A 139,598-nucleotide genomic window follows, 5' to 3' on the forward strand; every position below is an offset into this window, starting at 1 on the left:
GTTTTGTTTGAGGAAAAGAGAAATGATCTGTTGCCCTGTTTTCAGATCTAATAAAAGCAAGACTGTGAGGATTCACATAAATGTAAATTTTTTTTGCAAAAAGTATCCAAAATCTGTTGAGCCAAATGGGTCTAAACTAAGCTAGCTTTGTATTCACGGCACAATGTGCTAGAAAGTTTTGACTAGATACTGTAGGTTAGAGCAAACTAATCAGCTCTTTTGTATTCCAGTATCACTTGTATGCAATCTATCAACCCCAGAGTTGTCACCAGTGTTCTTGGACCGAGTCTCTGAATGTCTCTCTGCCACCTCATCCTGGATGTCTTTTCGCCACCTCAAACTCAATATTTCCAACATGGAATTACTTATATTCCCACCAGCCAAGAACAGTTACCATCCTGATATCTCCCTAACTGTTGACAACTCGACAATCTACCCTACCCCACAAGCTCATTGCCTAGGTGTCATCCTTGACATCCGTGAACTGTCCTTCATTCCCTACATTCAATCCCACTACCCTATCTTACACAAGACACTACTAAATCTCTATTTTTGGATTCTGGGAGGAAATTAGAGTACCCGGTGGAATAAACACACACGGGTAGAATATACAAATTCCGTATAGTTAGGACCAAGGTGGGAACCGAACCCATGAACTCAGTACTGAGAGGCAGTAATGCTAACCATTACTAAGCATTACACCATCCGTGCTGTGGTATATATATACCATAGTATACCTATTCCATGTAATTCTGAACAACCCTGTACTCCCTATACAAGAGGTTCCCAAACACAATCCAGGTTTTAAATATAACCATTCTTTGCCACAATGACTTAATTAGTACTTCAGACGATCTGATTTCACCATATGTGCTGAGCCAATGATATACTTAAACCTGGACTGTTAGGGTGCCTTGAGGGGACCTCTGCCCTATAGTATACGTATATCATGATATCATACCCTCCAACACGACCCATTCCATTAGGTACAAAATGCTCTGTTCCTCTACTTCCATCTTAATGTATGATTGCTATGACCTGTGTTGAAATACCCTTCTTGTCAATTAACTAGTTTGATACAGATGATGGGAATCATACATTAAGAAGGAAGTCCAAGAACAGAGCATTTTGTACCTAAGGGAATGGGTCATCTTGGAGGGTATGTGATATTTACCAACACAGATCCTTAGGTGGTCTGGAAAACATGAACTGTTGGTAGATCTGAAGGACTGGTTTGGTTTCTCCTGCCCTATAGTATACCTATAACATCTTATTCTGTACAATTCTGCACTCCCTATAACAGAGATGGGGAACCATTGGCCCTCCAGCTGTTGTTGAACTACACATCCAAACGCGCCCTGCAACAGTTTTAGCATGGCTAAATACCAAATCTGTAGCAGGGTATGCTGGGATGTGTAGTTCAACAACAGCTACCCTATAGTATACCTGTTCTATACTATGTTTTATTTAAGTACACACCAATACCAAGTTATTTTGTACACACATTATACTGGGATACGGTCACTAGGTCTAAAAGCATTAGGTTGACACCACTAGGTCGACATGACTGAAGGTCAACATGGGGTTAGGTTATGGTTGCCTACCTGACCCTCTCCTTCAGGGAGACAATGCTCTGTTCCTGGACTTCCCTGGTAATGTAGGATTGCCATCACCTGTGGTGATACACTTTTCTTATCAATTACCTAGTTCCTGTTAAAGTCGAGTTGCACACACGCCATTTTAGGATAGTATGGCTGCCATTTTGGTTCGCAGAGTTGCGCAAATAAAGTATTACACCCAAGTCTGTGTAGCGAAGTGGACCATAAGCGCAGCCATACTAATACACATAAATTCATAATACCATACTTACACGAAATAAAATATAGTAAATTAAAGGTTTAGTGCACCACACATAGGTTAATCAGCAATACACAATTATGCCTGTATAATGTTTAGTATCGTTATGTTCCGTTTCTCATGCGCAGCACTTCGGTCGTAGCGAATACTTTGCAACTCATAAGGTCCGATAATTACGGACAAAATCCATATTCCATGTACTATTTCTGTTAGAACTGTGTGAGACAAAGGAATCAAGTTATAACCGGTTCTTGTTGCTTTTTACGACCCCGACAACGATGCCAACACACAAAGGACACCAAAGTACACTCCCCCTGCACCAATCCAAATCAAGTGTAATACTTTGCTCCAATCACTGAGGACTGGACATTTGAACCCTTGACCAATTGTAACGGCCTTTGACCCCCCTTCTTGGACCCTATAAATATAGCTATCCCTGAGCTGGCTCGGTCACTTCGGCACTGCATCTATCCCTTCACCATTGCTAAGGTTCTATTTGAAAATAGCGAGCTCCGACCAGACTGCGCTGCGCATATCTGATGAGACGGTAAACGGTTGCATTCCTTGTGCTTTCTTTCATTGTTTATTGGCTGATTGTATTCTGTACCTGTTTCTTTCCCCTAGTAGTGTTTGAATTGTATTTAGTATTGTTAAGGAATTGTATCACGTGTTAAACTGTATTTCTTCTTTCTGTAACCCCCTGTTGTCCGCTAGAGACTAATACATTATTAGGAGATTCAATCTCCTCACTTTGAGTTACATCTTTGTCTCGACTCTCATTCGCATCTGGCGAAAAAGGTTTATTACGGACATTGTCCTTAAAAGGTATTCGCAGTTTAGGTACTAAGTACTGCGAAGGGATACTCAATTACTGGTATTGATCCAGCGTGTACAATACATGTAAAAGGTCCGCTACGTTGCGCTACGCTTTGTTCGCACGTAGCTAGGTTAAAGGGTACGCAAGTTACAGAAAGATTACGTATACTGCGCATTTCACTTATTGTCCTTCTGGTTACATTTATGTCGATATTGATATTGCTCACAGGTGATGGCAACCACACATTACCAGGGAAGTCCAGGAACAGAGCATTTTCTCCCTGAAGGAGAGGGTCAGGTAGGCAACAATGGGTTAGGTCGACAGGATCATTAGGTAATTTTTTGAGCCAACATGTGCCGACAGGCAGTATTGCATGCCCTACCATCCACTAGGTCGCGGTGGGAGAATAAAATAGTGTGCAAGCATAGTGAGGCATCGTGGCCGAAGCATGGCGTGCGCAGCCAGCCATGCGAGGGGACAAGGCACACCGCCGGGTCCCTGTTGCCAATATCAGCGTTGATAATGTGTAGGGCTCAAGATCTTTTGCATATTCTCTGGAAAAACAATAAAAACATTTAGCAGACTGGGAACAGACGTATCAAGCTTCAAAAAGTGATAAAATGGAGCCAGCCAATCAGCTCCTAACTAATTTCACAGGCTGGGTTTGGGAGATGACAGATAGGAGCTGATTGGCTGGTTATTTATCACTCTCCACTGTATCACTTTTTGAAGTTGGATACATCTGGCCATTGGTAATTAAGACAAAGGGGGAAATTTATTAAGATGGGAATTCTACAGTATATCAGATGGGATGTTGCTACTCCCATCTCAGTAAATTTACCCCAAACAATCCTGGTGCAACAAGCTCTACAAACAATATAATCACTTACCATTGCTTTTGAGGTGTAAAATAGTCACTTACCAGTAATTGTACACCAATAATGTGTATGAAATTAATTAACCTTAGTAATAAGTATATGGTATCTGTGTGCTGTGCATATTAAATAAGCATGCACATAAAAATACATGTCTGAATATCTATCGCCATCATGTGGCTAGAATATGAATGAACTCTTTAATAAAAGGTATACAGTATAAAAAAATATTAGTATGCCCTCTCCTCTGAATCTTACATTTATGCTTATAGGTATTTTTTCCATATAGGTTTGATGAATATCGAGTACAATAAAACACTCTTCACAACAACACTTGTCAGGGGAGTTCATTGGATTCTAGGAGTGCTGTGTCCCTGCAACCCCTGGCCAAGAGTGTGTAACCCCTACTAGCAACGAGATAGTAAACCCCTGGTAACAAGCTCATAAACCCGAATGGTGTTATAGCCACCTCTGGCAGGTTAACTGCAGCCTTGCTACTGTACAGGTTTGTGTAACTGCAGCCTTGCTACTGTACAGGTTTGTGTAACTGCAGCCTTGCTACTGTACCCTTGCTCCGGACACCATGTTCCCTAGTGACTCCTCTGCATGGGGGACTGGTGCAGCTGCATGATTTGTTAAGTATAAGCATCTGTGGCCTGAGGAAGACCGGAGGTACTGGTGACCTCATACCTTATAGCTGGGGAAGGTATATAGCTGCAATAGACTAACACATATATTCATTATATTGATCATAGGCTTATATGAGAAACTTAGATACAGTAAGTTGCTCTTGCACATTAATAGGGACAAATTAATTTGGCAAACATGAAATGATTATCTGAGGCGTTAAGGACTGTTGGGAAACTAGTATTGCTCTGGTTCAGGAAAGACCACAGGTAACATTCCAGTATACACAAAGATTCTGTTCCACCCAGACAAGAGAGTACATACCTTGTAGGATAGTTTGGGGGACAATGTATGACTTTCATTGCAATAGGATTAAACATTAGCATAAGAAAATGTAATATTGCCCTGTGTGGGTTATATACCAGAAACCAATTTGGCAGAAAAAAACCTACTAATGCAAAATATTATAATGAAATACTGATACTTAAATATATATTTCAAAAATGCATTTAGGTCCTGCTTGGACTTAAGATGTCCATACACTTATGTATGGCAAATCGCATGTGTTTTAGATCTAATCAGATGCACAGTCCTGTGCGCTTCAGATTGGTCACTAGATCACAAGTGCTGCACTATAGATATATCGGAGCTGGCTGAGAAGTCACAGTAACGTATGGGCAGCTTTAGACTTTATATTAGAACCACATTTTCTTAACAAATTTAAGATGTGGTAAAAGAGACCATTATGACCCCATTATGTATATAGGAACCTCTACTAAATAACATTTTGTGTAATGTTCCAAACATTAGTACAGATGGAGCACCCCTGGTTCTTGCCCAGGGATCGCCAGCTTGCCTGCGCTGGTGATCGCCGGCGCAGAGGCACTCCATCTGACTGGGATGCACGTGCGTCTCACACGCACGTGCGTTCCAGTTTCTGGACGGTGCTGCTACGGGTCCCTGCCCGTCTTAACTTCAGGGAGATCGGCAGGGATAGGGGGGACGATGGGCACCAGGGTAGGTGGCGGGTTCCGGAGAAATCACCATAGCCATGGGGCGCGCGCGAGAGCCGGCCGCTGGTGGGGCTGGCGGTAGCCCCTGCAAGAACTAGGCCGGCTCCATTTGTACAAATCGTGAATCTATACACATCATAGCTAGTATCAAACTTTTTGTGACCTTGACCTTTTTGACCTTCTCAGCATGGGATTGCGACCCCATGTTGCTGACCATCAGGCTGATGAATAGTTTAAGGACCCCTACTCTAGATACATGACAAAATTCTACATGTTAAATATCCCCAACTTGCCACTCATGTTTTGGTCAGAATCGTCAAAACAATATTTCCAATGTATTTTGGCTTTTACAGATGAACTGACCCAATCTTTGGCAAAACAGAGATTTGCTCCAAAACTTGCCTGATGTATGGGCCCTTTACTTTACTCGTAATAATATTTACTTTATAGGGTACTAAGCTAGTTTTTCTGAGCACAGAGATATAAAATGTGCAGTTTATAGAAGGCATGATGACATCATTATAGCATTTATGGCAAATACTGTATATGCATTATTGTTTTCTCTTTTTTATCATTCTTTGCTGCTAGACTTTGGATATTGGTATAAGGCTAGGACAAGTATCAGGGGTCTGGCACAATTTGTGAATTTTTGGGGTTCATACTGTTCATGAGTAGAAGATATTAATATAAGTCCTAATTCAGACCTGGTTGCGCATATGCAGAATGCTGCAAACCCACCCAAGTAAATTACAAAAATATCACTATTTACTATATTGCTAAGCCATATGCATTTTACTCCCATCTAATGATTTTCCCAGTTTACAAATGTGAGTAAGTCTGACCCTTGCACAACTCTGCAACAGAGACAGGCTGATTGAGGCCAGCACTGACGTCACATACTCTCCCTTAAAACACCTGGGCATGCCTGCTTTTTTCTTGACACGTCCAGGAAAGGCCAGTTACCACCCCCATACGCCAACGTCCTGTCTATTTCTGTTACTACTTTGGCTTGTGCATACATGCTACAATCCATGCCCACGAATGCACAGTCATTCGATAATAGAAAGGTTTGCAAATTCGTACAATATATTGGTGATCAACTCTGAATCAGCCCCATAGTTCTCAAATTCGGTTCTTAGGACCCCACACAGTTCATGTTACCATGTCACCTGTGGATTTTTTAAATGTTGATTTACAAGGAGAAAAGAAGACTCTTTTTTGGGGCACTCAGAAAGAAAAAACCTAGGTGTGTTACTACTGTAAAGCCAAACCCTAAAAACTACTGAGAAAGGAGAACTATTGGGGTAGAAATCTTGTGCGGAACAAAAAAATTAGTTCTTTGACGATTTTCAAAATGTGACAGTTGGTAATACACTGTGCTCTTGCCTGGTGATCTGGAAAACATGAGCTGTATATATAGAGTAAAAGATTTATTTTGCGGGGATGAATGTAGCATGTGTTTCTAAGCAATTCAATTATTTTCTTGGCTACACAACTGTAAAGTTTTGCTGCTTTCCAGAAATTAAGATGCCCACAAAAGCCATCACAAACTGATTCACAACTGCGTATACTTTCGTAGCCATACGCAAAAATGAGGAACATCAGGTCTTAGGGTTGGTTTATGCCTATCGTGACAATAAATCACATAGACTGGATTGAAACGAAGTCTGAATCATGATGATATATAAAATACTAATAAGAAATTAGTAATTAGAAATGTCACTGGTGTCTGTTTCTTCAGGACAACTCATCCAATCATATCATGAGAACATGGAATAAAAACAGCGTAATATACTTTGTGTAGGACAGTCAAATCGAAGCGTAATGTTGTAAATAATCCAACAAGTATAAGTGGTGGTACAAAAAAAGGGTAATCACCACCACAGGTGAGTACTCCGGGCCCTGAAGAAGAAACATGCTATGTTTCGAAACATGTTGGCCCTGTAGAGATTCAGCAATATAACAGGAAGCTAGAGGTAAACACAAAGGGCCTTATTCTAGTTCACTCTTTCTGACCAAATCCTTCTTAGATGGACAAAACCATGTGCACTGCAGGGGTCAGATGTAACTTGTGCAGAGAGAATTAGATGAGGGTGGGGTTTTATTTCAGTGAGATCTATATTGCAGTGTAAAAATAAAGCAGTCAGTATTTACCCTGCACAGAAACAAAATAACTCTCACAAATCTAAATCTCTCTGCACATTTTACATCTGCCCCCCTGCAGTGCACATGGTTTTGTCCATCTAAGAAGAATTTTGGCAGAAAGAGTGAACTAGAATAAGGCCCTTAGTGCCCACTTCTGGGAGGAAGCTGGTTATCTGGATTTGCTGGCTTTTTTTTAACCATGAAGGTTACTGAGTTGTTTTAACCCCTTCCTTTTTAACTACATTTTACCTTGATATACTATGATATATTTATTGTACCCTAATAACCCCCCTGTTGTTGAGATGTTTTTTGGATCTATGGGAATGGGAGACAGAATCCATTACATGTGTTAAGAAACATCAGACTGTGGTATGACTCATTCGTATGAACGATACCTTAATGTAAATTATAATATCTGTTTTCTAAGTGAGTGAGGTACGGAATACCTTTTTGTGGTATTACCACCTGTGTCTTTAGTACCACCTTTTGGCTATATTGCACATATGGCAGTGGTTCCCAAACTGTGTGACTCAGGACACTTACAGGGGTGCCTTGGGTTGGTGGTCCAGGATTAATTCATATTGGTTATGTGCAATGTAACAGGCAAAAGCAGTGCTATTGGCTGCCAATTATAACATATGTGGACAAACAGGAGCAAATCCGGTCCCTCACCACATAACTGTGACATATAAACACAATGTACATAATTTTATATTATTTCTGAATTTCTCAATAAGAAGCATTTGGCCTAGGGGTGCCTTGAAAACATTTTGATGCTCTAGGGTGCCGCGATTCAAAAAAGTTTGGGAACCCCTGACATATGGGATTCCTCTCTTTTTGTTTTATGTGAGTGCTGGTATGATGAGGTTTCCTCCCGAAAGACACCTTGATATGATTCAATAACATTATGTTAAAGTGAGTGGGGTACGCCAATCCTTTAAGTACTCACCTGTGGTGGCGAATACCCTTTTTGGTCGCACCACTTATCCATTAACATTACACTTTCATTTACCTGTCCCACACAAAGTATATCCCTCTGGTTTTTATTCCATGTTCTCCTGACTGATGTGATTGGATGAGTTGTCCTGAAGACATAAGTAAAGGATAGTATATTTTCTTAATCTCATTTCTTCTTAGTATTTTATAAACCATCATGATTCCATAGAGTAGCGCCACAAGAAGAGCAGTTTTTTGTCTATATAACAGGAAGTAACAGAGGTTAACTAGACACCGTGTGAGTGCCATGGCAATTTGTCAAAATAGGTGAGAAAATTGCCAAGCAAACCTTTTTATTTACCCTTTGAGTGCAAATGTTGCTGTGAGAGATCCTCAAAATATCTGTTTAAAATGCCAGCGCCTCTCAAAGCGACTATTTTGGGTGCAATATGTATCTACACAGCAACGTTGACACTCAAAGGTTTAATAATCTGTTATGACTATACTTATACCATGCATCAGTGAAATTACTTTCTTTAAAGTTCTATGCTTCAGGATTAGTAAGAACATGCATAAATAATATCGTTGTATCCTTCAAACAAAGTTTGCCCATTAAACGTTTAATATAAGGAGTACAGTAGTGCCTACAGTAACTCCTAAATAATGGTGCAAAAGGAGATAATGGGAGTGAGTAAATACCCACATATATTTGAGGGGAAAATAGATTTTCTCATAACCATTAAATAAGTCCACATATATCACACAAATAAAAGACAACAGTGCAAAGTAATTGCGTTCACGTTTATTGCCATTGAACATACACCCATATGTCAGACTCAAACATATGAGCATACATACTCTGTGTAATGTCCCCTGAACTTAGCAGGCAGTGTTCTAGGTGTGGGTCTACTTGAGCAAGTACTGCTTTGTTCTGGGAGACTCCTTTCACCAAACAAGGCACAAGTATGGGACATTCATCGAAGAGGAACTGGGCAAACAATCCCTTTTTCTGCCAAGGCACTGCAGTAGCAAGGAGCGGTTCCATGTATTATAAAATTCTGCCCTATGGCTGCTCTGTTCCTTTTGTGGCTTGGAAATTAAAGAATTGCTAAGCCGTGTTTAGTCTTGGCATATACTGTATGTGCAATGTATTCAATTACAGACAAAGTTCAGTATATTCTACTATACCCAGCAGTGGCACTAAGGCACATCTTTGGTCCAAATGTTTAGAAGGCAGACACAAGAGAGGAGACGGCACAGAGGGGAAGTAGTACTACCGATATGTCAGGGGGGGGGGGGGGGGAGAGTGGACAGTTGAAAAAAAACCACACAGAACAAGGAAAATGGAATTATAGCTACAGACTTAAACAAGTACAGTATATCTGAATAGCCACTTAGGAGATATGAATATTAATTTTGGTCATATGTTAAAGTAGATGGGTACAAAACCCTGCCCCATCTTCATTACCCTGATATCCATCCAGGGCAGAGGGAGACAGTCTTCTTATAGACTTGTGTTCTGAGTGAACGCAGCTTGAGCCAGACTTCCTGTCTATTCTGAGGAAAAGATCTTATGTAGGGGTAAAGGGCTTACTTTCAGAGTAAGGGGTCTGTCCATATTTACAGTTATGTCTTCTTGATGTTGGAGCAACTTGGAACACATTGCACAGCAATGTACAACAGCCCCCAAATAACACTGATAGTACAAATTAATTTTCAGAAAGGGGCATCCTGCACCCTCTAATATGACGTTGATCAAAGTCTTGAATGATCCAACCCCCTTTTTTATTTAGCATAATATCACTCTGTAACTACTACTCATGTTGCTCATTCATTTCCATGTCTGATACAAGGATGTTCTTTTCAGCCGATTCCCCTGGGTCGGTACTGGTGCGACTGTATCTGGCACTCTCAAAGGCTCCTTGCTCAGCCGCAAGCTTCCTGCGTCGGTAAAGGTAGATGAGGACAACGACTAAGATGCAAAGGGCAAATGTGGACAATACTACAACTGCCACTGCTGTGCTGTGCGGTGGTAGAACTATGAAGATAAAAGGATAATACAATATTATAGAGTATATACTGTATTTGTCATTTACATCAAAAACTCACACTACAGCCTATTTTAGTCAGCAACCATTTAAACTACCAACATGTATTTGGAGTGGGGCAGGAAACTAGATTACCCAGAACAATGCAAGCAAACACTGGGTGAACATACAAACTACACACCAATGGTCTTGGTCAGTAATTGAACTAATGAGCTCTATGATGTGAGACCACAATGCGGACCACTGTGTCACTGCTTTGTCCAACATATTTAGATTTACCTAGAACAATTAAGATATTATTATAGTCTGAATATGCATTGTAAATAAATTAATAATTACTTATCTATACATGTTTGCTTGTTACTGGTGAGGATCATTACATTGTAGTAATTACATAATCTCATTTTCATGAGAGGCCAGGCATAATCATAGATCATAATTAGAAATCCTTGAATTTGTGGGCCATCTCTGTAGCCTTACTGAGAGATGGGGCTGTTTACTAGTCAACCATGCTGTTGAATGGCACCAAACACATGGCCTGATTCAAGTTTAAAAGTAAAGAAAAAAAAAAAGCAAGCTAGGAAAAACAATGCTGCACTAAAGGTGGGGCAGATGTAAGGTGTAGAGAAATTTAGATTTGGGTGGGGTATGTTCAAACTAAAATCTAAATTGCAATGATAAAATAAAGCTATGTTTTTGGGTTACATGAAAAGCAGGTAGTATTTACCCTGTACAAAGTTAGGTTTTTTTTTTTTGTTGCTTTATATACAAACATGTATCAGACCCACATTCACCAGCTCTATCAGGCTTTTTGGGCTGCAGCCAATGCAGTCCCTAGTTTTTTTTGCATATGTGTTAATCCTCCTCTGTTAAGTTTGGAGCCATAGTGGCTTTTAAATATAACTTTGTATATTTTCGGGATAGTGCTCCATATTAAACAAAATCATGACGTCACTATCATTTTAGAAAGCATCAGCTTTGGTTTAGTTTGTAAGATGGTCATTAATTAAATCTAATTGATACTTACCAGATCTGTCAAATTTGGCTTCTTCTACTACTTCAAGAAGAAAAAAGCAAAAAAAGGAGAAAAAAGCAAGAAAGAACATTATTCATCGCTACTAATAGGATCACGCACTGTGCATTTAATCTTCACTTATTTAGAACATAAAAGTCATATTAATGTCTAAAGACTGTCCAGTCTGATTGCCAAACATAATACAGATGCTGGGTACACATTAGACAATGTGTACCCAGAGCGATATTGGCAGCAATGGGACCCGACAGGGTAGCTGGCATCAGCAAGTGCATGCAAACTTGCTGATGCTGGGTGCAGTGCAACCATTCCGCAGTATGGCTCTTGCTAGGGATATCATTCTGTGGGTCTTCATGCACAGACGATGGAGGGCACACACCGTTAACGATGCATACACACTAGATATACACAATGTCATTATGATATGTCGATATTATGCGTATCACATAAAAAACGTCTAGTGTGTACAGACCTTTACCTGAGTCCTACTGTCAGATTTTCAGTGGAACCAATCATTAAACAAGTGGTTCCCAAACTGTGTGCCTAGGCACCCTGGGGTGCCTCAGGACACTTGCAGGGGTGCCTTGGGTTGGTGGACCAAGATCAATTCATATTATTTAAGGTCAATGTACCAGGCAAAACCAATGCATATGTGGACAAACAGAAGCAAATCCTGTGCCTCACCAGATAACTGTGACATAGAAACACAATGCACTTAATTTAATATATTTTTTCTGAATTTCTCGATAAGAAGCATTTGGCCTAGGGGTTCCTTCAAAATATTTTGATGCTCTAGGGTTCCATGATTCAAAAAAGTTTGGGAACCACTGCATTAACCATTGAACTCAGATCCTGCTCAAAGGGTTAAACCAGTGCAGGCTTGTCTATCCTATATGAGCTATATTACCAGCTACAAGACACAACCCCACACACAGCTCTCCGTTCTCCACATCTCTGGCTTGCTGATGTAAATAGCTTACCTCTTGATAATTTGCATATAACACCTTTGCTGATATTGGTGCAGGAGCCCAGACTCCAGACTCCATTGCTGCCTTCGATCCAATAACAGGAATTTGGGCTCAACAGGCTGGGTCCGGAGTCATGCTGTCCCCAGTTGGAGTAATTTACTGGTGTGTTATCGTTCCATAGAAGGGAACCTTCTGCAATACATGAGGACAACAGGACATGTTTTCAACTTATGCTGTTAAGTTTTACCTCCCGTTTAATTTCTACACTCCATTGGGCAAATAACTAACCACATAGATTTTGAAACATGCACAGCTTTCCTCTCCATTAATGACAGAAAAAGTTGGCAGAAGATAGCACTACAGTATACTGTCATTTGCATTGTTCTGTAAACCTAGGGCACAGATTTCCGGGTGTTGGCCGGTGGGTTGTGGTGGCCTTATTTACTTTTGCTGTCATGGCCACTGTATTTGGCCTGCACACACTGAGTCTGATTCAGAGTTAGATACAATGCACATGTCCTCTGCTGCCAGATTTAGGACCTTATTCTGATTGACTCCCAAGGCTGCAAATCTAGCAGCCTTGGGAGTCCATCAGACACCGCCCTCCCCCCACCTCGCTCGCACGACCCCCCGAACGGCTACGAATGGATGATTTACATAATCATCCATCGCAGACAGGGAGAAATCATTTGATGGTTGCCAACCATCAAATGATTTCTCCAGCACTCGCAGTTCAGAGACACCTATATAGTGACTTTAAACTGCAGGCGTCCTGTGCGAGGACAAGGCAGACAGCTGAGATCCGGTGATGTCAGCTGCCGGCCCCCGCATGTCCGCCACCGCTTCATTAGCCTGGGAACGCCAAGTGTTCTCATGCCATGAAACGCTGGGTGTTCCCATATGCTAATGGAGCTGCCCGGCTCACCCACCTTTCTCCGTGTAGGACTGAACGGATCTGAATAAGGTCCTTACTACCTAACACTGTAACTGTCATCATTAGTATCTACACTCATTCCGGGGGTGGGGGGGGGGGGGGGGGTGATGACACCCCTATGATCACAGAAGTCTGTATGCACATCTACTACATAGATCTTCTGTGTTGCTGTGCAGTAACCCCCTCCCCCCAAAATCTCCCATTTCGTGGTCAAAACGTCGTGGCCACACACAGAGCAAACCATGCGCACCCGTGCCCCACATGCGCAATCTGCTCTCTCCGTATTCGGCTTACTAGATGCACTAAGAAGCATAGTGTCCCAGTTTTACACATAGAGATTCAAACCTTTAATACTGAAAGACATGCCAAGCCAAGCTCCTCGGGATTGGCTCTCATACGTCTGCAGATGTTCCCAAACAAAAAGGTTTTCTGTCTCATCCACGATAGTCAGAACCTCTCCACCAACTGCAAGACAACAAACAGCAATTCAGCATTCACTTACTTTATTAAACAACTAGTTAAAAGCATGTGCAATGTACTTTCACTTTGAGCTGTGACCGTTTTTACTTTCACTTTTAGCGATGCCAGCTTTTAGCCCACAAACTATCCACCACACCCCCAGTCCCTATCTGCTCCCACCTCCAATCTTTCTTCACAGCTACCTCTCTCCATCCAGCAAGTTTAAAACAGATTAGTGTCCCTACTAATATTGCTTCAACTTTCTCTTATGATATCTTTTAACACACAAAGGAGTAATTTTGTCTATCGAGAGGCCTCTATTGGTCGATGGCGGTACTCCACCTCATAGAGGTGAGGATAGATAGAGATAGAGTAATATTTTACATCTAGTCTACGAAAATGTAACAACTGTATTTCATTCCTTTTCAAGCAAGCAAATGAGAATCTGGATGTTCTGAACACTATGGGGTAAATTTACTAAATATACTGTTTATTATTTTTTAGGATGCAACAGAGAAATGATAAACAAAATGTGATCTATTTTGATGGCCAATTTTACCCAAATAAGCTTATCATTGTCTCAGCACTCAGTATCTAATGTTTTTGAATAAAAAGTCCATACTCTTTTAAGAGGTTGGTCCCCGGAATGGTATCAGCTGGTTTATTTGTGAAGTTAGGTGTGCGAATAGTTAAGGTTCCACAGCCATAAGCCCTGTACACATGCATCAATATTTCCCGATTTTCTATTCGATTTTACTCATAGAAGCAAAATCGAATCCTAAACTAAATCGAATGGTTTTTGTGTCACTTTCGATCAACATTTGATTCGATGTGCGCTCCCGTTTTCACAAAATCGAACAGAAAAATCTACTGTGCAGCCGAGGAAATATCGAATTCGATCTAGTAAATCGAATGTGTACAATGTACCATGAATGTATATCGAATTCAATATCTAATGCAAAAGTACAAATCTAATGCGAAATCTAATGGAAAGATCTAATGCCAGATCTAATAGAAAATCAAATCTAACATCGAATCAAAAGCAAATCGATGTGTGTGTATGCAGGGCTATATTCACTGTGTTCTAGCATTGGGCTAGATTTAAAGATGTGTAAATCTCTGATGTATTGAATCTGCATATGAGGGGTCTGTACTGCACATGTGTAGACACCTGTCTGCGACAACAGGCACAATGCCTCACAAAACCACAGCTGCTGTGGGGCAGTGAAGGAGTGGGCATGGCAAGTGTACCAGAAAACAGATGAACAATGTTCATACATCCAATGCTATGCCTTCTGCCGCATCTGCTGATCACAGGAGCTGGAAGGAGTGGTTTATTTACACAAGATGACTACTGTGTCCATTTCTGAATCAGGCCCATTCTAAGGTGTGTTTTTATTTATTTGTTGTTCATGGACCTAACTGCATTTGTAATGAAAGACACCAGAAGCATGGCATGGCATACTCTATGAAGATATTAAAGCTGAGATGATTAGATTCCCTCATATAAAACAGAATCTTAAAGCAAGACTGTGGGGCAGATCTAACAACGAGTGATATTCTTGTTATCACTCCTGAATGCTAAACAGCGCTCCAGTCAATCAGCTCCTAACTGATGTGTTTAAAATATGACAGGAGGTGATTGGCTGGAGCACGGTTTAACATACATAACGAGTGATAACAAGAATATTGCTCATTGTTTAATATGCCTTATATATAGGACCATTCAGTGGTGTCACTTTGGAGTGTGTGATCTCCGAGGGCTGACACCAAAATGTCAATTCCTCCTCATTGGCAGGTGCTGTGTGTTGCACGGTGACATTATTGTGCAGCATTCAACTCCTGTCACAGTGCATGAGCTAGCAGTGCAGCCTGGCAACTCTCTGTGGGAAGCCCAGCATCTCCACGAATGTTAGCCATGTCCTGGGAGTAATGAAAACGGGATGTACCGCAAGACCACACCCCCTTCCCGAGAGGTCCTGCCCCATCTTGAGCACTTTTCAATGCACTGGGTGTCACTGAACCCAGTTACGCACCTGGATCTATTTACTGATATTGTCATCATGAACATTGTATAAACAGATATCTAACGTTTTATTGCAATAATAATACTACATCTTGCCAGCATTTGTAATCAACTGAGGACTGAATACCTTTCTGGCACCTCTTGGCGGCATCCTTTTGGCCCACGCTGACCTCCATGTGGAACGAGTAGCAATAGTCCCGGAATGGGATCCAAGCTGAGTCAGTTAGCGAGTTAGGGCAGCTGCTGTTCAGGCTCCATTTATGTGGTTTGGAAGGTTCTGCCCAAGTGAATGTAATTATAGGTCAGTAGAATGATGGAGACATTAAGAAATAATAAAAAGAAACAAAAGATAGAGATGCAAGACTGTAGACATGTGACCAGTGTTTCTAAAGCTCGGGTTACATCCGTTTCCACAACTTATAATCACAACTAGGACAGCATAGAACGTATATACTGTGCACAATGTATGGCATTGTTTGGATTTGTCTGTTGGGTTTAATCATATGCACATATTTATGAGTTTTGTGTCTCTACCCATTTCTTTATTATCATTTATTTATTCAGTTACATGTTATATTTTTCTTTTTTCTATATAGGTTTTGTACTAGATGCATATTTTTCATTATACTTCCAGTAGCAGTATTACTGGTCCCTCGGGACTGCCTTTGTCATCTTGTCTTGGATACACCTGTATACGTGCCATGCCGTAGAGCCAATGTATTGCTACATTTAGATTTAGCTATACCCGGTTTTCTTGTATTAGATGCATTGAGCATAGTAATCATCCTTTTTATAGTTGGATAGTGTCCAGTATCGCCAGCCAGCTTATTTTCATAATGTTGTAGCTACACACACACACGTACCTTTACTCTGATTGTTGACATTAATTCACCCTTCTTGCCTTTTTATATGTTTATACATGCTTTACTGACGTAACTATATTTATATTGATTAAACCATGCCCCAAGGTTGCTGGGCAGGGCCGGCGCCACCACTAGGCAAATCTAGGCATTTGCCTAGGGCGCCGGCCACTGGAGGGCGGTATTTCGCCCCCCTTGCCGCCCGGGTACCTGTCCTGCGGCGTATATGTACGTAAAAGCTGGCGGCGGGGGGTCCCTGCAGTCAATAAGAAATAACGAGCGCTGGTCCTGCCCTAAGATCCTCCAACTATGGAAAAACGTCTTCGCCTTAGCGGCGAAAGTTTTACACCACTCGATCCCACTATCCCCCGAACTAGCACTGCTCCATATCTACCCGAACAATCTACCCAACACTTGTCATTATGTACTGGGTCATATCCTAATAGCCACCAGAGCTGCAATAGCACAAAACTGGAAAACTCCCTCACCCCCATCTCTCACCAAAATCATTAGAAAGATCCATCACGCTTTCCAGATGGAAACTATAGGACTACCATACTCTCTTAGGGCCAATTCTCCCCTAACCAAATGGGCTAGCTGGCTCAACTACTCCACCTCAAGTGAGGGAGCTAACCTGCTACTGGAAACCGATTAATATTGTGCGATTGTAAGTTATTGCTGTAATCTCCTTGTAATTTAAGAATGTTATCTCGATGTATAATTATCACTATGACGCTATGTACCTGGACTTCCCCCCCCCCCTTGTTCTCCCCCCCCCTCCCCTTTTTCTATTTTTCTGTACCCCATCCCCTTCCGTGTTTATCGGAACAAAATTCTTAATAAAAACTATTGAAAGTAAAAGAAATAACGAGCGCTATCCGCCGGGCTATGCGGAACCGCTTCTGTTTTGGAAACACTGGCCGCAGTATCCTATGGGATCTCTTTTATTTCAACTTTACTGTGTAATATGGTATGCATTTTAAGCAGCAATGTGTTATTCTTTGTGTTAAAAGTCAAGTGCTCTTCAATGTTAAAAATTGTGGTCTAGTAGTGTGATATATAGCCACACCTGCACCTCAGATATTCATTTACATTGGCTGCTACTCTACTACTATACATATAAATAGGGAATTAGCAGCTTTCTTATTTATGGTGAGTACCTTTATATTTTTCAAACACATGAAAAGAAGACAGGAAAATGCCCTGTTTTTCCGAAATCTATATAATAAAACATTGAGACGAACATCAAACCATCGAGGAGAATGGATGCCAGAACTCCATAAACCACAACCCTTACAAAACAAGCCTATACATATTATGCAGTTACCCAGCTGAAGGCACAAAAGACTCACTAGTGTTGAAGTTACAGATAGCTCCAGGTAATTTGTGATCACAATTCACCGTGCTCCATGTGCCCTGAGCATCCATGTATACACAGCCACTCATGTATTGGGGCTCCCCATCCTTCCAGTTGGTGTATGACAATCCATCATCTGTTACCCAAGAGTAAGACCGGGCACCCTACAAGAGTCAAAGACAATAAGAAATTAATAACGTTTTAGTGTGGGTACACAATGGATGACATTTGTACCCAGCAACATCCTGCTAGGTGGCGGGGTGTCAGCATTAGCAAGTACATAAACACTTGCAGATGACAGACATGATGGGGGGGGGGGGGGGGGGGGGGGGGGGGCATTCCCCATAATGGTTCTTGCTTACTGTATTTCTTAGAATTATTTCTAGCACTTTTATATAAAGCCCCGTGAGTTTTACATTTAATAGACAATGCAGAATGCCCAACCTCCTCATTTGACAGCCCAATCCATAAAGGGTTTTTCTGTCCAGTGGCAGCCAAAGTCAGATATGCCTGTTGGAAGGGGTCAAGGATACTAGTCAAGGTTCCATTGCGAGTCTCGCACAGCAGGCGGGCATCTGACCAAGTCATTGGTTTCTGCAGAATCAGGAAGGAACTGTTCCTGTAATAGAGGGTGGTGCTGGGTGGAAATGGAAACGGCTCTGATGGTGGGGTTAGAGAAGGCACTGCAAAAAAGAATAACATATCTGGTTACATAATAAAGCCATACAATTTTAGAGGCTGGTGTAGAGTTGCACAACAGTCAGTTTTGTGGACAGCGCTTGTGTATTTTTACGGTACTTGTGTACTAGCACAGCGCCCCGATAATTAGTTGCCCGATTTTTTAATTGAATCGCATGTCATACACCCGATGGCATGCGATGCGACGCGATTTTAACTCATATTCGATATTTAATTGTATAAGCACCCTAATGGGTGCTTACAATGCTTAAATGCACCCCCACGCCACCCCCCAAGTATAAACCTGAACCCGAAGCGTGGCGAGCGCAGCGAGCCCACGAGGGGCGGCGGTACACATCCTATGACCTTTTCATACCCCCACTATCCACGTCGGCGTGGAGTTGAGAATAGAAAGTGTGGCAAGCGCAGCGTGGCGAGCCTCGCGAGGGGACGCGGATTCCTGTGAAGCCCGTGAGGGGACACGGATACCTGTGAAGGTATCCGCGTCCGCTCGCCACGCTTCGGGCTCGGTGGCTCGCTGCGCTCGCCACACTTTCTATTCTCAACTCCACGCCGACGTGGATAGTGGGGGTATGAAAAGGTCGTAGGACGCGTACCGCCGCCCCTCGCGGGCTCGCTGCGCTCGCCACACTTCAGGTTCACGTTTATACTTGGGGGTGGCGTGGGGGTGCATTTAACCATTGTAACCACCCATTAGGGTGCTTATACAATTTATAATCGCATCGCATTGTATGCCATATACAATGGCATACAATTTTAAAATTGTATGCCATTGTACAACATCGGCCGATATCGCGTCGCATCGCATACCATCGCATGCGATATGGTCTGCGATGCGATGGGCGCCGTGCTAGTACACAAGTACCGTTTTTACACTTTGCATGTTCCTGGGCTTGGCTTGTGCACCTACAGGCGTCAGAGTCATATAGGCAATTCAGTCGCATCTCCATTTGTGAATGAAGAGGCCGGTCTGCTTGTTAAGCTGTGTTCATGCATAATGATGATGTACAGATGTGTCCTCATACATTTTTGCTGAAGTTATGACAAACAGCACACCAGGTCCTGTGAGATTCCGCTTGCACCAAGCATCTTCTTAGCATCTTTTCTGCCCGAAAAGGCAATCTGGATATTGTGCTGATTCATTTGATATGTAATAGTGCCCATACACGGCTCGATGAACTCTGTACTTTTTATACTAAATTGCATTGTATCTACATATGATGTGATCTAGTACTAAAAGTATGGGCTGCACAGAGTTTCGATGTGATGTGCGATGTGATATGCGCAATCGCAACTTTTTATCCATGCCAAGATCCATTGTGCTTCGTATACAGACATAAGGGTCTATTCATGAAGCAGTTGAAAAGAGTGGAGAAGTGAGCCAGGGGAGAAGTTGCCAATGGCAATCAGCTTTGAGGTAACATTTATCAATTGCCTTCTAGAAAATTTTACAGTGCAGCTGATTGGTTGCCATGGACATCTTTTCAACTCTTTTCACTGCTTTTCACACACAGATATACAAGTGTTGTATATCAAATTAATCAACAGTTTCCCTTTTCTCCTTAGTTCCATCTCAGTTCGAACAAGATGCATTTTCAGGCAAAAAGATGCTCAGTGCCAGCAGAGTCGCATTAGACTTGTAGGCTCATTCCCCACAGCCATCTTGTTATGCATGGCATATTGAGGGTGGATGTATGAGGATACATCAGTATATGAAGCCAAGCCTAGGGATTGGGGTAGTCTAGTCACATGTGAGATGTGTGGAACTCTGCATGTGGAAAAATATCCACATTTTGTGCTGGGCATGCAATGCGGGTGCAATTACGGATGGATTTTCATTCGTCTCGGGGTCGTACCATTGCTCTATTGTATCGCACAACCAGCTCTCACCTTTGCTTATCTGGCAGATGTACCCGTATTTTTCCAGACACAATTTGTCATCCCATCGTCCGGTGAACTGAGGAGGAGGTCCATGCCAGATCGCAGCACAGCTAATCTGCAGATACACGCTATTAGATTTGCAGGTTATCTGGATAATATTCTGATGAGGTTGTATCATCATATATCCAAAATGTATCTCTTTGTCCCCTGTCAGTGTCTTAAGGTGCCCATACACGTACCAATTACCCGGTACTTTTTGTGCTAAAATAGCATAGTTGTGCATGTGTTGTGCATGGGATGCGATGCTATTTTAGCACAAAAAGTACTGGGTAATTGGTACGTGTATGGGCACCTTTAGATGTAGAATTTACATCAGTACTGCTCCACATTCATAGAGCTGAAGGTGTAACCCTGATCACCATGGAACCGGAATCATGACAGATTGACTCTAGGTTGACCGTCATTAGGTCAACCACTAATGGTTTACAGTGGGTAGGAAGACACCTTCAAACGGTTAACATACTCAAGAAGGTCAACACAAGCAAAAGGTCGACACGAGTTTCATGTTTTTCTGGTTTATATCGACTTTGTTCATTCGTTACTATCAACTTGGGCGTGGAGGAAGAATTGAATAGTGTGCCGAGTGCAGGGAGGCACCGTGCCCGAAGCGTGGTGAGCGCACGCGGTACACTTATAGGGTGCCCATATCGACACAGACACAAACCATGAAAACTTGTGTCCACCTTTTCAGTGTCAACCATGTCTATGTTGACCTTTTGCTTGTGTCAGTCTTCTGTCAATTTCGACCATGAGTATGTCAACCATTTAAAGGTGGCGACCTACCCACTGTCAACCATTACTGCTCGACCTAATGACTGTCGACCTAGAGTCAATCTATCATTTATACCATAACCAACTACAGGTGTCTGTCTGCACAACTGGTGGCTTGTTAATAGCCAGGCTAGAGAAATGTCATATTAAATTCTCTTCTGAAGAACCCACTTCCACATTAATCTGCTATGGAAGGGGGGTGCTATAAATATAACAACCCGTCTACCACAGTGCCACTAGTAACATTTTTGAACATAGGCTTTGTTACAACCTAGAAGCAATAAAGGAGGAGTGTAATCGTGGTGTTGTACATATATGGCTACGCGCAATTTGCTCACATGGGGCTAATTCAGATTCTGATGCAGTACAGCACCACACTGTCGGTGACTGACAATCTAATGCTGTTTGGGAGCAAGATGGGGGCGGCAAAGACCTCCATTTGTCAGTCCTTGGATGGAGATTTCCTGGCCTCTTATGAGGAATTGTGCTGCCTGATGGTGTCGCACAGTGATCTCATGCTGTGTCTGTCCTAGGATCACTGCTGCATTATGGGGTGTCTACCTGTGATAGGCACCTCCTGCTGCATACTCGGCAGGTATAGCTACTCCAATCACATCTGAATTAGCCCCACAATGAGTGATTTTATTAAAAACTGGGCACATGAAAATTTCTAAAACGTCCTTCAGCACATGTGTTACACAGATTATATGCACAAAGGTGATGATGTGATTGAAAACAGACAGTATCAGAAATGTTGTGGAAAAGTGATCATTCCTGGGCAGTAACTGGGAGTTGGCTAGAAATGCACACAAAAGAGATCTGTTCAGTGGCCATTACAGGAGTGTAACGGTGGCGTCAATGTTAGAGGCTGATTCACAGCTGTACAGCCGAACAAATGCTAAAAGTGGGCATCACAGTCCTTACACATTCAAATGAATGGATGCACACAAGGGAAGGAGGGCCTATGTGTAGCAGAGCATGTATAATACACAGTCACTTACCATCTTTCCATTAGATGCGCTCTCCCTGGATGGTGCCCCTGGAACCCAGTTCACATAGTTCAGAGGCTGACCTTCCTCCCACTGGAACCTTTGCCGTCCATTGTGGAGACCAATCCAGAGGTCAATGGTAACATTGGGGAGTATGGATGTAATAAATGCTGAAAACAGAAGCACAGGCACAAACATAACAATAGTAACTAATATGCGGACAAGTAGTAGCAGTTTTGCATAATTGCACTCTTGTATACACAGCTTCTCTTCTAAATTTGCCCATACAGAGGTCCGATTTGGCCTGTTTTCATACGATTCTGACAAATTAGCCCGATATATCGGGTGAAAACTGGCCAAATCGAAGGTGTTTGACATCAGGTCGGATCCGATGCACGTTCCCGTGCACATCAGATTTGAGTCTGGTGATCATATGTGCAGCACATATGATAAATCGGAATCGGATTCATCAGTGTACATCGCAGGTGCTTTTTTAGAACCTGCGATGTATCGCATGCAATTTATCGGATGCAAATTGCATGTAAAAATTAGCACACCAAGTGCCAAATTGTATGTTGCCCTCCTGGGAAGCTGTCGGGGAAGGTGAAAGGAAATCAGATCCGATTTGTCCCTCAGACAAGTTTGACCTGTGCATAAATGCGGCCAATACTGAAAATACTACTGCAAAGCTCTAACTCTAGTGACTTGTGAAGCAGCCCCTTAAATAAAGACAATACAATAAATATTAATATTTTTTATATTTTCTCCTATTTCCTAACTGCTAGTTTCTGCAGTATTTTTTTCCAAAATACGCTTGTATTCCGAATCCATCTCCTGGCGCACTTTTAGCTAAGAACTCCCTCATCCACACACCAGAAGGTGAAAACAGTTCTTTAGTATAAACAAGTACAACTGGGTATGACATCATAAATTGGCATTCTCTTTCTGAGCACTTAATAAAGGTCTCTCTCTAATTTACATGTCAGTCACAAAAGAGACATACAGTACATTTCCCTAGCAGCAGATTAAAACCTGACATCCACTTTCATAAATCAATATGAATATTGATTTATGAAAAATATTCCAAAAGCAGTAGTTCATGAGTGCATATACACTTATACCCCTTTCACATTGCAGCTGTAACACGGTATATTGCCGTTTTTTTAGTGCTTTAAAACGGTTCCAGCTGCAATGTGAAAGCTACATTGTCAATTTACCGGTTACAGAAAACCGGTATTTTGACACGTGTTAAAAGCAGGATCCTACACGTTTCAGAGCCTTTTTCCCTGCAGTCTGAACAGCTCAGGAACGGTATTTGCTACAAATGATAACCACACTTGATCCCCGCCCACAAGCAGGAAAAAAACATTTAAAATGACATTGTATGGCTTTCTATGGGTGAAACGGGTTGAATCTGAAAGGTACAAAACGGTATTTAAACTGCAATATACCTTTACATCATGCAATATGAAAGGGGTTTAACTGGCTTTTGACCAGTTTTAAGACACGTTTAGTAAATCGGGTTGAAAGCAGGTTTTTGCAATGTGAAAGCAGTATTACCTTGTTCCAGGTAGTTGTCAATTGTGGCAATTTCTCCTCCCAGGAGCTTGCAGGAATCTCGAGCCTGTTGCCATGTCTTAGCCTCAGCTTTGCTGTCTGCCTTCACCCCAAAACACTGCATGGTGATAAAAGTCAACATTGAGGTTTTGAAGTGAGGGGCATTAAACATCAACATGTACATTTTATTGTAACGCAAGATCTAAAATAACTTAAAAAGCAATGTCTCACAGTGCTCACACATAACACATAAATAGAACATTAGTGATTGAATGTGTTGTCCAAAAAGTGAAGTTCACACACCTGCTTCCATGATGCATGCAGTGGTGAGCAAGCTCAATGTGTGACTCTTGCATGGGAGGACTCAGGACCTTATTCTGGTCCGTTCGCAACGGCCTCTTCGTTCGCATGTGCAGACGCAGGGAGCGTGCAGCCACGGCCCACACCCAACATTGCGGGTGAGGGGTGGCGGGCCGGGCTATTCATATATGGGAACGCCCTCATGGAAATGCCCTGATGATGCAGGTGTGGCCACCGAATGTCAGCTACCCGCTCACTTCCCCCCAAACGTCCATGCATATGTAAGTGACTTGAGAGTCACTTTTATATGCATGCAACTTCGCCATCATTAAATGTCTATGTAACCGCATGTCAACACGGACACTAATATATTCCCGCTCTATGCCCACTTGGATTGTAAAGTTTGAAAAACCACCTTTTTTGGAATAAATCATGAAAAACTCATGTAGACCTTTTGACTGTTGACCTTGCATATGTTGACTATAAGTGTGTTTCGACCTTTTGGCAATGTCGACCTAAGGTATGATGACCCTTTTTGTTATCGACCTAGTCACTGTCGACCATTATTGGTCGAGCTAGTGACTGTCGACCTAGACATTGTCTATCCATTGACTGCATACCTCCAAAAACATCCTGTAGGCTAATATTACTGGGTGCCTGTGTTTGTATATAGCCTGTACACTACACTGAGCTATGGACTGATGTCATTGCTTATCATTTGAGAAGAGCTGTGTAATATGGTAGTCCAATATATATAGATGTTATTAATAAAAGAATAATTACTATTACCTCTATTGATGGTAATTTTGGTTTACCAATCCAGTATCTGCAGCTTTATCAGTCCTCTTTTATTACCAAAAATGACATTTTAAATTACGATTCCAATTCTCCTCCCACTTACCTTGTTCATGAAAGGCAGCCAGCCCTTGTGGCACCCACCCACACTGGTTGGTGGCAGAGGAGGCAGGGTGGGTGATGGCACAGAGATGTTGCTTCTTCTACAGATATACGGTAGGGCAGTGATACATTTCTGATCACCCCAGTCCCCTAGAGATAGAAATAAAACAGTGCAGTGTTCCAGTCATATACAGGACATGTTTTACTGTAAATTGCATCAATGGGTCCAGTCTTGTTTACATTATGGTGCCCTGGGTGGGAAACAGGCTACTGCTGAAACAATAAGCCAAACGTGTGCATTTGTGGACAATATATATTGCTACTAGACTGCTGCATTGATCGAAATTGAGCAAAAGAAAAAATTATATCTCAGCTTTCTACAGTGCATTCATCTAAAGGTTACTGTATCCTGAAATGTAATAAAAGTTAGAAGGAATTCATTATATCAACTGCATTTAGGGCAGAAATAATTTGGCAAGGGCTTATGCTGAATAAATACATAGATTAGTAAAGTTAGTGATGAATATGGGGTCTATCAACTAAGCATTAGATGAAGATAAAGTGGACAGAGATAAAGTACCAACCAATCAGCTCCTAACTGCAATGTTACAGGTTGTTTGAAAAATAACAGCTGATTGGCTGGTATTTTATCTTGATCAACTTTGTCTCCGTCCAAGGCTTAAGGCCCCCATACACTAGTGAGATTTGGTCCGATATGACCCACTTCCGAAGGATCGGGCCGCTAAATCGGACCAAATCCCATGTTTTGACATCCCCTCCGACCCAATGTGCGGTCCCGTGTGCGTCGGATCAGAGTCGGGAGGTCGGACGGGCTGCACCTAAGATAAATCTATGTATTGGGTGTTATAATGGGGGACAGGGGGAGCTGCCTGTGGTGTCCTGGTATAATTATACAGGGGGAGCAGCCTGTGGTGTCCTGCCACTAGCCATGCCCCCGCAGCTGTGAAAATGGGGTGTGACCTTGTTGAAATAGGCCACACCCCATATCACTAGGCCAACCCCCCCCCCCAAATTTGGGCGCGCCATCGGCGCGCAATAGGTTACCCTGCCCTGGGGCTGCTTCAACATATTTCCCCTGCTGCTTTTAATTCCCAATCCGCCCCTGGCCGCAGACATAGCAGGCCATAGCGATAGTACAATCAGCATGCATGGATAATAAAGTCCTTGCACACCCAGCCACACGGATGAACGCAAGGGATAGAGTTGCATAAACTGGCAGATGGGTGACCGCCAACTGATGCTGCTGTGTGTGACATAATTAGGCCTGTAGATCTGTATACAGTCGAGCAAGGCCTGATTACTGGCGGAAAAAGTAATAAGACACTTGATAAATGTTATAAAAAGAATATTTATCTAATAAGAAAATACCCTGTAGTAAGCCCGGCATATGTGCGGAATGTAAACCTTACTCACCTCGACTTGCCATTATGTAGACACATTTCTTCTCTCTGGTAATACGACCTGGCCGTCCAGGAGCCCAGTTCACAAAGTTCAGCACAGATTTGTCTGACCATCTATAAAAATACAATATACCATACAGTAGTGTCAAATCTAGGGCTACAACTTGAAAGTAAATATCTGTGTCTGACCCCCAACTACCCTGGTTGCTTCTTCCGGTATATGAGTACATACTGTGCACCACTAACTGCTTTGGACAGCATGTACGGGAACCGAAGCCACCATATGAAATGCCTCCCAGCTATTCCTCATGCTGGAAAACGTTCCAGGCAGATAGGCACTGCTGTATATTGTATGTATTGTAACAACCTGATGCTCGCCTCTACAACACTGTTCCCAGATTAGCAGCTCTATAGCCACCATATGCAATCAATCAGTTGATAACATTCCAATGCCCCATCTAATGCCAACCATGGCATCATAGCATCTATAACAGTCCTGCATTCAGCAGGAGTCCCTTATACCCACTGGGTCAGGTCTAGTGTCTCTAGGTCGACAGTCAATAGACCAACGCCAAAAGGTTCATATATAAAATGTCAACATTGACAAAACATTTTCGACACAAGCAAAAGGAAATTAGATTTTCACAATTACTTTTTTCATTGTTTGGACTTTTCATACTTTAACATCCACCTGGACTCTATGCAATGGTACGCAAGCAGTAATTGAGGGTCCATGTCGACCTGTGTCAACAGTGACACAAAAACCTTAACCTCATATCGACCAATTCACGCATCGACACTTTATCAATGACGGCCCTTTGCATGTCAACCTTTTGGTGTCAACATGTTGACAGTCAACCTAGACACTAAAGACCTTTCCAACCACACCCGATTAGTCAACTGATTTAATACAGGTTTTCGGCATTTTAGATGGACTTTGCTACAATTAATTATGACTGTATATAGAAACAAACACATTAAACCACATCAATTTTTGAAGGATTGAACAAAGATTAAAAAAAATAAACTGTTTATATATTGCACCTGTACATGTCTAGAAGTAATGCACCCGTACATGTCTAGAAGTAATGCACCCGTACATGTCTAGAAGTAATGCACCCGTACATGTCTAGAAGTAATGCACCCGTACATGTCTAGAAGTAATGCACGCGTACATGTCTAGAAGTAATGCACCCATACATGTTTAGTAGTGCACTCGTACATGTCTAGAAGTAATTCACCTGTACATGTCTAGAAGTAATGCACCCGTACATGTCTAGAAGTAATGCACCCGTACATGTCTAGAAGTAATGCACCCATACATGTTTAGTAGTGCACTCGTACATGTCTAGAAGTAATTCACCTGTACATGTCTAGAAGTAATGCACCCGTACATGTCTAGAAGTAATGCACCGGTACATGTCTAGAAGTAATGCACCGGTACATGTCTAGAAGTAATGCACCGGTACATGTCTAAAGAAAATGAAGAAAGAAGCTATAATTCAACTTTTGTGTTACTATTAAATCTCATGAGAAGGTTACACAAAAACACAATGTACAATCCTTGTAGTCATTAACTAGAACATGGGGAAGATAGAGAGACACTGAAATAAATTGATTGGAAAAGGTGCCTGTGACATTCCTAAAGCTGAAATATAAACTATTATTAGGAAACATCTAAATTGACTGTAAACTAAATTGGACCATATTTGTCTAGGCCTTTTGGATCTTACAAGAATAAGCGGGTCATATGTTGTCTGAAGTTGACCCAAATTCGATTCTCTCTGGAAAGACACAGACTACACCTTACTCCTGCCATAATGAGCTTATTTACATAATTTAACTACATATTATAATAAAAGGTACTGTATTCCCAGATGTTGATACTGTACCTCACACTAATACCCCATTCACACCAGCATAATTTCCCTGGTTGGGCCCGGGAACAACCCGCGACTAGCGCAGGTGTGAAAGGTTCCCAGGCCACAATCACAGCAAAAAATACCTGGATTTCAACCCTGCTATGGAGCAGGGTTGTACCTGGGTTTAACCCGGGGACCTGACCGGTGTGAATGGGGTAGGGGATACTTACCCAGGTTGCCGGTCCTCGGTGTGCTGTCCGGCCGGGGATCCACACAGGCGGCGGGCACAAATGACTGGACAGGTGGCGCATGAAGATGACGCAGCTCTCCAGCAGCAATGAGGGCACCAGAGAGGTGCGTCATCTTCATCCGACGGCTGTCCCGTCATTTGCGCCCACCGCCCATGTGGATCCCTGGCCTGCACGGAGGACCAGCAACTGGGGTGAGTATTCTACACACCTCCTGCCCACCTCCACCACCATCCCACCGACTGCCCGCCTCCTTCCCGCCCCCTTCACACACCAGAAAATGCAGGGACTTTTCTGGTGTGAAAGGGGCCAACCCGGGAATGGTCCAGCATGATTTCTGGGCCATATTCCCAGGTGGGTTCCTGCATTTTCTGGTGTGAAAGGGGTATAATATGCTGAACTAAGTCTTCTGTTTATTCACCGGGATGGCAAAACATATAGCATGCTTGTTCAGCCCCAAATAGCAAAACATTCAGGGGTAAATGTAAGAACATTTGGCATGGAGGAGAATATGTATCGTTTCTCCCCCATATATGACTGCAGTAAGTGCTGTGAAAATTAAAGGGGCTCCTGTCATTATCGGTACTGCTATCTTTAAGCTTTGAGACACTAGGCAGTGTATGAATGGTCGTTAGTACTGACCATCTGACACCTGCAATTATGAGTTTCTACAACTCTAGGTGATGTTGTCCACGGCTACAGTGGCTGCTGGCTCTACGGGAGAACTTGCAATGCTTGCGTATGCCCAGTAAAGCCGGCCAGGGGTGAGACACAGTGCATCAGCTGATGCACTTTGAGATTCTGGCATGGATCTCTGAAGGAGAGAGTTTTTACTCCCCAAGTCCAGCATCTTGCCGTTGCCTCTTCCAGCTCTGCCTTGGAAAAGAGTGAGTCTCTGCTTGTGGAGAGGCAGTTAAAAACAGAAGTTTTAGTATATATTGTACAAAAGAATAAATGTCAAATGAAATTCACCTTTATATTAGTGGCCATTTCATCCTATCAAACCAGCAATACGGTATAACTACTCTAAAGCGGAGGTGTGTGTCTCACTCAGGCTCCAAGAACTGCAGAAACTCCACGGAGGGAGCATTAGCTTAATCTTGGACACAGGTTCAACTATACTCTGTAAAGCGCTGCGGAATATGTATGCGCTATATAAGAAACTGTTAATAATCAATAATAACAGAAGACTAGGATGTAGGAGGAAAGCAACATTTAGACAAGCACACAAAATTTGACAGAAAAATAACTGCTCTAACAGCAGCTACCAAGAAAACTATCTGAAAAGGGTCGCCAAACCTCTTTAAATATTCAATAGCAAAAGACAATGGTAGATAGTTTCATAAGTTGCGCTCTTACCACCCGGACTGATTGGTGGTCAAAATTTTCTACACCTTGAGAAAGACATTATTCATGTCGAAACGCGTTGGTGCTTTGTGATTATCTTATACAGGTGCACACTGCAGGTTTGGTTTTTCTTTAAAGTTGGATGTGTCTGGATCCATATGTCAACCTTTTGTTTATCTGGTCCATGCATTACATCTAAGTGTGTTACCTGAGTTTTTTAGTCTGTTCATTTAAAAAAAATTAAGTTGAAAAATTGAAGTTTTTTTTCCAACCTGGATTCCATGTGAAAAGAAACCTTGATATGAGGATATACAGCGGGACTGTGTAAGCAATTGTGTGACCAAACATTCTGAATAGTTTGGGTGGTGTGTTTGTTTGGACTAAAGATACCTTTATATGTCTAGCACAGCACGTATGAATGTAAGCTTCATGTAAGAAGAGATTTTTCTCTCCATCACTGTGGTGTCCTTGATAAATTGAGAAAGAACTTTCCACGCCCCGTGGGGGAAGAAGGGTGGACATTTACCTCCATATATTTAATTTATAAAAGCTGGTTACACTATGAATTGTTTATTCTGTTCCTTTTACATGTTATAAACTTCAGGAAAAAGAACTTGATAAAGGAAATAAAGAAGGACAATATTTTGACCACCAACCAGTCCGAGTGGTAAGAGTGCAACTTATGAAACTATCTACCATTGTCTTTTGCTATGGAAAGCGACATTTGTTTGGTAGACCTGGACAGAAAAAGTTGAGGTCCTAAAACCTAGGGCCTGATTTTAGGTTTGATTCGATCAGGGACTCGCCATTAATACTGCCCATGTGCATGTAACAAACTTTTATACAACTGGCATGTAATTATTAATGCTTGTGGCATGTGAAGGAGAAATTAGGTAGCACAATGGGGGTAATTCAGACCTTATTGCATAGCCGCAAATTTGAGGCGGGCCAGCGTTCAGTTAAGCCGCCATCCCGCTCCAGTGAAATCCGGCCTTGCAAATTAGTTTTCTCATTGTGCTAATGGATGTGTACAGCTTCAAATCTATTCGCAGCCCAGCGAATGTATCCAAAACCCAACTGTAACAGGCTCAACATCGACTGATTTTTACAATGGGCACAAGTCATTGCAGGCTCAGAGTAGCCAGAGACTTACTTGGCGGTGCGATGGAAAAAGTAATATCCGGGCCAGGAGCGGACGTCATACACCTAAACCGCTCGAGATCCTGGGTCCGACCCGGCATTGCAATGTGAAAGGGGTACACGATTATCATTACTGATTGTGAGTGTTCACTCTCTGTTCAATCACTGGTGAAACATTTCCCTGGATTGAAAACAAGTTTCCTCATATGTCATGTGTTCTGGACATGCCCAGTACTCACCAAATACTGGTCAGATGTTTTTGATCTACTTAATGTTGTACTCGTTTTTCAGCTCTCCCCATCCCCCTCCCTGGCTCTACTGAATGTCATCCCCATTTCCATCCCTAACCACAAACGTTATGTTTTGGGCAATATATATTGCCCTAGCACAACTGTGGAAACAGGCAGGTCCCCCTCTGATCCTGAAAGTGATCCATAAAACTCCAATAGTCCAATGGGATTACTGGCACACATATGTCACGAGGGCTCTATGCACTGATGTCTGGGAATACAACTCTTGCTCAAGATGAGCAGCTTCAATGATATTCAATGAAAACAGAAAAAGTACATTATCTATTTAAAGCACTGAACTCTTTATTTAAATACTTATTTCTAAATAAATGACTTTAAATTAAATACTTATTTCGTTATTTCTAAATGTTGCTGCTTTAATATGTATAGTACTGTTTATACTGCAAATGCACCAAATGCAAACACCTTTTCTTTTCCTAAGCTGTATTTGACTATTACTATAAACAATATCCATGGCAACATCCCTCTGTTTATCTTTGTATAATGCTATTTATAAAGACAAACATTTTGTACTTTGTATTTCATAGCGTACATTAAAAAGGTAATATTGACTTCTTTCAGCAAAAATACTGTGTTGCAATAAATGAACAGCTTGAGAGAAAACTGGAATGAAAATAAAATTAAATGTGCTTCTGCTGAGGGAAGGCAGGATGGTGTAAAACGCTCCCCATAAAAAGTACAAAACACAAGATGTGTCAGTTCCAAATCGGTGCAGAATTAATATTGTATTTTCAAAATGGAAATGGAGCCCTTGACATAGGGAATGTCCATTAAAAAGTAAACTCTGCTCTTTAGGTCATTTTAAAATCTCTCTCAACAAAAACTCAGCAACACAGAGCATTTCCCTTCCAACTCACACATTAACTAGCAAAAACATTTGTGTCTCTGTAACTATTTATACATGATAGCAGGGCTCTTTGGTGAAAACTAGGCTCAGGAGCTCAAACTGTTGCATAAAGCATTTTGCACTGTGTCTTGCACCTGGCCATCCCAAAGAGACAGTGCAAAATGTGCTTTATGCCACAGTTTGAGCCGGTCCTGGTTGAAAATACAGGGAAATACAGGGAGAAAAATCGGTACTTGTGTATTATCACGATGCCCACCTTTTCCATCGTAGGGCATTTTACAACCAAAAAAATCGTGTTGCATCGCATTGGACACGATTTTTAATCGCACAGGCACCCAGATGCCTGATTCCTATGTTAAATGCCCCCCCCAGACCCGATTTTGAATTGTATACCCACCCTGATGGGTAATGACTATGTTAAATGCCCCCCCATTGTTAACGCCACCCCACTACCAACGCCAAACCGAAGCGTGGCAAGCGCAGCGAGCCCGCGAGGGGCGGCGGTACGCGAGGGGTGGTGGTACGCGTCCTCCGACCTTTTCATACCCCCACTGTCGGCATGGAGTTGATTCTATATAGTGTGGTGAGCACAGCGAGCCACCGAGCCCGAAGCATGGCGAGCGCAGCGTGGAGAGCGGACGCGGATGACTTCACATATATTCCGCGTCCCCTTGCGGGGCTTGCTGCGCTCGCCACGCTTCGGGCTCGCTGCGCTCGCCACACTATGTAGAATCAACTCCACGCCGACGTGGATAGTGAGGGTATGAAAAAGGTCGGAGGACGCGTACCGCCGCCCCTCACGGGCTCACTGCGCTCGCCACGCTTTGGGTTGATAGTGGGGTGGCGTATACAATTAAAATTCGGGTCTGGGGGGGGCATTTAACATGGGAATAAGCCCAAATTGGGCATGATCGCGTTGCATCGCATCGCATGCCATTATAATGGCATGCGATGCGACGCAATATTAAAATTGTATGCTCACACCCGGGGAAAGGCTCAAATCGGGTCCCATCGCATACCTTAATTAGTGGCATGCGATCCGATGGGTGCCGTGATAATCCACAGGTACCGAAAAATCGAATGGGGTCCCCCTGTAATTATATAACCAGCACGATGCTCTTGGCCCAGTCCCCAAAATATAGGGGGCAAAAGGAGTACGGGTCCCCCACATTTTGAAAACCAGCAATGGGCTCCAACAGAATGAGGGAATGGAAACCTGCAACTCAGGCTGACCGCAAGGTGACCCCATTGAGGAGCCCTCTCCTGATTGGAGGTTACATGGAACGAAGAGGAAGTGATGTACTCTGGAGTGATAGTGAGTATAATTTTTATTTCACAGGTACCCTATGGATTATCTACTGGAGAAGAGGACAAGCCTACGGTGAGTATAGATGTGGGGTGTAATATTAACCTGTGTGTGTAAATTCTTGGGGTATTGGTTCTATAGTAGGACAAGAGCCTGATTAAGGGAGGGGACTCAGGGGGTCAGTACCCCTGGCGGTTGGCATGTATTTAAAAATAAATAAATAAAAAATTATATATACATATATACAGGTCGAGTATCCCGTATCCGAGTATCCGTTATCCGAATTATTCCGAAATACGGACATTCCAGAAAGTGAAAAAAAAAAAATTTTTTTTGATAAAAACTCACTGGGGACATTTGTAACAGCATCACTGGGGACATGATATGTAACTGGCACTATATATGTGCAAGACAATGATTGCTTGGCATTCAAATTCAGTGCTGAGATGTGAAACAAAATGTGTGTACTGTTTTGAAACTTTGTTTTTTGAACAATTAAAATATATTTGTGTGTATTTTATGTGGTAATAAAATATATTTGTGTGTATATTATGTGTTTATACAGCATACATGCAAGATACTTCAAAATACATCATTGAAATATTAAAATATTCCGAAATACGGAATAATCCGTTATCCAAAATTCTCCTGGTCCCGAGCATTTTGGATACGGGATACTCAACCTGTATATATATATATATATATATATATATATATATATATATATATATATATATATATATATATATATATATATATATATATATATATATATATATATATTTATTTATTAGCTAACGGTATCCTGACTCATGGTAGGTTGACTTTAGGTTGACATTCATAAAATTGACCACTATTGGTCGACAATCAAAAGATCGACAGGGTCAAAATGTTGACAGGGTCAAAAGGTCAACATGGAAAAAGTTGACATGAAAAAAAGGTCGACATCAGCTTTTTCACAAAATTTGTCGCAGACAGCTGGTATTTCATACCCTACCATCCACTACGGCGTGGTGGGAAAATGTAATAGTCTTCAGAGTCCGAAGGCGACCGTAGCGAGCCATGCGAGGGATCTCGGTGCACTTAGACGGTGTCCAAGCCGACCTATGTCAACTTTTTCACCCTGTCGACCTTTTCACCCTGTCGACCAATAGTGGTCGACCATATGATTGTAGATCTAGATATTGTACATCTAATATACCATAACCCTGCACAAGTGTGTAAATCCCATTAGACTTTGCAACAGAGGTCAGATGCTGAGTGGCTTGTGCTGAGCTCTGATTGGTGGAGCTCATTACATGCTTCTCCGGCCGTGGATGACAGCAGCAGCCTTGTCATGGGAGGGATTTTATCAGAGGCAGTGCTGAGCCTGTGAGGTATCCTACAGAGCAAGGTACAGAGGGACAAACACAGGCTTTTCATGTGGTGTGTGTGTATATATTACCGCCCTCCCCTGCAGTTACCCTTTGACCATTGCTTCTTTAACCTGAGCCCTTATTTCTATAGCCCTTATGTGTGAACACCATTTAAAAAACAAACAGTCTCACGTTTGTTTTTTTTAAACGAGGGTGCCCCTTATCTTTCTGTTATATATATATTTTTTTAAAGCAGTACTTGTCAGTGTCAATTCCAGATTTACTGGTGATTGTTGTAGGAATTCCCCACTGGTCTGGGGTATATAGTCAAAATCGCATGCAGTTCGCATACAGATTTAACCATGCGATCCCTATGCACGCTCCCGGGACAGCACAAATTGAGTTCCAGATAGACAGGGCAGCAATGACTATATAGTGCAGATCTGCACTATATCGCCCAAATCGCATGCATGTTGGGTGGCTTGCCGTGCAATTCAATCCCGATGCAATCTAAACGCATTGGGATTGTATAGGAAGCCTAATCGACTGTGTGTACATACTATTACTCTGGAGGATACTGTTGCTGCCGCTACAGAAGATGATGAGGTTAAAGTAACATTTAAATAAAGAACGAGCATTGTACTATAAAGACATGTCCAGGTGGACAGCTAGCTTCATCCTATTATTTGAGAGCAAATGAAGACTGTTAGATGTTTGTATGCAGCACAGACACTATGCAAACACAGACTGGATTGTTCAGTATAAACAAGAGACCTTCATACACCATCCACCGATCATGTGCTCACTGCACCACGTGTCCTGTACTCCAGCATGGGAGGAATGTTTACTCTCCACTGGCAGGGTGAGCTATAATTACCAGTATCCACTTCCTCACAGCATGTTCTGTGTTATTATACCCAATGGGATAAATACTGAGGTTTACTTCTCCAGAATTAACACTGACTTCTCTACTACTTACAGTTAAAGGATAGATAGACAGAAAGAATGATTTTTCTGGGGAGGGGCTGTCTACCCTATTTTTGACTGTAACCTTAAATGTATACACATGTACAGGTATTACTTAATCAAATAACTATTTATTTAAAAATCAGTTATTTTGTGGTTCAATTGCATCAATAGTAACATTAAATTATATTAAAATTATATATACAGTACATTCCGTCGCAGAGGGATACCCTTATATGGGAAAAATAATTGTTTAGTCAGTGATCACCAATTACTGTAGGTGCTGGATTTGATTTAGCAACCACACGGTGCATCGCTGATGAAACAACTCCTATCATTGCACATTTTTTATAAATATTGTGACAAGGCATCACATACACTGGATATAGATGTCTGGGTCTTTATATTGTAGCAGGTAAACAGCATACCAGGTTAACAGCTCAGCAAGCAAGGTTACAGCATTGCAGGGGTTTCCACAGTCAGGGTACACTCCAGATCACCTAATGTAATATTACATTACCCGCCTATCACCCAGACGCTTTTCAGCACTAGGACAGTGCTTTGGACACACATATAACAGAAAGCCACAGGTGCTACTAATCAAACAATGATCACAATAGTTTAGGAAGCCTGGACTGGATCTAATTTTCCTGCTGCTGCTGCACTAAAACCTGGACTGGATTTTCCACATTACCCTCCTGTGGAAATATGTTGTCCCTGCCTCAATATATATGCCCAGCCCACAGTCACTGGATTAAGATGTATAAATAAACTGTTATTAGCAGTCAATCTTTACAAAACATTAACAAACATAATTATATTTATTTCATGTCTTTAGAAAAATGGTTGCCCGCCTCTTGATTTGTCTTCAGATTTACATGACTTGTAGGCTGACCATATTTGGTGAAATCCTTATATCCTTAATATACAGCCTGGAAGGATTACCACTCTTTCTAGAAATACTTATATGAGAATCTGTCACTGACTAGAGATGATACAGTAGTTAATTAAATCTCAAGCTATTATCCTCTCTGAGGGGAAGTTCCTAATCTTCTCATAACCTACCCATCCACATTTTTTAACAATCTAATACAAATGACCAACCATTTTTCTGCATGTTCTTTCAAATGATCATTGCACGCAACCAAAATCTAATACTGTACTTTTATTGAGAACAATGACCCACATCACCACACATGTGGGACCATCATTATTCACCATGAAGAGATGTTTCAGAAAAACTTAACCTGCTTGGCCCGTCACAACCTGAACAACCAATCAGTTACATTTGCTAAAAAAACTCAGTTTTTTTGTACATAGAACTGGATTTTAAATTAAGCTATTGCACTATTACATTACAACCAAAATAATTGACTATATTCTACTTTTAATTTGGCATAGTTGAACAGTATAATTAAAGGTAAGCATTCAGCATTTATATAAACATATGGGGAAAAGGAGAAACCTCTCTTAAAGGTGAAAAAGGGAAGGACTTGTGTGGTCTTTGAAGTGCTGCAGACTTCAATGTTTAAATATCAATGTACTCCCTGAAATAGCAGCAATCTCCCTCTCTCCCAAATTAGTCTAGCAATTTCCCTCATTTCACCTAGCCCACATTATACTGTTACATTTTTGGGGAAAAAGGAATGAGAAATAGATACATTTACATTGAATCATCAGCGCCATTTCCCAGCACTATACCAAGTATAGCAGCTCTAACTAACTGCTTTGGGGCTCATCTACATTTGTATTTAAGTCATTTTAAAAGATTCCTCTCAGGTGTAGCCATACACACCCACGCTTCTAGGTGCCACATTCACAATCTCTTTTCACAATCTCTCATATATGGAACTAGACACGCCCTTTAAGTGGAGCATGACACGCCCCCTCAATCGGGCGCTGTGGAAAATTCTGCTACCAACTATAATCTCCCTGAAACTAGTTTTCAAAAGTAGGCAAGTATGCCATTATGAACTGTATTAAAAGTTATGGCTAAAACATAAAAAAAGGCATCAAAATTAGTTACCTGAACCTCCCATCGTTTTCATAAGTGTGTAGCCCAATCCACCAGTGCTGCTCCTGTCCTCGGGAGAACTTAGGTGGGAAAAAAACAGAAGGGTGGGTCATCACACAATACAAATTACAGGGTAATAAAAGACAATGCATGCATAGGTAACAAGAGTTAAACCAAACAAGTCATGATGTTTCAATAACAGAAGGAAATAACATACTCTACTACCCCATAAGGCAAACTGTCACTGACTATAATATTGGGGCAGATGTATTAAGCCTGGCAAGGAGATAAACTAGAGATAAAATGGAAGGAGATAACACAGCAGTCAATCGCCTGTGTTTGAAATATAACAGTTGGGAGTTGATTGCTGGTGCGTTTCTCCACTTTATCTATTTGCCAATATATCACAGTCTGACAGAATACATAACAGTCACGATTGGTTTTGCTGGAAGGTATGGGTAATGCACACATGCCCAGATGAGGCTTGTGTTTCTGATAGTTACTTGTACACATATGCTGTATATGTTCTCCATAATCCCACCAGCAGGTCCCTCAGAGACTGATGCAGAGGTAAAGCATATTCCAATTTCTGCAATTTTAATGTCATCTTATTTCTGCCTGTGGTACTGACATCCTCGCCTGCTATGGCAGAGATCCACATCCATATTCTTACATGAGTCTCCATATATTGTTGCACAATGCCTGAAGCCTGATGCTTTGTATACCACTGTTAATGGAATATGGCCATCTCTCTATTTGCTGCTTGAGACATGGTAATTACTGAATCCCAAGGTGAGAGTGACATTGTCCTGGAAATTAGTATTATCACTATAAATGCTCAGACATACAAAAGTGAGAATCAAAGGAGATGCGAATATGGAATTGTTTTTTTAATGATAAGTATAAACCACTGCAGTGTAAAGTGATGACATTGCTGTGTCATTTTTTGTGATTTTGCATATCTGGGTGTGTTTCAACAAGTGTGACCAATCACATGCAGGCATCCTCATCATTTGTCGCAATTACAAATACAAATACACGCCCACCACTCGCTCTTACTGTATTTTGGCTGCATCTGCACCCCCCTCTCCATTGCAGACCTGGCAGTCATATCTCTGCCTTACAACTGAACAGATGCACAGACGCACTGAAGAGAAATGTAAAATCAGCTGCACATCGTGTTTACGTGCCTCTCTGAATAAGGCCCAGTATCTGGATCATTTGTTTTCATATATTTGTAAAACATAAGTTGTCTGGACAATGGATTTATTCAGTGAATATTACAGGAGAAGTGAGATACAACTGCAATCCACCAAACCAATGAGTATGGTTCATAGGGTCGACTCAGTGAATGTCGACATACATTAGGACAACCACTGAAGGTCGACAGGGCTTACTCGACAATGGGAAGGTAGATATTCAAAAGGTCGACATGAGTTTTCACTTTTTTGTCCCAAATGTCGACATAGTCGACTTGGACACCATCCAAGTGTACTGTTCGCCATGCTTGGGGCACGCTATTATATAATCCCACCATGCTGCAGTGGATGATAGGGTATTACATACCACACAAGTTGGCTAAAAAAAACTTTTTACTTTGACCATTGTCGACCTAATGCTTAGACCGTCTGACCCTGTCGACCCATGTTGACCAATTTCAGGTGTTGACCTAAGCCCTGTCGTCATTCAGTGGTCACTCTAATGTATGTCGACCTTCGTAGGGTGGACCTAGTGATCCTATCCCAAACCAACTCCCCAGCCATGTTGTATCTTGTACCTTTTGTAGGTTTTGTCCTAGGAAGTCTAGCTCTGCCTGGCTGTGGACAGACACCAGCTCAGCCATGAACCAGGTGCAGATCCGCTGAGCCTGTTGCCACGTGGAGCGATGCTCGAAAAACTTGTACTCTGCATTCTCAAATCTGACCCACTCCGTGTTTCCTAGGAGGACATATAATGATACAATGAAGTAACATGGTACCAGCACATCTGCTGCAATAGACACATTCATTTAGAAATCCATAATGTATTCATAATAATAATAGGCAAAAGAAAGCTGACCTTTTGGTACTTCTGGTTCTTTTATGTCTGTTCCTGAGGAGAAATGAGACATATAGAATAAAAAGGATTTAGCCAATAGTGAAATAATTTACATACAGAGAGATGCTCTACAAACAGCTTGTCAAGTTGTAGATAAGTAAAAGTGACCTTGCTGGTACAATGCAGAGAACTGGGTGCGGTAAGAAATGTTCACTACATTAAATTGTTTTGCATCATATTATTATTATTTTTACATTCATCACAATACTTAACAATATAAAGTAGTCAAGGGTCTCGCTGCTAGTATGTAGCTGGCAGCATAATCTATCAGTCTGGAGATTACCTCCCACTGTCTTTACCATATTTTCAAATCCTTATACACTCTACAACATCTTGTTAAGTGATCAAAACTATTTACTGGGATTTCTAAACTCGGAGTGGATCCTGGATTATAATGTGCTTCTCTGAGATCCACCTTTAGATTGTTGATCTATACATAGGGGTCAAAGGTGCAAGGTGCAGTTCTCTCTACATATTCGCATTGCAAATTAATTTTGAAATCCAATTAAAAACTTGCACTAAACCAGTCAGGCTACATTTGCATTTTTCCATTCGCACCTCACTAAGGGGCAAATGTATGATAGTGATAAAAGTGGAAGGTGCTTATTAACCAGTTTCTCGCTGTCATTTTTGAAACCCAGCCTGTAACTTGACAATTAGGAGCCGATTGTCTGGTACGTTATCACCTTCCACTTTATCAATTCACCAGGCTTAATACATCTATCCAAGAGAGTGAGAGATGTTTAGGAGAATCTTCATTTTATGGCAGAACCTCTTTATGGCAGAACCACCATACTGACTAGAAATTTTGGGGAGTTTAAAATATAAATGGCCTTAAATTACTCCAAAATCAACTTTTAAATGATGCACTCCAAATTTAGTGAACATTTAAGCCCGCCAAAATAGTTTTGGTTATTTTTTTTTTACTTTACAATGGGCAAAAAGTATCCCACAGGCCCTTTTGTTCTGTTCTTTTTTCTTTACGATTTTCAATTTTTTTTTAATATACAGTACACATACAGTATTAGCCATTTTCCTTTTTCCCTACTTAAATTCTTAGATATGTTGCTGCTAACAACATTGTCACTTTTCTGGGGTCCAGTAAGGGCACCGCAATTTTTCATGCACTTCTCTCACATTGTATATGGCTAACAATTTCCATCCCACTGCTGCGAGTACTGCAAATAAACATTTTTTTTAATTGGATTGGAGAATTCTCGGGAGCATGCATTCTTGCGAATGTGTGGAAATTACATGAAACCATTTTGCAACTCACTCCTAACTGGATTGACCGCATGTTTTGAATAATAAGTGACCCGTGTGCAAACCGGGTTCTTGTTTACTGAAGCTGTAGGATGCAGTAGGACAGACTAGAGGTTGTCACATGTATAGGCCTACTTTTGAAAACTAGTTTAAGGGAGATTATTGTTGGAAATAGAATTTTGCACAGCGCCTCATTGAAAGGGCATGTCATGCTCCACCCAAAGGGCGTGTCTAGTTCGATATATGGAGAGATTGTGAAAAGAGATTTTGAACGTGGCACCTAGAAGCGTGGGTGTGTACTGTTACATCTGAGAGGAATCTTTTAAAATAATTTCTATTCAAATGTAGATGAGCCCCAAAGCAGTTAGTAAGAGACTATACTTGGTAAAGTGCTGGGAAATTGTGCTGATGATTCAATGTAAATGTATCTATCTCTCATTCCTTTTTCCCCAAAAAATTTAATAGTGTAATGTGGGCTAGGTGAAATGAGGGAGATTGCTAGACTAATGAGGGAGAGAGGGAGATTGCTGCTATTTCAGGGAGTCTCCTGCAGAATGCAGGAGGGTAGGCAACTATGTGTATAGGGGAACACATCAAATAGGTGAGGTGGCTCCTTAATGCCGAGACAACCTCTAGATGGGTGTGGTATACTAACAGCATAATGTCCACATGATCTGAACATCTACATGTTCAGAATATTAACACTGACATAATGCTGACATATTAACACAGAGAATGGCATGTCCAAACTGGCTCTGAGTCTGTCTTATGTAGGGGCGTTTTTATTTTGAAATATTAAAGGTACATGAATGAGCTCTGAGGCTGGTGGCATATTAAGGTGTTTCTATGGCTGGCATATTTAGGGGATCTGAGGCTGGCTTATTAAGGTGGCATTAGGCTGGTATATGAAAGGTGAAGGATCGGGGGCATGACACAGGGCTCTGAGGCTGGAATATTAAGGATATGTTGTAAACAATAATAAAATAATATGAATTGAATAATAAGAGAAACAAACTTCTGTGTTAGAACATAGGTCACTAAATCTGTGCATCTATATACAATGAACATTAAGGGGGCTCTGAGGCTGGCTTTATAAGGGGGCTCTGAGGCTGGCTCTATAAGGAGGCTCCAAGGCTGGCTCTATAAGGAGGCTCTGAGGCTGTCTCTATAAAGAGGATCTGAGGCTGGCTTTATAAGGAGGCTTTGAGGCTGGCTCTATAAGGAGGCTGTGAGGCTGGCCCTATAAGGGGGCTCTGAGGCTGGCTCTATAAGGGGGCTCTGAGGCTGGCTCTATAAGGGGGCTCTGAGGCTGGCTCTATAAGGGGGCACTGAGGCTGGCTCTATAAGGAGGCTCTGAGGCTGACTCTATAAGGGGGCTCTGAGGCTGGCTCTATAAGGGGGCTCTGAGGCTGGCTCTATAAGAGGGCTCTGAGGCTGGCTCTATAAGGAGGCTCTGAGGCTGGCTCTATAAGGAGGCTCTGAGGCTGGCTATATTAGGAGGCTCTGAGGCTGGCTCGATAAGGAGGCTCTGAGGCTGGCTCGATAAGGAGGCTCTGAGGCTGGCTCGATAAGGGGGCTCTGAGGCTGGCTCGATAAGGAGGCGCTGAGGCTGGCTCTATAAGGGGGCTCTGAGGCTGGCTCTATAAGGAGGCTCTGAGGTTGGCTCTATAAGGAGGCTCTGAGGCTGTCTCTATAAGGGGGCTCTGAGGCTGGCTCTATAAGGGGGCTCTGAGGCTGGCTCTATAAGGGGGCTCTGAGGCTGGCTCTATAAGGAGGCTCTGAGGCTGGTTCTATAAGGGGGCTCTGAGGCTGGCTCTATAAGGGGTCTCTGAGGCTGGCTCTATAAGGAGGCTGTGAGGCTGTCTCTATAAGGGGGCTCTGACGCTGGCTCTATAAGGGGGCTCTGAGGCTGGCTCTATAAGGGGGCTCTGAGGCTGGCTCTATAAGGGGGCTCTGAGGCTGGCTCTATAAGGAGGCTCTGAGGCTGGTTCTATAAGGGGGCTCTGAGGCTGGCTCTATAAGGAGGCTGTGAGGCTGTCTTTATAAGGAGGCTCTGACGCTGGCTCTAAAAGGGGGCTCTGAGGCTGGCTCTATAAGGGGGCTCTGAGGCTGGCTCTATAAGGGGGCTCTGAGGCTGGCTCTATAAGCAGGCTCCGAGACACCCATGTTAGGGGAATCTGAGGCTGGCATGTTAAAAGGGCTCCTAGGCTGGCATATTAACAGACCCATTTTCTAGGTTAGTATGGCAATGTGTTCATTTTTTAGGTCTGCAGATTTGGGGTGTTTTTCAAGGGTTTGATGTGTTTGGAGGTCTTTCTATTATTGTGAAAAGTGTTGTGATTGGGTCTGTAAGCTTTTGTATGTTGAAGAAGTATGTTTCTGGATGAGAAGGAAGTTCGCTGCACTTTACTTGAGTACCTCAAACTGAAAAATGACAGGCAAAGTAAAATTCACAGAAGATTACCTTTTGGAAGTTTGCAAATCCAGTCCATCTGAGATTCACACTCAAGTGCCATCCACTGGAGAGATGATAGGTCCAGCACCACACATCTTCTTATATCATCATCATCCTGATTGCTTCTGTCAAAGTTGTGGTAGGAATACTGAATAGAGAAAAATAATTATCAGAAGAGAAGAAAACAGAGCTAGATGTCCAATACTGTCACCCAGTAATAATAAGTATGAATATTAAGGTTATACATTATTACATTTATGACTGTTTGAAGAGTATAGTCTAGTACCCAAATAGACTGATTATGTATCACGTAACGCTGCATCTTTATTGTCTGTAATGTGCAGAATCATTTACCCCTTGGCCATCACTCCAGACCCAGCTCTGGTCACCACTGGGATCTCTCCGATTAAGCCCAATCCAAAACCAGTGCTGCTCATGGATTTCAGGTTCTGATTCACTGAGAGAAACAATGAAAAGATCAGTCTGGTCCCATCACATAGACTCATAGAGAGTTACCGGTAGAGATGGAGGACAGGGAAAACCAACCCAAAAATTTTGTTAAGTAAATGGGCCACATAATGTTCCTCTTGAACACTGGAGATGCTAAGCAGCTGAGCTTGATTGTCTCGACAGGATTGTTGAGCTGAGATCCAAGTCTTTTTATCCTGTAGCTTCTCTGAATAGAAAACCTGGGCAAAGATAAATTAGTTGAAACATGCAGTAACAGAAAACTAAATATCAGTTTAAACTGTACTCCAAGTGTAATTGTTCTGTTAGCTATCAAATTTAAGTCACTTTGACAGTTTATCAGATACTGTATAGTATATTTCAAAAGCCAGTCTTTTACATTCTTGTTTCATTTTGATATATTCTTAATTATTCTTCCTCTTTAATTTACTGAAACCGTAGCATTGAGTAAAGTATTTCAAGCAACACTCCCCGCAATACCTCTGTCTCACCTTATAGCAATGCCTTAGATTAGATGCGGAACTCCAGCCATCTGGACAGCTACCATTAAGGCTGGGAGTTGGACGAGCTGCAGGTAACAGAGGGATCATCGGGGAAAGACTCTGCATACAGATGTACTTTGCTCTGAATGAAACACAGTCCTTCACCTCCCACAAACCGAGGGATCGCCCTGTAGCCAACACAACACATCCCCCTTTATCAAAACCTGTGGGGAACAGGAGATGAGTTAGTGAAGGCAAATTTAATAGGCAGCCAAAAATACTCATTCTGCCCTCCAAACACAAAGCCTGTTGTTCGTGAATAATCGATCATTATATCCAATGAGTATTAGAGCCAGATTTAACTGGTGGTTGGAAATGGGCTTAATTAAAAAGGAGTAAGATTCAAGAGAACATAACATGGTGGAGTTATGTCACTGTTTGTTCTGGAAGTTATAGATCAATGTAAATCTAGTTCTGCCCACTGCCTGAAATAAACAGCTGTGTGTTGCCAAATGACTCAACAATCATAACTGGAATCTAAAAAATATTATATTGCTCATGTGAATGAAGTGATCAGGAGTACTATAGACCACAATCATATGCAAATTCTTTCTTTCCAAATTTGTAGTATTTTTTTTTAATTTTCATAGTTGCTATTTAACCCAATTTTGTGCTTACCAGAATTTACTGGGTCAAAATAAAGTACTTAAAATGTAAATTCTAAAGAAGGAATTATTTATATTTTGGGTACTTATGTACTATCTGGGCGCCCGATTTAGAAATCGTGTCGGATCGGGCACATCACATCGCATCGCATGCGACAATCGGATGCGATGCGATGCCCCGATTTTTCCATAGGAATCAATGTTAAAATGGACTGAGTCCATTTTAACATGGAATTCAATGGGAAAAAGGGGTCCTTTTCATACCCCTACTATCCAAGTGGGCATGGAGTTGGATATAAACCTGTGGCGAGCGTAGCGAGCCACCGAGCCCGAAGCGTGGCGAGCGTAGCGAGCCCCGCGAGGGGACACAGAATACCGTCCCCTCGCGGGGCGCGCTTCTCTCGCCACGCTTCGGGCTTGGTGGCTCGCTACGCTCGCCACAGGTTTATATCAAACTCCATGCCCACTTGGATAGTAGGGGTATGAAAGGACCCCTTTTTCCCATTGAATTCCATGTTAAAATGGACTCAGTCCATTTTAACATTGATTCCTATGAAAAAAACGGGTCATCGCATCCGATGGTCGCATGCGATGCGATGCGATATCGCATCGCATCTGATTGTATGCCTTAACTTAAGGCATACAATCAAAAAATCGGGCGCCCAGATACTACATAAGTACCATATTTTGTGATATGAGACCAAACTGTTTGGAACACCGTATCTCATCTGCATCTATACTGTACATTACCGGGACTGTGTAAATTGGTTAAAATATGATTTCTCAATGTCTTGGTGTATACCAGGCTCATGTCTGTTCCAGTGTGTATAAGTCACTTCCTCCCCACTGTACCAGCGGAACATTCCAGTGCTATTCATATCCTGCAGTGCTGTCCAATAAGAGCTCCTGTCTGACCCATACAGAAGACTGTTGACAAAAGCTTGCTCAAACCTGCACGAGAAATAAAGACAGCTTAACAGCAATAGCAAAAGGACAGTTAATAAAAACTCCTAACGTAATATTAATTAGTGAACGTTATAGTGGCTGTATACCCTACCAACATACAGTGTAGTGCTAAAAAAAAAACTGCTTTATTTAAAAAGTGTATTAAATTCCCTACCATTCAATAGGGCCGACCCCATAGGATCCAACCATTTGCTTTCTTTAGCAAGGTTCCAACTACATGAAAGAATATGTTAGCTTTTACCATGTCTGTCTACATATCAGGAGAAGTCTGACTCAGTGACTCTCGTTGTAACTCATTTTACCTCATGGAATCTACTTTAACCCCTAGGAACAATAATAGTGTATTATGCAAACTAAGATCACACAAAATCAATGGACTCCTCTGACAAATCCTAAGTAGTTTCAGGCAAAAATCCAAACTGCATCTGGATCTGGTTCATTTCTAATAAACAGTGTAAATTACATATATAAACATACAGATAAACATACTAATGTACATGCAGATATACATTTAAACATAACTTGATGGGACCCAGCAGACAAATTATACTGAACCCAGTGTATAAATATTGTAAGGAATGTTTTATATTGATACCTCGGGTGAGATGCAATGCTTACCGCCAGCCTCCGCATGCATACTGGCGTTTACTAACGCCGTACGCATGAAGAATTTTGCAAAGGACGGCTCTTGCGTAAGAGTGCCGGGTGTCTTGCAGGGGATGCTGGGAGGGATCTGGTTAGATCCCTCACAGCGGAAAACTATGAAAAAAGCCCATAGGCTTCTATGGGCAGTGCTGATTTTAAAATCACGTTGCCCACCGCATCCAAGCCCCAGAATGTACCGCATTCCAGGCTTGGTGTATATGGAAGCTGCGGTCAAACCTCCGAAAACCTCATTTTCTGAGGTTTGGCCGCATATTTTCCTTTAATGCATCTCGCCCATTATCTATTGATATACATCCACTACTAAAAGTAATTCACACAGTTCAAGGAAAGCTATGCCTATACAAAGAGATCAGCTCCTCTACAAATGATACCAAATCTACATTATATATATATATATATATTTATTTATTCACAGATTTCTAAAGAATTCTCAAAAGAGATTCTAGCGTATCTGTATAAGCAAAAAAAAAATCACTGTGATGCTCTAATAAGATTGACTTGCTATGCTATGTCCTACTATTTCCAATGGTCAGTGGTTAGAGAATAGTAATGTGAAGCACTGACAAGACAATTCCAGTTATGGCTCTCACCCACCTGTTCAGGACAGTGACCAGTCTTGAGGATCGGGCAGAGCATGAAGCAATGGCCTCACTGTATGTTACCTGCTCATCTCCCAGCCAGTAACAAGATGGACTGTGCCAGCTCCAACCCTAAGGGAGGACAAAAATATTTTATTGAAACTACAAAAAGTCCAGTCCAAACATAATGAATTTACCTTTTTTATTTCTTTTTAGACCATTTTTTTGGTTGAACACATCTCCGAACGCAAACACATCCCCTCGCATGTGGGAGAAAAATAATTTGATGGTCACCTTTGGAAATAAAACTGACTTTTATTTCCTTTGATGTCCAACCGACAGGCATCGGCCTGCCTGCATTCCCAGAGGGATCGCTGGCCTTTTTCATGGGGACGCCAATAAAACGCTGGGTGTTCCCATCCAGTCACCCCCTGCCCGCCCCGTAAAAATGCCTTGGTGACTATGATAGTCGCCAAGGTGTTTGTATAGCAGCCCTGCACATGCGCAAATACGTGTTGAATCGGGCCCAAAGTGTGAATAAGATAAGGGCGTCCACCCATGTAGTAACAAAACAGAATACAAAAAAATTATATAAGACTAGTGTCCAAATTTCCATGCAAAAAAATGGTACCTTCATAAGCACTGGGTTAAACCCATGGGTAAAATAATGAAAAGGTGAGAGGAGGCAGAAAAGAGTGCAGAGCTAAGAGGGATTCATACAACAGTATGCTTAATAACATTCCCACTTCATAATTATCTCATTAAGAACCATTCAGTAGATTTAAAGATCATTATCTACTAGAAATTCCTAATATGGATCCCATTTCTGATAAACCTGAGAATTCATGTCCTTTACCCATATACTGGGAATCTAGAGCCTCTATTGTGAAGAGTAGCACATAACCAAACTACAGTAAGCATGATTGTTTTAAAGGTAACTATAATAATAAGTATGGGTTGTTCATATATAGGGCCAGATGTAGGGAGCTTCAAAAAGTGATAAAGTGCAGCGTGATTAACAATCAGCTCCTAACTGTCACATCACATGCTCCTTTAAGAAATGACAATTATGAGCTAATTGGCAGGTTGTTTATCAATCCACCTTATCACTGAAGCTTGATACATCTGGCCCATAGCCAGGATTCCCAAGGACCAATGATGAGAATTGGAAAATAAAAATGTTTTTTTTTGATTAGTTGCAATTTTACTTGGTAATTTTTCTACAACTCCATAGATTGTGTAATGAGTCTGCTTGGAGTGCTGGGCATTTTAGACAAATGCTAGTCTCCTCCTCAACCACATGCGTGTGCTGAATTTTGGCGATATACATCCTGTTCAGAACTTTAATTTCTATTTCTTGCAATGCATCACAATCTACTGATTTCATAACATGTACAATAAAAGATAATATACAATAATTGTACCCAGCAAGAAAAGGGATGCATTTTTTTTTTACCATGCTGTGTTTAATCTATCCCTGAGTGCATCAACACAACCAGAATCCAAACATCATGCCACCACACATATGATTTCCTTGGTGAATGGATGATGGTTGCCAGGCAACTATATAAGGAAGAGACTAAAATGAGTCCTAATGGCTCACACTTGCTGAAATGTTTGATTATAAGAGAAGGTGATAGAAAATGTTATGATAATTTTCTCATCAACAACACTCTCTCATTCATGAGGATACATTTTATTCAAGAATATCAACTCTTGATAGAATCTCCCTTCAATGCTTCCTAGTACAGTAATAACTATAATGTTAAAATGGCGCAAGAGCAACCTGTAGCTGCAGTGGATCTAACAGTATACTATGTGACTTGCCGGGGCCTATATGTCTTGTACCTTTTGGCATCCGTGATTGTCTTCAACACTTCCCTGGGTGACAAGTCCAGGCTTCTTGCAGATTGACGGCAGTGTCTGGTTACACGGACTGTCATTCCATTTCCCCTCCTACGAGAAATAGATTTCTAATTAACAGACCTAAACACTACAGATCTGTGTAATTAATGTCTCTTGAGAACACATTAGAAACTATATTGCACTTTGTCTTAGAATGTAAATGTCAGGGGATAGACATTTTGCTGAAGCCATCCTACTTATGTGGTCATGTGACATATTGGGAGAGGCAGGGAGTACAGAATACACATCTGGGGATAAGCTACTGTATACGTGCGTATTAGGTTAGGTAAACTGCATATTTGTGTTTTCAGTTCTGTAGCTGATAGGATCACAGATGCACTGGGTAACCACATTGTTCATTGGTTGCCCCACTAGCTACAAATGGTATGCGGTCCCTGGGTCGACAATGTCTAGGTCAACAAGTGCAGCGAGCCATGCAAGAGGACGCGGTACACTTATATGGCGTCCATGTCGACATAGACACACAAAAAGTGAAAAACGCATTTCGACCTTATTCATGTCAACCATGTCCATTTCGACCTAATGCTGGTGTCCACCTTATGTCAATGTCGACCTAGTGTATGTCCTGTCGAGGATATGTCGATCATTTATTGGCATCAACCTAGTCACTGTTGACCATTAGTGGTTGACCTAGTGGCTGTCGACCTAGACATTGTCTATCATCTATACCGTAACCCTACAAGTATAGGCAGGGTTTATGGCCCAGGACATTAAAGTGAATCAGACCGTCTGAATTCATATTCAATGGTATAATTATAACCTTTGGCAAAGGACACTTGGAAAGAGAGACATGCGGCAGATTCCAGTGTAGTTTGGGAAATCTTCTTGCTATTTTCTGCGGAGCACATGGAACATGCTATGTATTTTAACATACTTTATAGGGCTTACACGCAGAAGTTTCTCAATGTTGTGGTAAACTAAACATGAGAAACGTGGACTGGGAGCCCATAGCGTAAGCATTGCCTGGCATGTTTCTTCTGCCAGTAGCTAATGGTGTCTAATGTAAAGGGAACTGACCCTCATGGCCTCTCCTTACTGTAAATCACTTTCTCACCGGTCCCCAGATAGTCACACAGTCCTCCATGCTGTCCCGGAAGTTGTTGGGTTCAAAAGGGTGCCACAAAGTAAAGGTGACTGCACTCCCATCCGACCACTCAAAGTGCATCTGATGCTTAATGTCGTTAAGTCCAATCCAAAGCTCTTCCACATCTGCCGACACAAGAGTGATATTATTCTGTGGGAATTTAAATGATCTCCATATGCAAACATTAACTGCTAGGCAGACATAACAAGGGTTTCATGACCTTATGCTCCTCTAAAATGTTCTCTAATACAGCACATGACTCCATGCGGTAAGACTGAGGTGATATGGTTACATATGTCTTATAATCACTTTATATAAATTGATTAGGATTATTTACTTAAATAGTGCTGTATATTATTATTATTATTTTTGTTTATTTATATGGCACCTCAAGGGTTCCACAGTGCCTAACAATACATAACATAAATATGTAATTGTCCAATAACATGTTTGATCATTTATTTCTTATTTTCTCTGATTTTAATGGACACAACGTTGAGATAAAAAAGCATCAGAACCTACAATTCATTAAAGTCCTTGTCATATGTAAATTAGTACATTGGTCATGCATGAAACTTAATAACCTTGTTTAATCTGCTTGGTGACAAATTCCAGTTCCAATAGACTGTGAATGCTGGCAAGGTTCCCATCACTCCGCACACACATCTTTCTAGCATCTTGCCAGCTCCTGTTCTCATTGTTCAGGCGGTAGCAGTTAGTGCCATAACTTTGCCAGCCAGGATCGCACTTAACAACCACATCTGGCTCGATGGGTTCTGAGTTGAAAAGAAAGAGTGAGGTTCTAAGTTTATAACATGGATAGTTAATATCTGCTTGTCAATAACAGAGAGATGTACTAAGCCTTGGAGTGATAAAGTGGAGAGACGTAAAGTACCAGCCAACCGGCTCCTAATTGTCATGTTACAGACTGTGTTTGAAAAATGAAAGGTGGAAGCTGATTGGTTGGTACTTTATCTCTTTTCATTTTATAATTTTATTACTCACTGAGGCTTAGTACATCTGCCCCAAAGTTCTTACGTAGAGAACAAACCTTCAGAAGATGACAAGACATTGGTTGCCATTTACAGTGGTCCCACTATTATCTATTTAATGTGACACAGGAATGTGACACCTCCCACTGCATTCTAATAAATGTGGAAGAAACTGGAAAGCCGCATGTATGGAGCTCTGCAGTTCCGCCCATCTCTGAATCAGGCCCTATGTCATGACCAGTGACTGAAGAGCTGGAGTAGATTTTGTGTGGCAAGGTGGAGGTCAGGATGCAGTAGTAAGGACCTGTCTCTGCAAAATCGTGCAATGCTTCTTACAACTTTTAATGGTAACCAGTCCTGGAAATAATAAATATTGATATACCAAACAGGTATATTCTGGATCGTACTGTAATTCTGTTCTTGAGAATAATTTAGCAAACTTTTATTTCTTATGCAAGTAACCATTCTCTCTAAGAAAAGGTATGGTGGTTGTATATGTTTAGGTCGATGTCAGTGTTACTTGAATAGTAAATGAATCCACAAAACCTGGAAACTTGGGATCAAGCATAAATGATGTGGGGCATGTATGCTGCCATCCAGCTGGCACTGTTGAAAGATTTCAAATGAATGCTGGCTTATTTGGGTTTTGTCTTTTTTTAGCTGGCATGCATCCATCCTATTAGGTTAATTGGGTGACTTCAACATTTTGACATAGTTCAGCCTTATTACTTGAGAGATGTGAGTATACAGTATGTGCTGGCGCTGGATGAAATAGCATCCGATTTCATTGGCCATGTGGGTTGCAGGAGGATCCTGGACTTTTATTTAAAGAGGCATTCATTTACAAGGCATGGTTTTGCATGTAGGGTCAGAGCTGTACGCCCCTATCGCTCATGGCCCCTATAATTCACCACTGTTCAGTTCTGGTGCTATCTGCACACTAGCATTATTACATTGGCCCTTATTCTAATCGGAACGGTACGGCCCGCGTGCGGCCGTACCGCCGATGTTTTAACACTGCACATGCGCAGAGGTGAATCTGCGCATGTGCAGCCCCCTTCGCCGCAGACGGATTTCGTCCGCCGCAAAGGGGGCGGATAGGGGCGTGAGAGGCATCATGCCCTCATTTCCCTATGTGTACGCCCCGCGTTTCATGGGCGTTCCCATGCAAACGCGGGGCGTATGCATGGTAATGAGGGCATGACGCCCTCATTACCATGACATGGGGGCGGAAAGCTGACGTCGCCGGATGTCAGCTTTCAGCCCCCATACAAGCTACCACACGGACGATTGTCCGTGTGGTCTTAGCTTGCGGGAGCTGCCGCGGCGTGCGGGCCTGCCTTCGATGGTCGACGACCATCGAATGCAGGGGGCAGCTCCCACCATGGTGGAGGCGTAGCCTCCACCATTTTAATGCGGATCGCCAGCCGTCCGTGTACGGACGGCCGTGGCGATCCGTCTGGTGGGCGGCCCTTGGTTTGTGCGGTCGGAGCCCCGTGTGCGGCTCTGACCGCACCAACCAGAATAAGGGCCCCTATCCTAAACACGGAGATCCTGACTTACACCTGGGCCCAGGTAGGGAACGTTGCGGTAAGTGAAATAGCAGTCCATTAAGGTATCCTGAAGGAAATCCACGCCACCCTTTAAACAAAACTCAGTCACTCAAAAGAGTGTAAACATTTTAACTTAACCATTTCCCTTTTGGCAGGAAATAAAGTTTGGCTCATTACATATATCTTTAAGCGCTCCTAGATGAACTCATTATTACACTTGCTGGTTAGTGTGGCTGCAGAGTTATATGCTACTTTGCTGTTGTGCTTCCCACTCACCCACAGGTGGAAGACTCCTCTTAGAGCTTTTCTTACATACGTAAGGAAGTGCATTATAGCAGTTATGGTTCTGCCAGGCTCCAGAGGATTCAGTGCGAATTACTGCACAGTTTTCTTCTTCTGAATTGCTTGGCTGATCTAAAATGCAGCAGAGGTAAAAAACAGAGAGGTCAAAGGACAGGTCTGAACAAAATGTAATTGCCTGAAGTGATTAGAGAGAGGTAAATTCCATTCATTTAAAGTAAAGCAGGTTACAGCTGAGTACTTCTATACAGCAGGTGATGAAGTTGTGGAATTTTCCCAGATTTTGGACCTTATTCTGGACCACAATGCGCATACAATGGGCGTGAAGAAGCATGACCCGGGGAGGGAGCGGACCAGAATAAGGTTCAAATTCTGGGAAAATTCCACAACTTCAAATGTAACAGGCTCGCGGCACCCATTAACCGGCTAGTTATCAGGGTTTTGGTTTTGAGTCACTGAGGCTGGAGGAAAATGCTGGGGGTCCCCATGGATATCAGGCAGTGACGCGGCTGCAGGGGGTGGGCAGCTGACGTGGTACTTGTGTATTATCACGGCGCCCATCGCATCGCATACCATAAGGCATAAGATGGTATGCGATGCGATACAATGTTAGCAGATGTTATACAATTTCAAATTGTATACCATCGAATTGTATGCCATTGTATGGCATATACAATGGTATAAGATTTTAAATTGTATAAGCACCTTAATGGGTGTTTTCAATGTTAAATGTGCCCCCTATAAGATAAATAATTGTATAAGCACCGTAATAGGTGCTTGCAATGTTAAAAGCACCCCCACGCCACCCGTGCTATTAACGCCAACCCGAAGCGTGGCGAGCGCAGCGAGCCCGCGAGGGGCGGCGGTACGCGTCCTCCGACCTTTTCATACCCCCACTATCCACGTCGGCGTGGAGTTGACTTTATGTAGTGTGGCGAGCGCCCGAAGCGTGGCGAGCGGACGCGGAATACATGTGAATATTGGGGGTATGAAAAGGTTGGAGGACGCGTACCGCCGCCGCTCGCCACGCTTCGGGTTGGCGTTGATAGTGGCAGTGGCATGGGGGTGCATTTAACATTGTAAGCACCTATTAAGGTGCTTATACAATTAAAGATTGTATATACAATTTAAAATCGCATCTCATTGCATTGTATGCCATTGTATGCAATATACAATGGTATACAATTTTAAATGGAATACAATGCCATACGACTGAATATCGTGGGCGCCGTGATAATACACAAGTACCGCTGACGTCAGCGGATTTCAGCTGCCCGCCCTGTTCTCGTACAAGGAACATGCAAAACTAAGGCACCTGAGAGTGATTTGGTCCCCACACCCCAGGCTGCGAATGGATGTTTATGCAAAACATCCCTTTGCAGCCATGCGAGGAACACAGCAAGTGAGGAAGGGGGGGGGGGGGGGGGTCGGCTGGACGAGCAGCATTTAAATCACACACAGCGCTGGGAAATTAACATCGGTGTGTGTGAACCAGAATAAGGTCCTTTATGTGTTAACACCCATTAACCCGTGTTACTTTAGTGAGTATTAACAAGACAGAAAGACTGAAAATGTATAAAGGAAAGAAGCATTAATCTTATATATTCTCTTAAAATGGCCATACATGTACAGATTTATTGTCTGATCGGGCTGGTTGGAACAAAAATCTGGTAATGGATGACAGTTGACCATTTGCTTCAAAAAGCTGGAAAACTGACAAACTGTCTTTCCGGTATTACCCGGTTTTTATTACAACAGACAGATCTCACAAGAAAAGATGTATGGCCAGCTTTACTTACCATTCTCCCAGTTCAAATATTTCAATGGTGCCCCATCCGACCACTGCCAGCCTCCATTAACATTAAGGTCATTTAGTCCTATCCATAAAGTGGAACTGTAACCAGTCAGCAGCCCTTGAACAGAAAAAAGTACAGAAAAATAATACGTCATACATGATACATTCAGGTCATGTGTCTATGTGTGTTGCAATATATATATATATATATATATATATATATATATATAGCAGGAACCACCCAACACACAAATCGGCGATGAAATAAACAGGCGGCACTCCACGGACTTGAAAAGTGAATCAATTTATATAAGTGCATAATAAAATCGTAGGGCGACGTTTCAAGACCGGTGAGGTCTTTTCATCAGGTCCATAACAGATAAACAGATAAAGTGCACAGATAATGTTTGTGCACTTTATCTGTTATGGACCTGATGAAAAGACCTCACCGGTCTTGAAACGTCGCCCTACCATTTTATTATGCACTAATATATATTGCTTCACCTTTCAAGTCCGTGGAGTGCCGCCTGTTTATATCATCGCCAATTTGTGTGTTGGGTGGTTCCTGCTATATATTCCTTATTGGAAGGCACAACGGCAATCATCATTTAGTCTGGAGTGCCGATTATCTCCTATTTCAATATATATATATATATATATATATATATATATATATACACATACTATTTTTTTGAAGGAGGGCACTCAACATTTCGCAGATAAAAAACTACTTTTAGTTTTTCCATTAAAATATTGAACTTGGTCAACGTTTCGGTCTGCATCTCAGACCTTTTTCAAGACAATCAGCCAGACAGAAATGAGATCCTTCTCCAACAGAGACCTAATTTAGACTGGCCCCTCAGCAGGTTTTTATACACACCCATACAGGAAATTGCTCTTTTAACCAATGAGTATAATATACCTTACATAATGTTTAAACATGTCCAATAACCTCCTTAAATATCTCCACCTACATAGGTGAGACCAACCACCATTGTACCAATATCAGGAAGATGAGGATAAGGAAGAATAAAAACAAAATACATGCTAGATCATGCTACATAAACGGATCTGGCGTGCGTTCCAATCCTGTGGAACGCACCGCCATCTTGTTTCCGTTCATAATTTAACTAGTGGGCCAACTCGTTTTAGAATCCACTTTTGTATATATCAGTTTATAGGATCAATCGGTGATTTATGTGTTTACCTCTAGAGTATCAGGTAGCACCACTCCAGTGCCTCTCTCCCTGTGTCCGCTCTCAGTATTGTAGCCGCGCGTCACCCGGAAGTGATGCGACGGCACCGTCCAGTACAGCCAGGGACGTAGGCTAGTGTTGTCCTGGTTACTAAAGCAGCGCGTCACCCAGACGTGATGCGACAGCACCGTCCCATACAGCCTGGGGCGCAAGCTAGTAATGTATGCGTTCCATTCCTAGGTACCTGGCAACCTACTGCCCATAAGTCAATACTATACTGGATGGATTCAGTACTGAATCCCGGCGGTCGGGATCCCGGCGTTCAGAATCCCGACGCCGGAATCCCGACAGCCGAAATGCCGACAAGGGGGGGATGTGGATCGCCACGCAGCGGGCCCGGTGCATCGCTACGCTCGGCACACTAATTTTTTCTCCCTCCATGGGTGTCGTGGACACCCACGGAGGGAGAATGTGTCGGGATTTCGGCGGTCGGGATTCCGGCGTCATGATTCTGAACGCCGGGTTCCCGACCGCCGGGATTTTAACTGCATCCCTACTGGATATCCTGCATGCATGTCTCAATTCCCTCCCCATAGCCTCCATCTTCCATATTGTTAGTATATCGGGACTAGATATTAATAAATATAAGAATTTATATTGCATGGTATGATTACTAACCGCCTCAGGGCCAGCCTTTCACATTTTAAAGTTCAATAATACACAGACAACATAGAAACATACATTAAACATGAAATCAACACCAGGGTATTCATACCCAGGTGTTGTTAGCACCAATCCTTCTCAGAGGGAAACCATTGCTGTGTTTCCCTCCCTGCTCCACTGGTATCCTACACAAAAATATATATTTTTTAAGTTATTTATTTTTCATTGGGTAGTAGAATAATAACATGAAATTAATAATTGCTGAATGTCCAGATAGTATGACTAGTGTCCATCCAGGTCCAAAATTCATAGGAAAACATTGAACGAGGCATGCTCGTTAAGTCCCTTGGGCGAACATGTATCGAGCTGCTGAATCCATTTTAGTTCCCTTTATCTCAACAGTCTCTCCCGATCCCCTCCACGAATTGGGGGTGGAACATGATCTATAATCATGCTTTTTAGACTAGCTGAAGAGTGCCCTTTTTGGAAAAAATGGCGAGCCACCAGTTTGTCTGAGGTTTTTTTCTCAAATGCCTCCCTGATTGAATGCCTATGGTTGGCCATTCTCTCACGAAATGTCCTGGTTGTGAGGCCAATATAATAAAGGCCACATGGGAAGACCAGGAAGTAAATGATGTATGTCGACTGGCATGACACCCTATGCCGTATAGTGATCCTTTGGTTGGTATGTGGATGTGCAAAGGTGGTACCAGTCATCATTGACCTGCACGTTGTACAGTCTGTACAGCGGAAACATCCCTTTCTTGCAGACTGTATCCAATTACTATTGCCACGTGTAGGCACCATCGTGGGCCTCATCAGACGCTGTTTGAGGTTAAGACCTCTCTTAAAGGAGATCATAGGCGGTGTCTTGTTAATCGTATCCAGCATAGGGTCTCTGGTAATAATAGGCCATGACTTATGAATCGATCTCTGTAGTTTCTTTGAGGCTGTGTTAAAGGTTGTCGAATATATCATCCGTGTGCCATCAAAAGGGGCTTTTTTAGTCCTCTCATGGAATCTTGCTCTCGCTTTTGTCAGGCATCGATCAACCACCACTTCATCGTATCCACGAGCTAGAAACCTCTCGGTCATTTCAATAATGTGTCTCTCGGCTGTTTCAGGATCCGAATTATTACAGAAGACCTGTAAAAACTGCGAGATAGGCAGTCCCTCCTTCAATCTCTCAGAATGGTGACTCGTCACAAACAACAGGGAGTTGCGATCTGTTGCCTTTCTATAGAGTCTGTAACCAAGGCCTCCGGTTTGTCTGAAGACTGTAACGTCCAAAAAATTCATCTCTTGGTCATCAATATGTGAGGTGAATCTGATTGGGGAGTCCAGTAGGTTGAGATACTCAACCATGTCCCTGAGTTCCACCAGAGTACCAATCCACACGATGAACACATCATCGATATAACTCATGTAACTTGCAATGCAAACACTATACCTTGACAAGATATGCTCGTGTTCCTAAAAATGCATATAGAGATTGGCGTATGCCGGCACGAGATTGGACCCCAATAAAAAGAGCAATTTCCTGTATGGGTGTGTATAAAAACCTGCTGAGGGGCCAGTCTAAATTAGGTCTCTGTTGGAGAAGGATTTCATTTCTGTCTGGCTGATTGTCTTGAAAAAGGTCTGAGATGCAGACCGAAACGTTGACCAATTTCAATATTTTAATGGATTAAATAAAAGTCGTTTTTTATCTGCGAAATGGTGAGTGCCCTCCTTAAAAAAAAATAGTGTTTTGTGGTCTTGGGCCTTGGAGTGAGCAACGCCTGGATGACTAAACTGAATTGTGTGCGGATTCTGTGTGTGTATATATATATATATATATATATATATATATATATATATATATATATATATATATATATATACATCCAGTGCTGTATATTGCTAATATAAACTCTGTATATTTTACTGGATCACTTTCATCTCCCCAGCCAAGTCCCATCCATTCACCATTAATATATGTCTGTTCGTGTATTTCATTGATGCTTAGGAGATTGGCATCCTGCTGTAAACAACTGGTCCAAGACTCTCCCCATGACAGTGCCGACTGGAAATTAAACTGGTAGCAACTGTGGGTTAGTGGGTCCTTGTCCCAGAATGCCTCACAATCAGCACCTGAAACAGAGTATCAAAAAATAAGAATAATATGATTACATTCTATTAGTCAAGAACCTATTGCTGAATTCTATAATGGCCTATAAGGAAGTAAATTTTGGCTGTATAGAAATATCTGAACAAACACTAAGATAATATCTGAATATGTTTCAGAGAAATATATTGGGTGAGATTTAGGGGGATATTCAATCTCCGGCGAGCACCTCCCGCAGGGAGATGCCCGTCTGGCCCTATATAAACTTTGGAACTCTCTTCCTGAAGAAGCAGACACTATAAATACGTTTAAAATAAGGTTGGATAAACATTTATTGGTTAAAAACATCCACGGGTATGAATAAGTAACAATCTGTCTTTAAAATATCAGAACATACTATACAACAAGGGATTAGCTACTATAAACATAGGTTGAACTAGATGGACGCAAGTCTTTATTTAGCCTCACCTACTATGTAACTATGTAGCTATGTAACTATTCAATGCTGTCTTCCCCGACAGCATTGAGCAGGGTATCTCAGCAGAAAGAGTCTGACATCACTAGCTGTCAGGCTTGTTCTGCCAAGAACAGCCGGTAAGTGACGAGCTGCCGGCTGCAGCACGCCTCTTCCCGGAGGCAACTCGCGGTCACACCCCCTTTTCGCTCCCCGGCAGGTGGGACATTGAATCCTGCCTGCATGTTCTCGGTCGAGCTGACCGAGAACGGCGGTCGACTGGACTGGGCTCGACTGCCGTGACCCTAACATTGAATACCCCCCTATATAGGAGGAGAGATTCAGAAAGTAAGAGATTTGGTAAGAAATCTCCACTTTTTTTAAAGCAGCAATTATTTACACTGCTAAACCAGTTTGATTTTGCAGTGTAAATGATTGCTGCTTTAACAAAACTGGAGATTTCTCACCAAATCTCTCACTTTCTGAATATCTCATCCCATTAAATCTCACCCATTGTATTTGTATTGTATGTAAAGTGCCTCTAAAATGTGAAAAAGGTAAGAACTGCAGAGTTAGTATAAATGATGCAGACTAGCTCATGTTTTCGGGATTATTTAGGTCGCCAAAGGAAGTATTACATTTATTTCAGTGGGCGAGATGTACTAAGCTTGAAAAGTGATAAAATGGATAGTGATAAATCACCAACCAATCAGCCCCATAACTGTCATTCGTCAAATACATTATGGGGCATGCCATTTAGGAGCTGATTGGCTGACACTTTATCACTCTCTTCTTTATCACTTTTCAAGCTTAGTACATCTGGCCCAGTGTGTTAGTTTGCATGGCTTCTCAGTGAAATCTGCTGGGAAATGATGATACATGAAATTACCCCCAGTATCTCACTCCCCCATGGTTCATTATCAGAAATATGTTATAATAATACACTATGGGTGCTTACTCTTTACTGGGCAGAAACCCCACTTTTCATCTTTGCCATAATCAACAGTAGTTGCACACCAAAGATGGCCATCCTCCCGTCCTGTGCTCGTACAGCTGTAGAACCATTGGTTGTCATACTTAAAAGGAATGGCACAGGGCCGTCCATTGGAATTCCCTTGAATAGTGTAAATATCTGAAAAGATAAAGCAAGTTAAATAAAATGATGAGGTAATAGAAATAGAGATACAATTTGAGTGATAATTATTAGAGAAGCAAATTATATGACTATCATGTAAAAAAACAAATAGAAACAAGTTTATGACTATTTTTTGTAAGTACAAATTTTCAAATGACTGTTCTCATTTGAGTATCACTATTAATCACTATAGATAATTATATAGGTGATAATAGCTGAAACCATTAACACACAAAATAAATTTATTGAAAAAAAAAATCACATATTATTGTCTGTGCATATTTTTATTAAGATAGTTAGCAACCAAATTTTTTTTTATCTGTTTTTTTGTCTGCCAGCATTCAACCAAGGTAGAAAAAGGACAGAGTAGCAATGCTTTGCTACCACATGTATGTATGCAATACATGTAAATAAAAAATCCTACATTGCATTGAATTTTTTTACCATTTGCATTTAATGTGCCAGGCAGTTTGAATATTACTGCAAAATAAAGAACTTAAAGCAAAAATGATTGACTAAAACCACAAAAAAAAAACTTTTTGGTTCTCACTTCATTTCTAATTCACCTTCCAAAAATGACAAAAAGCAGGATTCAAAGATTAACTGCACAAACATCTTCTGCAGTGTAAGATAATTAATTTTCACAAAGTTTTTTTTTTCTTTTTAGAATTGTGTTTGTATCAAAGGTGAATCATAGAGTACATCACTGTTATTTTGGCTTCATCAATTAAAGAACTTTAACATTTAACCATTTGCCTACATTTTGTAGATGGTGCTTAGCAAGAAAGTGTATTAAAAAGATCTGCACCTGGCAATACGTGCAAAGGGAAAACTGAATAAGACAGAGAAGTGTCCAGGAGGGAGCTATGGGCCTGATTCAGTCGGCCTTCAGCAAATTAGCTGCGGGGACGGATGGTGCGGCACTGCACATGTGTATCGGAGAATAAACGCATATGCAGGACCCCCGTGTGAATGCCTTCGGCGACTATGACAGTCGCCGAGGCGTTCGCACAGAGGGGGAGGGCAGGGGGAGGACAGGTGGCTGGCACATGGGGATGTCCGGGGTTTCTTAGACGTGGCCACAAAAATGGTAGGTGCACCCAGAAAAACACTGGGCATCCCCATGTGAACACAGGAGGGTCGAATATTGCACCACCCCATTCTTGGACATTTTTGAGCCAAATAATAGCCAGTTTAGACTGAGAACAGGTCTTGTTTGCGAACAGGGGAAAAAAAATCAGATGATGGTCGGCAACCATCGAATTATTTTTTCCCATACACTAGCATGTGAATAGATTTGTCCGTGTACACATCCATTCACATCGTTCTGAGAAGATTTGCAGGGTGGCGGGGGGAAGGGGGGGGGCAGTCGTACATTCGCCCGGCAGGTGGTGTTGAGCCGCTCGCTAAGCCGCGAAGAACCGCGGCTTAGCAAGCGGTACTGAATCAGGCCCTATGTATTTTATCAGCATAATAATAGCACACAGTTAACAATATGTATGTATGTATGTATGTATGTATGAAGGTGAATGTATAGAATTTGTTTGATATAAGGAGGCCCAGCGAGAGGGGAGACTAGGAGCTGTATTGGGCCGTGAGGTAACAGGGGTCCAGAAGGGGAATAGGCATGTACGGGGTCCGTATAGGAACCACTGTGACTTCAATGTCTGTGTCTTCATGCAGCCCACTGAAAGGCAGAACAGAGAAGACACGAAGAAGGAGCAGTCTTAATACATAAAAAAGGGGATACGGTCGCTAGGTCGATAGTATGAAGGTCGACCACTGAAGGTCAACAGTCGACACATGAAATAGGTTGACAGGCCTAAGGTCGACAGGGTCTGCAAGGTTGACGCAAGCATTAATTTGACAATGGTATGGTCGACAGTCAAAAAGTTGAGATTTTTATGCAAAAACAGATACCAAAAGAAGGTACTTTAAGTGTGTATATGGCATGGAGAGACACTGTGGGGGCTGGAGAGACAGAAGGGGGTTGGGGCTGAAGAGATATGGTGGGAACTGGAGAGACAATGTTGTCAGGAGATACACTGGGGTGTATTCAATGTGGCCGTCGAGGTGATTTTTAGGGTGAGGGTGGCTTGTTTTCAGCGAGGATCACCATAAACAAGCCATCCTTGCCATTTTACTCTGTCAGAGGGCGGTGAGGATTCCCCCGAACGGTGAGTGAGCCTCGCTGTTCTGATGGCCATACCCGCTGTTTCCACCTCGCTTTTTAGAAATAGTGAGGTGGAAACCGCGAATGCAGGTGGTCAGTTAAAAACTAGGGGCAGGCTATGACGGCAAGCAATAGACATTGCTCGCCGTCATAGCTCGCTTGATCAGCATTGAATATACCTCACTGTGGGGACTGGAGACACAGTGTGGGGGCTGGGAAGATAACTCATGTTCCATTTGCCCCACCTGCAGTGCACATGGTTTGCCCATTTTGAGAACAAATTTGACCTGCGATCAAGTCTAGGAGGCCCTTACAAAGTTTTGCTATGGGGCCTACGAATGTCTAGCTATGCCCCTGCAGACAATGTTCTTGTTTGCACCATGATCCTGGCACCCTGATGTTGACCCCATTAAAATAAAGCTGCCTGCAGTCCAACTTTAGCATTATGCTTTCACAGAGTGATTACAGCTGTACTGCTGGCAGCGCTATAATGCTTTAATTAACATATGGTGCTGACAAGAACAATGTCTGTAATGTTCACATGTTTACAAAATGCACCCAAAACTCTTCACACAAACATAACTTTGAGGGCATCATGCACTTGTGAGCTTTTTCTCTGCACATATCTGGGACAGAACTGTCTGATCCACTAAGAGTCCATGATTCAATAAGGAAAGTGCAATGTCTTCTTATTATGCAGGCATATTAACCACAATTAATGATGTAATGACAATTTTTAGACTAAATTTGCAACTCATGATACAAGCCCATACTGGCAAAGAACTGGAAGCAGTGTGATAGCTAGTGGTGTAACTTTGTCCCAGGTGCCCAGAGGCAAGATGAATTTTGGTGCCCCCCTACACACTTTATTGCATACCCTCCAACATTTCCAATGAAAAAATCGGTACAGGCCAGGGGGTGTGGCCATATATAGAGGCGTAGCCATTTGTAAAGGGGTGTGGCCATGACCCTTTTATTTAACATTACACATCACACTTAAAAATACATCCCGGGCTGGCTGTCCCTACCTAGAACAGTCCCGTCGGCTGTGTCCGGCCGGAAGAACACAGGTTCCATTACTTCCCGCTGTCAGTTTCTCCATGCTGCGGCAGATCAGGCCGCACGTTGGTGACGTCACACTGGTCATTCTCTGATCCCGGCAGCAGCGGCTTGTGCTTTGGTGGATGGGGGAGGGGCGGTGTGGGGATGGGAGAGGACTACACATTCAGTCACTGGCTCCCCACAGCCGTGACGTCCCACAACAGGAGTCTCTGAGCAGGGGGAGGCGGGCCTGCCATGTCCCACCGCCGTTCACCCTGTGAGATGTAGTCCTGGCCGGCTGCTCTCCCACACTCCCTGGGAAGCAGCCGGCAATGTTATGAACTACATCTCCCAGAGTTAGCCAGAAAATCGGTACAATCGGTACAGTTAGTTTTAGCCGGTACAGACTGTTAAAAAACGGTACTGTACCGGCTAAAACGGTACAGTTGGAGGGTATGTTATTATATATTGTAAAATGTAATAAGCTACGGTGCGATGACATCAGAATATATTTATGGTTTAAAGAAGGCGCTTGGAAACAATCTATTTTCCAAAATGATTGTGTATTCACAGCATGTTGTCTAATAGGCATTAGACAACATGCTCTGAATACTGCACATGCTAATTTTGAACACAGCCAGTATCCCCACAGCAGGGATACACAGCCCACATCCCCACAGCAGGGGTACACAGCCCACATCCCCACAGCAGGGGTACACAGCCCACATCCCCACAGCAGGGGTACACAGCCCACATCCCTATTGGTACACAGCTCCCCATTCCCGCAGCAGGGGCACGTAGCCCCCATCCCCTCAGCAATGGTACACAGCCCCTCTCCCCACAGCAGCGGTAGACAGCCACTATCCCTAAGGGCGCGCAGACCCTCTCCTCACAGCAGGGGTACACAGCCCTCATCTCCAAGGGCATGCAGCCCCTCTCCACACAGAAGAGGTACACAGCCCCAACCCCAAGGGCACACAGCACCTCTTCCCACAGCAGGGGAACAGCCCCATCCCCAAGAGCACACAGCCGGTCTCCATACAGCAGGGGCACCCCCATCCCTATCAGTGGGGGCATACAGGCCCTCTCCCCATCAGCGGGGGCAAACAGGCAGAGGGAGCGCTGCAGCTAACACCCAGAAAGGAGGACCAGGGCAGCAAGGTCTCTAGGCAGTTAAGGAACTGCAAAACTCCTCCTCCCCTTTATTTCCGCCTCTGCTGCAGCATCTCATACCCGGGTCCTGGCTGCTGCCTGAAATTGTCGCCACTCCTGAATATGTAATGAGCTCCGGGGACCCAGCGCAGTGCATATTGTATAAGCCCCCGTCTGTGCATATTTAATCAGTGGTAACCCGGAGCAGTGCATATTTAATGAGCCACGCGGGTCTCCGTCTGTGCATATTTAATCAGCAGGAACCCTGAGCAGTGCATATCTAATGACTGCATGGGTCCTGGCTCATTAGATATGCACTGGCAGGGACACGCTCATTCAATATGCACTGCTCCGGGTTCCTGCTAATTAGATATGCACAAGTGTGGACCAGCGTGGTGCATATTAAATGAGCAGGTCCCTGCTTGTGCATATCTAATTAGTGACCCAGCGCAGCATCAGGAAGCAATGGAGCCAGTGCCCCCTTTAAGAGTGGAGCCCGGCGGCAAATGACTCCATTGCCTCCTGGAGTTCCGCCACTGTGATAGCTACTTGGTTAAGGTCCTTGGCACACACACAACATGGCCAACAGACAGGTATCAGTAGCCCATAGGACGACAGTGGAGGGACCGCGGCAGATATTGGATATAGCAACTGTGATCCCTCCAAAGTGTACCTTAACCCTTTGAATGCCAAGTGAATTTGTCAAAATAGGTGTGAAAATTGCCAAGCAAACATTTTTATTCATCATAATGACATGTAGGGGGAAATTTACTAAGAATACGAAAAATTGTATTCGTATTCTTAATACGAATGAATACGAATGAATAAGACCGGTGTAGTCGTATTTTCATTCATATTCCGGAGGATAATTTACTAATCAGTCGTATTTGACTGATTCGTATTATCCGATGGCATACTAATTCCTATATTTTCCGATACAAATTCGTATTTTAAATACAAATTTGTATTTTTAAATAAAAAATCGTATTGGAAGCCTGCACGGATCAGCTGCCCTGGATCTGTATTTGTAAATACAAATAGGAATGTGCCATAAATAGGAATCTGTGTATTTTTGGCATAGTAAATGCCAAAAATATGAATACACCTAAAAAAAATATCGTATTTTACTATACAAATACGATTATTTTAGGCGTATTTGTCTTAGTAAATTTCCTCGGTAATGTTTACCTTATATAGGAAATATAATCTTTTTTTTACACAACATTTTTTATTTGAATTTATATAAATAAAATGTGAGCGACGCTGTCATTTTTTGAAGATTTTTTTGAACATCTCTCACACAGATGTTGGCACCCCCATACCTCCCAACTGTCACGATTACAGCGGGACAGTCCCGATTTTCGGGTACTGTCCCGCTGTCCCACCCGCGGCAGGCATTGTCCCGCTGCGGGGGGTGGCAGTTGGGAGACCCCCAAATCTAATAGAATAGACGCTGTGCGTATGAAAATGAGGCTGCGGCTAATTAGCATAAGCCACGCCCTCATTTGCATACGCCCGCCCCCTTTTCGGGCGCTCGTGTCCCTATTTCTTCTACAGAGAAGTTGGGAGGTATGCACCCCCACCAGAAAACATTGGTTGCAAATGTTTGGTGATAAACATTCCCATACATTTTTTGTCTTTTATATAGAACAACCATATATTAGGGTGTCTGAGTATTACAAAAGAGTCGTAGTGCCTGTAACAACCTATGTTAGCCTGCAAGTAGAGAGAGAAAGGGACATTTGAGACTAAGGGCGGGATGTATTAATATACATCGCCGCCCTTCGCCACCCGGCCGCGATGCCAGCGCATATGTACTAACATATGCGGCTGGCATCGCGGTGCGGTGACTGAGGCCCCCGCGATACCTGTAATGTGGTTTGCCACATTACCTGATACCTGTTATATGGTTTGCTCACCTCTCTGCCGCCTCCTGCTCCCCTCACGCCGGGGACAGCTAAGTAGGCTGTCCCCAGTGCCTCCTCCCCCCTGCAGCCGGAAGGACGTCTGGCTGCGTTACTAGGGAGAGGGAGGGTTTACCTTACGGGTCCAGGAGGATCTGGACTAAAGTAAGCCAGAGGGAGGGGTAGAGGGAGGTTGGCAGGTTTGCGGTGGGCGGCGAAAAGTAGCTCATAGGCTTCTATAGGGTATCGCCACCCAAAGTCGTTACCCTACTATGCGAAAACGTGGCGGCAGAGTGTTAGTACATAGGAAAATGCGGTAAAACAGGGGTTTTACCACATTTTCCCCTTAGTACATCCCTCCCTAAAAACCAATGCTGGAAGATAAGGAGAAAAGATGAAGTTATATTCCCTACCACCTGGATGGCAGAGAATATGTAGGGCGCCTAATGGGATGAGTGGATGATGCCAAGCTGCTCACACCTGGCATGCCTTTGATAAAGCCATCCGTGGATGACGAAAAGCGTTAGGTGGACACCTCTCTACCAGACCTTGTGGATTACAAATATTGTCACAATAACCCTCGCTTGGACCAGCTCTCCATATTTTCACTGGACTTTCAAAAAGGGACACCACCACCTGCCAATATCTTGGAGCCCTCCATTCCGTTAAACGTGTGCCATCTTTCCTCACGAGGGGAGTATCAACATCAGGCTACAACCAGGTATATGGACACCCGCTAATCCAGCACTTACTAAACAAGAGAGCATAACTAGGAACAAGTGAGACTTTATATATGTTATTTTTCCACATTTAGTTCATGTGTAGAGGTGAATACTGTCACTTTGATTGTTTTTATTGTATACATTGTGTTTTACATACTGTCAGTTTTTTGATATTTTATTATATGTTATATTAAATATTTGTAATACCCAATCGATCAACCTTTCATTTTTAACAGCGCTCCACCATACCAATTTTTTTCCCATTCAGCTTGGAAGATAAGGAGAGCTGCTACTAAGAACAGAGAGGAGACTGGTAAGGGGTCAACTCAATTAGCTTCAGAGGGGTCAAGTTGCCTTAACAACTGCATAGTGACTGCCCCCCCCCCCCCCCACGTAATGGCTTGAACATTCCCTTGATTTGCAATCTTGTGAGACTGCACATACAAAGCTGCCATTTTAGAGCTACTTAACGTGCAGTATATAGTCGTACGTACTGTTGTACTCACAGCTAATTAAATAGACCCCTAAGAGTGGCTATCTCCAAGATGTGGAGTATCTTGTTTTATGGTCTGTTATCAATTATTTTTCAGGAATTACTGAATATGGGCTGTTCAAAAAAGATGGTCTGATGCCCATTATTTAACCACTGTGACGTGAACTGTACCTTATGCCTGTGTAATCAGCAAAGAGACTCACTTTGAATGTACACTATGTTCATGAAACCCTTCCTTACCACTTACAAAGCTCAGATATATGGGAGAATGGGATGCGATCATTGGGTCTACAGCATGTTGGTTAACAAGCATTGGGTCGACACCGTTAGGTCGACATGGTTCTAGGTCGAAATACGTCTAGGTCGACATGGGTTTGGGTTGACAGGTCATTAGGTCGACAGAAGCATTAGGTCGACAGGGTATAGGCCGACAGTCAAAAGGTCGACATGTGTTTTTTCAATGTTTCTTGAGCCGACATGTGCCGACAGGCGGTATTTCATGCCCTACTATCCACTAAGGCAGGGATCCTCAAACTATTTTGCTCTGGGACCCCATCAGACAATAAAAAGAATTACGGGACCCCAGCAAGTTACTGCAGAAGGTCATCACATCACATGTGTAGTCAGCAGACAGCACATACATGGCAGCATTGTGGAGGCACAAAATGATGAGGAGTCTAAAATAACAGACAATTCAACAGATTTTTCAGACTCCTTGAATCACTGACTGAGATTAGAAAAGTCATCAGCCTGATGGTCAGCAACATGGAGTCACGACCCCAAGCTGAGAAGGTCGGGACTCACTTTGGGGTCAGGACCCACAGTTTGAGAACCGCTGCACTAAGGTGTGGTTGGAGAATAAAATAGTGAGCCAAGCGCAGCGAGGCACCGTGCCCGAAGCATTGCGAGCAAAGCGAGGAATGCGAGGGGATGTGGTGCATTGGAAACTCTGTCCATGTTGACTTTGTCGACATTTGGGTAAGAAACAGTGAAAAACCCCATGTCGACCTTGACTGTCGACCTAGACCCTGTCGACCTAATGCTTGTGTCGACATATTGACCCGTCGACATAAACCCACGTCGACCTAGAACCGTGTCGACCTAATGCTTGTCCACCAACTTGCTGTAGACCAAACGATCCCAACCTGGGAGAATAAGCTAGCTGTAGGAACTAAGAGAAACAGGCAGACACAAATATAACATGCACATCAGGTACCCCATTACCCTTACTGCAAGTTCTTACCTTGAAACACAGCAGAGCAGATACTTTGGTTAGTTCCAAAAATCAACCACTGGCTAGCTGTTTTTGCTGGCGGCTGCTGTAAGCCAGTGGCATTGGAGGTCCTTGGTAGCAGTGAAGCAGTGAGTTGCTCCAGCAAGGATTCACATCGACGGATAAAGTAAAAGTTTTCATCACATTCATAGGTGGAGATAGCAGTGGATGTGCTGTTGGTCGCGGAGGGGACCAATAGGCACTGAAGAGATCCCAGATTGAAGAGCCGCCGACGTGAGACCCAAAGCCATTGTTGTGCCGGCGAGGTGGAGTTACATTGATGGTTCACGCGAACCACAGAATCCTGTGCCTCCAAACATCCTTCAACATCTGGACTGTACACCAAAAAAGGGTCTGGGTCTAGAAGAGATAAAAAAAGATGACGCTATTAGGTTTGTTTTTATTATTTAGGAGCAGGTTACTCCAATTGAAAAGTGTGTGATATTTCTTTAAAAACCTGTATTCATTAAGATGTCATCATAAAGTGAATCCCATCTATGTCTTAAGAGGTGCCAATCTTATAAGCACACATCAATTCTGCATATACTTTTCCTACACCTTTCACAGAACTGCTTCCCGCTTCTTCAGACAGTTTATACCTAAAACATTTCTGATGATTAAAATCCCAAAACTTATGGTAATAACAACACACTTTGGGGCAGATTTATTAAGCTCTGTGAAGTGATAAAGTGTCTGATTTTTATCAACGGCCAATCAGCTCTTAACTGTGAAGTTACAGGCTTGGTTTGAAAAATGACAGGTAGGAGCTGATTGGCCGGTGATAAAATTCAGAGACTTTATTACTTCACCAAGCTTAATAAATCGACCCCTTTATTCCTTGTAGAGTGGCAGCATTTATCTTGCTTCTTGACAGGCGTTCAGACAGGTCCCTTGCAACCATTGGTACAGCAGGTGCAGGCCCCTGAGGACTGCTGCTGCCCTTGTCACCCTCTTCCTGTCACCCACTGTTTTCCCCTGTCACACTCTGCCTCCCCTTGCCTCTCACTGGGCGGGATGTACTAAAGGGAAAATGCGGTAAAACAGGGGTTTTCCCGCATTTTCCTATGTACCATTACCTGTCCGCCCCGTCTCCGCCGGGCAGGGTATTGCCACCTCTGGGTGGCGATACCCTATAGAAGCCTATGGGCTTCTATCGCCGCCCGCTGCCTGCTGTCCGCACGACCCCCCCTCCCATCCTCCATCGATCTCCTCCTCCCCCAGCAGGTGTCACAGCTGGGAGGACATCCGGCTGCAGGGGGGAGGAGGAGACGCCGGGGACACTGTCAGCCGCCGGGATGTGACGGAGACCCCGCACACCACATTACAGGTATCGCGGGGTGGTCTCCATCACCGCATCCCGATGCTAGCCTCATATGTTAGTACATATGAGGTAGCATCGCGGCGGCTGGGCGGCGATGTATATTAATACATCCCGCCCTCTGTCACTCACTGCCGTTTTGCATATTGTGAACTTGGGTTGGGGTGAAGGAGTAGGGCCCAAAATTATATTTATGCACTTGGGCTCACCCACAAGTTCAACCCCTGTTGTGGGATTCCACCTATTTTCTAATAACCAGCACCGGGATGAACCAATTAATGGGATAATGCTATAGCAAGGAGACACACAGTTTGGTGTCCCCCTGCTATAATGCTAAACAGCCCCAAACTGATTATCCTGGAGCAGAATCCCTTAAAAACGCAGGTTCCATCCACCCTTAAAACAGGTGCAGTTAATGGTAAATAGTTAAACAATATTGTTCTTTACAGGAGGCCTTTAAGTCCCAGAAAGCCTGCCACAGGTGAAAGTATGCCTGTACATTATGGGGAAAATTAAATTTGTGCCAAACGAATTCAAATGCACGACACATAGGGTAGTGAGCACTTTTAGGCAAATTGGGGCCAACAGCTGGTGGGCGCTCACAGTTCTGAATTTTGATAGCCTGTAAATAGTTTAGGTCATACTTGCCAACGCTTCAATTAAGAAGTGTTCTTATGGAGTCTCCAGAAACCAGCATACCCTCCCGGATCCTACCCACTTCTCTAATGAAGTGTTCAGGATGTGATTTGATTAATGGTGCTTCCACTCATTAAAACCCCGCTCCCCATTACATGTGTATTTGTGCAGTGTTAGATGGGGCTATGATGACGCAATTCATGTTATCACTCTCCTCCTTCCAGAATCTCCTAAGAGGGTGAACCTACAATATGAACTCGTAAGTGTGAATTATGTGTTAATCTGCACTGAACTACAGCAAACAACCAACAACTTTTGGGCAGACTTTTTATGTAGGACACATTCCAAAGGAAAATATTATCAAGGTACAATAGCTAATACGAAGTAATGGCTTAAAGTTGATACAACATTTGAAAAACAAAAACATTAATAATTATTTTTGTATAGAACTTCTTATGTGGAAATAAAGCCAGACCTGACCATCAGCCTTCTCTAAATAAACACTAGGGAATAAAACAACTCAGCATCAAGTTCACTGCACACAAAGAACCAAGACACATAAAGCCATGATTGAAGCATAGAAAATTGGTTGGTCATGGGCTGTTGGCCAAAGCGCTGGCTTTGCCTTGTAGTCTTTGCACCTTGTCAGATAGCAGACACATGGCGATCGCCTATGGCTTCGTTACAAGCTAAATAATGAACACACTCACTGTGGGTCCAAGTTGGAATACTGCCAATGTAAAATGTAAGCATGTGTTAATAATACTTGTGGAATATATAGGTTATATTCATGAGAAACAAAATGTTGCCTGCAAACCATGACTAAGCAGCGGTGACTTAAATAGGGGACAAGAGCAGTTGACTTCTCCCTTTATACAGCTGCTGTTGGACAAACATATAATTCATACATAGGAATACAACACTGCACAAATAAAATGTATACAAATGTAAAAGTCGTAGTTAGATGTAAAAAATCGGAAAGGAGCCAGAAATTAAACTCCAACCATCTGGCAGTCATTTTCCCAAGTCACAGACCTGACTGGAACCGCTAATTTGCTGATCAGACCGTTGATTTGAGGTCATAAATGAATGGCAATCCATCTGGGAACGGGGGTAATTCTTCATATTTAAAATCCCTGATTTGTCAATCCCGACCATTTTTGGGTTGGGATCTGGGATTCAAGTTCTTTAAACCCTTTGAATATTTCCAATTCAATGGGAATTCCTGAAAGGGAAAACGGGGAGGCTAAGCAGGTGAGTAGTGTCGCTGATATCGACTGCACTCAAAGATACACAGCTGCTAATGCTTGGAGGTCACAACTGGACAGAGAAACTGCACATGCCATAGTCTTTGTGCAAGTTTCGATGGCACATCTTATGGTACACAGAGACGGAACTGCAACACAATGGAAGTGGGAGTCTTTGTTTTACTAATACCTCTTCTATACCAATACGCTGGATCGCACCCGGGTTTTTGGACCCAACTTCAAGCCGGGTGCGACCTGGCGTTTGGTCCCTTTTACACTGGCACCCCCCCCCCCCCCCCGACGCAGGCGGTTCCTGAGCTGCCCCTTGGAGATGACATCATCTCCAAGTGCCGATCGCCACCGCCGGGACCCGGACCGCTGCGCTGGGGGCAAGCCCAGCACTAAGGTAATCTGCTGGGCTGCCCACGTGCACCCCCCAGTCCTTGTCCGGGAGGTGAATAGATGCCGCACACAGGCATCCATTCACCTCCTCTGCTGCCACCGCTGCTGTCTGCAGAGTATAGCAGACAGCAGCGCAGACTGTCTGTGCCCCCCCCCTCCCCCCGTCCAAACTGCGGTTGCTGCGATCCGCAGGTTGTACGTCCCCCATTGATGTAAATGGAAGCCGGGAAGTCATTAGATGGTGAGCAACCATTGTATAATTTCTCCTCTGTGCGGACGCTTGCGAGTGGATGTGTAAGTGTAAACATATGCAAGCAGCATAGCGAGGGGATCCGACGGGTTGGGGAATGTGTTCTCTGGAGCAGTGTTAACCGGCTCGCTAGGCTCCAAATATACACAGCCTAGCAAGCAGGTCTGAATTAGACCCTGTGACCATCAGATTAGCTAATGTATGCAGTCAGCTGAGATGCAGTATAGTGCCGGCAGCCACATTCACTGCATCCCAGATGACTGCATACATTAGTTGATCTGCCAGTCAGAGAGGAGGTCACTGATCAGACCCCAACACACCCCTCTATACAGGGAAATTATCTTTTTGCACACAGGGCAATATGCACTAAGCTGCCTTTTCCAGACGAGTTTCAACTTGGTTGGTTATGAAGGTGATTGGTTGTGTTTTGTGTGAAAAAAAGCAGCTTATTTACTAAGCTGCAGTGTTATCTGGATTCATATTCTCTGATGGTGATGTGATTCGTGTTTGGCTGCTGAGTTTGCAGGCAGCCAAACATAAAGCACACACTGCTTCTCTATAAAAAAGTTAAAGAAAAATAAAAATATGTTTTTTTTTAAAAATGGCGTAACCAGACCCGAGCTCTTTGAGCTGGTGCTGGTCCCAAAAAATACACTGGAAAAAAGATATAGGCTGGGATGTAATGAGAATCGATTTTTGCTGCTACGCTTGGCGCACTATTCTATTCTCACTCTATTCCCACTTGTATAGTGAAGAATGAAAAAGCCAAATGTTTTTGAAAAAAAAATGAAAAACTCATGCCAACCTTTTGCGTGTTGACCTTTGCCATATCAACGTAATGTTATGTCGACCTTTTTACCATGTCGACCTCATGCACGTCGACCTAAAATTGGTGTCGACCTAAAATAGGTGTCAACCTAACTTTTGTGGACATAATGACCGTATACCCATTTTTCAAACCCAGGGCCAGATTAAATAGTGATAAAATGGAGAGTGATAAACAGCCAGCCAATCAGCTCCTACCTGCCATGTTACAGGCTGTGTTTGAAAACTGTCAGACAGGAGCTGATTGGTTGGTTGTTTATCACTTTCCATTTTATCACTTTTGAAGCTTAATGCATCTGGCCCTTAGACTATAGTAGTTAGGAGCTGATTGGCTGGTACTTTACCTCTTTCTAATTTGTCACATTTCCAGGCTAATGGTGCCCACACAATGTGTGCTAGGTGCTATTTGAGCCATACAATGTGTCCTATGCAATTTGGATTCAGTGCTATGTGATTTGAATACACTGTGCTATTTGAACTACAACAGATTTGAACTACACTACAATATGTAATTTAAATTTGTAAAGTACATATCCCATGTGATTCCCTACACAGGGTGCAATTTGAACTAAACACGATGCGATGTACAGTAGTACCAAAATAACTGTCTGCACATACTATTTTGCCATGCGATATGGACTGCACTGGGGTGAGCATTTGAACTAGACACAATGTGATTTGAACTAAAAAGTTCAAATCGTATGCGAGAATTGCACCGCGTGTGTTGGCACTTGTAGTACATCTCGCCAAAAAACAAAATACAGTATCACACTACAACTGCTTTTTAAAGCGTGGGTGCAAATATTGTTTTCTACACCTTGAGATCACAATGTAAAGTTTATGGTCATCGTATAAAACACTGTAGACTATACACAATAATGAAAGGTTAATGTGCCAACACAAACTTTTACAGTGTTAATGTGGTTTTTCTATGCATTCTCCAGATGTCTAGATTATAATATTACTTTTTGGAGAGTACACTAAAGATCAGTTTACTCATTTGAGCTGCTTTCAGCTCAAAAGCCGCCCAGTGTGTACGGGGCGGCGATGAGCGCCGATGCACGCTCCTGCATAATCACCTCTGTCCGCCACACATCTGCTGGTATTACTAGCAGATGAGCGATGTGGTGGGTGGCTTTCCATAGCATCCTGCTATTGAAAGTCGTCCACCCCCGGAAAAATCGCTCAGAAGGGCGAAAATAGCTCAGTGTGTATGTACTGAGCAATTTTCGGCCCAGCGATTTTCCCCATCATTGTTGTCCATACACACTGAACAAAAATCACTCAGTGTGTATGGACCTTTACTCATCATATGGGAGCACCGAACTACTTAGCAAATGGTGCATCCAACCTCTCACAGCAGAGACTCCCAATAATATTTTAATTACTCATTTTCCAACATTTATATTTTCCTGAAATAGTTCAGCTGTCTAACAACATATGATTCCTCAAGTGATATTACTAGATTCTAGTTAGGCCCACACATGTCTGCCTTTATTGTGTATAAAGATAAACCCTGATCTTTTGGTAACTAATTGTGGCAGTACTTGGTTAATATGAATGAGCTTCTTCCCTCATCTGTCTGTGGTGGAGAGTGAGAGATTTAACAGCCTGTCCCTTGGACAAAGACAGGCCTAGCTCTAGAAATACTGAACACAGATCCCATTATATCATGAGTGACCACAGAGCTGACCCTCTAGGGAGCTTGTAAAAACCTTGGCTGTGTTTTGTAGGGCGTGAGGGAGGCGGAAGAATGAGGTCAAGAGCCCAATGTGCTGCTTAACATGAGTGCAGCCTATTAAATCACTTCAGTGTGTTACTTTTCAGGGTCATATAAAAACCGGCTTTAGTGATTTCAAACATAATAACGGAAAATACTAAAAGCTATTATTTTTTAAATGAACAGAAAGTGCTTTTGATGCAACTAGACTGTTTTATATTTATCAAGGGGCATCAATTGTGCTCCGTGCCTACATGCAGTGACTAGGGCTGCATTCTCCTGAACATTGGTTCAGACCACAAAACAGCTGTCTCAGTGAGCACAGTAAAGCAAGCCATACTTTTATAAAATTATCTTTCCAACAAGCTAACTAGTTGGGAGCATGGAACAACCATTCTGTAATGTTTGTGAGCAAACAATTGTCCGTTTGACGAAGACTATTGTTTAGTCCAGTGACGGCTAACCTTGACACTCCTGCTGTTGTTGAACTACACATCCCAGCATGCCCTGCATCAGTTTTAGCATGGCCAAATAGTAAAACTGATGCAGGGCATGCTGGGATGTGTAGTTCAACAACAGCTGGAGTGTCAAGGTTTAACCATCACTGGTTTAGTCTTTGCGGAAGTAGCATTGTCTTGTCTTCTCTCTGTGCATACATGGCAGTGCGGACCATGTAACGGTTAGCATTACTGCCTTGACAGCACTGTGGACATGGGTTTGATTCCCATCATGGCCCTAACTGTGAGGAGTTTGTATATTCAACCTGTGCTTGTGTGGGTTTCCTCTGGATAGTCTGGTTTCCTCCCACAATCCAAAAATATACTGGGAGGTTAATTGGCTCCTAACAAAAATTATCCCTATAATGAATGTGTAATCTCTTCTGGGACAGGGACTGATGCGAATATGCAAATATTCTGTGTTAAGTGTTCCTGTTTCCTCCCGCATAATGTACAGTGTGTGCGGGGCATAAGAGGCCGATTTCTCATCATCTGCATCCTAATTTGAAATTCACAATCTGGTACCGAATGCATGTGAGCAGCATTCGCATTACCCATGTGCAGATGCAATTAGCTTATAAATATCCATACACATAGCAGTAGCCAGTGTTTATAAGTAGATACATGACATTTTCTGGGTGTGTTTGTGAAAATGCAGATGTGGCACAGCATTTTATGGGTGGGTTTCTGATGTCCGCGATGACCACTTCCAGCCTGGTTCTTTAGCAGGTAAGTGGAAGCCCTAGAATTACTCAGATGGAAAAAAAACTGTTTCATATTTTTGTTTTTGCAAAAGCATCTACAATGCATTCACAATTTTACAGGACTTGGCTCAGGGATAGGTAAATTTACTAAGTTGGGAGTTCTATTGAGTTGGGATGTTGCCCAAAGCAACTAGTCAGTTTCTATTTTGACCCGGGTTATAAGAAGGGTTAATCCCTGGTTGCCCTGTGTATAATGGGTTACCTGAGTTTAATGTGAAAGTGCCGGACACGGGTCAGAGCTGGGTCCAGATCCCAGGTCCAACCCAGCATAGCGATGTGAAAGATTTCTGTCTGAAAATCCAGCATTTACTACCCATTGTCATTAGAACTATGATGGCAAGGTCCAGTGTACCGAATCTATCTACCTTGTTTAATATATTCATTAATGATATAAGAAGTGACATAGTGAGTAAAATTGCAATATTTGCGGGCGACACAAAATTGAGTAAGGAAAGGAGAAGGACTTGGGGGTCATCATCGATGAAAATTGGGGACTAGTGTACACCGCTCAAGTGCAGCAGCAAAAGCAAATCGGACACTGGCATGCATTAAAAGGGGTATGGAATGTGATAGTGCCTCTTTGCAAGGCTTTGATGAGACCACACTTGGAATACTTTGTTCAGTTTTGGGCACCACACCTTAAAAAGGACATAAATGAATTGAAACAGGTACAGAGAAGGGCGACTAAGCTAGTAAAAGGTCTTGAATCACTAGAATACAAAGATAGGTTAACCAGGCTGAAGAAATGGAGGTTGAGAGGTGATATGATGATTGGTATGTTCAAATACAGGTTTGTGAATCATGGAACTGGGAGATGAACAGGCCTATACTTAGGCCACGCGGGCATGTACTGAGGTTCGAGGAAAAGAAATTCCGTACTGAATTAAGAAGAGGATACTTCACCATTAGAGCAGTAAAATTCTGGAACTCATTGCTGGTGGGGGTGATTACAGCAACTATTGTTATAGGGCCGGTGCTAGGGTCTGCAGCACCCTCCTGCAAACCGTACATTTTGCACCCTTCCACACTGTCATTGCAACAAGTTGCAGCCCGTTTGTGGGAGCGTATGCACCCCGTGATGTACCTACAACATTTTGCGTACACATTACTGAGATGCGACCGGTTTGCTGCACAGTGAAATGTTTGCGGTTTGCGCAGTATCAGCTGCACCCTGGCTGTGCAGCCTAGCTGCGAAGCCAGACACAAGCCGGCCATGTTTTGGGTCGTGTGTGATGTCACCCAGCCCTTGACGTCCTCCCATGAAATGCATGCATTTTCCTGACCGTTGGCATGAAATGCTGGAAAAATGCCCCATTGCCATCCATCCTCAGCATTTCATGCAAGCCCCCGTTACCTCCCACCCTCCCCGCCGCCGATGGCCTGTTGTGGGGGCATCGCTTCAGCATTTCATGTGAGCGGTCGAGACAATGCAGGCATGTCAGGGGGAGGGCTTTGATGGCTGGGTGACATCACACACAACCCAACACAGCTAGGTTGTGCAGCCAGGGTGCAGCTGATACTGCGCAAACGTTTCACTGTGTAGCAAACTGCTCGCATCTCAGTGCTGTGCCTGCAAAATGTTGTAGGCACATAACCCACCCCATTATTTAAAAAGTGTCTAAATTAATATAAAAAAATACACAATTATTAAAAAGTTATTTTATAAAAATGGATAATAAAAGACTTACTGTTCTTTGCTGTTTAAATCTTTTGCAGCCCTCCTCTTCTATCTGCATGGGCAGGATGCCATTACACCCCTCTCGTGACTGAGGGGGAAAGGAGGGGAGAGAAGGAGGAGATAGAAGAGGGGAGGAGATAGAGGGGGCGGAGTGTTGAGGACTGGCACTGCACACTAAGAAGAGGGAAGGAAGGGGAGGCAGCGCTGTTGCCTGCTCGTCATTTGATTGACAGGTGCAGGGAGGAATGGGTAGGGGCAGAGCCGAATTTCCCATTAGGCACGTGAGGCACCGGCCTAGGGGCGGCACATGTTTGGGGGCGCCACTTGGATGCCTGTGATAGTACTGTCTGCCCAAAATGTACCAATAACTGCAAAATATACACTGTACTGTACTATATTCCATCTTAAATAGAGTGTAAATGGAAATGACATGCAGATACTGCCCCTATAAACTGTCCTACTTAGTAAACATTATTGTTGTGCCTAGGGGCGCCCTCATCCCTAAATCCGCCCCTGGGTAGGGGGCAGATCACACAGTGAGTGAGGGGAGGGGGAGCTGCTTTTCAGGCTTCTGGTGCTGTTTGCTGCCTGTCATAATATTTGACAGGCTGTGGCAGCTGCCCGGGAACTCACTAGCCAGCAGTAGGCAGATTCAAAATAAGTAATAAAATTTAGCTGAGCGCGCGGCAATGCACTGCGCAGACGGCAGGAGATGACTACTACGGAGCCAGGGAAGGGGAAAACAATCAGGCACCGCTGTGTGTTATTACAGCACTGTGGGTGGCACTGCGGCTGTCTGTTAATGTATGAAAGCCTTAGCCTGCCGCCCTCAGCGCGAGAGTCCTTCCGTTGAGGAAGAAGGGGCAGGAGGAGGACTCTGAGGACGGACAGACAGGGGGCCAGATGCACTAAGCTTCAAAAGTGATAAAATGGAGAGTGATAAACCACCAACCAATCAGCTGCTGCCTGATATTTTTCAAACACAGCCTGTGATATGACAGGTAGGAGCTGATTGGCTGGTTGTTTATCACTCTCTGTTTTATCACTTTTGAAGCTTAGTGCATCTGTCCTAGGGTGAGGTGTGTGTGCTGCTGTGCACAGTGCAGCGGGGTGCAGGGAGCAGCTCTTCATGCTGCCGCCCACTGTCAAACAGGTGCTGCAGCGTGCAGGACTGTCAGTGAGGCAGCTTTAGCAGAGGAGGGAGAGTGCGCCTTTTCAGCATGGCGCCTCCCTGCTTTGCAGGAGCTGCTGAGTGGGTAGCGCCGGCCCTGTACTGTTAATGAATTTAAATCAAAGCTGGATACATTTTTGGCCACTAAGGGAATCCTATAGATAGGACTTACTCAAGTCAGTAGTTACAAGTCAAATAGGTTGAACTTGATGGACTAACGTCTATTTTCAGCCTTAATTACTATGTTGCTATGTATCTAAAACCCTGCTTGATGTACTGCTTACCTCTACTAGAATTGGCGTTCAATCTCCAGGGGATTGAAACAACTGCACAGATTACTAGGATCTGTGCATTCCTCAAGTTTCAATTACAATATCATTAAAGTATTTAAAAATTACCCCCCCCCCCCTGTTTCCTCCAAAAACAAACAAACAATGGCAAGCCCTAGACAATTATGCCTAGACTGTTATTGAAAAATAGAGGTAAAAATAAGCACAGGTTTCTACCTCTCTTTAAAAATAAAAAAAAAATAAAAAAAAACAGACTGATACAGATAACCCCACACCGCTTTTCCCCTATTTTTCAAAAAGTGGTCCAATTTTAGAGGTCTGGGGTTGGTTATTAATGTAGGGACAGGTACACATTTTTTATGTAACCATTTATTCATTTTTTTTTATGCAAACTGGGTTTATGAAGAAAATACAGAAAATCCAGTAACACATTGGGCCTTATTCTGGTTCACTCAGAGGCAAATTCCTTCTCAAATGGACAAAACCATGTGCACTGCAGGTGGGGCAGATGTAACATTATTTTTGGGTGAGTTATGTTGTTTCTGTGCACAGACAATACTGACTGCTTTATTTCTACACTGCAATATAGATCTCACTTTGAATAAAAACCCCACCCAAATCTAATTCTAAGAGTGAACCAGAATAAGGCCCATTGTCCTCAATATTGATAAAGTTATACAAATGAAACATAGCAGAGAAATAAGAAATGCCCAAAGGTGCTCACAAGAGGGTCTTAGCCGCACCGCGAGTGGCGATTAAGCCCATTCTCATCACACTGGCAGTCCCCAGCCTCTCTACCGAGTCCATGCACAAGAGATCAGCGTGGACACTGCTTGGTGAAACCATACTAAGGGGTACCACTAGACAGAAGAGCAGCTCTGCTATTTTGGTGTTACCCCCTCAGATGGTGTCACCTTGTGCATCCCACAATCCCTGCACCCCCTTGTAACGCTACTATTCACAGCAGCACATAGTATATTAGGAGATTCATTGTTTTGATGGAGGCAGCAGATATGTTACACCCCTTTCACACCAAAGTCCAGGTCTGACCCAAAATTTGGAACAAAGTTCCAAACCGGGTCAGACTCAGAAAGACCCCTTCACACCTGCTATTCCCAGCTCAGCGCTTTCCACACTGCACACAGGTGCAGTGGAACTTTTCTGCCGATGTGAGGAGATGCCATCAGGAATCCAGGTCTCCTGATGCTGTGAACAATACCCAGGCCTGGGTTGGACTGTTCACAATTCTCTGTAACCTGGCAATAACCTAGATCAAAGGTACATATGTGATCAGCATTGTATGTGACAAGAGTTTGGTACTAGAAGGTGCAGGAGTAAAGTCATATAAAAGGGAGGTTATATTGGTACAGGAAGTTGGCGGCATAAACTATATTATATTATATATTAAGTTTTGATATATTTTGTATTATTTTTTATTAATTAAAGCTAATATTAAGATATTTGAGCCTACTTAATCTCTTCACTATCCACTGCTCTTTTGTACATCAACCTTAAGCACTGTTGACCTTTTATCTATCAGTTATTTTTACCTGTTGACCTAAGGCATACCTAGCCAATGTAGATCTATCATCTGGATACTGCTGCTGAAAGTAGCACTGAATTCCCCTCCCTTAAGGCCCATACATACTGGGTGTTGATTTTGAGCTGAAAGTAGCTCACTTTTGGTGTTCTGAGCTACTTTAAGCTCAAAATCTCCAAGTGCGTATGGCCCGGCAATGAGCCAATCAGCTCCTGTCATTTTTCAAATACAGCCTGTAACAGGTTTTGCTTGGTTGGTACTTTATTTCTCTCCACTTTATCTCTCCATTTACCCCCTGTAAGTTCTTCAGGTCAGAGCCCTCACTCCTATAGCATTCAGAGTAGTTTGGATACATTTATCTTCCAGATGTTTACTACTAGAGACAGAGGCTCAGTACACGTGCTGCCCAGTCAGATGGAATTTTAGAACTCCAGTGAGTAAAAGAAAAAAAGGTATGACTTGGAGTGAACTAATCTGTATTTCCCAGATGGGCGAGGGATCCAAGTGTTTAGAAATGAGACGGACTCAGCAATAGCAGATACGGCATCTGTATAACTACAGCCACACAACAGAGGTCTCTCTGCCAAGTACCATCTTAAATGAACATTTTCTGTTTCTTCTCCCTGCAGCAGATTATTAATGCTTCTTTTATACAGCATTCACATACTCTCATTATTAATGGGTCATAGGGGGTTATTCTGGTTGATTCGCTCGGATGCAAATTTGCATAGTTGATAGTCAACCTAACCCCGACTTGCGAATGGTAGTCTATGGTCAAAGACGCAGTATTGGATCATCTGCGTGTAGGCATCCCAGCCCCTGCGCATTCAGATTTACACTTTACACCAAGGGAAGAGCTAATCATAACGTTACAGATGCAACAACCACAAAAACAGTGGTTGCAGTAGCATGTGAATCAGCCTAGACGTAGCTACATTTAAGGAGTAGAGGTTAGAGGTCATGATCTGTCAGTGTGCCATATGCTCAAAACGCATCATAACTAAGTAATGCATTTTTAGCCTTTATGTATATAGTGCTCAGGCATTGTGCAGTGCTGAACAAAGGGCCTAATTCAGGCCTGATCACATGGTTGCACATTCGCAGGCCGGGATGATTATGGATAGACTGCTCATGTGTACGGATCGCAGTACATATGCGCTAGGGGATTCAGTATTAAATCCCGGCGGTCGGGATCCCGGCGTTCAGAATCCCGACGCTGGAATCCTGACCGCCGAAATCCCGACAAGGGGGGGACGTGGATCGCCCCCCCCCCCCTTGCGGGCTCGCTGCGCTCGACACGCAGCGAGCCCGGCACACTATCAGCGGTCAGCGATATCAGCGGTCGGGATTTCAGCGGTCGGGATTCCAGCGTCGGGATTCTGAACGCCGGGATCCCGGCCGCCGGGATTTACACTGCATCCCGCGCTAGGCCATCCTGCGATAAAATCACCGGCTGTTCCCAAGTTGATTGACAGAAAGCCAATGTTTGTGGGTGGTAACCAGCCATTTTCTGGGAGTGTCAGGGAAAATGCAGGCATGCCCAGGAGTTTGAAGGGAGGGTGTGTGATGTCAGCTCTGTCCCACTCCCTGATCAGCCTGTTTCTATCGCAGCCACTGACAGAGGGCCAGATGTATCAAGCTTCAAAAAGTGATAAAATGGAGAGTGATAAACAGCCAGCCAATCAGCTCCTCACTGCCATGTTAAAAGCTGGGTTTGAAATATGACAGGCAGGAGCTGATTGGCTGGTTGTTAATCACTCTCCATGTTATCAGTTTTGATGCTTGATACATCTGGCCATAAGTCCTGACTCACACAGACCACACTATAAAAATTAGCCTATGAGTAATTGTGAATGAATTTGCAGCTAAACAAAGGCCTGTAAAATATTTGATCACAGGCTTGCAGAAGGCGGGACTTCACTCTGACATGGCGACGTATACCTGATCCCAGGGCTCTACAGTACAAGACAATACAGGGCATTTTACATGGTACATAAACAGTGATACATCTGTCACCATAGCATTGAAATAAGCACCAAGGAGTCAGAAACCGAGGGTAAAGTGTCATTGACGGTGTAATGGTTAGCATTACTGCCTCACAGCACTGAGGTCATGGGTTTGATTCCCACCATGGCTCTAACTGTGAGGAGTTTGTATATTCGCCCTGTGCTTGCGTGGGTTTACTCTGGGTACTCGTTTCCTCCCCCAACCCAAAAATATACTGGTAGGGGATACGTGGACCCAGGGCATGATGGGAAAATTGTCAAAACTGAAGGGGATTTAGACACTACCATACTGGTAGGTTAGTTGATTTTCAACAAACTTAACCCTAGAATGTCTGTGTGTGTGTGTGTGTGAGTGTACATGTGGTAGGGAATTTAAATTGTAAGCTCCACTGGGGCAGGGACTGATGTGAATGTTCTAATATTCTCTGTAAGGTGCTGAGGAATATGTGTGCGCTATATAGATAATAACTGTTAATAAATAATAATATTTGTAGGGAGTACAGTATGGAGCAGATGATAGTATAAGGAAGGGAGAGGACCTTACTTGTGATAGCTTACATTCTATAGGGGAGGGGAAGACAGACAGGGGTAAGTGACTCAAATGGGGTAGACTGAGAATGGAACAGAGCATAGTGGTGCAAGGTGTGCAGTGCACATGGGCCCCTGAACCCAAAGCAGCCCACACTACACCTATGTTTTAATATTCACCTCTCCAAAGTCCCACACCAGGTGCTGCGTCCATGACAAAAGTCGCCACCAAAATGGCCCACATGCATGCGTAATAGTGAAATTAGTCTCCAGAACATGAGGGGCGCCATGTTTCCGGGGACCTGCACATGCAAGAGTCTGTGGAACCGTGGAGAAGAGGTTGGCCCAATCCAGAGTCTGCACAAAGGTTCTATCCCCAGTTAAAAACTCCCCTGGAACAGAGGGTTAGGATAAGAGATTGCTGGGGTTGTATAACATCACCTTGAATTTTAGAAGTTTGTAGCATAGTAACAATTCACATAGATCATGAATATTTCTTATTGATGGTGTATGGCAAATCAATAGGTATGTAAAAATATGCAACATCCTCATATTTGGCAACTTTAAAGACATATTCCCTAGTCTTAACATCACAAATACTTTGTGGTCTTAACATTTGCCCCCCCAAAAAAACACATTAATGGGCCCCTAGAAACTTGCTATATAATATTTACTCCGAATCCTTACTTTTCAAAGAAGAGCGCCCCTTCAGCAGTGTCCTGCGTGCAGAGGAAGAAGGTAGTGAAGCCCTCCTCACAGCTCAAGACGCTGGCTGGCTGATGACATGGCCAGTGCAGACAGAGCTGGGCACAGCCTCTAGCTCTAACCACACAGGAGACAGATATACAACTTTCTGCCTACTTCACAAACTGCATCTACAGTATGTCAGCACAAAAAGGAAACCCCAAATACCATTTAATGCTCTAATGTAAAGAAACCGAGTGACCATGATATGATATATGTTCAGTGTCTTCTTGTACTTTACAGCAGCCGCCTATACATTTTTACAAAGGAACAAGTTTCCCCAACACCTCCCCCATTGTAAGGAACTGTCCAATTCACATCTGCTTTTACTCAATCCTGCAACTTTCTTATCCCCTTTCTCATTCCTCCTCTCCTAGGCCACCTCACTGCCGGGGCTCCACGCACTAGCCAGCTTCTATCAGCAGTTAGCACTGAAAAGAAAAGCTTTACAACCCCTTGCACAGCACATTCTCACACTGGGCAGCACATTCCCCAGATGGGCAGCACATCCCCACACTGGGCAGCACAGACTTACATAGGCGTACATGGAGTAACAGCACAGCACAGTCCTGCTAGCGGCCAGCTGCAGAGCCCCTCTTACCTGTGTTGGCACTGCCAACGTGCAAATGTGTGATAGAGACCAGAAGAGTGATCCACTCAGAGACAGCTAGAAGCCTGTTGCAGCAATACATTCTAATACTGATCTCCAGTTCTCCTGCAAAGGATGCAAGGAAGAGAGAGAAAGGAGGGAGAGAGGAAAAGGGGGAGGGCTGAGTTAACAGATGAAAAACGTCTGTATGTCTCAGCTTGTGTGAGTGTTAAGTCAATGGGCTGGATCAGACATTACGTAAGCAAGTGTGAAAAACAGGGGGAAGATCTGAAAAAGTGCAAAAACTTTTTCCAGTTTCCAGTCATCTGTTTGCAAAAATAGTGATTACACTCTTGTTACTTCATTTCCTTCTACCCTGTTTTGAAGTGGCCCAATTTTGTTTACTACTGTACAAATAGGATTTTTTTTTTAACAAAATGAAGAAGGTTGAGTGGGAGAAGAATTACATAGGAAGCCACACAATACACTGTACTTATACTAACACGATACAGTGTAATCATACATACAGAGTATCACAATTCTTCAAGCAAGCACGTGGTAAATAAACTAATCGGGGCAAGACTTCATTCAAACTAAACTGCAGACAGCTCCAGTATAGTTAGTGCATCACATCCTCCTTGTAATATATTCATATAACAGAACATTGAGACCGATGTAAAATATTTGCAGTTTCCATATTGAAATGGGCATTGGGTGAAGACTGGAAAGGTCCGGCTGTCTGTACTGCCCATTCCGGTCTTTAACCATTCCATACTGAAATGTTAGTGGACCTTGAAAGGGATGTAGTCAGGTCATTATTCCAGTGGTCAGGATCTCGACATATCCTGAAGCTCAGTATTAAGGTGCCCATACACTGATACGATTTGGGCCCATTTGGGCAGGTCTGTAGCAAGTTGGCTGGTTATACACAGTGGCGGATTCAGGGGGGGGGCACCTGGGCACGTGCCCCCCATTCATTTTGTAGGCTTTCCAACGAGCCCAGCCCCGTGTCTCTAGCCCCCCGGGAACTGGAGATATCGCCTGGCAAAGCTGTAACGTTTTTTCCCCATAGGATAATATGGGACCCGCCAATTCCAACCCCCACCCGGTTCCGACGACTGCCAGTCCCCCCCCCCCTAATTTCATGGCTGTTCATGTTCTTTGAGGGCAGATTACTCTGGAAAAGTCCACTCAAAAGTTCTTCAATATGATACTTGTCTCATGTAAATGGGTCAGTTGGTTCCAAAGATATAGCCGGTTAAATGAGATAACTGGTTAAAGGGGGGGAGGTATGGTTTTCTCTCCCCCTCACACCAGAAAATGCAGGGACTAGGCTGGTGTAAAAGGGGCCAACCTGGGAATGCATTTTTTGGTGTGAAAGGGGTATTATTTCAAATAGCCAGGACCTGCAGTGCTCTGAATACAGCCAGGCTCTGCCACTGTCAGTGGCTATCACTTCTGCTTGGCGGCGGCTGACCCCTATTTCCCACGAGCATGTATTCCCCCTTGGCAATGAGCATGTAATTCCACATGGCAACGAGCATGGAACCTCTGGCAATGAGCATGGAACCCTTGGCAATGAGCATGTAGATAAGCAGCACTTATGTAGCATAATTTTTAATAGGCATTATGGTGTTTGACATAATGGACATAATGGTGTGTAATTTAACATGTAATGGACATTATGGTGTAAATGTTTAATGCGCGCCTTTGGTGGACAATGTCCCTGTTTATGAAGCGTCTTGTGAATTTTGGCTTAATCTGTGTGGCATTATGTGAATTCTGGCTCAATCCATGTGGTATTATGTGAATTTTGGCTCAATCCATGTGGCATTATGTGAATTTTGTCTCAATCCATGTGGCATTATGTGAATTTTGTCTCAATCCATTTGGCATTTTATAAATTTGGCTCAATCCATGTGTTATTATGTAAATTTTGGCACAATCCGTGTGGCATTATGTGAATTTTGACACAATCCATGTGGCATTATGTGTATTTTGGCTCATTCCATTTGGCATCATGTGTAAGGGGCAAGTATAATGGGGTCTAGTATTTTGTTGCATAATGTGTAGAAGTTGTTGTACACTACACTCAAAGACACGCCCCCCTGTTGAGTGGCCACACCCCTTTTCCCGAGCGCGCCTTCGGTGAGCGCACAACTACGTCCTTCACTTTTGTCGCCATGGTGGGCCTGCGCACTTTAAATGCCAGGGCCTATTTTTAATCCCATTCCCACCCTCTCTCTGCCACTCTCTTAGCATGTACACTGGCACCACTAACACCGCCCCTCCCCCACCTAAACCCTCTTTTATCATGGTGCCCCCCCTGTCATTTTATCCTGGATCCGCCCCTGGTTATACACATGGAAATTCTGACAGTATAGTATGGGTGCAGTACACACAAACAATAAAGAGCAAAATTGTTTAAAATTTTTACTGTTATTTTTTTTGTAATGCCCAGCTTGTATAACGCTGCGTGGAGGCAGAACTATCACACACAGAACTTCTGACAGTATAGTGTGGGTGCAGTATACACAAACAATAAAGAGAATTTTTTTTTTAAAAGTTATGTTAATTTTTTTGTAATTTGCAGCTCGTATAATGCTGCGTGGAGGCAGAACATTCACACACGGAACTTATGGTGTATACTAATGGGGTGCAGTACACACAAAAAATAAAGAAATAAAGAAAAGCCAATATTTTTTGTATTTTTTTTTTTTTTTATGGATGGGGCCTGTATAACACTTCTTGGAGGCAGAACAATCACACTCAGAACTTCTGACAGTAGTATATGGTGTTTTTTGCGCACTGGGAGGGACCTATACACCTCCTATTCTACTTAGTAGTATATGGTGTATTGGATTGCAGTCCAGCACAGCACAATGAAAAAAATAAAAAATAAAAGCTGACTGACAGCCTGCCTGTGTACTGTACCGCACTACACTGACTGACATCCTGCCTAACACACGACCAGTACAATATAAGTATACTAGGTGATTCATCAGGCCATACAGGCGCTCTTCACACCGTCATAAGGGGCTCCGCCCCCTTACCATGTAAACGCCTTTATTGTGTGATATATGGCCCCGCGTTATGGCACCATAAGGGAGGACAAATGCACGTTGCCAAGGGGAAGGGCAAATGCTAGTTGCCAAGGCAAATGCTCGTTGTCAAGGGGGTGGGCAAATACTCGGTGCCAAGGGGAGGGCAAATGCCTGTAGCCAAGGGGGAGGGGAAATGCTCGATACCAAGGGGGAGTGGAAATGCTTGATGCCAAGGGGGAGGGTAAATGGTGGTTGCCAAGGGGAGGTCAAATGGTAATTGCATAGGGGAAGGACAAATGCTCATCATTGCCAAGTGGTATTGTAAATGCTCGTTTCTAAGGTGGGGTTTGTTGACAGACAGGTAGGCAGCCGGAGCCGGGAACAGGAGATCTCTATTCTATATTGATCCGCTTGTTGCTGCTGCTGTCTGGGAGAGAAGAGTCTGCGTCATCCTCCAGTGCTGGCTGCTGGCTGGCTGGCTGCTGGCTGCTTGTCCTCCGCCACTGCTTCCCTTTGGCTCCTGATTGGCTGCCAGCCCACAAGCTCTGATTGGCTCAGGGTCTGGCAGCCAATCATGAGCCGGTCCGCAAGCTCTGATTGGCTGACGGCCCGCCCAGTCACAGGAAGGAAGAGGGTGGAGGTGCTACACTGTGTACGGCTGGTGGCTGGTGGGGTAGCCGTACACAGTGCGCTAGGAGTGCTGCAGGGGCAGTGGGACGCTGGGCAGGCTCCAGAGGCTGAGCTCTAATATGGCTTAATGCAGCCTGAGCCAGCCTGCTGGAGGAAATCTAAAGGTAATTGTGGCCGTCCAAGGTGGGCAGAAAGAGGCGGAACTGAGTTCCGGCTACAATTACAACTGCCAGAACTCAGTTCCGCCCCGTTCCGGCCCACTTTAACCTCTGACTGTGTGTGATCCAGAATCTGCCCTTCAGTAATCTGGATGGAGCAGAGCTTGAGCAGAATATATAAAGCACCACCCAGTGATTTTTAAGAGTAGTGGTGCAGCAATGTTGCAGGATATAGCAGGATGCCTTTGCATCTAATTGAAGTGAAACATGTCCATATCTCACTGCGGTGCTCAATCAAGATAATAATAATAATAACAATAATAATAATAATACTAATAATATGGCACGACTAGAAGACTAAAGGTGCCCATACACGGTGAGATTATCGCACCCGTTATGGGCTGGATCGCATCGCATTGCATCGCATGCATTTTGCATGCGATTTGCGTGCGATGAGATGCGATCAGAAGGCAGTACAAAAAGTATGTGCAGCACATACTTTTTGTACTGTGCGATGTGATACATGCAGCTCCATTGATTTCTCAGATGCCTCCATGTTCTCCAGTTCATCCAACTCAATCATATTCCGGATCCACTCTTTCTCAAATAATCTGGTTCCAGTCCGGTCACCATGTAGTTCCAGTCCGGCTTAAGTAATCTGCTTCAGTCTGGTCATCACCCGGTTCCAGTCTGGCTCATTTTCGGACTATTACATTATTTAATTTAAGATTTCAAGATTTTCTCCTGTTATTCTGATTAGTGTTATTCGTACATTAGATTAATCCTGAGTAGATATCTGCGCACAATGTCTCTGCTAATCTCTTCGAAAAAGATGGTACTGGTGCCCAATTTTCAGAACATATCACAAGACATGTGTCACATACACAGAAAGTAGCTAACACAGTGCTGGTATCTTTGTTACTTTCTGCACATACGTGATACTGTATATCTTATGTGCATGCAGCATATTTTAAGGGCAGTGGGACATTTCGTCTGGTATCCCTATAATAAATCCGCCCATGAATTACATGCATTAGGTCAACATGGTCAATATGTCGACATGTAATAGGTTGACAGGTTCAAATGGTCGACAGGTGCAAATAATTGATATGACAAGTGTAGACATACATATGATCGACACAATTTATAAACATAAAAGTCAACTTTTCTATCCTTTACCTTCCATGAGCCAATGAGAGTTCACATTTCCACTAATATGCGTTTACATGGTTCAACCCAAAAATACAAAAAGACTATTTTTTTCATGTAAACCTTCTACATGTCGACCAATTGGCCCTGTCGACATTTTGACCCTGTGAACCATATGTGGGTAACCTAGTGACTGTTGACCTAATGATATACAGGTTGAGTATCCCTTATCCAAATATCCGTTATCCAAATTATTCCAAAAACCATAGTCTCCAAAATGTACTGATTATACATGATGATTTTTTATTTTTTGCTAAAGACCTACTGGGGACATCTGCAACTGGCACTACTGGGGGGGGAATGTAACTGGCACTATATTTGTGCAAGGACATGACTGTTTGGCACTCAAATTCAGTGTCTGAGATTGGACACAAACATTGTTTCATGTTTTAAAACCTTTGTTTCATGCTCAAATAACATATATTAGAGTGTATTTCATGTGTTTGATGTGCTTATACAACATAAATGCCAGATACCTCCTTCAAATATTAAAATATTCAAAAATACGGAATAATCTGTTTTCCAAATCTCTTCTGGTCCCAAGCATTTTGGATAAGGGATGCCTAACCTGTACATTTGATTCCTCATGTCTTAAAACACTCTGGCATCAGGACTATCTTTATTATTGTACATGTGGCATTTCTGTGTTTGAAGCTTTTTATTAAATTGCGTGTGTTACTAACAATGTACATTTCCAGGGAAATGCAACTGGAAGGTACAAAATGCATCTTATAAAAAATAAGTGCTTTTACATGGAGGAATATTTCACAAAGCAGAATATATTACTGTAAACACACTATTTGTACTTTATTGGAATGTTCTCAGATAATATAAGTTTTAGATGCTGATGGGGAATGTCAGAATGTCTATTCATTTAACCCCTTCATGACAGAGCCAGTTTTTGCCTTCCTGACAGAGCCCTTTTTTTCAAATCTGGCATGTATCACTTAAGTGGGGATAACTTTTTTTTGCTTTTACTTATCCCGGTGATTTTGAGATTGTTTTCTCGTGACACATTGTACTTCAAGTTAGTGGTAAATTTTCGTCGATACAGTCTGTGTTTTTTTGTGAAAAATACCAAAATGTCGTAAAAAAATGGAAAATTTTGCGATTTGCAAAATGTTAAATTTTCTGCTTGTGAGACAAATAATCTTACCACTCAAAATAGTGAATAACTAACATAGACCATATGTCTACTTTATGTTCCCATCATTATTTCAACCTCATTTTCATTTTTTTGGACACTAGGAGGCTTCAAATATGAATAGCAAATTCTCAAATTTTCAAGAAAATTTCAAACTCTGATTTTTTTAGGGACCAGGTCAGTTATGATGTGACTTTGAGTGACTTGTATGTGAGACACCCCCATAAATGATGCCATTTCAAAAACTGCACCCCTCACAGTATTCAAAACAGCATTTTGGAAGTTTGTTAACCCTTTAGGTGTTTCACAGGAATTAAAAGAAAGTGTAGGTGAAATTTCCAAATTTCATTTTTTTTGCAGATTTGCAATTTTAATACATTTTTCTAAGGAACACAGTAGACTTTACTAGAGAAATGTGACTAAAAATTGATTCCCCCAATTCTTTGGTTTTCATAAATATCCTATATGTGGCCCTAGTGTGCACGGTGACCAAACCACAGGCTTCATAATAGAAGGAGCACCTACTTGATTTTGGAGCCTCCTTTTTATGAGATTATTTTTTAGGCACCATGTAGGTTTCTAGGCACCATAAGATGCTAAAAGTTAGGTACCCCCCCACAAGTGACCCCATTTTGCAAACTACACCCTTCAGGGAATTCATCTAGGGGTATAGTGTACATTTCAAACCCCCAGGGGTTTCACCAATTGTGGTACAACTGGGCAGTGAAAATGAAAAAAATTAATTTTTCATTTTCACAGCTCAGTTGTATCAAAATTGGTGAAACCCCGGGTGGTTTGAAATGTACACTATACCCCTTGATGAATTCCCTGAAGGGTGTAGTTTGCAAAATGGGGTCACTTGTGGGGGGGTTCCACTGTATGGGTGTTTCGGGGGTCATTCAACCAGAATCTGTGCTGCAAAATCCAAAAATCACTCCTTCCCTTCTGAGTCCTGCCATGCACCCAACTGGTATTTTTTGGTCACACGTGAGGCATTGCCGTACTCGGGAGAAATTGGGGCACAGATTTTGGGGTGCTTTGTCTCCTTCATTCCTTGTGAAAATGAAAAATTTTGAGCCAGATCTGCATTTTTGTGTAAAAAAATGTAATTTTTTACAGAAAAATGCAGTTCTGGCTCAAAATTTTTTATTTTCACAAGGAATGAAGGAGACAAAGCACCCCAAAATCTGTGCCCCAATTTCTCCTGAGTACGGCAATGCCTCACGTGTGACCAAAAAATACCAGTTGGGTGCATGGCAGGACTCAGAAGGGAAGGAGTGATTTTTGGTGGTGGAATGAATGGTGGGTGCTATGTCGCATTAGCAAGACCCCCGAAGCACCAATACAGTGGAACCCCCCCCCCACAAGTGACCCCATTTTAGTCACCAGCTTTGGGAGGGGGGCTGGCGCTGCGGCTGGCGGGGGGGTGGGAGGGGTGCTGGCGCTGCGGCAGCCGGGTGGGTGGGAGGGAGGGGGGCTGCCGGGTGGGAGGGGGGGGGGGGGCTGGCGATCGGTGGTAATCGGTGCGGTATATACACACACACACACACACACACATATATATATATATATATATGTGTGTATATATATATATATATATATATATACACACACATATATATATATATATATATATATATACGTGTGTGTATATATATATATATATATATATATATATATATATAAAAATATATTTTTCAGTGCATATGTTTATTTTTTTACTTTTTCTGCAGCTTGATGCTGCTGCTGCTGCTGCGGGGGGGAGGGGGGAGGAGGGCAGCGCTGCGTGCGCTCCAGACGCTCCGGGGGAGCCGGGGGAGCCGCTGCTGCTGCCGGGTGAGTGCCCGGCGGGTGCGAGGGGGGGGCTGCACATCGGTGGTGATCGGTGCTGTACTTGACAGCACCGATCACCAGTGAATCCCTGTGTTACCGAGCGGCTTAGCCGCCGGTAACACAGGAAACGCTGTGAATGGCTGTTCAGATTTGAACAGCCAATCACAGCGATCGCCGACCGGGGGGGGCACCCCTGCCCCCCCTGGGCGGCGAGGGGGGATGTCTGCTGTCAGGGACAGCAGACATCACCTAACTGTCACTGCGTCTCTAGACGCAGTGACAGTTAGAAGTCATGACGTATATATACGTCATGTGTCGGGAAGTACTTCCCGACCATGACGTATATATACGTCAAATGTCGTGAAGGGGTTAATATGTTGTCAGGAATTCCTGCAACCCACCCAACTCCGTCCATTGAAAGGTGCAAACCTTTCACCCCTATAGATGCCACAATCTTGCCAAAGAAGCCCATGTACTTAAAGGTATACATGTCCTATTCTTAGTCCCAAGTAAAAGGTCACTCCCTCAACTCTCTTAAGAAGAAATTACAATTTCCTAAGGTAGAATTACGAGGCAGTAACTCTGACTGAGACATTTGTTATTTAACTATTATATCAGAGCAGAAAGAATTATTGGGCAACAGTGATGTTCATTAGTTATCTGTTAAATAATGCCTTGCATTAGCAAACATTTGACAGTCTTATCAGATGACCAAAACAGATGTTTAGAACAATGTGGGACTATTACCAAAGTAATATTTTTTTAATATGAGTTCTAACTTCTGGCTTCGTCATATTGAGTGGTAAGTGGGGACAGGAGACTGTCCTGGCATACAGTTGGACCAAATGTCTCAACCATAATAAGTTTTTTTGGGCTCAAACATTTTATTTCCTTTGTAGTAAAAACTCAAGTTGATATTTGGTGCTCTCCTCCACTTAAAAAAGGTGTGACAATGGCCAGTGGATCAGGGTCGGACTTAAAAGATTCAGCCATCTGCAGCATGAATCAGCAATCACCAGTCAGTTCCATCTCACAGTCCAGCAGCAGAAGTTGGTGAACTGTTGCTTGCTGCAGCGCAGGCTGAGCAGTATCACACAGGATCCACCATGTCCCATATTGCAGGCATTAGCAAAGCTCCCGGGACAGAACTGATTAACTGTGTAGCAACAGGGAATGCACCATAAATCTCTATTGGAAAAGCTAAGGTTACACTTGGATCCCACTGTGAACAAGCAGGTGCCCCCTTGAGGTTTGGAGCCCGGAGGCAGGAGTCTCCATTGCCTGTGGGAGTTATGCTTCTGTTCCATTGCCACCCTTAAACACAATCTTTGGTCTAGTGGACTGCATACATTCGACAATTCTCAGATTGCACAGATTATTTATTTTATTATTTCTACTTACTGTATATAGCACATATATATTCTGCAGTGCTGTAAAAAGGTAAATTAAACACTAAACTAGTGAAACCCTCTAAAAGAAGATTAGAAATAAGAGAAACACTGTTCCATAATGATCCATGTACATACCATATGGCTACATTTTAAAGAATGTTTGCAGGACATAAAGAACAATACATAAAAAAACTGCATTGAACAAATAATATATAGGGTGATAGTTGATGTAAAAATATTCCCTTTTTATTTGATGTAGTAAAGCAGATACTGTAAATACTATTGAGCCATATGTTAGGTTGTAGAGTGAGGGAGAAAAAGCTGTCTCATCTACCACATGTATACAAAGCATATGTTTGTAGTTAACATATACGTGTTAACCATTAACACATGGTATCAACCTAAACCTAAACCATGGATGTAGAAGATAAGACATCAGTATCAAATAGATTTTGAGCAAAATAAGTGACATTTTGTAACAAAGATATCAGGGACGTGCAATCAGGGGAGGCAGGGGAGGCAGTGCCTCCCCTGTCATTAATGATTAAAATAATACAAAGAAGATACTTATGACACATATTCTGTGTCATAAGTATTTTCTTTATATTAATTTAATCCTTGTCATTGTGGCATAATGTGTGGAAATGATTTTGGAGGCACCGAAAGCGGTGCCTCCAGCTGCCCCTTATAAAAAGCTGGAAGCCGGAGGTGGGCAGTGGGCGGGGAAAAGCAGAGGGCTGTAAAAGCCCATTTAAAAAACTAGTAAAGGCGGCACCTTTCCAATTGCCTCAGTGACAGGGTGCGCTTTCAGCCAATATGAAGACATGCCCCTGTCACTGAGGCCATCGAACAGCCCCCCGCCCCCTTCGCCATCAGTGCCCACCCTGCACGGCACCCTCACACACCTTTAGCAGCCGGCGGCGGCAGCAGAAGCCTTGACCCATGTTGGAAGAGGGAACCCACCGGTAACAGCAGCCCGGGAGGGTCGGGGTGCGGGAGTCTTGTGCCCCGGGGGTGCCGGTCCAATAAGCATCTTTGCGGGCTGGTCCGGGCTGGCTTACAGGCAGGGGGCTGCTGCTCCGCGGCCGCTCGTGGAAACCGGAAGCTGCTCCGGCTAGCCGGGACTCTGGAGCAGCATTACAGCAGCAGAGCAGGGGAGAGCGGATCGGTGGACGGGCAAGCAGGGTAAGTAACTTCCGTCACAGTAACCCTGCTGACGCCCGGTCCCATCCGCTGTGGAACCGCTGTGGGGGGGGGGGGGGGGGGGAGTTGCGGGTGCTGCAGCGAGAATGATCCCTGTGAGAGAGGTGGGTCGCCGGGTGCTGCAGTGAAAAGAGAGCCGCTGTAGATGGGAGGGAGTTGCTTCATGGATAAAGAAGCCACTCTTGGGGGTCAGAGTGTCAGTGTACAGTATGTATGTATGAATACGAGTGTCAGTGTATGTATGTATGTATGTATGTATGTATGTATGTATGTATGTATGAATACGAGTGTCAGTGTATGTATGAATGAGAGTGTCAGTATATGTATGTATGTATGTATGTATGTATGTATGTATGAATATGAGTGTCAGTGTATGTATGTATGTATGTATGAATGAGAGTGTCAGTATATGTATGTATGTATGAATGAGAGCGTCAGTGTATGTGTGTATGAATAAGAGCGTCAGTGTATGTGTGAATGAGAGCGTCAGTGTATGTATGTATGTATGAATGAGAGCGTCAGTGTATGTATGTATGAATGAGAGCATCAGTGTATGTATGTATGAATGAGAGCATCAGTGTATGTATGTATGAATGAGAGCGTCAGTGTATGTATGTATGAATGAGAGCGTCAGTGTATGTATGTATGAATGAGAGCGTCAGTGTATGTCTGTATGAATAAGAGCGTCAGTGTATGTCTGTATGAATAAGAGCGTCAGTGTATGTCTGTATGAATGAGAGCGTCAGTGTATGTATGTATGAATAAGAGCGTCAGTGTATGTATGCATGAATGAAAGCGTCAGTGTATGTATGAATGAGAGCGTCAGTGTGTGTATGTATGTATGAATGAGAGCGTCAGTGTATGTATGTATGAATGAAAGCGTCAGTGTATGTATGAATGAGAGCGTCAGTGTATGTATGTATGAATGAGAGCATCAGTGTATGTATGTATGAATGAGCGCGTCAGTGTATGTATGTATGTATGTATGAATGAGAGCGTCAGTGTATGTATGTATGTATGTATGAATGAGAGCGTCAGTGTATGTATGAATAAGAGTGTCAGTCAGTGTATGTATGTATGTATGAATGAGCGTCAGTGTATGTATGTATGAATGAGAGCGTCAGTGTATGTATGTATGAATGAGAGTGTCAGTGTATGTATGAATGAGAGCGTCAGTGTATGTATGTATGAATGAGAGCGTCAGTGTATGTATGTATGAATGAGAGCGTCAGTGTATGTCTGTATGAATAAGAGCGTCAGTGTATGTCTGTATGAATAAGAGCGTCAGTGTATGTCTGTATGAATGAGAGCGTCAGTGTATGTATGTATGAATAAGAGCGTCAGTGTATGTATGCATGAATGAAAGCGTCAGTGTATGTATGAATGAGAGCGTCAGTGTATGTATGTATGTATGAATGAGAGCGTCAGTGTATGTATGTATGAATGAGAGCGTCAGTGTATGTATGTATGTATGAATGAGAGCGTCAGTGTATGTATGTATGTATGTATGAATGAGAGCGTCAGTGTATGTATGAATAAGAGTGTCAGTCAGTGTATGTATGTATGTATGAATGAGCGTCAGTGTATGTATGTATGAATGAGAGCGTCAGTGTATGTATGTATGAATGAGAGTGTCAGTGTATGTATGAATGAGAGCGTCAGTGTATGTATGTATGAATGAGAGCGTCAGTGTATGTATGAATAAGAGCGTCAGTCAGTGTATGTATGTATGAATGAGCGTCAGTGTATGTATGTATGAATGAGAGCGTCAGTGTATGTATGTATGAATGAGAGCGTCAGTGTATGTATGTATGAATGTATGAATAAGAGCGTCAGTGTATGTATGTATGAATGAGAGCGTCAGTGTATGTATGTATGAATGAGAGCGTCAGTGTATGTATGAATAAGAGCGTCAGTGTATGTATGTATGAATAAGAGCGTCAGTGTATGTATGTATGAATGAGAGCGTCAGTGTATGTATGTATGAATGAGAGCGTCAGTGTATGTATGTATGTATGAATAAGAGCGTCAGTGTATGTATGAATGAGTGTGTTTTTTTATGTAATGGGCATCACCATGTGTGGCATAATGTGTCATGGGTATTATGGTACAGTATGTGGCATATTGTGTCATGGGCATTACGGTGTGTCATAATGTTTAAGGGACATGCCTCTATTGTTATGTAGCCGGTCCATCAGCTGTGTGTAACCACACACCCTCATGACACTTGACTACGACCATTTTTGGTACCATGTAAGAAAAAATGTCTTCTTGCACCACTGCTTACAAACTAGTGCCTCACTAGCCACTGACCTCACCGCACGTCACTGAAAGATATAGCATTATAGCCAAACTATTTTCTCTCTTCAAACTACTGGAAGTGTCAGGAAACAAATGTGAAACAATAGCATCACGTATTGGCAGTATGGACCCCAACAAGCCATGGTTCGGTAGCCAGCTCAGGAAACTCCGCCAAGCCAAGGAGGAGGCATACAGCAACGGGGACAGGACACAGTACAAAGAAGCCAGGAACTCCTTGACTCGGGGTATCAAACTCGCAAAAAGGGAATATACAAACAAGCTGACGCACAACTTCACAGCAAAGGACCCTGCGGCAGTATGGAAGGGCATGCAAAACATCACAAATTACAAGAAAGCCCAAACACAGTCTGAAACCAGCCATGAACTTGCAGAAGACCTGAACAAGTTCTACTGCAGATTTGAGCAGGCCGTACCTCCCCCACTCCATTCCAAAGACCACCACATCCAGGCCCTCCACGTGGACCAAGGCGAGGTAGAAGCAGTACTCAAAAGAATAAAACCTAAGAAGGCTGCAGGACCGGATGGTGTGTCGCCATCCAGCCTTAGGACCTGTGCAGCTCAGCTCGCCCCCATCCTCACAACGATAGTCAACTCCTCCCTGGACTTGTGCAAGGTTACTGCCTGCTTCAAACGCTCTATCATCATCCCGGTCCCTAAGAAAACACCCACGAAGGACCTAAATGACTTCAGGCCAATTGCACTAACCTCAGTGGCCATGAAAGCATTTGAAAGACTAGTACTGAAGCACCTGAGAGAAGTGACAAACTCTCACCTTGACCCCGTGCAGTTTGCCTACCGGGCGAACAGAAGTGTAGAGGATGCGGTCAACCTCGGGATGCACCATATTTTACAACACCTCGACCACCAAGGCACCTATGCAAGAGTCCTATTCGTGGACTTCAGCTCAGCATTTAATACTATCGTTCCCGGCATCATGCAGCCAAAACTCCTCTGCCTTAGGAGTCCCAGGATCAACATGCTCATGGATAGTAGACTTTCTAACGGCAAGGGAACAGGTGGTCAAAGCCGGCGCCTTCTCGTCCAGCACACGAACAATCAGTACTGGAGCCCCCCAAGGATGCGTCCTCTCCCCTCTGCTCTTCTCTCTCTACACGAATGACTGCACCTCAGCTGAGCAGTCAGTGAAAATCATCAAATTCGCAGATGACACCACTATCATCGGCCTAATCAAGGATGGTGACGAGACCGCATACAGGCATGCAGTGGAGAAGCTGACACAGTGGTGCAGCAGCAACAACCTCGATCTAAACCCCACCAAAACAGTTGAGATGGTGGTCGACTACAGGAAAAAACCAAATGCACTAGCCCCGCTAACAATAGCCAACGCAGTGGTGTCGCGGGTTGATTCCTTCAAATTCCTAGGGACAACCATGTCCAGTGACCTAAGATGGGGATTAAACATAACCACAAACATCAAAAAGGCCCAACAGCGCCTGTTCTTCCTGAGGCAACTCAGGAAATTCAACATCCCACAGGAGCTGCTGTGCGTATTCTACACCGCCATCGTGGAGTCTGTTTTATGTTCCTCGATCACAATCTGGTACGGTGGTGCAAGCGAGAACGACAAACAAAAACTGCAGAGGGTAGTGAAGACTGCGGAAAGGATCATAGGGACCGACCTCCCCCCGATAAGGGATCTGTTCTCATCCAGGGTAAGGAAACGTGCTGAGAAGATCGCAAACGACAAACTGCATCCTGGTCACAACCTGTTCGACATCCTACCATCCAGAAGACGGTTCAGGTCCATCCCCATCAAAACGTCCAGATCCGCAAGAAGCTTCTTTCCGTTAGCCGTCCATCACCTGACCAATCCAATCAAAGCGAATGCAATCCAAATATCAACAGCCAAACAACGTGTCCCTACTTGGCGACCTGACCACCATAGTCGCAGCTAGAAATTAAATGCTTGTAATGTATTTGTGTAATATATGTAATGTCTCCCTCCCCCTTTTCATCCCTGCTTGATGCTGCACTGTAATCCACAAAAAAATCCTAGTGTGCGCAAGCACACATGGCCAATAAAGTTGATTCTATTATATTCTATTCTATTGCAATAGCTTGAAAAAAGGAGTACACTACGTAACAAAAATGTTCAGTTGATGTTGCCAAACAGCAAATCGTGGAAGAAAAGCACTAGGATGTGGTTCCCAGCGTTATGATAATCAAACAGCAAAATGTGTCCCAGTAATACTGATTTGATTGGACAGTAAGAGAAATCTCAGAACACTGTCACTTATCTAAAATATCCACAGAATTTTTTTCTAGTTTGTGGATTCAGTCATGACTGGATTGGACCAATGGATGCCGGTTGGACACAAGAAGGAACCCCAGCCAAACCAACTCCATTCTTTATTGCCCTCTGAACAACTTCTGTACTGGAGATATGGCTACTTATCCTCCCCTCCCCCCTCATTGCCCAGACCCACCAACACCAGGCGCAATCTCAGGTCTCTTGACCCTGCTATCCTGTCCTCCCTGGAGACTTTCCTCTCCTCTTTCTACCATGACCTGCCCCAACCAGGCTGCCTCTATAACTCTTATTTTACCTCTTCTCTCAACTCTGTGCAGTGGTGTAGCTAGGTGCCACGGTGCCCGAAACAAGGGCATGTTTTGCGCCCCCCCCCCCCCCAATTTGTAGTAAGCGGGCTCTTGTGCTGTGGAAAGAGGGCACGGCCTAACATTATACCACACACCGTAATGCCCATTCCACATTATGGCACCACCTCCCAACCCACCCACCCCCCCAAATAAAAACAAGAGGGTGTCTGGCCATACCTCCCCATGTGTCATACCCCTTTTTGTATCAGGACCCAACAGAGTTATCGACTCCCATGGCACGGGGCAAGGTGAGTTGAGGGAGGGGTGAGCTGGGCACAGGGGGGTGAGTTGTGGGAGAGGTGATCTGAGCACAGGGTAGGGTGAGGGGGGCACAAAGAGGAGTGATGTGGGCACAGGGTAGGGTGAGGTGCGCACAGAGGAGTGAGGTGGGCACAGGGTAGGGTGAGGGGGCACAAAGAGGATTGAAGTGTGCAGAGGGATGGATGAGGAGGTTCCATAGGGTGAAGGTGGTCACAGTAAGGGGTGAGTTGGGCATGGGGGGGGGTGGTTAGGGGGCCACAAAGAGGAGTGAGGTGGGCACAGGGTATGGTGAGGGGGCACAGAGGATTGAGGTGGGCACAGGGTTGGATGAGGAGGTTTCATAGGGTGAAGGTGGTCACAGAAAGGGGTGAGCTGGGCAAGGGGGCGGGGTTGGGTGCAACAAAGAGGAGTGATGTGGGCACACATGGTAGGATGAGGCGATTTCATAGGGTGAAGGAATGGTAAGTTGAGGGGGAGACCCCGCCAGAATGAGGGGAAAAACCTGATTCCCCCATCATGTACAGCAGCATCACTCACCATTCCAAGTCACAGCAGGCAGGATTTGTATTAAGAGTTAAGATGCCCAGTCGGAGATCTGCTGCTTCTGTAAGAATACGCAGCTATCGGAGGCACATTGGTGGATAGCAGTCTCATCAAAGGAGGTGAGCGCCGCGGTGTGTCAGCGAGGCAGGGGGCGGGGTGTAGCTGGAAGACCTGACACGCTGCTTTGAGTTTAGCAGCATGTCAGCTCTTCCAGCTACATCCCACTCCCTGCCACGCTGACAGGCAGCTCAGTCCTGACCTCTTCGGACTGAGCTGTCAGCCTATCAGCGATGGGTGGGAGCGGGCGGCACATGGGCGCATTTAATTGATTTTAAAAGGGGCAGCGCCAGCAACATAGAGCTAGCGGGAATGCTAGAAAATAGCGTCGGGGAGCTGGGGGAGCGGGCGAGCTGGTGGTGCATGGCTCTGGCGCCATTTGATCAACCAGCGCCTGGAGCTTGTGCTCCACCGGCTCCGCCCTCGCTACGCCCCTGACTCTGTGACCCCCCTTTATACTTTCCCCCTCTGACACTGTAAACCCCAACCCTGGCACAACAAACTTACTTGATTTACACAATTTTACAAAAATGTGCACACTCTGCTGAACGCCTCTGTAGGAAATCTCACTCACTGGCAGACTTCCTCCATTTAAATTTTTTTCTCTCCTCGTCAAACAATCTTTTTTAAAATCACTCATCAACTTTCACACTCACACAACTTTCAATACTCTCCTTGACCCTCCTCCACCCCTTCTCCCATCATACCTCACTACCACTGACTTTGCCTCCTACTTCCTTTCTAAAATTGAGATAATGATATCTCCTCCTATCCCCCCTCTGCAGCTTACCCACCCCAATCATCCTACAACTATCTAAATATGTCCTTCTTCCCCACTACAGATGAGGAAGTACACTCCCTCATCTCATGCTCTTCCCCCTTTACCTGTCCCTTTGACCCCCTCCCCTTCTTTCTCCTCTGTTCCCTCTCCCTCACTGGCTGCTCCCACCTTGCTCACCTCTGTAACCTATCCCTTTCTACTAGCATCTTTCCCTCACCGTCCAAACATGCACTGGTCTCACCTACTCTTAAAAACCTAACCTGAACCCTTTATCACCTATGAGCTATCGCCCTATCTCTTTTCTCCCATTTGCCTCTAATCTACTTGGACATCTCACCAGCTACCTCAATGACCACTCTGTCTTTGATCTCCTTCAATCTGGCCTTCGCCCACTCTACTCTACTGACATAGCCCTGGTGGAAGTCACCAATGACCTGCTGTCAGCCAAATCCAGGGGCCACTTCTCTCTGCTTATCCTTCCAAATCATTGGCCTCTCTGGCACCATCCTTGACTGGTGTACCTCTTACCTCACCAACCGTTCCTCCTCTGCCTCTGGCAACACCTCACGACCTTCCAGCCATCTGGTCAGGGTTCCATCCTTGGCCCCCTTCTGTTCTCCCTGTACAACTCTTCCCCGGGTGCACTCATTAACTCATTTGGTCTCCAATACCACCTCTATGCTGATGACACACAACCCTACATCTCCTTTCTGGATCTGCCCCCACCATCCTCCCTCAGGTTTCCAACTGCCTCTCTGCCATCTCCTCCTGGATGACTGAGCACTTTCTGAAGCTCAATATGGACAACACCGCAATCTCCCATTCCCCAACTCTACTGTCTGGGTGTCACTCTTGACTCCTAGCTCTTCTTTGCACCCCACATCCAAGCTCTGGCCCTTTCTTGGCCTTGCTCGCTCCCAATTGGCTCCTCTCCAATCTTTCCTTAACTCCGCAGCAAGGCTTGTCTTCCTCTCGTGCTGTTCCACTTCTGCCACTCCACTTCAACAAAATCTGCACTGGCTCCCATTCCCCTACAGAATCCTCTTCAAACTTCTCACCCACACCTACAGGGCAATCTCTAACTCCATTGCTCCATATGTCTACAAACTTATCTCCATTTAAACTCCCTCCTGCCCTCTATGGTCAGCCAATGACTGTCACCTTTCCTCCACCCTGATCCCTGCTTCCCACGCTAGAGTACACTTTCAGTGAAACGGACTCCCTCGCTCCATTAGCCTCTCCTCAACCTCGCAAAGCTTCAAATGAGCACTGAAAACTCACCTCAGAGCGTACCCTTCTGCTGCATAACTCATTCCTGATGCTCGTCCTCTGACCCCCTGCCTCATGCCTTGACCATCTCTGCCTGTTTAACATCCTGCTATCAAGTCACCTGCCAATTTAGGGCAATTTATCTGATGCTTGAAATTGCATGAGATTTCCCTTGACTTCCCCGGCAGCTTCCCAGGAGTCCTGCACAGGGCCGCCGACAGGGGGGGGGGTGGTGGGGGGGGGTGCTGTGGGTACAGCTGTCCCGGGCCCTGCCTCTGGAAGGGCCCGAACAGCTCATTTTGCCCACCGCAACCCTCTGCTGTGCTGCCTGCGCTGCCCTCGGTGCCCTGAACCAAGCACAGGCTTCTTCAATTCAGGACGCCGGTGGCCAATTAAAATGCTACACCTGCTTTTGAGCTAATCAGAGCTTGTGTACCATTAGCCAATCAGAGAGGTTTCTGGTACACAAGCTCTGATTGGCTCACCAGCCGGTGCTGCATTTTAATTGCCAGCCGGCATCCTGCATTGAAGAAGCCAGTGCTTCAGGACCTGCAGAGTCTGGCGGTAAGTGAAGGGTGGGAGGGGGGGAGAGGGTCCCGGACTGGAAATTTTGGGCCCCAAAATTCCTAGTGGCAGCCCTGGTCCTGCATATCAGATTTTGTACTTGAGTGCTTACTTCACATAGGATATAGTATATTGCATGCAATTTATCAACCTGTGACAAATCGCATGCAATTTATCTTACTGCATACACTTGTACCATACAATTTATCAGATGGGCTGTAAAGGGTGTTAGGGGGTCTGGCCCAGGGGCAGATTGGCCATTAAATTCACCGGGAAAAGTTCCTGGGAGGTCGATTACAGTGAGGCCGAAAGATGCAGATGATTGTGTAGCGCCAGCGCTGCCCACACAATTCGGCCAGGCCCCTCACTACACATTGTATAGCTCAGCATCAGTGGCAGGCAGCAGCCCCAGCCAATTTCCTTGGGTGGCCCCGCCTCCTATTACTGCATAGAGAGTCCCTGTGGCCTCGGCTGCCTCGTCTCCTCTGTGTACATAAGTCCCCCATTGTGGCCCCACCTCCTCACTCCAGCTGCATAGACCGAGCCTGTGTGGACCCACCTCCTCCCACTGTAAAAACAGAGAGTCCCAAGTGTGGCCCGCCTCCTCTCCATAATTCCACTCCTCCCCATCCCTCAGCACTGCACAGTGCCCAGCTGCTGGCTGCTGCCCCTCCTTCTCCTGCATGTGTAATGTGCAATGGGGAGTCATGACATCAAGGTGCACATTACTAGAAAATGTCTAAAAGCAGGAAAAAGTGTGCAAAATACTACCAGTGGTAGCTCGTAAGTAATAAGCACTGATTAAGCAGAATTATTGCAGTATTGATTAGTTTGTGTCCTCTCCTGCCTCCCATGCCTGCTTTTTTGAATCCCTGCCAGGCTGCCAGTCTCAATCCAGAGGTAGTAGTAGGGATGGCCATCGACCATCAATGATTAGATTGTTGATGGTTTATGGCCGATCAGTCAGATCGGTACAGACTTCTCTGTGTAATAAAATAGAAAATAAATGAATAATAATAAAAATGCGTGGGGTTCCCCCGCCCGGCTATAACCAGCCCCGGGATCATTGAGCCAGTCCTGGTTACAAAAATACAGGTGGGGAAAGCTGGAGCCCCTCTGTATTTCCATAACATTAGCCGGGCCCTGGTTCCCAAAATACGGGGTGCAAAAGGAGTAGGGGACTGTCCCCACCACCACTGGGCTGTGAGTGGTGGGCTTATTTTAAAAAAATCATTAAAAATTGTAACCATTGGTGGTCAGTGTCAGCAATAGCCTCATAACGTGCTTCTTCTATCTCAGGCTGCTTCTGGCCCCGCTGGGAGGGAGGAGGAAGGAGGGAGCAGGAAGTCCTCAAGCGGACAGCGGCAGTGCGGCAATGACCTGGTGACCCAACGGCAATGGATTTCTCCGGCGGAAGGTGTGACAGAGGAGGGGCGATGCAATGCGCACATGAACGTGCATTGCATCGCCCCTCTTGTCATGTACATACAATCTGGGCACTGTACATTCAATGTAACGCTTAAATCACATGTAAATTGCCCAAATTGCATGTACATTGCCCCGGTTTATGGGGGGTCTTTACATCTATACATCTGTACTGTTGCTATGTACGATGCTGCACAACACTTGCGGTGCCTTGCCTAGTAATTAAAAATTAAGAATAATAGTAACCCGCATTTGAGGTACCTGTGCAGTGAGTGATAGGTTCTGGCTAGACTTGAACTGGGATGATGCCAGTGAGACTGGCAACAGCAGGACCAGATTGAGCTGGGAACTCAATGAAGAGCTTCTGAGAATAGATTGTAGTATAGTATGTGGATTCCAGGGATTTTATGGGGGCTGGCGCTGAGGTCATGTGACATCAGCCACAGGGGAATGCATGCATTCCCTGGGGCACGCCCAGCTTTTTGTGAAATGCCGGGTGTCCACCGCAGAACGCCCCCTGCCTGTCAATCAGCCAGCGAGCGCCCCAGCGAATGAATATTTTGCTGAAGGTGCTCGCAGCAGGGGTCTGCACATGTGCATCAGCAGAACCCCGCCATCGATAGAGGGGCCAAATTCGCTGCTCTATGGAAGGGGTTACAGCAGATCTCAGTATCAGACTGTAGTATCCGCATGTGTTTTATCAGTGTATCGTCTCTTACAGAGGGCCAGATGCACTAAGCTTCAAAGGTAATAAAATGGAGAGTGATAAACAGCCAGCCAATCAGCGTCTACTTGCCATGTCACAGACTGTGTTTTAAAAATGTCAGGTAGGAGCTGATTGGTTGGTTGTTTATCACTGAACTGAACTGAGCAAAAGCTGGGAATGCTTTAAAAACACAGCAAGTGAAGTTTAACATGCTGAGGCTGATAGAGGAAAATAACAGACCAAGAATAACCAGGTTTGTTACGGTTATCAGAATCAGAATCACTTTATTGCCAAGTATATCAATATACAGCATACATATTAGCCATCAAGTACTTTTCCAACCTTATCTTAAATGTATGTAATGTATTTAATTATACCTCCCAAGTGTCCCATTTTTTTGGGACTGCCCACCCCTTGCCCGGGGATGGTAGTCTCCTGTGGTGGTGTTGGGGGGAGTTGGGAGTCCCCCATGGCTGCCACTGCTCTTCTCAGGAATACTCTAGAGCAGTGTTTTTCAACTACTGTGCCGTGGCACACTAGTGTGCCTTGAGCTGTTCTCAAGTGTGCCCCCAGATCTAGAGATGCCCAAACCAGTTTACAGCCACTACCAGTTCAACTGTTATTTACATGTAAAGGGACAATGTCTTTTATTTTTATTACCTGCGGGGACCAGTGTGATTGTTTTTTTTATATGTGGGCCAATAGATTTAGTTTTTCTCCTGTGGGGGCCAATGTGTTTTGCCCTGTGGGGATCTCATGGTGTGCCTTGGCAATTTTAAAATCTTATTTAGTGTGCCTCAAGGGAAAAAGGTTGAAAATCAGTGCTCTAGAGGCAGGGGGGCTGGGGGATGGACAGCAGCTTACACAGCACTGGTCATGCCACCGTAGTGACAGAAAAATGGGGCATGGCCTGCAATTGCTACATACATTCCCCGCAAGGCTTTTTTCCGTGAGCGAGGCTCTGACATGCAAGTGCCCCGACCCTCCTGTGCTAAATGTTGGGAGGTATGCCTAAGGTAAGGATGCCATTGAGTAGAAGCAAGGGGATCTGGCTGCTCTATTCACCTGTCAGGTATAGGAAAATTGATTTTTTTTTTGGCAGTTTCTGCTATATACTCAGACTGCTGCATAATTAGGTTTTTCTCTCATTTAAACCTGGTAAAGCCACAAAAAGGTGCCTAGCTATGAGAGAGCCCTTGTGAAAACATTTTTAGTAAAAACTATTTATTTTTAAGAATTCATTATACCTTGTACACTTTTAAGTTTACATTTATGATGATCATAATAATAAAAACATAACTTTTTGGTCGCGTGCAGGAGAGCTCCAGTGTTCCATCCACGGAGCTCCCATCCCCTGCCCATGGGGGAAGGTGCGGGTGGCGGCGGGGAGCGGTGGGGGTGACGGAGGAGTTTGAGAGAGTGAAGGAGCGCTGTGTCCACCCGGCACTGTGTTCGCCCGGCACTGAGAGCATGGAGGTGGAGACAGACACACTGGAGAGCAGGGAGGGGGAGACGGACGGCCCCAGATGACGACCGACGCTGCTGTGAGGACCCGCTGCCGGTCCCTCGTGCCAGCGGACACCCAGCTGCCACACCCGCTGCCGGTCCCTCGTGCCAGTGGGACCCCCGGCTGCCGCAGCAGAGATGGAGTCCCGGCCCCAGTGGAGGATCCGGGCCTACAGAGGAGGACCCTGGTCTGCAGCGGATGATCCCGGCCCGGCACTTGCGGAGGAGACTCCAGGCAGGCAGGCCCTGGCTGGGAGCCCTGGGATGGACTGGGAAGCCTGTCCGGCCCCTCGGATCTCTGGATGAACGTGGTGCCCGGGAGAAGGTATGGCTCCAGAGATTGGGCCAGAGAGGGCCTAGCTTTGGCCACAGGCCTCACTGTCCATCCCAGACCCCTGGCCTCACTGACCCCCCCCCCCCCAGCCTCATGGACTCCCTGCCTCGTTGACTCTCTCCCCCCTCCCCCCGGCCGCTGTCTGTGCTGTCCACGCTGACCGCGATGGCTCTCCCTACAGGAGGATGGCCTGGCAAGGCCTTCAAGATGGCGCTGCAAATGGCTGCCTAGGAACTTTGCACTCAGCAATATGTATCCCGTGTCTCCCGTGTGATAACTGTACTGTCCCTGCTATAATCTGTACTGTCTTTGCTCATGCTGTCACCTTCCCGGCTGCTGCAATGACCAGTAGCGCCGCGGATGGCTGTCTAGGTGCTGTGCAGCTTGGCGGGTGTGTGTTCCCTGTGTGATAACTGTACTGTCCCTGCTTATATTGCTACCTACCTGGATTTTGCAACGACCAGTGGCGCCGCTGATGGCTGCCTAGGCGCTGTGCAGCTCGGCGGGCATGTGATCCCCGCAAGTGATATCTAAATACTCTCAATGTAATGTGTATAATGTCTCAATGGAATGTATGTAATGTCTCCCTTCGCCCCCCCCCCCTTTCATCCCCGCTTGATGCTGCACTGTAATCCACAAAAAATTCCTAGTGTGCGTAAGCATACATTGCCAATAAAGTTGATTCTATTTTATTCTAATGTGTATAATACAAACACAAGTGGTGACTATGGATCTACGGTACTTGTGTATTATCTGGGCGCCCAAGATTTTCAACGTACGACATAGTTTTGGTCGCATCGCATGCGATCTGATTGCATGCGATCGCATGCGATGTGACCAAATTGGATCCGATTTTTAATTGTGCAGACACCCTGATGGGTGATTACTATGTTAAATGCACCCCCATTGTTAACGCCACCCCCACTATCAATGGTCACCCGAATGGGTGGCGAGCGCAGCGAGCCCACGAGGGGCGGCGGAACGTGTCCTCCGACCTTTTCATACCCCCACTATTCACGTCGGCGTGGAGTTGATTTTAGATAGTGTGGCGAGCGCACGCTTCGGGTTGCGATGTCATATTTTATCGCACAGTGCGGGTCTGTGCACCTGGTAATCGGGTCCCATCGCATACCTTAATTAGTGGTTTGCGATGCGAAGGGCGCCCAGATAATACACAAGTACCTCATTTACCCATGAAATGCTGGACATTCCCATGGGTGCGTCCCCTCACTGCCACCCCCCGCCTGTACTGCAGTTCGCCATGCCCGTTCGCTCCCAGCGTATGCACATGTGCAGAAATGCGCAGGCACATTACAAAAACATTGCTCCCCTGTGCGACCGAGCGGACCAGGATAAGGTCCTTTTACGGCTCATAAACAGCATTTAATATCAGTCCTATTCTTCAGATACTTCTTGTTATTTCAGGATCACACTGCTACCAGACTGAACTTTATTACTGCCCTGAAGCCTTTCCCACAATCCACCTACACACTGCTGCAGTAGTGCCAGTGCTTAACCCCAATCCCAGCAGTTATAACACCACCTACATTTCCTGCTGAATGATTCCAGACCTTTGCGTGAACCATTTCACCCATATGAAATGATTTGCTCCTGTTTTGTGATATTTTCCTACTGCCGTAAGCGTGACTGGTTTGATTGAACAAACACATTTGACGTCAGTTTCTGCAATGTTGGTTGCTGCAGTAGAAAATTAGGAAGAATGGGAAGGGGGAATTTTATATAGATAAGCTTGGTCATATTGGAAAGCCAGCAATTACTGTTCATTGGGCATGCAAATAATCCCATTTCATTACAGTAGTCATTCCAATCTGCATATTTGTGGCTCTCAGAGGATAAACCTCAGCAGACACTACATTTTTCTTTTGTAAGCTGAGTATACTGTACAGCAAGCAGTCAGTGAGCCAGCTTCACCCCCTGCTGAATTGTTACAGGAAGCTCTCTGTCTCCTGTCCCTCCTCCCCCCATTTGGCTTCTTACAAGGCATCAAATAATACTTTATTAGAACCAGATGGAGATTTTGAGATGGGGTGGGGAAACGTAGGGGAATGTATACACAATTGTACAAAAAAAAAATCAGCATTTTTTCCAATCTAACCCCCTTTCCATGCGTAAGCAATTCTGTCAAGCAGCATGGGACCTGTAGTACTTCTGTGGTACTGTGCACAGGTTATTATATTAAATAAAAATGTACAGTTTTTAAGTGTACCCATACCCCCCTGCTGTCGTAAGGTATCTTTAAAGACAACATAACGGTAGGAGGATTGTAATGTTTAAAACAGATGTGAACAGAGGCATCAGCCTAAATCATTCCTGTGAGAGGGGGCCAATAAGAAAGAAGTCTTTCAGCTGTGCTGAACTGAGGACTGGCTACATCACTCATGTGGGGACTTAAGGTATAATCTATAGTGAAAGTGGGGAACATTTACATTGCTGGGTACTTCCTCATCTTTATGGCCACCATTTACGCTACGGAACTTACCTGGCGTAGCGGTGGCCGCAAAGATGACGAAGTACCGATTGCTGTATTTATTGCAGAGCTTTAATTCATAGCAGGGGTGGTTTAATAGAGGAAGGGACCCAAGCAGGCCCCTACCTCTTTCAGTCCTTTCCAAAGTCTACTGTGCATGCAGTAAGTCTAGACTTACTCAGCACTGCGATGGCCGTGGGGAGAAGGAGGCTGCTGATGATGTCAGCGTCCCTCCCTCCCAATGACTGGGGAATTATTTATTATTATTTATTAACAGTTTCTTATATATTCCGTTGCGCTTTACAAAAGGAGACAGTGATACAACAAACAGGGTATTTACAGACAGTCAAAAGGTAGGAGGGCCCTGCTCGCAAGCTTACAACCTATAGGGAAATAGGCATTTATACATAAGGGAATGCTGCTTTTCCGCCCCCAAACGCCTACAGGGTGTCAATCACCTTGCGGACAGCCAGCGATTGCTAGAGCATGTGTACTGTAGACTGTATGCAATCGCAGTCTTTTGATAATTGTCAGGGCTATGAAAAATCGCTGCCCAGGCTGAATCAGCCCCATAATGACTGTTTATTCAATAACACTACAAGATAATTTATCACAATCACAGCAGTTCTGATGATATCACTAACTGCATGCCTCTGACAGATGATCATATCCTGTACATTGTAAGCTTGTGAGCAGGGCCCTCCTACCATTTTACTGTAATAACCCAGTTTGTTTTATACCTATTTATAATTGTAAAGCGCAATGGAACCTGCAGCGCTGCATAGGAAACTGATAAATAAATAATAAATATACCATGTGCTGATATCCAGGGGCTGGCTGGAAACTTTCAGCCTGGGGGGCAAAACAAGCAAGTAGCCCATCACCATCGCCATCATTTCACCACCCTACCCTCTTCCCTCTAGTATGCAGCCAGGATTAAACAATCCTCCCCCCCCCCCCCCCACACACACACACACATACAACCAAAAAGGGGAACGTACGCGCGCATTGCAAAAAATTACACTGTAAGGCCCATTAAATATAACGCCACACACCATAATGCCCATTACACATAATGCCAACACCGTATTGCCCACTAGACATAATGCCAACACAGTAATGCCCATTACACATAATGCCAACACCGTAATGCCCATTACACATAATGCCAACACCCTAATGCCCATTACACATAATGCCTACACCCTAATGCCATCACCGTAATGGCCATTACACATAATACCAACAACGTAATGCCCATAAAACATAATGCCACATGCTATAAAGCCCATTACACATAATACCAATACCGTAATGCCCATTACACATAATAATGGCAATTACATATTATACCATATAACTGCTGCTTACCTACATGTTCATTGTCAGAAGTATATGACTTGTTGCCAGGGGTTACATGCTTCTTAGCAGGTGTTTCGTTCTTGTTGCCATGGGGATTTTTTGGCAGTTGGGGGCCAGGGTACATGCTCATCGCCAAGGGGTTCTATTTAAATAGCGCGCCAGCGCTACCCGAATCCGCACTTCCGGGTAGCGCTGGCCGCGCTGTTGTCTTCTGACAGACACTAGAGGTATGGCAGTACCTCTAGTGTCGGTCTCCTATAAGGCGGCGGCCATTTCTAGAGAGGCCATCGCCTTACATTTGGAGTGCAACATGGAGGTGGAGGGCGGCTGCAGAGGTGACGGCTGGGCTACGGCAGCTTGTGCAAGATGCACACAGCGGCCCAGCCTGCACCTAGTCACACCGGCCTGGGGAGCATGTGCCACCCTGCCCCCCCGGGCCAGCCCGCCCCTGCTGATATCACATGTAATAATTCTTGTTTGAATTGAATGTTGTATTGTACATTTTAATGTAACTGGACAGAAAATATTATTAGGTATACTGTACCATTTTATTTAAAGTCACTTTTTATTCCAGCGCAGATGTTTTTGTTGTTTGTTGGTTTTTCTATGTGCGTGTTAAGTACACTAATCACAATATGCTGCCCGCTAGGATTTTTTTTAAGGTGCACCACCATATATTATCTATCTATCTATCTATCTATCTATCTATCTATCTATCTATCTATCTATCTATCTATCTATCTAGTCTATCTGTCTATCTGTCTGTCTGTCTATCTATCTGAAAAAAGTGATTGAAATTTAGAGACTGCTGCTGAGGTAAAATACAGACATGATGCATCCAAATCTCCAAAAATGCTCCATACATTCCGGAGCTTGGACACAGTGGTGGGCAATGCCATTTTTTACATGGTGTTACCCAATAGAAGTTTCCTCTGGACTTAATATGTACAGAAGAACTATTGGGTCCTAAACCCAGAAGTCCTTCTTATAACAAAAGACAGCTGTTATCAGGAGTGTGAAAGGGGGCGGGCTGGGGGAGGCTTCTAAGGCAGCACGGATGGTGTAAGGGCTATTTCACACTATCCGGCTCCTGCCAGACGTCAAAATCCTGCACGGCCAGGAAGACGTGCCGTGCACAGTAGTTGTGAATGGACACTATTGTGTCCATTCACACGGGACGGCCACGGCCCGGCCGTCCGGTTGCAGCCTGGAAGGGACGGCTGCCGGGCTGTGGCCATCCCTTCCATGATAAACTACTGTGTGCTGCACGGCTTTCTCGCCGTGCGGGTTTTCGCCGCCCGGCAGGAGCCGGAGTGTGTGAAACCGCCCTAATGGTTAGTATTACTACCTCACAGCACTAAGGTCATGGGTTCGATCCCCACCATGGCCCTAACAGTGCGGAGTTGTCTGTAAATATGGATGTAACAGATGTGATACAGTTCAGCAGTGGCTGCTGATTTGCTAGAAGATGCATTCTTATGGCACTGACTTAGCAGAATGGATTCGTCTTTTTTATAACTACTATAACTTCCTTTCCATGAATGCGCAGTTTCCATGCCATGTGATACAGAATGTACTCAATGTTGTAACTTACTCCACTGGATCGTCTCAGCCTGTATCCTGCAGAAATCAGTTTCATCTATAATTTAGGAGAAAGGAATTTTCCATAGCTGCTGGGTGATTTATTTTGCACACAATAATGCAAATACCATGACAGTTACATTTATTTTAAAAGGAATATCATTTGCTTTTCGGGTTTGTTTTAAGTAACGCAGGGAATCTACATAACTATTATGTTTTAATCTCAGCTTTGGGCATAGTTAAGAAAGTAACATGTGATCCAGGAGAAATACAGTAAGCGGAACTTGGTAATTGTTGTTTTCATTGTTGAAATGAGCCTCAATTAAGTAACAGGCAATTAAGATCATGTCCAAGATTTCTTGTCCTGCATTTGCTGAGGGGAGAAGGCAATATCAATGTTTGTCATAACAATACTCAAAATAGATCCATATGACAATACACTTGGGAGCTTTAAGAAATGATGAATGGATTAAAAAAATGCATAAAAAATGTGTGTGTGGTCATGCTGGCATTCATTCCTACATTATATTAGCATCTGACAGAGATCTTATTTATATATTATTTATTAACAGTTTCTTATATAGCGCACACATACACCGCAGCACTTTTTAGAGATTATTCAGCCATTTACATAAGTCCCTGCCCCTGTGGAGCTTACAATCTATATTCCCTACCACATGTAAATGCATGTACAGATACGCTAGGGTTAATTTTGTTGGGAGCCAAATAATCCACCAGTATATTTTTGGATTAAAACTGGAGTACCGCAAGGAAACCCATGCAAGCACAGGGAGAATATACAAACTCCACACAGTTAGGGCCATGGTGGGAATCAAACCAATGACGTCAGCGGTGTGAGGCAGTAATGTTAACCATGATGTGCTCAGTTTCTGAGACGAAACCCTTAAGCACAGTTTAGATTACTAAAGCTGGCCACTCAATCTGCACTTGTCACTGTGCCATTGTTTGCCATATACATGGGTGGACAAATTCCACAAGATCCAATTGGTTGACAAATAAACGTATGAACTTTCCCATATGTTTATTTGTCAACCAATTGGATCTTGTGGAATTTGTCCTGTATATGGCAAACAATGGCACAGTAACGAGTGCAGACAGTGGGCTAGATGTACTAAGCTAGAAAAGTGATAAAATGGAGAGTGATAAAGCGAATCAGCTCCTACTTGCTATGTCACAGGCTGTGTTTGAAAAATGACAGGTAGGAGCTGATTGGTTGTTTATCACTCTCCATTTTATCACTTTTCAAGACTTAGTACATCTCGCCCTGAGTGGCCAGCTTTAGTAATATGAACTGTGCTTAAGGATTTTTGTCTCAGAAGATTAGCACATCATGGTTAGCATTACTGCCTCACAGCACTGAGGTCATGGGTTTGATTCCCACCATTGCCCTAACTGTGTGGAGTATGTAAATTCTCCCTGTGCTTGCATGCGTTTCCTCCCGGTACTCCAGTTTAGCCTTCCTATAGTATAACAGGTACATCATGTGCCAGTTGTATCAAGCTTCAAAAAGTGTAGAGAGATAACCAACCAGTCAATCAGCTCCTAACTGCCATGTTACAGGCTAGGTCTGAAAAATGACAGGTAGAAGCTGGTTGTTTATCACTCTCCACTTTATCATCTTTTTGAAGCTTGATACATCTGGCCCTCAGCCTGCCTATAGTGTGGCAGAGAGTATTACTATATGTGTTGGACTTTATTTAAGGACTTGCTGCTGTGAGCAAACACTCTCTGTTTCCAGTCTTCCCACTCACCCTCCCCTAGGGTGACCAACTTTCCAATGGGCCTACCCGGGTTTGGCCGGGACGTGGGATTTACTAGTGAAAACCAGGACAGTTCTGGGCAAACCGGGACGGTTGGTCACCCTACCCTCCCCTGTGATTTTGTTGTTGCTAATTGAGTGTTGGCTGTTTTGAGGCGAGAATTAATGGCAGATCACCAGTCCAGGTGCAATAAGTTATTTTGGGTGCGCTCCCTTCATTGACTGGTAGTTGGCTGTACCACCCTAACAGGGTGACCGAATGGGTGGGTAGGCGAGTTAGAAGGTGAGCGGATACCCTTGGTGGTGTATATTGTTGTTTGTTATTATGCATTGTAGACTGTGCTGATTTTGTCTGTCCTTTCTTTGCCACCATACTTTCTCTTAAATATAAACTTAAATAAATAATAGCATAGATATTCTGCCAAATCTACTGTATGTCTGTGTCTTTATTGATTAGATTTATTATTATTATTATTATTATTATTATTATTATTATATTATTGGCAAATGATTTACATACATAACACACCTCATCCTATAGAAGGTTTAATGTTTGTACATTTACCAATAACACTATCACACACAATGTGTAGGATGGAGATACATGGTGAGCGCACACACTGGCACCATCTGTGAGCTTACAGTTTGATCCCTGATCAGAGGCGCTTTAAGAGAGGACGGCTCCAATTGGGCCCCCTCCTCTCGATGGTGCAGTAGACTCTGGCATTGTGCCAGAATCTACTACCCATGCATGGGTGCTTTAAGAGAGGAGAAGGCCCATGTGGTGTAGCCTCCTTCGGCCAGGCTCCCTCCTCTCTGCTGGGAGCCCCCCACCTAGTGCGGTAGAGTCTGAGCACTAGAGCACTCAGTCTCTACTGTGCATGCGCAAACCACCGAAAAAATGGTGCGGAAAGTATGTATTAAAGAATGAGTGCGGTGTGGGCCCCCTGGGCCTCAGGGGCCTATGTGCACTGCACACATTGCACCCATTATAAATATGCCGCTGTACCCATGTGCATTCCTGGGAACAACTCTATTGCGCATGGAAAATTGCCTCTGTGCCATTTTCCCCTTGATGGACAAAAGGTTGACACAAGCAAAAGGTTGGCATGGAAATAATTGACACATGGTTGACATAATTTTTTTATGCTTTTGACTGTCAACATGGACCCCAAATTAGTGTAATGTGTACCCTCATATGGCTCACAAGTTATCTGAATGAAAATAAAACCTTGAAAAACGCATGTCGACCATTGCCATGTCAATCAATAGTGGTCAACCTATTGACTGTCAACCTAATCACTGTCTACCTAATAACCATAACAACATTCTAGATATGCCAGTGTCCCTGATAACGCTGGTGTGCACATCTGCCCTCACACCGCACATACACAACTGCAGCAGATGTGTGTTACCCATCATGGGATGGTGCAATGAGAGGTGAGGTCAGCGCTAGGTGAGATCCTGGGATTTGGCCCCTAGAACACTGGGATTTCAGTTTCCAATCCCGGGATTTTGGGATTAGGCTGCATATGCGCAGTCTAATGTCGGGCAGCATCTGAGCTAGTGCTCAGACGCTGCCCGGCTTCTCCCGTCCCGGCAGTGCGCCTCTGCGCAGCGTGACGATGTCAGAGGTCAGGCTGTGCAGGCAGACAGCCGCACTGGCTGCCCTTCCACCCTGACTGCACCGCCCAGCTTTCCGACACCACCTGGCCGGCTCCCATGTTCACTGCATGCCTGCCCACCGGCTCCCGGCTTCAAAACTTTTTTTTTATTAGGGAAGCCAATCCCGGGATACCGGGAATCCCGAATTCCGGGATTGAAAAAATGTCACGGGATTGGCATCCCTAGTCAGCGCTGCATGCCTAGCTAGATCCCCTCCCCAGGGCAGTAAGGGAGGGTTGCCGAATGAAGGACTTGTTCACATTCAGCAATATACAAGTCTTGCTCTCCGGAGAGTGTCCTGTCATGTGGTGCACCGGCCCCGTTGTATGCTGGTCCGGTGGAAAGGGCTGTCACCGGCAAAAGATAGTGGGATATGGTGACTGTTATACAGGCAGCAAGCCCACTTCCCACAACTTCTGGGCCAGTGCTGAAATGCCATATCACTGCATACCGGTACACTACAAGCACTATAGCCATCACCTTTAATACTGTTAGTGTAGGATAAGAATGTGCATAGACTGAACATTTATTGACATCTGTGTCCTTTAAAATAGTCATGGAAGGCCTAGAAAAAATGTGAATATAAACAAGGTCTAATTGACTGTGTTGCACAACAGAGAGCCATTTGTAATGTCATCAACCTCCTATGACCTCTACTGTGTTTATAGTTTTTAGCTTCTCTTTCTATTTTTACTTGACGATATACATATAGTATCCTGTTATTATGTGTATGTTGCCTCTTTCCTGTGTATACTATTAGTAAACCTTTGGGGTTTTATGCTTTCTTTTTCAGATGATGTTACCTTTATTTGATTGTACCTAAAAATTCATGCTCCTATATTGCAATAGGTTATTATGAAAAAAGCAAAATGAAAAATAAAGGTAATTTATATATTATAAATAACAATATTTATTTTGAAATTGTTGTGAGTAGATTCGCTTAGAAAACATACTTGCCTACTCTACCGGAAGTTGCAGGAGACTCCTATTTTTTTTTTTTGGTAGTCCTCCGTACCTCCAGAAGAGCAGTCAGATTCCATCTGCATCCTAGTGATGTGGGCAGGCTGCAGGGTGGGATTAAGGGCCTCATGGGCCTGGAGCTGAAAATGTTTGTGGGCCTATTTAGAGAAGTGGAGGAGGTGATGCCAATACCATGTAGGCATGTAGAACCCATACACTATAAGCCCCAGAGTCTCCTTAAATATGGAAAAGTACAAAAATGGCATCCTTTTTGTGTGGACACAGAAATGCAATTTGAATATTTATAATTTATGGCCAACCATGGGGCCAGCTGGTGATCATCATGCTGTCATGATGATGGGCCTATTTTTTTGTGGAGGCCTGGAATTGCAGCTCCATCTACTCCAATGTTATCTGGACCTGGCAGGATGGAGAGACAAGCACTCGAAGAGGCGAGGAGAGAGTTGGGCTAAAATGACTTGAATCGCATCACTACATGTAATTTTAACTATGCCCCCTTCCCGCAGACAAAGGAATTGGAGCTTTATGCATGCATGTATGGAGTGCACAGCAGCGTCTCCACTTCAGGCTACTGATAAGTAGGTGAGTATGTTTTGCAATGGCATGGAAATGCCAATAATGGCACATCAACTTGCTTCCATCTCATAGATTTCTGTACGTAACCCTAGGGGACTGTGAACAATAATCTGCAAATTCAAGGCTACTGTAAATGTGGCACATTTACATACTTACTGCTGGGGTGAGCCATCTCATGGCAAATACTAAGTATCCCACAAATGTATATACTTAGCTTGGGCCCTGGTAACTAATGCCATCTCCAGAATGGTGTTAGCTACGGGTGTGGTATATTTGCCCGACAGTCGGTATTCCGACAGTCATTACTCAGACGTCGGAATCCCGACTGCACAGCGGGGGGAGCGAAATGAAGCCCCTTGCGGGCACGGTGGCGAGCTGCACTCGCCACCTATTTTATTCTCCCTCTATGGGGGTCGTGGAGCAGTCAGGATTCCAACGTCGGAGTAATGACTGTCAGAATCCCGACTGTCGGGGAGCCGTCCGGAACCCGTTAGCTGCTGTAGCCTATGGGCTATTGATTGCAAAAGGTATTGGAGTGGAATCAGTAGGCACTCTCCAGTCGTGCATGCCTGGTTGTCTGTCCATACATGTGCAGAGTACTAATTAGGAAAAGAAACAAGATTTGTCTCTGTAGTGGTGCACCAACAAGAATAAATTGAGACTTAAAGTATACCTTTTATTGGATTAAATTATTAAAAAGCTGTGAGATATGACAAACTACATAAAACATGAAACATAAACAGGTGAATATAGTGCAAGTTAAAAACTTGGGCTCATGTGGTGTGCCTTAGCACTTTCTTCCTGGATCGATTATTAATTCTTCTCGATGCGTCTCTTTCCCTAAGTATCGGATATATAGCCTATATGTGACACAGAGGACACGTTATATATTCATATATGTGAATAAATCGTACAACTTGTTATCCTCTTGTCTGTGTACAGTGGGTGAGTCTCGTTATTGTCAGTTACTATCGAGTACTATAAGCAAATCCCAGTCCCCATTGATGTCTCAGGCCACTGTCTGGTATTAATACAGGATTGAAATCATGAGCAAACGTTTATTCAATATGAAATTGTGTCAGTTTGTGTTTTGTTACACTGAGCATATACAGTATGTCTGCAAAAACGGAGACATATGTGGCAATATGTTACAGTATCTACTGCAATTCGGATTTGCTAGCAGTGCTTATAGTGTAACATGTCGGTCCTGCTGTCGCACCAACACAGTGATTAGCGGATGTATTGTATTCAAGGCAGCAGGCAGATATCGCCTGGTGTGTGCTGCGTAGATTGGTAGATCTGCAGGTGTGAGATTCACCATACATCAGCCTATTAATGGCTTGTAGTCTCCGCTTATTGGCCCTTATTCTGATCGGTGCGGCCCGATCAGAATATGCGGCCGCAACCGTGCAGGCGAATCCCCGCCTTCCATACGGATCGCCACCTGCCGTCCGTATGCGGATATGTGGCGATCCGCATGAATTTGGACGGGGATACGCCTCCTCCATGGTGGGAGCAGCCCCTGCATTCGATGGTCGCCGAACATCGAATGCAGGGCCGCACGCTCCACCAGGTCCCGCAACACAAGACCACACGGACACTTGTCCGTGTGAAATCATGTATAGAGGCGGGCAGCTGACATCCGGCGATGTCAGATGCCCGCCCCGTACACACGCGTCACGGCCTCATTACCATGCATACGCCCCGCGTTTGCATGGGAACGCCCATGAAACGGGGGGCGTATGCATAGGGTAATGAGGCTAAGTAGCCCCTCACGCCCCTCTACGCCCCCTGTGCGGCGTATAAAGAATCCGTGCGGCGAAATCGCCTGCACATGCGCAGAATGACCTCTGCACATGCGCATACGATCAACATCGGCGGTCCGTCCGCATGCGGGAATTTCCGCACCGATCAGAATAAGGGCCATTCACTGCAGTATATGATGCTTAGCGTAGATACAGTACATAATTGTGTAGTGGTTATAACAGTAGACACAATTTAAATATTGGGCCTGAAGGGGATAGGTACCGTAATATGATTAGACACGCGGGTGTGACCCGGTCCGTGTCAGATTGTCGGGTGAGCTGCACACGTTGCAGTTCCCCGTGTGTCCGTACACTGGGACGGGCAGGGAGACCTCAATCAACTCAGGTCACCGTGCCTAATGCTGGTATTAGGATAATGACAGAGAAACACAATGCACAATTTTTACAAAACATTAGGTTAAAATTGTGCATTGTGTTTCTCTGTCATTATCCTAATACCAGCATTAGGCACGGTGACCTGAGTTGATTGAGGTCACCCTGCCCATCCCAGTGTATGGACACACGGGGAACTGCAACGTGTGCAGCTCACCCGACAATTAATACCAGAGAGTGGCCTGAGACATCAATGGGGACTGGGATTTGCATATAGTACTCGATAGTAACTGACAATAACGAGACTCACCCACTGCACACAGACAAGAGGATAACAAGTTGAAAGATTCATTCACATATATGAATATATAACGTGTCCCCCATGTCACATATAGGCCAGGAAGAAAGTGCTAAGGGACACCGCATGAGCCCAAGTTTTTTAACTTGCACTATATTCACCTGTTTATGTTTCATGTTTTATGTCATTTGTCATATCTCGCAGCTTTTTAATAATTTAATCCAATAAAAGGTATATTTTAAGTCTCAATTTATTCTTGTTGGTGCACCACTACAGAGACAAATCTTTTTTCTTTTCCTAATTATTGCTTATGAACCTTGTCCCGTGGTAGCACACCCCCGCATATCTCATGTAATATCTATTACCATACCCGATGGGGGGCCTCATTTCCAAAAACAAAAAGCGATACTGTGGTCCTGTGCGACTGACCTCCCAAAACCCTGCCTGCTACTCATGTGCAGAGTACACCTGGCTCCCAAAGAAGAAGAGAACACCTGCCTGATCACTTCACTTCTAGGGATAGCATTCTATAGGAGCCACTGTCCCCGTCATTGCATTTTAATACATTTGGGGATCTTTAAATACTTATTGCTACAATTATATTTATTATTATGGGGCTGACAGTTCTCACTGCAGGCAAATTCCCGGGTCTAGTTTGTCGACCCTGAAATTTACCTTTTAACACAGGTTTTTAGCAGTGTGAATGGGTCGCATACTCGGATCTCATACACGGTTAAAACCCTTATTTTTGAGATCTGGGTATGTAGACACAGGTTGACCCTTTCTCACTGCATGTTAAAAGGCAAATGTTAAAAGGCAAATTACCGGGTAGAACTTCTTCACCCGGGAATTTGCCTTGCAGTGAGAACGGGGGTCCGTCCCTGCAGTCCCCGGCATTTTAACGCAGTGAGAACATGGTATTAATAAATATTCCACTGACTGAGAAGTCATACAGATCATGCAATGTGAAATGTGACTGCAGATAAGTACAAGCCAAATTGTTAGGTACAAAATGAAATAAAAGATGGCCGATGGATGGTGGCATTGGAACTGAGATACTATAGTCATTTTAATCACCTTACTGACATGACACGGTGTCTATGTACTGGTGATTCGCTTAACACCCCACAGCCTGTTAGTTAATTAAGCTAGCCTGGCAATAAAAACAGAGGTAAGCCTTAGCGTATAACTGTAAAACATCCACTGAAAGGTTTTGGAACATTAACCTCCCATCTGCATAGGACATACAAGTCTTTACCATCTGTGAAGCAGCTGTTTAGGGCCAAAACACAAATTTGTGATGCAATAAGGAGTATTCTTGCAGAGAACGGAGCAGGAGGCTTCATGTGCATGTGTGCAGCCAGTGAAAGTATCTTACTCCTCCTGGATGACCCTCTACATTTCCAATGCAGCAATTGATGACTCAGAAGTAAGGATTGACAAATAGGCCAACAAACAGTTCCTGTGCTCCCATTAAGCCCCATACACATTGGCCATCTCAGCTTAGCATATGTGCTTAGCAGTGGTGTAGCTAGGTGCCAGGGCGCCCGGAGCAAGGGCATGTTTCGTGCCCCCCCAATTTGTAGTAGGTGAGGCTCCTGCGCAGTGAAAAGTGGGCACGGACCAACATTATACCACACACCTTAATGCCCATTGCACATTTTAGTGAACTTTGTAATTCCAATTACACATAAACCCACACATGATGCCCATGACATACTATATAACACTCCGCAATGCCCATGACATACTATATAACACTCCGCAATGCCCATGACATACTATATAACACTCCGCAATGCCCATGACATACTATATAACACTCCGCAATGCCCATGACATACTATATATCACTCCGCAATGCCCATGACATACTATATAACACTCCGCAATGCCCATGACATACTATATAACACTCCGCAATGCCCATGACATACTATATAACACTCCGCAATGCCCATGACATACTACAGTATATAACACTCTGCAATGCCCATGACATACTATATAACACTCCGCAATGCCCATGACATACTATATAACACTCCGCAATGCCCATGACATACTATATAACACTCCGCAACTCCCATTACATACTACATAGCAAAACATAAGAATTAGAGAGCGCAGGAAACACTAAAGCTTTAAAAGTATTGTATTTAATTCTAATATATTGCACGCAATAGCACATAAAAAATATACACAAAAATAAGTATACACAAATACAAACATGTAATAATCCTAAAACATCCAATTAATAGCAATGAATATCAGAAGGCCAGTGACACTTAACCAATTCCTGCCAGTTGGTAAATTGCAATATACTCTAAGATGATGAGCTCCAATAGACAGCTGCTTTATGATGGAAATTCAAAAAGTCTCCAGTCCACATATATATGATGTTTCCAATTTTCTCTAGAATGCGAACTGTCCAATTAGCGTTTTTTTTAATAGAGGGAGACAGTTTTGGCTGCCACTTTAGGGCTACACATGAGGAGATAATTGTGGGCAATCTTAGAGGACACAAATTGGAAAGGCACCTGTGATCTTTTGGTCTTACTTAATAAGGCAGACACATCCAAATGCTAAGTATATGAGCAGTCCGACAGAGCAATAGAGCAACATTTTAGTGTGTATGAAGTCTCTTGTTTCCAGAACCTGGCCGCAGTATCGCTCACTGCGTCAGGGAGCCGACCGCACAACCCAGCTGGGGGCAGACGCTGCAGGGAATATGGACACACAATGGTAGTAGGTATAGCTACCTCCGCTCCTGTCGGGTAATTGTCGACATTCACCGTGCTCCACTTGCGCAATGTAAGTCCCGTATCCACGGATGCTTTTGGAAGAAGTGCCTTTGATCAGAACAATCACAGGTTGGCAAGCTCCGACCACAGTGGCAAATGGTAGCCTGGCAGGGAGAGTACTCTTGACGCCTTTCTCCGTCCTAGCTGTGTGACGGTTTCTTCAGAGGGGCTGGACTTCTGTTTCTGTTTCATACTACATAACACTCTGCAATGCCCATTACATACTATATAACACAACGTAATGCCCATTACATACTATATAACACACCATAATGCCCATTACACATTTGACACAAAAGTGCCACTTACCTACATGCTCAATGCCAGGGGCTTCATGCTCAATGCCAAGGGGCTTCATGCTCAATGCCAAGGGGCTTCATGCTCAATGCCAAGGGGCTTCATGCTCGATGCCAAGGGGGACTGAATTTGCTCATTGCCAAGGGGGACAGAACTGTGCAGCGGCCCGCTCCCGGCTCCCCGCCGCTATTTTCAATTCAATTCAATGCACCGCCAGAAGTGTGGAGCAGGGAGGGAGGGTGGGAGCGGTAGTGTGCAGCAAGGAGAGAGGGTGGGAGCGGTAGTGTGCAGCAGGGTAGGTGGTGCAGTAGTGTGCACCAGGGTGGGTGGGTGGGTGCAGTAGGGTGCAGCAGGGTGGGGGCAGTGGGGTGTAGCAGGGTGGGAGGGTGATGGCAGTAGGGTGTGGGAGGGTGGGTGCAGTAGGGTGCAGCAGGGTGGGAGGGTGATGGCAGTAGGGTGCGGGATGGTGGGTGCAGTAGAGTGCAGCAGGGTGGGAGGGTGAATGCAGTAGGGTGCAGCTGCAGTAGGGTGCAGCAAGGTGGGTGCAGTAGGGTGCAGCAGGGTGGGTGCAGCAGGGTGGGTGCAGCAGGGTGGGTTGCAGTAGTGTGCAGCAGGGAGGGTGAGTGCAGTAGGGTGCGATGGTGGGTGCAGTAGCATGCAGTAGCGTGCAGCAGCGTGAATTAGGGTGCAGCAGGGCGTGGGAGGGTGGGTGCAGTGGTGTGCAGCAGGGACACCTCCCCCCTGCCAGTGTGCGTGTGAGTCCCCCCTTCCCCTGCCTGTGCTGTGTCCTGTCCTGGTCTGTGCTGGGCTGTTCCCCGCTCCCCTGCCCGCTGTGTCCGGACTCCAGGAGAGAGACGTGCTGCTATGTAAAATTCATATCTCCCACTGATCACCAGTTGATTGGCTGCTGGACCGCAAGCGCCCATTGGCTAGCGGTCCAGTGTGAGACGTTAATGTTACATAGCAGCACATCTCTCTCCTGGAGTCTGGACACAGTGGGCAGGCTGGTGGTGCCAGTGTCGGCACAGCTCCGGTGCCTGGAGCGTGTGCTCCACCGGCTCCACCCTCGCTACGCTTCTGGTGCTTAGCAATGTAGTGTAGGCAATTTCCCTTCAGCTTCTCGTTAACTAGGTTGCCCATACACACCTAGCGATATGTGCTGAGCAATCTGTGCTAACCACTGTGTTCTTTATGCACATGCTGGCAATCTATCTAGATCATCTCACTGACAGCGTGAATTTTGTGTGCTGTGCGTTTTGTACTTCAAGCTGCCATGCGATTTTGGCACTTGAAGTGGACTTGAACTTTTTTTAAAGTTAATAGGTACTAATGGACATCGCATCACATGTACTCCTGTACTGATGTGATGCGATGCAATGAATCACAAAAAGTACTGCCTGCAGATACATTGGGTGAGATTTAATAGGATGAGAGATTCAGAAAGTGAGAGATTTGGTGAAAAATCTCCAGTTTTTTTTAAAGCGGCAATCATTTAGTGCTGCCGGCTGGGGAGCGCAGTGACAGCCTGGAGGACTGGAGAGACGGATATGGGGAAAAAAAGAAAAAACTGTACCGGCAAATTCGGTGGAGGGTATGCATATTATATTTTCTGCAGACATCCAAAATGACAAAACCAACTCTCTGGACCTTCTCCATACAGAGCTGATCTACATTCAAAGTCATATTTAGTTCAAGAGCTCCCTCTAGGGGCAAATGCAACAATAGCACTACGAAGAGATGATTATGTTTTTGTGCATATGCACATATATGAGATTTGAAAGGCAGGAATGGTTATTTCAAATATTTTGAAAACAAAATGCCATAATAAAATACATTTGGCTCTTGTTACAGGCACATCTGATATTCACTGGTTTCATTCGATGGTCCTCACCACTTTTATGCAAAACATGCATTTGCAGCCATGTGGGCGAATTCGCCATGCAAATGGGGGTGGGCGGCATAGCCAGCAGCGGGAGGGTGAACTTCGCAACGCTGCGTGTGAACCAGAATAAGGGCCAATGTGTAGCATAATGTGTGTCATATGGGCATTATGGTATGTTGCATATTCTGTAATGGGCATTATGGTGAGTGGCATAAAGGCCCTTATTCAGATCTGATCGCACTGCAAATTTGTTCTTAAAATGGGCAAAACCATGTGCACTGCAGGTGGGGCAGATGTCACATGCACAGAGAAAGTTAGATTTGGGGGAGTTATTTTGTTTCTGTGCAGGGTAAATACTGGCTGCACTATTTTTACTCTGCAATTTAGATATCAGTTTCAACACACCCCACCCAAATTTACCTTTCTCTGCACATGTTACATCTGCCCCACCTGCAGTGCACATGGTTTTGTCCATTTTAAGAACAAATTTGTACTGCGATCCGATCCGAATAAGGGCCAATGTGTAATGAGGATTACAGTATGAAGCATATTGTGTAAGGTTCAAAGGGTAATGTGTACTAGACACATATATTGCATCCCAAAAAGGTCCTCCTGGGAGCTTCAGGGGTGTGTAAACGGATAGAAAGAGACATCCCTATCTTACAAGGAGCGTTCCTCTTCTCCGCTTTAAGCAAGATATAAATTCACCATAGTGTATCCTTATCATATATGGATCAGTGGATGACCCTACACCACACTTTAGGGTAGAGGAAGAGGTACCATACGTCCCTTGTGAGGGATTGGCGTCTCCTCTTCTCCGAATGGTAGTATAGATCACCAGGTATCGGATCACATCAGAAACCTTCCTTTATGCATATATCCATGTATCGGGGAACCATAGGAGCAAAATAGAACCAGATATGGTGCAATAAAATCTCATTTATTGGGTCACAAACATAAATGGACAAAGATAAAAGGTATTTCTAAGGCAAGATGGTAAATAAACCGTGTGTGGGGATTCAATCAATTACCAGATTTGGTGGAGAACTTGATGAAAAAAGTTCTCAAACGAGCACGAAAGGTGGAAGTCCCGGAAACTTCCTGCCTCAAGCGGGTAAACACCATGGAGGTCCTGGCAGAGCGATCCCCAGATCAACGAGTGACAGCTGTAGTCCTACGCGTTTCAACCGCCTGACATACAAAGAAGACGGAAGTGGGGCATTCCAAGCGATGACAACTTCCTGTGTACGCACCGGAGACCTGATCTGGCGCGATGAAGCGCAACTTTCTGATTGGACACTCACCCCTTTAAAGAGGGGAATAGACAGCACTTTACTTTATCCTTGACAAAGACCGCAGCAGGCGGTTGAAACGCGTAGGACTACAGCTGTCACTCGTTGATCTGGGGATCGCTCTGCCAGGACCTCCATGGTGTTTACCCGCTTGAGGCAGGAAGTTTCCGGGACTTCCACCTTTCGTGCTCGTTTGAGAACTTTTTTCATCAAGTTCTCCACCAAATCTGGTAATTGATTGAATCCCCACACACGGTTTATTTACCATCTTGCCTTAGAAATACCTTTTATCTTTGTCCATTTATGTTTGTGACCCAATAAATGAGATTTTATTGCACCATATCTGGTTCTATTTTGCTCCTATGGTTCCCCGATACATGGATATATGCATAAAGGAAGGTTTCTGATGTGATCCGATACCTGGTGATCTATACTACCATTCGGAGAAGAGGAGACGCCAATCCCTCACAAGGGACGTATGGTACCTCTTCCTCTACCCTGAAGTGTGGTGTAGGGTCATCCACTGATCCATATATGATAAGGATACACTTTGGTGAATTTATATCTTGCTTAAAGCGGAGAAGAGGAACGCTCCTTGTAAGATAGGGACGTCTCTTTCTATCCGTTTACACACCCCTGAAGCTCGCAGGAGGACCTTTTTGGGATGCAATATATGTGTCTAGTACACATTACCCTTTGAATATTCCGTTTTGGTGGTACGGGGTTACCACACGCATTCCATTTCCACCTGCAGACCTACAGCGCTTTGATTCGGTTCACGCCCCCTGTTTTTCTATATTGTGTAAGGGGCAGTTACCGATTCCCTTTCTGGCACAGGGCACCAAAATGGCTAGTTATAGATTTGATGCTGTGTAAGGTGAATAAGCTTGCGCTACTGTGGTGTAATTTGGAATGGGAGTACTATTGTGTCACCATGCCCCTTCCTTGTGAGACCACAGGTCTTTCTTTCAGTGTGCACTGTCCCTCTGTAAAGTTTGGGAGGGTGCAAAATTATAGTTTGCAAGAGGGCGGCAAACACCCTTGCACCGGCCCTGTCTCCACCTAACCCCCAGTCCCTATCTACTCCTACCAGGGGCGGATCAAGGTCTGTGGGGGCCCTGGACAACAAAATTGTGGGGGCCCCCACAGACATCACCCCCCCCCCCCCCCCCCGAACCAGACCCCACATCACCAGTAGCGGCTCTTACTGTTTTGGAGGAAGGGGCTGCCGCTGCCGCAGGATATAATTGAGAGAAAATGACTTCACAAAAAGGGTAGTGGACAGTGGCGTAGCTACAGGGGTCGCAGCGGTCGCAGATGCGACCGGGCCCCTGAGCCAGGGGGCCCTACCCCCGCCACTGTCCCGTGCGCCGCATAATGTAACTGTCTTCCTCCTGGCTCCCGAGCGGCGGGCCCCGGCTCCGTGTGCTGCCTGGACTGTGCCGGCTGAGGCTGCTCTCCCCTCTCCTCCCCCTCACCCGGCCTTCCCAAGAGTGCACTGTGCGGGCCGGTGCCGTGCGTCATGACGTCACGCGCCGGCACTGCACACCCTGCGCAGACAGTGCGCACTCATGGGAAAGGACTAGTCGCCCTCAGTCTCTCTCCGCATGCGCAGAGACTGAGGCAGCTCTTGGGGGAAATCAATCTGCCTGCCTGAGTCGTGCTGAGAGGTGCAGTGGCCAGCCCCGGCGCGCAACACTGGGATCATCTCGCATCGGAGGAGCCTGCAATGCCACACTTCAGCACACACTGTAAGTGCAGCAAAACAAGTAGGTGGCTCAGGCTGTAGTGTACTTTAAAATCTCCACACTTGACTCAGTCTTCTTTTGTCCATCGTGTGACGCACCTGCTGCAGGCTGCAGCTCATGTCACATGGTGGCTTGGTGGGCTGCTGGTATAGTAAATAAGTATATTTAATATACTTATTTATTATTAATATGCCAGTAGCCCACCAAGCCACCATGTGACATGAGCTGCATCAGGTTCTGGGCGGGGGGACAGGTTGCCATATGCCCCCCAGGGCTGTTATCTGCATACCCTCCAACATGGCTTGGCTCCCTCCCCCCTCCTCTTCTCCTGCATTTTAAATACATATATCTGAAAAAATTCCCAGTATACATTCGGAAAGGGGACATGGCCACGCCCCTTTATCCGTGACCACGCCCCCTTTCAGTATGTGTACCGATTTCTGCCCTTAAAATGTTGGAGGGTATGCAGCATAGAGTGGAGTAGGCTGCCAGGAGCAGGACCGCCCGGCGCCCTGTATCGGACTACAGTGAGTCCTGTCAGGCTTTTGAGTTTATGTGAAATATTGCTAAAACTGCTGGGATGTGTAGTTCCACTGTTACAGTGTAACTACACGTCCCAGCATGCCCTGTCACAGTTTTAGAAATCCATTATCTAAAATCTGTGGCAGGGCATGCTGGGACGTGTAGTTCCACAACAGCACTGACTCCAGTCCTGTCAGGCTTGTCAGCTTTTATTTTCTTGGACCGAGACCGAGATTTTAATTTTGTTGTATGTAGGGGGGCCCCAAGCTGACCTTTCGCACCAGGGCCCATGAACCCTTAGCTACGCCCCTGGTAGTGGACAATTTGGAATAGCCTCCCATCAGAGGTGGTAGAGGCCAGAGCCGAATTTCCCATTAGGCACGTGAGGCACCGGCCTAGGGGCGGCACATGTTTGGGGGCGGCACTTGGATGCCTGTGATAGTACTGTCAGCCCAAAATGTACCAATAACTGCAAAATATCCACTGTACTGTACTATATTCCATCTTAAATAGAGTGTAAATGGATAGGACATGCAGATACTGCCCCTATAAACTGTCCTACTTAGTAAACATTATTGTTGTGCCTAGGGGCGCCATCATCCCTAAATCCGCCCCTGGTAGAGGCTAAGACACTAAAACAATTTAAACATGCATGGGATAGACATAAGGATCTATTTTTTCAATGAAATAAGGATCAAATAGGGTTCAAGGTAACAATATGGTTAAAAAGGAGAAGACTAGATGGGCCAAATGGTTCTTATCGGCCGTCAAATTCTATGTTTCTATTTTTCTATGGTGTGCCATTGTAGATGCCATCGGAGTTCCTAATGTTTGCAAGAAAAATAACATCTTAATGAGCAGCTGTGTACGTGTGATATGAGATGCTTAGCCTCCCATCAATTCATTTGTGCACCTTTAAATGAGCTTCCACAGATGCTCTGGGAAATGTCTGCAGGGAAGTGAGAGTGGGAGACAGTAGCAGGACAGTCATAGGGTCCACAGTGTGTCCAAACACGCCCTAATGCCAGATACTATCAGCAAAACCAATTGTGACACTTTCACTTGATCGTCCACTTCTATTTGGCATAAAAGGAATTGAGGGCACAACTGCATGGCAGAATGTGGTTATAGGTTATTACGGTGACAAAGGATGGATTGATGAGGGGTATATGGTGATATGAAAGGAGATTAAGTGGGGCATGATTTTAGGTGAAAGGATGAGAGGAGGCATTAATAACATGGAAACAGTGTTAGACACATGCCTAGGTGCCAGTGGAGTAACTAGAGGCCTGGGGGCACCTGGCAAACTCTCAGGTGGGCGTTAAGCATGCTTTACTTCCTCTGGTTTCCTTTTCCATTTCACCACATACATATTTTTTTGAGGAGATTATCACTGCACCTAAAAAATGTTTGCGATTGTACTAGGCATCTAGGAGATGGTAATGTTGAAAGTGGCAATTTTTTTGTGAGGATCAACAACCAGCAAATTTGGTAAGAAGAGGCAGAGACATTACACTTGTAAGCAGAGCTGATAAGGTTATAAACGTTTTGCACTCTTTTACCCCATTCCCACTAGCAAAAATATCCCGGGATTTTGCGTGGGGACATGCATCCACCAGAATATTTTGCTAGTGGAAATGCAAATCCCAGGTAATCTAACCCTGGTAATTTGCTGGGTTGGACCCGGGATGCTCCTTGGTCCAGGGGCAGTGTAAAGTGCAATGCAAAAAGCTGCCACTGGGAGATGCTCACTCTCATCTCCCAGTGCTGCCCCTGCCCCGCCTCCCGATGACGTCACCCATCCGGCAATTGACAGGTCGTGACGCTTATGAGAAAGGGTTTGCAAGCCGGGTCGCTCCTGGGCACAAAATCCCAGGTGCAACCTGGCTGGTATAGTGGAAAGGGGGTATACTGTAACTATGTTGCAATTATATTGTTTTATGAGAAGGCACAACTGTAATTGAACTGAATGGTAACTTAACAGTACTGTGTACTAAGACATTGCCAAATCACGTAGTCTACAGTATTTAGTGAAAAGTGTAAAATGTGTAAAATGTATGATTAAAATTGTTACAAATAATTATTGTCAATACCCATGTTACATGTGTGTGTATATATATATATATATATATATATATATATATATATATATATATATATAAAACATTTACTCCTGCAAGTAATTAGTTAACACCATTGCTTAGTATTCTTACTAGCTTCCCTGTAGCCTAGGGTTACCACCGCACCCCTTTAATTCCGGACACATATTAATTACACAGGTTCTGTGGCTGGTTGCCTTCAAGACTCCATTTCACCTGGTTTTAAACTGCACAGAACCTGTGTAATTAATATGTGTCCGAAATTAAAGGAATGAGGTGGTAACCCTACTGTAGCCATGGCTAATAGCATTAATTATGGTTAACAACACTAATCAAGCTGCTGTTGGCTGCCTAGGCGCTGTGCAGCTCTACGGGTATATGTTCCCATTTGATAACTGTACTGTCCCTGCTTATATTTTTACCCACCTAGCTGCTGCAATGAGCAGTGGTGCCGCTGATGGCTGCCTAGGCACTGCGCAGCTCGTCGGGCATGTGCCCCCCCACATGTAATGTCTTAATGTAATGTATGTAATGCCCCCCCCCCCTTCACCCCTGCTTGATGCTGCACTGAAATCCACAACAAAATCCTAGTGTGCGCAAGCATACATGGCCAATATAGCATACCCTCCAACATGACCCATTCCATTAGGTACAAAATGCTCTGTTCCTGGACTTCCCTGCCAGTGGCAGTTACAGATGTGAGCCTGTAGCACAGTCCAATATTCAAAAAGGGGAGCCACACCAGCTGCCATCCCAAACATCACTGATTCTGATTCAGGCTTTTAAATTTCACACTGTGTATGAGTTGCACTGTATGCCTTTGCTAGATAAAATGTATTGTTTAATGTGTTCATAGTGGTATTTAATGTATCTCTGATGCTGATGATACAGCGAGCTGCAACTGGGGTAACGCTAAGGGTTACCATGACAACAATCAGGGATTGTGAGGGATGACATCACTGGAGGGTGCTCTCGCTTCTCACCATATATAAATAAAACTCATAGCATATTTGTGTACCTGCATTGTAGCAGGTGTAAGATATGACTCAAAAATGTAGTACATATGCCCTTCTGAGCCAGTCTACAAGGCTGGTTTGTCTTTGTGGGCATACACAAAGTTGTGGGCATACACAACTCGGCTCTAAAATAAAATAGTTTAACTTAATGCCAGTAGATGGTGCTATTGCAATATTTGTACAATGTGCTAATGTTGGCAATATATCATACAGTATTCATATTCATTGTTTCAGCAGATAGAAGCAGGAATAATAGATTACATCTAAGAGAACAGAGCAGTAGCTAACAGGGACAGCTGTATTGGCATTTTGATACAGAACTGAAAGAAATTTAAAAACAATCCAAATTATGATGCATATTTAGTGTCCCCAGCAGGGTATTCAGTGAGAATATCAAGTCTTAATGTTGACACCAAAATATCTTGTCAGAATGTCAACATAGATTTTAGGTTGACATATAAAATTATGACATTCACAAAATGTTGACATGTTAATAATGATCACAATGTTAGCAGTACATTTCTATTTTTAAGGTTAGGCTAAAATATGCATGCTGTTAAATGTTGCCATGACCATGATGAGATTTGTTAATGTCTGCATTTTTTCCATTTACCTAATCATTTGTTGTAGAAATTCTGACTACCAGTATTATGAATGTCAACTTTTCATACTATACCTCCCGCAGGTGTAATCAGGGCTGCCAATAGGGGGTGCTGTGGGTACAGCTGGAAGGGCCTGGGCAGCTCATTTTGCCCACCGCAACCCCCCCCCCCCCCCCCCCCCCCCGACTGCCTCCACTGCGCTGCGCTCAGTGCGCAGAACAAATCAGGTCCTGGAGTGCAGGCCTATTCGACCCAGGATGCCGGCGGCCAATTAAAATGCTGCATTGGCTTTTGAGCCAATCAGAGCGGCTGCTGGTACCCGTGCTCTGGTTGGCTCACCAGCTGGTGCTGCATTTTAATTGGCCGCCGGCATCCTGAGTTGAAGAAGCCTGAGCTCCGGGATCTCTGGGAGATGGGGGAGCAGGAGCCGGGTTACGGTAAGTCAAGTGAGGAGGGGGGCCTGGGGCCGAGACTGGAAATATGTCCCGGGCCCCAAAAATTTCTGATAGCAGCCCTGGGTGTAATTACGTGCTTTCAGTGGGATATGTACGCCATTAAGTTTCATTGGGATGGTTGAGTAAAAAATTGTCTCACTGTGAAAGGGTTTTTAGTAGAAATGTGCACTGGACACTTTTTGAGTTTGGGTTTTGGATCTAGATTTCCATTCATGTTTTGGATCTGGGCTGGTTTTACCAAAAAACATCCTTTCAGGTTTTGGTTTTGGATCTGTACTTTTTTTTTTAAATCATAAAAACCGTAAAAAAAACCTCAATAAAATTAATTTACACTCATTACCAGAGTATTCTGAACACCTCTGTCTCACGCAGCAGCGGCGGGCTTATTACTCACCCGCTCGCGCCCGCCGTCGGCTAGCGTGTAGTGGTCTCCGGGTCAGCGGCAGCAGGCAGCGGCAGTCTGGTGGGCAGCAGGCAGCGCGGGACGCCGGCAGGTGTAGCAGTGTGTGCTGTAGTGGCGCCGGGAGGCCGGCGCCGCCATCTTGGTTAAGGGCAAATAGCAGATTGGCCCAGGTCTGAGGTTTCCGCCCATACTGACCTGACAGCCAATGGCAGCTGCCCTCTAGGGATATAGGGAATCTGCCTAGGGCTGTTCAGTGTCAGTACAAAGAGTCTCCAGAGGCGTTCACAGCTCCCAGCTGACTCCGGCTCTCTGACTCACCTCTCCTGACTTTGGTGCCTTGCTTCTGTGCTCTGTGGCTGGTCTAGGTTACTGCTTAACCCCATCGCTGCCAGTCCTGTCCGCAGTCTGGTCTCTGCCTGTATCCCTGAGCTTCCTGGTCTAGCTCTTCAAGTCTCCTGCTTCCAAGCGATTCTTCATTCATCATTCATCTTCTTCCCGTCTTCAAGGATCCTTCATTTACCATCAAGTACATTCTCTTTCCGGATCCTCTTATTCTTCAAGACCCCAGCCTGTCGTCCTCAGTGCTTTTGAACTGTCATTATTTAAATGAACTTTCTTCTTCCAAAGTGCCGTGCTGGCTCAAGTATTACTTACCACTAACTGCCACTCAGGGGCGTAACTATAGCACCGCAGCCCCCGCGACTGCGGGGGGGCGCTATGCATGTGCGGGCGCCGGGGGCTGCAGTACTATAGTTACACCACGCCGCCCCGCCGCCATCCCCCACAGTCTTTTCCTGTCAGTCTTCAGTACGCGCTGGTCCCGGCTCCCTTCTTCTGCTATGAGGACCACAACAAAATGTCCGCCCCCATGTAGCAGAAAGTTCTCTGAAACTGTCTGCTGCATGGGGGCAGACATTTTGTGGTGGTCCTCATAGCAGATGAAGGGAGCCGGGACCAGCGCGTACTGAGCGTAGGTAAGACTGCGGGGGATGGGGGGGATTGCATGGGCGGCGAGGCGGGGGTTGGTGCGGCGGGGCGGGCGAGGGTTGGTGCGGCGGGGCGGGCGGGGGTTGGTGCGGCGGGGTGCGTGGGTGGGCGCCCTCCCTTTAACGGCGGGGGGGGGGCGCCCAAAAGCTAGTTACGCCACTGCTGCCACTTAAAGAAAGTATTCAAGTGTGTATTGTTTTCCATTTATGAATTCTATTATTAAACCTGCACAATTTAATCCTTCCTCCTCTGGTCCACCTCCGGTTGCTACACACCACACGACTTCATCTAGCCCTTCAGTTGTGACAGTTTGTACTGACCCGATGGTGTCGGGTGAAGAGCAGGCTTCCATGGCGGACGTATTTCAAGGCACCGTGGCTCGTCTTGAACAAGTGGAGACTACCCAACGCCAAGTGGCTCAATTTCTTCAGGCCTTGTCCCCGCCCCAGATGGCTCCTCAGTTTCTGTGGCTACAGCACCAGAGGTTCCAGTCCCTGTCTCTACACCAGGACCCATAGTTCCTCATCACATGCAATTACCAACCCCCAGCAAATATGATGGTTCGCCAAAGGGATGCCGTGGGTTCCTAAACCAATGCGATGTTCATTTCACCTTGCAGTCGTCTCACTTCCCAACCTCCAAGGCAAAGGTGGCATATATTGTGTCTCTCCTGGCAGGGCCAGCTCTGGACTGGGTGTCCCCTCTCTGGGAATGCTCTGACCCCCTGCTCAATGACTATGAAGCTTTCATTACCTCTGTCGCATCTTCGACGAACCTGGCAGAGTGTCTTCCGCAGCCACTGAGATCTTGAGGATTCGCCAGGGTAGCCGATCAGTGGGACAATATGTTGTGCAGTTCCAGACCCTGGCCTCAGAATTAAAATGGAACGAAGAGGCCCTCGTCTCTGCCTTCTGGAATGGGCTGGCAGGTCGTATCAAGGACGAATTAGCTACTCGTGACTCTCCTGCTACTTTAGTCGAGCTCATCTCTTTGTGCAATAAAGTAGATCTACGGATGCAGGAGCGCCAACTAGAGAGAAATCGCTCCGATCGCCTCCGCCCTCATTTCACCACCAATGCTGTTCCTGTTCCTAGACCAGGCCCTTCCACAACTACACCACCAGATGAACCCATGCAGATCCACCGCTCTCGGGTCTCATTGGAATAAAAAACTTAGTAGACGACGAGAGAATCTTTGCATGTACTGCGGTTCTTCCGCCCATTTGCTGTCCTCCTGTCCATTGCGTCCGGGAAACGACCGCTCCTAACCTCCCCGAGGGAGGCCCGGTTAGGAGTCCTGCTTTCATCTCCCTCCTCAACTGTTTCCACCATTCCAGTTACCCTTGTGTGCCCTTAGGGGAAAATCAAAATCCAGGCCCTATTGGATTCTGGAGCGGCAGGAAATTTTCTTTCATCTTCTTTCGTCTTTCAACATTCCTTGGCAGTACAACCTTTGGTCCATCCCTTGGTTCTCACAGCAGTGGATGGGAGTCGCATCTGTAGTGGGCAAATCACCCTTCAAACCAATCCAGTGACAGTGCTTGTGGGTGCTTTACATCAAGAGGCTCTAGAGTTTTTGGTCCTTCCTCAGTCGTCACACCAGATGGTCCTGGGCCTACCATGGCTCGCTAAACACAATCCTCATATTGATTGGACCAGTATGGAGATCAAAGTCTGGGGTACGAAACACTTGCATGCCTCGTATCATTCCACTTCATCAAACTAATCCTCAAGAAGAAGGAGGTTCCAGTGTTCCGTCTTCACCAGCTTCACCCTTGTCTATACCCACACCATATCATTCTTTTTCTGACGTCTTCAGCAAGGGAGTTGCCGATACCCAGCCTCCTCATCGACCTTGGGACTGTCCGATAGAGTTGATGCCTGGGAAATTTCCACCCCGGGGTCATATCTACCCCTTGTCTCTACCTGAGACCAAGGCTATGTCTGACTACATTCGTGAGAACTTGAATAAAGGGTTCATTCGTCCATCAACTTCGCCAGCCGGAGCGGGGTTTTTCTTCGTAAAAAAAAAAAAGATGGAACTCTCCGGCCATGTATCGACTATAGGGGTCTGAACAATATCACTATCAAGAACCGCTATCCATTACCCCTCATCACCGAACTATTCGATAAGATCAGAGGGGCTTCTAGTTTTACTAAACTGGATCTGAGAGGGGCGTACAACTTGATCCGAATCCGTTCCGGAGACGAGTGGAAGACGGCTTTCAATACCTGAGACGGCCACTACGAATACCTGGTGATGCCATTTGGCCTTTGTAATGCCCCGGCCGTCTTCCAACAATTTGTAAACGACATATTTTGGGATTTACTGTATCATTCCATCGTGGTGTATCTCGATGATATACTAATTTCCTCCTCTAACCTCCATCTCCATCGTCAAACAGTATCTGAAGTCCTGCGGCGCCTTCGCCAAAATCAATTGTTCTGCAAGCTAGACAAGTGCGTCTTCGAGGCCACTTCCATTCCATTCCTTGGCCACATCCTCTCCAGCACTGGGATAGAGATGGACCCAGAAAAAGTAAGAGCCATCCTAGACTGGACAGTGCCCACCACGCTCAAAGGCATCCAGAGGTTCTTGGACTTCTCAAATTATTATCGTCGCTTCATCCGGAACTTCTATACCCTTGCTGCACCCCTTACTGCTCTAACCCGTAAGCGAGCAGACCCAAGTCAGTGGTCATCCGAGGCCTCTCTAGCCTTCCAACAACTAAAGAATGCTTTTGTCTCCGCTCCAATCCTTCTTCAGCCAAACCTCGACAAACCCTTCATTCTCGAGGTGGACGCATCCTCAGAGGGAGTAGGGGCAATCTTGTCGCAGAGAGGGGAGGACCAGGAACTTCACCCATGTGCCTTCTTCTCCAAGAAGTTTCTTCCAGCGGAGAAGAATTACCCCATTGGGGAGCAGGAGCTACTGGCGGTCAAGTCAGCGTTGGAGGAGTGGCGGTACCTCCTGGAGGGGGCACGACATAAGATCACTGTGTACTCTGACCATAAGAATCTCTCATTCCTCAAGCACGCCCAATGTCTTACTGCTCATCAAGCCCGCTGGGCCATGTTCTTCGAACGTTTTGATTTTCAAATCAGATTCAGACCAGGGACGATGAATGCCAAGGCCGATGCTCTTTCCCGCTCTTTTGAGACTCGGGCAGACCTTGAGACTCCTCCTCGACCAATCCTCGATCCTCTGGTCTTTGCTCAAGTAACGGTCCAGCCTTCACCCCCACCTGGCAAGACCTTCGTTCCCCTCAATCTCCGCAAGAGAGTGCTGTCCTGGGCACACGCTTCCCGTTTCGCAGGACATACTGGTGCACAGAAGACCCTAATGTTCCTGTTACGTTCATACTGGTGGCCCACCATTCGTCGCGATGTAACCAGCGTTGTCGCCTCCTGTGTAAAGTGCGCCCAGCACAAGTCTTCCAGAACATCTCCCGCCGGTCCTCTTCTACCTCTAGCCATACCAACGGAACCATGGTCCCACTTGTCTATGGACTTTATTTGCAAACTTCCTCCCTCCAAAGGGCATACAGTAATCTGGGTGGTAGTTGACCGGTTCTCAAAAATGGTGCACTTCCCATTGAAAGGCCTCCCATCCGCTCCAGTTTTGGCTCAGCTCTTCATTTCCACAATCTTCAAACTCCATGGGTTGCCCAAAGAGATTATATCTGACCGTGGAGTGCAGTTCGTTGCAAAGTTTTGGAGGGCTCTCTGTTCCGCTGTACAAGTCAAGCTCAAGTTCTCCACTGCTTTCCACCCACAAACCAACGGGCAGACGGAACGTGTCAACCAGGACTTGGAAGCCTTCATTCGTTTATTCATCTCTTCTTCTCAAGATGACTGGGTAGACCTTCTGCATTGGGCGGAATTTGCGC

General features: G+C 44.4%; 1 protein-coding gene across 2 annotated transcripts; it reads right to left on the bottom strand.

Moving 5' to 3' along the window:
* Window positions 1–9,050: 9,050 nt before the first annotated feature.
* MRC2 (mannose receptor C-type 2) lies at window positions 9,051–85,902 on the bottom strand. 2 transcript variants are annotated; one of them, XM_083147500.1, is made up of 30 exons: window positions 85,747–85,902; window positions 69,500–69,889; window positions 60,595–60,768; window positions 59,044–59,208; window positions 55,221–55,334; window positions 53,398–53,535; window positions 51,161–51,352; window positions 50,547–50,701; window positions 49,415–49,522; window positions 47,583–47,698; window positions 46,159–46,307; window positions 44,701–44,915; window positions 44,288–44,430; window positions 44,096–44,198; window positions 43,751–43,889; window positions 39,985–40,017; window positions 39,704–39,864; window positions 37,939–38,006; window positions 26,544–26,644; window positions 25,114–25,259; window positions 23,916–24,030; window positions 22,368–22,525; window positions 20,545–20,650; window positions 18,400–18,638; window positions 17,951–18,119; window positions 15,866–16,015; window positions 13,599–13,718; window positions 12,332–12,511; window positions 11,346–11,372; window positions 9,051–10,308 (listed from the first exon to the last, which is right to left on the bottom strand). In XM_083147500.1, the coding sequence occupies exons 1-30, from the start codon at window positions 85,835–85,837 to the stop codon at window positions 10,085–10,087; spliced, it is 4,389 nt and encodes a 1,462-aa protein (XP_083003626.1). In that variant the 5' UTR covers window positions 85,838–85,902; the 3' UTR covers window positions 9,051–10,084. The 2 variants fall into 2 exon arrangements, with proteins under 2 accessions (XP_083003626.1, XP_083003625.1); XM_083147499.1 differs by having other exon boundaries at window positions 11,346–11,375.
* Between the last annotated feature and the right edge of the window lie 53,696 nt (window positions 85,903–139,598).

The sequence above is a fragment of the Crinia signifera genome, chromosome 6 (assembly GCF_055691185.1).
Source record: "Crinia signifera chromosome 6, ASM5569118v1, whole genome shotgun sequence".
NCBI lineage: Eukaryota > Metazoa > Chordata > Amphibia > Anura > Myobatrachidae > Crinia > Crinia signifera.

Bases quoted from the DNA above. Each gene is read 5' to 3' on its own strand.
- MRC2 (XM_083147499.1), bottom strand. From the start codon at position 85,837: ATGTATTGCTGCAACAGGCTTCTAGCTGTCTCTGAGTGGATCACTCTT. The intron at 46,308-47,582 runs GTGGGTGAGAGC...TTTCTCGTGCAG, and splicing joins CTGGTCACTGTCCTGAACAG to GTTTGAGCAAGCTTTTGTCA. The intron at 44,199-44,287 runs GTTGGTTTTCCC...TGTTTCTCTCAG, and splicing joins TTACTTAACAAAATTTTTGG to TGAATCAGAACCTGAAATCC.